General features: G+C 36.1%; 1 protein-coding gene across 1 annotated transcript; it reads left to right on the top strand.

The window, feature by feature from the left end:
- Positions 1-60,861: 60,861 nt before the first annotated feature.
- On the top strand, positions 60,862-139,818 carry CDH9 (cadherin 9; the record flags this gene model as incomplete). The annotated part of the gene is made up of 11 exons (XM_084281805.1): positions 60,862-61,086; positions 87,612-87,906; positions 109,120-109,239; positions 111,427-111,594; positions 115,474-115,661; positions 116,993-117,246; positions 119,139-119,275; positions 120,655-120,776; positions 136,079-136,196; positions 136,281-136,532; positions 139,337-139,818. 11 exons carry the CDS (start codon positions 60,862-60,864, stop codon positions 139,816-139,818), a joined length of 2,361 nt encoding a protein of 786 aa, XP_084137931.1.
- Between the last annotated feature and the right edge of the window lie 4,361 nt (positions 139,819-144,179).

Below are 144,179 nucleotides of genomic sequence, written 5' to 3'. Positions count from 1 at the left end.
GTTAGGAAGAACTTCTTTACTGAAAGGGTTGTGAGGCATTGGAGCAGGCTGCCCAGGGAAGTGGTGGAGTCACCATCCCTGGAAGTCTTCAAAGGACGTTTAGATGTAGAGTTTAGGGATATGGTTTAGTGGGGACTGCTAGCGTTAGGTCAGAGGTTGGACTCGATGATCTTGAGGTCTCTTCCAACCTAGAAATTCTGTGATTCTGTGTGATCTCATCAGAGAGATTCCAAAATCCTTGTTTAATATGTAACAGTCAGTCAGAACATTTTAGCAGCTACTAACTTTTCTAGAATTTATCTGTTTCAGGAAGAAATTCATAGAATTTCTTCTATGCTGGAAGAAATCTCCATGTGCATCTCTCTCTGATGTTCATGACAACAGTTAAGTGTTTTCTGAACACAAAAGACTTTTTTTTTTTTTTTTTTTTTTTCCTGACTCCAGTCATATGACTCATTTTACAAACAGAAAAATGAAATTAAGGGAAGTGCAATCATTTATTCCAAGCACCCAACCTGAGAAGTTTAGACCCAACTTTTCAGGTAGCACAATATAGCATTTTATATATTCTTAGTGACTTTAGCTGTTTCTCTTAGAGTTTAATTTTTTGCATACTAGACTGGAATATCTTACGCATGGCACCTAGAGAAAAATGGTGACCTGCAGTTCATCAAAATATATTGATTTAAGTCACTGGTGTAGCATAATGTATAATCCCCAACACACAGATAAAGAGAGGTGATATCCATTTACCTGACTTATCCATTGACTTAGTTTTTTCCTCCTTTCATCTTTAACCTCATTCACAATACATATTACATACTTAAAACATGTAATTCAGTGTGCATGTGGAAAAGGCTGATTTGCATTGTAGTATCAGATATTAACTGTCTAGACTCTGGTTTTAGTCTGCTCTGCTGAGCAATATAATGTTTCTTCTGCTGCTACAGTGCCACATCCTATTTATCTCACAAAATTCTTTTCTTTTTATTGTTTCCACTGGCTCATGCTGATCTTTTCACAGAGGCAACTTGAACCTTTCCCCATTCAGCACACTCATGGTTCTTACATATTTTTCTTCCTTATTGCACGTTTCAGTCATTGTCCCTGTCTTTAAAACCGTCATGGACAGTTTATTTTCCTTCCTTGTCTCATATACCTCCAGTCACAGCATTTACTTTTATCTGCTTAGGCTTTTTACTATAAAGTATCCCACTTTTTTTCTTCACCATGCTAAGATCTGTTTCCTTCATTTACTTTAGTGGTTGTGCATTCAGCCTCAGGGAATACAGTTTTCCTGATGTCACTGAGTGCCTACAGCCTAGCAGACAATACAAAGACATAGGTGCTGAGAACAGACATCCATTGAAAGGGGTTCTTGTGGTTCTACTTCAGATACATCTCCTTCACCTCTCTAAAGAGAATATTGTGCCTCTGAAGGAAGAAGGCAATCCAAGAAACCCTTCACAGCTTGCCGCCAGGAGACTAAATTATATTTGTCAAATGTTTAAGGGAGGACTGGTCACTCATGGTTTAGAAATGCTTTGTTGTCAGTACTAGTTTTACAGGAGAATATAAATGACTACATTAGCAGTATTTAACTGAGTTCTGGTAAAATGCCTGCATGAATATCTTAGTGGGAGACTACATTGTTCTTAACTGTGGGAAGACATGACAAGACCAAATTTTGTGTCTTATGCTTTGAGATTTATTTATAAGATGTGAATCAACTTACATATTCTACATGATAACATATTGATTAACAACATACATGTATGCCACTGTGACCTCAAAGCTTGTTTGTTGAGATTTCTTCTTCACTGCAGTATTGGCAAGATGCTACTTGCAGTTTTCTCAGGATATAATATCTTGATTTGATGTTATATACATGTATATGTCATGATATAACATAATGAGCTTGAACCACTGTGATAATATCCTTCCCAAACCTGAAACAAGTAACTTTATGAACACTGGAACTAACATATAAAATGTGTGTCTTGAAGTTAATTGACTTTACTGTTTGAGTTGCAAACCCTGACTGAAGCTTTTTCCTACTGCTGAGGAGAGCAGAAACATTACATGTAATTCTAACAGACATTACAAATGCTTGTAAAACACATGGAAAAATGCAAAATTGTGTTCTAAAATTCCATTATTGAATGTGAGCTATGTCAGCTTCATTAAGCCTCTCTACTTAATTTCCTTAAGGATTCACACATCTCAGATTTCTTTCCTTCAAAAATCTGACAGGGTCTTGCACTTGTTTTGAGAGTAACACTGTGACATTTATTTCTGAAATATTTTAGGGTTTTCTATATGCTTATACCTATAGTTTCTTTCCTCTTGCCTTGAATTCATGATATCAGGAACATCACTACTTTAGAAGCAGACAGAAAACAAACATAAGAATCTCACCTCTCCCTATATATATACTTTATTATTATTTTTAATGTGAACAGTCTGTACTGGATATGGTAGGGATGGAATCAATTTTTTTTTATAGCAATCTGTGTGGTGTGTTTTAGATTTGTGATCAAATCAGTGTTGATAACACAGGGCTGTTTTAGCTGTTGCTGAAAAGTGCTCTGTTTCCCACTCTGTCCTCTCAGCTAGCAGTCTGGGAATGGAGATTTTGAGGGGGAACACAGCAAAGGCAGCTGACTCAAGAATATGAAGGGGATATAACATACCATAAAAAAACACGGTCAGAAATAAGAGTTAGTGTATGATTCCCTTCCCTTCCCTTCCCTTCCCTTCCCTTCCCTTCCCTTCCCTTCCCTTCCCTTCCCTTCCCTTCCCTTCCCTTCCCTTCCCTTCCCTTCCCTTCCCTTCCCTTCCCTTCCCTTCCCTTCCCTTCCCTTCCCTTCCCTTCCCTTCCCTTCCCTTCCCTTCCCTTCCCTTCCCTTCCCTTCCCTTCCCTTCCCTTCCCTTCCCTTCCCTTCCCTTCCCTTTCCTTCCCTGTATTCAGTTACTGTCTGTGGTCAACCCACCACATTCTTCAACAGAACAGTTTTTGCTTCTGTGAAATAACAGGCATATGCAAAGAAGAACACGGTATCATTCCACACACAAATATTTAGCTTAGGTTGTTCTGGATAATTTTGAATTTTTTCTTAGATACAGTATCTCTTTTTTTTTTTTTTTTTTTTTTTTTACCCAGAGTCAGAGAGAATAGTTCTTCTGTTTTGTAAGGTATCAGTGTCTTAGTTTCTGTCACTTATGTAATCGGAAAAATAGTGCCCTTGATGTCCTAATTACCACAGTAATTTATGCAAATTAGAGTTGTACCTCAGTTTCTTGTGGGACTTTTGAAAACATCACTCACACTTTGTTCACCTCGCTATCAAGTACCTGAACTATATAGAAAACTGGATCAATATGTCCAAGTCTTGATTATGAACTTTCAACTTCTGGAGAATGGAATTAACCTTTAAAGATAAGATTAGGCTTGAAGCCAGGGATGCTTTATAGTTTTATGATCATTTGAATTGGAAATAAGAAATATTTATTTTCTAGCTTGGAAAGGGTTTCTTATGAGGACGTGCATTTATAGGTGTTCTTAACTTTAGAAGTTTGAAATGTCATGAAAGTAACGGCTCTCATAAGCGTTCCACTGGTGGAGAAAGTAAGCCTTATGGTGTCTATTGATATGGGATCTAGCTGTCATACAGGGTTGAAGTCAGATCAGAACAATTCCCCACATCTAAGTTTTAATCTTGCTTTTCATTTGGATTTAAATTTTCTCTGAAGTTTCAAATTCCTGAACACAGTAGCATGACTTAAATGTAATGGTAGGTCAAATTATCAAGCTTTCAAAATGAGAATTTAAAAACTTCATGGAACAATCAGAACACTTTTATTTTTTATTTTTTTTTGAGCAGTTTCCAAGGCTATTGGTTACACAAAAGGTGACAAATCCTTCTAATACATTCTCAGATCAAACAAATTTTGTAAAACAGCTTGACTTTTGCTTCAGCAATAATAACAATAGTTACATGGCAATCTTGTCTGCCTTTCTTACCAATGGACAACTGGGTACATTCGATCTAAATGTGGGTTAATTAATTCCTCTGTAAACTCAATAACCAGATAAATTATATATATATATATATATATATATATATATACACACCTTCAGACTACTTTCTTCCCTGTTCTGGCCAGCTTTCACACTATTTGAGCCTGTTTAAATTTTCAACTACTTGAATGTTCATTGAGATCATTTGCACAGATTTTGGCAATTCACTGAATCATTTTGTCTACTTAAACATAACCACATCTCCTAGAATGTCCTGAATTAGAAGGGACCCACAAGGATCATTGAATCCAACTCCTTGGTATGCATAGGATCACCCAAAAAACAGAAAATATGTTTGAGCTTTGGCTGCATGATTTTTCTCCCTGCAAAGGTAAAGCTTCCCTGTAGTCCTCCCATGTTACCCAACCTTGCTTCCAGCAGCCTTATGCTTTCTTTTTCTAAGCTCTAGATCTCTGCTCAGCAAGCTGACTGTCTGACCCACCTGCTTGACTTCTGACATTTTGGAATTGTCTGTTCCTGTGCTTTTAGAAGGTGGTACTTGAAAAGTGGCCAGCACTGATGGACCCCAATGCCTTCAAAAGCAGCTTCCCAGGGGCTTTACTAACTAGTTCCCTGAGCAGCCTGAAGTCTGCTCTTCCCATATCCAAGGTTGAAGTTTTGGTGGCAGTTTTCCTCCTATCACCAAAGATTTTAAACTCAGCTACTTCTTGGTTACTATGGCCAAGATAGCCACCAATTGCCACTTCACCCACAAAACCATCTCTGTTCACAAGCAACAGATCTAGGAGTGCACCTTTCCTAGTCGGGTCCCTTAGTACGTCTACCAAGAATTTATCATCAAGGTGTTTGTTTTAGGAATCTGCTGGGCCTGTTTGTATCAGCTGTGATATTTCCAATTAATGTCCAGCAAGTTGAAGTCTCCTATAAGGACAAGGGCTTCTAGAAGTATCTCTGAGTTTCTTAAAGTGTCATCAGTGTCATCATCCTATCTGAGTGACCTATAGTAGACTCCCACTTCTGCTTTATTTTCGTGTCCCTTAATTCTTACCCAGAGGCTCTCAACCCTGTCATCCCCAACTGCAACCTGCGTACAGCCCATCCCCGCCAAGCACATACAGCACCAACCCTCCCACACCTTGTCCTCCCTGCCTATCCCTTGTGAAGGGCCTATAACCATCCATTGTAACACACCAGTAACAGGACTCTTCCCACCAGGTTTCATTTATGCCAACAATGGCATAGCTCTGGGACTGAGCCAAGGCTTCTAGCTCCTCTTGCTTGTTCCTCATGCTGTGTGCATTGGTGTAGAAACATTTTTAATGTGCTTCATTGTACTCAGCAGCTTGTGCATCAGGCTTCAGGATCTCACTAGCACACAGTCCCCCAGCTTTTAGCATGCCATCCCATCCCTTATCACTGGCAGACCTGTTTTTATCCCTTTCCCCCTTCAAATCTGATTTAAAGCCCTATCAATCAGTCTTGCTAACTCCTGCACAAAAAATCCTTTCTCCCCTCTGAAAAAGGTGCATCTGATCAGGTGCCAGTAGGCCTGCTGTCATGTAGACCTTTCCAACAACAACAACAACAACAACAACAACAACAACAACAACAACAACAACAACAACAACAACAACAACAACAACAAATAAATAAAAATAGAAAAAAATCTGCCAAAGGCACCAGCATGGGAGCTATGCGTTGATCAGCTGAGTCTGCCTATTCCTTTCAATATTGTTCCCTGTTACTGGAGGGATAGAGGAAAACACTACCTGTGACCAATCACCTTAAATCCCTAAAAACCTTTTTGATTGGTCTTGGACTTCTCTTTGCTACTTCATCACTATCAACACGAAAAAACAGTGTCTTTTCATTGCCAAGTGAGTGACTTTTCTAGTGATGTCTCTTAGCTGTCTGTTGCCAAAGAGGCAACAGAGTTCCCTATGGGTTAGGTCTGGATGTCATATTGGTCCCTTGGTCCCTCTATTCCCCTCAGGAGGGAGTCGCTTTTTTTTTTTTTTTTTTTTTTTTTTTGTGATGGAGGTTGTTGTGGTATGGGTGGTAGGCTGATCTGTCTCAGGCATCCCCTCCAACTTGGATGGGCCTTCATCTAAAATGTCATTTGCCTGTTCATCGTGTTCCAGAGCTTCATACCTGTTGTATAAGGGCACCAGGAAAGGTGAGGTAGGTGGGGAGGGGGTTCACCTGATGCCCCAAACAGAAATCTATTTCCATTCCCCTGTCTTTTAGGTCCTCTCCTACAGCTTGGTAGTGAGGAGAGGAGGTAGCGTATCCTTCATTTCTTGTGTTTTGGCTGACCAATGCACCTGTCTCAGGGATGATAGGATATGATTCTGCCTGTCAATCTCCTTCTGTGACTCCCTGATGCTCCTCAGCATGCCCAATTGCTCCCAAAGCTCTGTCACCAGGCTGAGCAGTTCTTCAACCTGGGTGCACCTCCCACAGTGTGTGAGGAGTGAGTGAGTGAGAAGTACTCATTGCTTCTGTCAGACTCAGGAACATCCTGCAGCCTGAGACCTGAATGGCTGCCTGTTCCCTTTGGAGTTCTGTCTGGGTAGCCACTTTGCTTCCTGTGGCTGGAGAGTTCACAGGGGTTGCAGAGGACTTGGCTTTCTGCTGGATACCATGGTGGAACTCCTTGTGAGCAGGTTACAACCAGTGCTGGAAATAAGGACAGTGCGCCCTCCCATGCAAACTGTTGCACCATGCTCTGTTTGCCTGCCCTGTTCATCATGCTCCTTAGGCTGCCTTTGTATGTATGGAGGTAGAAACCTGTTCCTGACCCCACCCCATGTTATTCCATAGGAAGAAGATGTTCCATACAAAGAAAAATTTTCTCCAAAGTCATACCTCATCATTTATCTTCAGATATGAAACATTTAATTTGGATCATCTATCATGAAAACATGCAGCTTCATGGATAAAACAGCAACCACCAAAAAGTCAAAAACAAACAAACAAACAAAAGTAACAGGCTAAAGAAAAAACAAAATCCATATTTTCAGGGCATATAGGCAAAATCTCAATCTTTTGGAAGCTAGCATTAATCTGACTGAAATATGATGAAGAAGTATACATATAAAGGAATAACAAGCCAACAAAGAAACAAACAAATATAACACTTGCTATTGCATTTTATCATAACAATGTATCTACATTCTTACATAATTTACACATATATATGTTTGCTTTGCATGCACATCTGTACAAGGGCAATGAAATCATTCAGACTTCAGGGAAGTTTATTTAAAAGAAAAAAAAAAAAAAAAATAATAATAAAAAAAAAACTTAGATATCCATACTGAAGATGCCTGAAGGGCCTAATGTTTGATTCTCATTGAAAGCCAAACATCATATGGAAAGTTAGTTGGAAGACCAAGCAGTCATTTTGCTAGAGTAACTTCTTCTAGAACAAGAATGGAAAAACAAACAAACAAACAAAAAAACAAAAAAAAAAGATATAAAATCTGGTGACACTCTCAGGATCAGGATAAACTGAGTATAATTAAAGAAAAATAAGCACCTCAAAATGTGAAACACTGACAACCTAAAAAATCCACCACTTTCCTCCATCAGGCTTTTTTTGGCTGCATCACAGTTTCTAAACCAAAAAAAAATAGTGTCAGTTACTGCCACCCAAACAGCCATAACTCTAGGTTAAGCAGTTTACCTTTGCTCAAATAATAGCTGAACCAAGCAGAAAATATTACCATAAAACATATTCACTAGTGAGATAGTTCTTTACAAAGGGCCAGTCTTCAGCTATGCCTCTTAGCCACATTTGAATTTGAAGAGAACCAAAGCAGAAAAAAAATAAGAAAGACAAGGGAAAAATAGGTTAAGATAAGGGGAAAAAAAAATAGAGGGGGAGATAGAGAATGTGAGCTAGCCTTATTTATGACCAAGTAATTTCTGTACACGTAAAGATTTTATTCCTAATATATAAAAAATAATTTAGTGTAGGAGAGCAGTTTTCTTAAACCCTTTTGTCAAGTGACAGCAAAGTCTTAAACCCTGGCAATACAGATAATAATAATGCCCCATACTTATTTAAATAAATAGGATTCTTTCTCTAATCATCCTGACCTGAGACAACTAATAGCTGTAAACCCTTTTAATTACTTCCTAGAATAGGATTACTTTCACCTGACTGAGTAAACTGGCATTTTCAATTCCTTTTTACAGTATAACAGGATGCGTTATGTTCAATGCTGCATTTCTAATGTCCCAGTGTCTGGCAGAAGCATATTGTGAATTTCATTCAAAACACTAAGGCAGGTGTTTAAATAGATATCCCAAGCCCCAGAGAAAATACAACAAAACCAAGCATTTAACTTTAAATGAGGAAGGTAAGGCAAAAAAACATGTCAACTTTTGCAATTTTTAAGAAACAGAATAATGCAGAAGCTATTTAGACTTGCATCAAATTCATCCATCTGACATGCAAACGTTGTCTCAAAATTTTCTATCTTTAGAGTCGAATTTTATGTGAAAAATCAAAAAGTAACTGCAGGGGTTGTCTCAGCTCAATCACACAACAGCTTGGATGAAGCTGGAAGGGACTTCTGGAGGTCATCTTCTCCAAGCCTCCTGATCAAGGAGGGCCACCTGGAGCCACTTGCCCTGAACTATGTCCAGGCGGTTTTTGAAGATCTCCAAGGAGGGAGACTCTGTGACCTCTCTGGACAACCTATTCCAGTGCTTAGTCACCCTTACAGTAGAAAAGTGTTTCTTGATGTTCAGACAGAACTCCCTGTCTTTCAGTTTGTGTCCTTTGCCTCTTGACCTGTCACTGACATCAATGAGAAGAGACTGGCTCCATCTCTTTTGCACCCTTCTTTTAAACATTCATTTACATTGATAAGATCCTGCCCGAGTCTCTTCTCCAGGCTGAATAGTCCCAAGTTTCTCAGTCTTTCTTCATACGAGAGATGTTCCAGTCAAATAACATGCTCAGTCATAAATCCTAAAGTTACTGGAGTAGTAATAGTTAAAGTCAGCAGAAAACACAAGGACCATAATATGGTAATATGCAACAGTTCTTTACAGCCAGTTATGATATAGGTGAGAAATATGCAAAACTCACATATTTATAGACAATGCACCTCAATTACAATAATAGAAAATGTCCTCGAATGGGTTGAGTTTGGTCTGGTTACTTAAATATGTAAAGATAATGACTTCTCCCACCAAATTTGTATAGAAGAATGAGGTAGAGTAAAAACCTACAAAGATATTAATTTGTGAGGAGTACACAAGTAACTTTATACAGCCGAGTTATCTAACAGAATGAAAGGAACAACTACTCTTAGTAGTCTAAAGTTTGAGATTAAAGAAAAAAAAAAGCCATATGCAATTATGCAATTCAGCCCCCTTATAGTTCCTCATCCTAATATTTATTTCAGAATCCTTTTTTGGTGGAGCTTTACTATAAAATCCATCTTCTTCAAGTGAAATATATTGGCTACACGAGATCAACTCCAGAGGAAAAAACAAAACAAAACAAAACAAACAGAATTATTTGGAACAAAACCAACAACAAAACAAACAAGCAAACTAAAAAACAAACAAACAAACAAACAAAAACTAAACAGATGTTCTCATCAGGTGGCTATATATAAACTATTTCCAAGCCCAGAGAACACATCCCGTGGTGGCATACAGTTCACGTGTTTCTACTGTGTTACAAGGAGCTGAAAGCTCTGAAAACTCATCTGGATTTAAATTAAAAAAAAAAAAAAAAAGTAATTGTGGGTTAATACAGCAGAAAGAGGTCACAGCTTAGATCTGCAATAGTCAATATATTATTTGTCACTAGCTTCAATGGATGCAGGATTTCAGTCAAGGTGTTTGAATGCCTCTCAGAAGATTTTCAGACTTAAGCATGACCTTAAAAACCCTGAAATGTTATTATGTATAGTCAAGGCCACTAACCAACATTAACTTTTTTATTATTATTATATGTAACTAGGAGTAATGAATACAATTGTTGGTGGCTTTTCATGTATGACATTAACTGCACTTTCCCCATCTAGGATCATTATGAAAGAGAATTTTGACAGTTTTAGAGTCTTGGCTTGCATTCTTAATACCAGTTTTTATTTCTTTTAAAGTAAATCTTAGCACTAGATATTATGAACGTGTAGTGCTTGATTTTATGATAATTATATAATACTTTATGCTTTGAAAATACTAATATTTTAATGCAGTTGGACTAGATGATCTTTGAAGGTTCCTTGCAATTAGGCTATTAAGGGCTACTAAGGGCTACAAAGATGGTGAAGGGCCTAGAGGGGACGATGTACGAGGAACAGCTGAGGTCACTTGGCCTGTTTACCCTGGAAAAGAGAATGCTGAGGGGAAACATCATCATGGTCTATGGCTTCCTCACGAGGGGGAGTGGAGGGGCAGCCGCTGATCTATTCTTTTTAGCAACCAGTGATAAGACCTGAGGGAATGGAGTCAAGATGTGATAGAGGGTCTGGATAGGCTGGACTGATGGGCTGAGGCCAACTGTGTGAAGTTCAATAAGGCCAAGTGCTGGGTCCGGCACCTGGAGCACAACAACCCCAAGCAGAGCTACAGGCTGGAAGATGAGTGGTTGGAAAGCTTCCTGGCAGAGAAGGACCTGGGAGTATTGGTTGATAGTTGGCTGAATAGGAGCCAGCAGTGTGCTCAGGTGGCCAAGAAGGCCAACAGCATCTTGGTTTTTATAAGAAGCAGTGTGGCCAGCAGGTCCAGGGAAGTGGTTGTCCCCCTGTACTTGGGTCTGGTTAGGCTGCACCTCGAGTACTGTGTTCAGTTTTGGGCCCCTCACTTCAAGAAGGACATGGAGATGCTCAAGAGAGTCCAGAGAAGGGCTTCATGCTGGCGAGGGGTCTGGAGAACAGGTCTTACAAGGAACGGCTGAGGGAGCTGGGTTTGTTCAGCCTGGAGAAAAGGAGGCTCAGGGGCGACCTTATTGCTCTCTATAGGTACATTAAAGGAGGCTGTAGCAAGATGGGGATTGGACTATTCTCCCACATTCCTGGTGACAGAATGAGGGGGAATGAGCTAAGGTTGCGCCAGGGGAGGTTTAGATTGGATATTAGGAAAAACTTCACCAAACTTTACCAAAACAATTGTTAGGCATGCGAACAGGCTGCCTAGGGAAGTGGTGGAGTCACCATCCCTGGTGGTCTTTAAAAGATGTTTATATGTAGAGCTTAGTGATGTGGTTTAGCGGAGGACTTGTTAGCGTTAGGTCAGAGGTTGGACTAGGTGATCTTGGAGGTCTCTTCCAACCTAGATTCTGTGATTCTGTGAGGGGAGGTTCAGGCTGTATCAGGAAGAGGTTCTTCACCGAGAGGGTGGTTGTGCACTGGAACAGGGTCCCCAGGGATGTAGTCATTGCACCAAGCCTATCGGAGTTTAAGAAGTGTTTAAATTATGTTCTTTCTCTCCCCCGTCCCAGAGAGGGAGGGGGGAGGGTGAGCGAACGGCTGCGTGGTGTTTAGCTGCCAGCCGGGTTAAACCACGACAGTCACATGGGCTGAATTTTTGGGTAGACCTGTGTGGTGCCTGGAGTTTGACTTCATGATCCTTCTAGGTCCCTTTCAACTTGGGATTTTTCATGAATCTATGATTCTGTTCTGTTCTGTTCTGTTCTGTTCTGTTCTGTTCTGTTCTATTCTATTCTATTCTATTCTATTCTATTCTATTCTATTCTATTCTATCCTATTCTATCCATCTTTAACTTTTCTTACTTTTCACTGACAGCCTTCTGTAAAAATATATTAATCATGGACAAACACAGACTAAAGCCTTTCTAGAATGAAATGTTACTATGCAATATTTATTATAGTTTGAGGTTTTGTATTTTAAAACTTTAAGCTAAACTGAAAAACAACAAAAGGCCAGACTGTTTTTGGCTTCTGGTTTTCTTGTATTATCTGAACACCTTTTTGAACTCAGAATAATGGAAACCAATGAAGGCATGCTAACCAAATTTACAGCTGGTTTAGATTTCCAAATGTCAGAATAAGGCTGAAGAATTTAATATACCGCACAAGAAAAACTCACAAAGTTGTACTTATTCAAGTAATGGAGATTGCACTATACGTCTTTTATAAGATTACAACCCTGCAACCCAGTGTGACGTGCAGGGAACACGTCACGCTGCCTAAAATCTGGGATATTAGATGTAATTTAGCCAGACAGGTTCTCTTCTACAGAGACATTCAGTTCGGTGACTTCAGCAATGCCTTCCAAATTACGAGCAATTGTAGAGTGAAATAGATGGAGTTTTCCATAGACAGTGCATCAGTTGATTTCCAGACTGATTATAGGAAAGCTGGGCTAATGAAATGGTTGCTGAAGGGGGTGTCACAGATGTTGTGAGAGGAGCAGAGTAGAAAAAACATTTTTCTAGTGAGATGGAAATGTACATGCTTCTTATATCACAGATGATTGGTTTAATCAGAGCTCCCTTGCCAACAAAACCTTATATCCCTGTTTCTTGATTCATCTGTCAAAGACACTGATAAACTATGGCCCATGGGGATGTCACACTAGCAGGCAGGGCGGCACACGCGTCATTGATTGCATGTTTGGGTCAACATAACTCCTCCCTGACATCTCTGTAAACAAGATGTTTGCATTTTTTAAGAGATTAACTAATGATTTGTTTTTCTAGTCTAACCAAAACTTTCAAATTTGTGAAGTTAAATGGTTCATAGAATCATGAAAACATTCTGTGTTAATTGAGATGCTGGTATCTTCTTGTAATGGACAACTGAAATTTTCTATTAGTTTTACTTGGCATAAAAACTTTGTTTTGAATCAAAACTAGTTCCCATGGAGAGTTTTGTCCTTCTGGAATCTTATTTTAGTTTTAATTTAAAGAAATTAAAAACTTAGGAAATGAACAGTCTTCAGAAAAATATAAAAGTTACTTTGTTAAATTGATTTCCAATTTTAAATAAAAAAAATACATAATTAAATACATGTTCTCTTTTGGCTTGTCACTTAAATCTTCAATCAAAAATAAGCCATTTTCATACTTCTTTTTGAGGATGCTTTTTTTCAGATGCTCAAAAAAGACTCACTTATCTACTTTTTTTTTTTTTTTTTGCAGAAAGGAGTAACAGAAGTTCTCCCACCTACATGATCAAAAGTCTTGTATTTCTGTTTGTGGTTAGGAAATCCTGCTAACGCATGTTCTGTACACCCAGCTCTTGAAAAAGTAATGTAACCGATGCACAAGACATTACAGTCCATATTCACACGTTCAGTTCACCATACAGGTCGGATGCATCTGGAGAGCCTTGGAACCAGTGTACACATATTGATCCATTTGTGGAATAAGACTGAAATGTCTAACAAAGCTACAGCAGGCATGCCTGCCCCACCTGTCTTCAGGACATCAAGAAAGCATGAGCTAGTGATTAAATCCACAAAATGTGCTAAAGGCAAACATTGAAATATCCTGATACACAGTTGGCCTGTATGCAATTGTTCCGATGTATTCTTAAACTAAGGGGAAATATGAATCATTTTATTTCAAAAAAGAATTGTAAGATGTGAAATCTAATCATTTACAAAGGATCATATGCATATATTTTGTTCTGAAGCTGTTAAAGGTGTTATATGCATAGTTTGTTTCAGAAAGCAACAGTGAGAAAATGCAATGTTAAACAAGAGAAACAGATATCTTGCTCTTTCCACAAAAAGGTATAAAATTTCCCATTACCATAAATATCATGCACTCCAGTTCACTCATTGACACTTTAACTACTATCATCATGGTTTATCAGGCTGTAAATTCCTAACATTAGTACTATTATAGCTGAGTTGTTTCAGTGTTTGGTAAAAAGAAGGGGTGGTTTGGATAAAGATTTAGTCCAGGAATGTGATTAAAATGATGGAAAGGAACAGGCTGAAAGACTGGCATTTCCAGGAATCTGGAACTAATCTGCACATTGCAGTCAGACCACACATCAAAGAGTTTGAGAAAATTCTGAACTTTTTTTGTACTTCTTGTATCACCCTATCCTCTGTAAATCTACAGTGTGCAAACTTGCTTATGTGATAAAGCATTAACCATTCAGTATTCAAGAAAGAATTGGCTGTGAAGTTGCCTCTTAAGTTTAGTGAATAAACATTGAGTTTTCATTAATTCATAAATAAGTAAATGATTCTTGAAGTCCAGAGACTATTCCCTTTGTCCAGTATGAAAGATCTGTTTCTTGTGCCTCTCTGCTCATTCTGTTTTATATAAAATAGAACGCAGTGGGATATTGCTGAGTTGTTTCTTTTTCTTTTTCTTTTTTTTTTTTTTTTTTTTTTTCTCTCTTTTTTCTTTTTTAATCACAGGTTTGTCATCCTTGAGGGGTGTTCCAATCATAGAATCACAGAATCATAGAATCATTAAGGTTGGAAAAGACCTCCAAGATCATTCGTTCTAACTGTTCCCCGACCACCAATATCACACACTAAATTATGTCCCTAAGCACCACACCCAACCTTTCCTTAAACACCCCCAGGGACAGTGATACCATCACCTCCCTAAGCAACCTGTTCCAATGTCTGACTACTCTTTCTGAAAAGAAATTTCTCCTGATTTCCAACCTGCATCTCTCCTGGTACAACCTGAGGCTGTTACCTCTTGTCCTATTGCTAGCTACCTGTGAGTAGAAGCTGACCCCCAGCTCCCCACAACTTCCTTTCAAGTAGTTGTAGATCCTGAAAGCCAAATCATGAAGCACAACATATCTTCAGACCCCTCCACAGATGCTGATTGAAGCATGCCACTTGATTTGCTGAACTACTGGAAGGTTGATAAAGTATACACATATTCCCAAGCCTCCAAATTTTGTTAGTAAGAGATCTGAAGCATGAAGTGCTCTCTCACCACACAGAGCATTGTTCAGTCTATCTTCACTAGTATGCATTACTTCCTCTTTTCAAGCTTGTGTAGGCTGCGTTGTGCGTAAAAAAGCAATAATTCATAACATATTCCTATGTGAGAAGAACACAGTTTTATTATTGTCTTCAACGAGTAATTGTATGGAAAGCAATGATAATGAAACACTGTTATGTATAAAATGGAGAATGAGCTGATTTTTCAGTAGCACAAAAAAAAATGGATTCTATTGCCTTATATATGCTTATGCATATATATGCTATATATGCTTAAATAATAACACTGTCACATGCTCAGTTTTAAATATGTATTGTACTTAAAATATCTGCTAGAGTCTAGTTACTATATTTCCATCTTACTTTGTAAAATATTGTATTCAGTCATGTATGATTTTCAAAGTGTGGGAAATATATCCTTATTTATAGCCTGAAGCTATATAAAATTGATCTTATCAGTACAACTGTCAGGAAACAAATTCCCTGTCCTTTGAGAATTTTTGACATATCAAAAATTTTCCCATCTAAACTGAAGTCAAAAAGTCAAAATCCCCAAAATAAAGTAGTGAGAGCTAATTAGTTCTTCAGTCCATATCCAGCTTATTTTCAAATATTCAGTGTTTTGTACAGCATTAAAAAAAAAGAAAAAAAAAAAAAGAAAAAGAGAGAGAGAGAGAGAGAGAGAGAAAGAAAGAAAGAAAGAAAGAAAGAAAGAAAGAAAGAAAGAAAGAAAGAAAGAAAGAAAGAAAGAAAAAGAAAGAAAGAAAGAAAAACAGGTGAACAGATGTTTTACTTCAGTAATTGTCTTTAAAACTATTAGTTATTTTTTTAATTACAATATTTAATGTAGAAAAGAAAGATAAAAGTATTAGAGTCAGCTCAAATTTACTAGATCTCCAAATCACAGAGAGGACAGCCATGGCAAACTGATTTCTCTTCAGCAAAAAAGATGAGAAGCCTGCATCTGTTAACGTTCTTGAAGGTAATTTTTGAAATTTAGAAAAATCCTATAGAAAAAAGATTCAAGGCTTTCCCAGAAAACTGAATAAAAAAGAAAATCAGAAGATTAGTGAATTATTGCCCGATTATTAATAATCTGGTTTGATTCTGCATTTATTTGGAGCACAACTCATGTTTGCATCCTTGCATTTCTAATTCTAAAAAATAAGTAGATTCTAAGACAGAAGAAGGAATACTATATATTCAGCACATGACTAGCAAGCACTAATCACCGTAATAATAAATCCTAAACAAAGAGTTGCTTATGGGCATTTTACACAAATAAAACTTTTTTTTTTTTTTTTTTTTTTTAAGTGGACATCTGTTGATAGTTATTTCTATGATGACTCCATGTTTATTATTTACATTTTTTACATCATTTTTTTTATTATTATTAAAAATGAATTAATGAAAGTAAGCTTTATGGCAACAGAACACACCAGAATGAAAGATAGACTGTCAGAATAAAGCAAATTTGCCCTGAAACCCTATTAATCCAAGGCTTTATGATTGCCTGCTGCTTGTGGTAAGAAGTCAACAACTAAAGTGCCGTAGGTTTTGGATATTTTTAATCTCTAAATGCTACAACTGTCAGTCAGAGGAGAAATTACGTTTGAGTAAATGAATATGGCTCTCCTTTGGGATAAAGGGAAATGTGTCAGAATTATCACAGCCAGGCTGCCTTAGTGTCTGGGCTGAATTAATCTATCACGGAGGTCTTTAATGTCTCTGGAACAGTAGTATGCACAGACCGCATGCTCTTCTGACACATCGAGTGGAGACCCTGTAGACCTCGATTTGGACCACAGTACTGCAACAGTTTTAGATGACTTGACACAGGCTGAATTTCAGCAGTGGTCTAATTTCTCTGGGATTTTCATTCCACTTAATACAAACAGCAGTGTTCATCCTTGGGAAAAGTTGCACATAGATGGATTTTTGTTTTCATTAAGATTAGGAATGGCACTGTGCATAAAGACAATGAAAATCCATAGTTTGAAGCCAATCAGTGACACATCATCAAATTCTTTTCTCACTCTTGCTATATTCCTCACTTGAAAGGGAAGCAAATTCAGTTTAATCTTATAAGAGGCTTGGCAGAAGGTATATAAACTGATAGGCAGCAAGAAAAACAATTTAGAATCCATAAAAGAGAAGGGAGTCTTTAAAAAATCCTGGAGGGCGGTCTTAAGAGAATGCAGTCTACACTCGAGGAAATCCAGCACCCACTGGTAAGTTTGTCCCCATCAGTGCATTGATTGTGACCACAGGTCCGAGGGATAAAGGAACAGTGCATCCTCCCTGACATAAAAGACCCTTTGCCTGTACTTGTTCTGTAGCTTAGCAGGAGAGAATTTGTTTTACAATACAAGCTCTTCAGAGTCATATTGCAGAGGAAAATCTTTTAATTCAGAGCCCCCTTTTTAAAGCCCTCCAACTATTTGTGGCTTTGTGCTGTAAAACATCCAGTTTCCAGATAAAGGATGGCAGATTGGTCCTTGGGCCTTGGACACTGGGGAGAAACATGGAAGTCCTGTCATTATTTCTCACATGAAGAAGGGACAGAGCAGACTGGTAAATGGAAAGAAAGTGTAGAGGCAGTATAGTACCCAGGACTCTGGTTTGAAGGTGCCAACAAAAAGGTGGTTGCTCTTTTTTGGTCTTCCCAGAAGGGTCTATATCAGTCCCTGAAGAGAAGGATTACAGCAAGCAGTATGGCAAGAGCAGGTCAGTGACTGAATCTGCATATTTCGTACCAAGACAGTTGTTAACAGGACCCTGTGGCTGAACCTGGTTGCACTGAGACTGAAATACAGGCATTTATTGTATTCTGTTGAGTTCTTGCACTGAAACTAATCAGTAGTAAAGATACTTATTCTTCATTATCTACTTATCTACTATCAGCTACAAGGGCCTCTAACCTGAAGTCTTCTTTACCACAGTAGCTTAAACTCTCTGTTTGACTTGGCTTGGGAGACTAGAAGAGAATTCACTGTATAAACAATGCACAGTAAATGGCTAAGTTTATGCCTAAGGCAATACAATAAGTTTTATGCATATAATAAAGATGATTTTTTGGTAGCAACCCTTAGTCTTAATATTTGAATTGACCACAATATATTTCTACAATCAAAATTACAAATTCAGTTATCAGAAATAACTAAGGATATTGGTAAATAATGTCTTGCTACTTGTAGGATATGTAACTTAATTGCCAGCAAAATGTGGAAAAATGAGGAAAAATTGTTGCTGACAGCTTCATTATTGCAACACATCATTTTGGATTTGCATTGCTTATTCTCATACTTTACCTCAGGCTTTTGAGAAAGATGCTTTTTTGTTTTAATTTACCCTACTCTTACAGCTGACACAGCTATAATTTTAAGTTTTCTTCTTTATTTTTTCCAAAGGACTTTTACAAGTCATGTGCACAACACTTAAGATTAGCCATAACACCCCTCAGTTTGTCTGGATCATTGTTCCTGAGTGATGTCTTTGGAAGTGGTTTATTCTAATTCCAGTATCTGGCCTCATGGGTTTTGATCTTGGGGCACTGGAATACTTCTGAACAGTCTTGCATTTTAATAATAAATAATTGTGTTTAAGGGAAAAGGGCTATGAAGGGAAAGAAATGGGAAACTGACAGAATCTAAATATATTCCTATGGGTACTGTTGTGATTTTCAACAGGACAAAATGTGCAAGCAGATGGAGCTGTGTTACCACTACTTTAGTTTCCTGGATAATGTATGTCATAGTCATTTGGCCACTGAATGCAATGGCTAGAGCTGAGAAATAATGCGCATCTCCTGACAAGATGGAAGATTGCTCAACATTGTAAAAGGTATGCTACATTACAACAGATGGTGATCCAATCATCTATGATAGTCTGAGGACAACCCCTTTGTGGGACCACCCCATGCAGGTGGTCTATTGGATTGTATGGGGGAGGCGGGGAGGAGGGAGGGTGGACACGGGATGAAAAGTCAGAAAAATCCAAAAGCTGTTCATTGTAGAAAATGTTGCTGCTCATCTGATAGGCAGCACACTGCTGAAATGTTGGCAGATGTCTAAGAGAGCAGAAAGTGTAGTCCATTCCCCCTAACCAAGGCAATGTGATTACAACTAAGCTTTGAACAAGTTTCTGAGAAGTAGTCTGAGATTAGCATTATTGTCTAGGGTGGATACAGCATTTGAATAGGAATATGGAGAACATGGAGAGTCTGCCTCCCCTCCCTTCCCCAGACTGCTACATGACTGGGACGAGTCCTTTCAGAATAATTTTGTATGTGCTGTTACTTTGCAACTTTTCCATGCACATTAAGAGGTCTTAGGACATTTAAACTGTACATTAATTAATATGAAAACCCCATTGTTCAGCAATTTTTCATCATTGTTCAGATTTTTAAACACCTTATATAGTATGATCTTGAGTTCCAAAAAAAGCCCTCTATTCATTACAGAAATAGAAATACATTATAATAATAAAGACCAACTGTTACAACATAGTGTTGGAAACTCATTCAAACATGAGTGTGTGTATAAAGCTGGCAACATCTAAACCACCGTGTTGTCTGTCTGATAAAATAACATGATTATTTTGCTGTTTGGGGGAACTCGGTAGCAAAGTACTACACTGCTCCATCTGGCCTTTATCCTAAGAGGAGACCTATACACTCTGGTATAATACTTTGAAGCTTGAGCTGTTCTGTACCTCATAGGATAATGCATTTTTAGAACACTGTATATTGTTTTTCACTAACATGCAAATATACTTTGGATTTCAAATAAATTCAGTTTCTGAATAAATTTTGGATGCTAAAAACAATAAATGAATAAAAAGTATAGCATTTTTATTTTAACCTCTATAAATTCAAATGTTCCAGTGTGCACACTTACAAAATATGGTTCCGGGTTTTCCATTAACCTCCTGGTAATATCTTGGAATTCAATATCATCTAGACAATGCTGTTTCTGATATATTTAAAAAAATTGAAGATATTACATGGAGACCCCCACAAGGGACTCTCTTATTCTACCTCCTATTATATATATTATCCTGCTGCACTTAAAATAACATTTACCAAAAAAAATGCATGTTTTTGAGAAAAAAAAATATTACTTGGAACTTGAACCTATGGGAGCAGATGTGGGAGCAGATCCAGTATATATATATTTATTTATTTACTTAAGATAAATTCACTTTAAATCAATCATGGCTTTATGAAAATAAAGGCCAGAAAACTGTCTCACAGCCCTATAAAATAGAACATAGTGTTTTTCATGATAAAAGAAGAGGCACAGAGAATTATGAGCATAGTATTAGTTCACTCTCTTCCTTTCCTCAATTAGAGAGCCATGCTGTTAGAGTTGACTGTAACAGTACTTTTGAGTAGTTTAGGGTGGTGCTTTGTTTTTTTTTCCAAATCAAAACTAGAGGCAGAAATAATAAAAATAACTGAAAAAAAAAAAAAAACTCTTAAGTGGGTGAAATATGCTTCAAAAGGAAAAAACAAAACAAAAATCTTCAGAATATCAAAATGGCCATGACATGACATGAATGACAAAAATGAATGACAAAAATGACATGTGCCAAGCAGTTTGTCCACATAATTTAAAATGCCTTACAGAGTCTTGGTCTCTGAGGCTTTGCTATTTCCAAAACTATTGCCTTGAATCTGAATCAATATTTTTGTTTGCTTGTTTTTTTTCTTCTAAAATATTTTTATAAGAAATATCTGAAGTATCTTTCTATAAAGAAAGTAAACATGTATATATTTTCTATGCACACTTGACTATTATAATCTATCTATGGATATGTTAAATTAAATTAGTTTAACCAGGTCAAACTGATCATTAGCACTGCTTATTCTCCCCATATTGTGACATTTTCTATGATCTTTATGGCTACCCTTTTGTAAGTGAACAGCATGGCAAAACCAAGCTCTGAAAAAAACAGTAAGAGGACATTTTATTTTTGAACAAATAACATGCTAAAATTTCTTGCCCTCTTTTTTGGTTGCACTTTCATTGTTATTTTTTTTTTTCCTCTCAGTATGAGACATACTTTACATAGAAACATACCTTAACAACAAGGTATGTTTCTATGGTAAGGGGAAAAGATGATTCTTGAATAATTGGCATCATGAATCATAGACATTTCAGAACTCCAGGAACTGGAAGTTGAGGAGACAATTCATCTCACCTATTGACAGAGGTTGAAAGTTAGTCAAACAGTTGAGCATCTCAGCAGGGTTCTTTCCATAGCCATCTGAAAGAAAGAAATAAAAATCCAGATGGAGTTGCTTAGCAACTCCATTTTTATTTTTTTATTTTTTTCAAATATCTTAGACATCTATCTTAAAATGGGATGAATCTTCATCTGGAGACCTTTTTCTCCTTTCAAAGATTATAGATGAAATAGATTTAAGTGGCTGCCTAACTTCTGGACCAGTAACATAAGTGAAATGAATTCCATCTCAAGATCCAATTACAATCCAATTACAGATTCTGGTGATGCTCCAAGAACAAAAGTGGCAGGGAACTTGAATATTACCACCCAGAAGATGATCATCTTTAGTTCATCTAAATCGCTTGATGTAAATAAAATTGATATTTGCCAAACAGGTGGAGGACACTTTTGGCACGTGCCAAAGACTGAAACATTTATTCATTGTTTTCTTACACACATAAGCAGAGAGCAACATGGGAGAGATGTGAGAATGTTTTAACAGCAAAAATGCCTGCTAACACACGTTCATGCATGTATATTTATCCCAATGTAGAAAGGATGAAAAATTATTAATTCAGTTTTTGGATCATTCTTTACTTTTGTTATGTCAACAGGCCAAAAAAAAAAAAAAAAAAAAAAAAAAGTTTCCTCTGCTATTTTCTTTATTCTAAATCAGATTATTTTTCTATGCTAGAGGAAAACAACTTTTCTCCCACATTTCTTTTAGTAACCTTCCTCCACTGTCATATGTTATGTACTATAAAACAAAATAAAAACTTAAGGATCAAGCTTATGAAGGGTTAGCAGCACACCTTGATAAATATGTGACTACATATACAAACGTAGACTCTAGCTATGGAATTAAGATTGGACATCTCATGTGAAGCTAAAGACTTCCATGTACTGTCCGGCTGCACCTCAACAAGTCAGAAATACTGCAATAATTTATTTTGTTTTTGAAGAAAATAAATCTTTATTGAAAATTCAGCGATTTTACAGATACTATAAAATGCTACTCTTTTTTTTTTTTAATTTTTAATTTTGGCTTTCTCAATATTACAGTTTCTGTGAGACAGAATTGCAGATTAATTTCAATAACTTGAGATAAACATGTACAAATAAACACCAATTACACACACACACAAAACAAAACAAACAAACAAACAAAAAACCACTATAGATCAGCATTGCACTTGCACTGTTTAGGGGGTAATTCTTTCACAGTTCATAGTGCCTTTTTCTGAGCCCAAAGGACTGCCCCTTGTTACATTGAAACAGTTCATTAGTGTATTTGTGTACATGCATGCATGTAAGTGGGAGCAGATCCAGGTCCTTGTGTCTAACCCAAGGTGAAGACTTTGTTGTGGCCTGAGTGATGTTTCTATACCATGAAACTGAGGGTGGGTTATTTCCACGTGAGCGGCTCAGTTTCTAAAATGAGTTCAATATTTTGCTTGTATACTTCCTTATTTGTTCTAAGAGGTACTTAAATACAATCATAAATCTGTACTGTAAGTAGTATACGTGGTCCAGGCTGTGCTGGAATGTATAGTCTGTTGGGCTCACCAGCAATTTAGAATATTTTTATTAACATTTAAAAAGCAACATTTTCTTAATATTTGGAGGTACAAATTATGTTGTGTTTAGTCCCAAATCAAATCAGACTAGGTCAAGAAAAACACTGAATTTAAATCATTTTGAAAAGTTTCTTTTCATGCAGGAATCGTGTGCTCATAATTTTCTCTACAAAAAAATTCAGGAAGGAAATATACAAGAAGTAAGTGGTATGTTAATAGTTTCAGTAAGCCAGTATATCCAAGCAAAAATCTCTGTTAAAGGTCTTGACAAGCTTTAAACATACATGTAAAAAAATATGTATATATATCAGATTGAGAAATAAAGCATTAAATAAGTCCTACAAAAGAGTTAAGACTTGAATCTCAGCCTGGCACCCACAGTATATTTTAAAATACTTTATCATCTATTCATGTATTAATATCTTCCATTTAATATCTGTTGTGTATACTTAGTCACTTAATTGTATGTGTATGTAATAAAGCATGCTTCTACAGTTTTTTTTAATTGATTAAAATTATAACATTTCAATTTTATTATATGAAGTTACATTTATTATGTACGTTTAAAAATTTGCCAGTTTTGAACAGATTAAATGTTGAGAAAACATAAAGGCCTTTCTGCTGCAAAATCTTTCCCAATATTTTAAAGCTTCAATTCCCTCTTGGCAAAATGTAACCTATATTTATCTTGTTTTAAAATTTCAAACTATTGTATCTGGAGATCGAAGAAGAAATCAAGGTAGAATTGATCAATTTCATAGATTTATGCATGATAAATAAGTAATTAAAAACAAATTCAGAAATTTGAAGACGTTAAGGATTTTTATTTATTTACTTAGTTATTTACTTATTTTAAAATCTATTTAACCCACAAAATCAAATTAATTTTATGCTACAATTTAATCTTTTTTTTTTTTTTTTTTTTTTTTTGTAAGAAACCTTTCTCATATAAACAAAGAAAGAATAAAATATGGTGTATGTAAATATGCATATGCGTGTGTGTGTGTGTATGTGTATTCAAATAGCTCCAACCATCTTGTGTCATCTACCTAAAAAGAAAAATCATTTGGTTTTACCAAGCTGACAAAAATTCAAATTGAGGGATTTAATTGACTTTACCAAACTTTGAATAGAGCACACAGATTAAGCAGTAGAACTGACTGTTGAATATATTCTTAACTAAAGCTTTTAGTGTTGTCTTTCTCAAAACACATATACAATTAAGTCTGGCATATGTGTTTGTTTTAGCTTTGCCTTATTTAAAAACAGCTCAAAGTTTAGCAATATCTAATTGTTCTTAGCATGTTTTGGCCTTGCTATATTCTTCTCCCACCCACACACGAATCTTCCCTCCTCTTGTCTGTTTTGGGAACTTAGATCCAGATAAAGTATTGTAATTCTCCCTCAGACAAGGCAGAGTGGCAGCTGCCTGAGTAACTGTACTAAAAGAAGAGGTTTGAAAGGGGGAAAGGAGAAGAATTCTTATTCTCTCTTATGCCCTATCTTATGTATATCAAAGGGGGGCAGACAAAACCCTGCCAGACGTTGTCGTGTCTGATTTAGTAATGTTCTGTCAATCTTTCAAAGTCATACACTTTGTCATATTCTTTAACAATTGAATCATTTAAAGTCTTTCACAGAAAGAGAGAAGAAATCTTGGAGAAAAACTAGAGAAGTTAATGGTGTTTTATTTTCATCTTTTTATTACCTTTTCAATGATTGAATAAGTGAAATTACAGTTGTGATTAGAACTAGTTGATAATTATTTCATCATTTTCTTTTTGTTTCAGACTCTTAAAGGTTCAGGTGAACATGATCATGAACATGTCCAGAACCCATGTTGCACAGCTGTTGGCTTTGTTCTTTTGAATCTCACAGAGCTTTCCTTACATACATGTTTTTTTTTGTTTGTTTGTTGGTTTGTTTTGTTTGTTTCCTTCGTTCTGTTCATCTCTGTTCTTTTTTGGCATCACATAAAGTCTCTTATGTGAGAAAAATTAAATCACATAAAGTCCTTATCTGAGAAAGATTAAATACCTATTCAAAAATTCTGACAATGGAAAATGTCATATAAGTACCAGACTGAAGGGAAAGTGTTACTACCAAACCCTGGGCCAATTTTTCCTTACAGACCCTAAGACTTCATCAGGAATGCAGATTAGGGACAATTCAGGCCTGTCTCAGCTTATCAGGAGAAACCTAGGAAGATGTTATATAACATTTCACAGTGCCACCAGCAGATTTCTAGATATTGTCCACTGACTGGATATAGGTGGAGAAACATGTGGATAGAGACAGATGACTCCTTTCATCTTCTGAAGTTTTATTTGAATTTAGTTTTGCCTAACCAAGTTAAGTGTAAACCTGTCAGGAAAAGAAAAAATGATGGCAAACTGTGATTGAACTCAGAACGATTTAACATGGCAACAAGCCCAACTCCGTGTAATGCTGAGTGATTTTAGCCTCTGTGAAATATGGAAATGTTCAGAATTTCAGCGAAGATTGGGTGTGTAATCACTGCCTCCCATGGATGCCAGCAGAACTATCTTTAGGAAGAAAAAGAAAGGAAGATGAAGAAGGGTCAGAAGAGAAGAGACCCAATTCCAGAAAGACTTCATAAAACATAAAACTGAAGTACAGCCTGTCTTGCAATAAAAGCAATCCTGCCTTACCCTTTTGGTGCACTTTATGCTTTTCTGTATCTCTTTCCTTCTGTCCACTCATTTTCAGAAGGAGCATTTTATTTTTCCTCCTTTATATGAAGTTTATATGTCCTCTTCTGTGAAAGAAGAGGACAGCCTCAGATTTCCACCCATCTCTGCCTAGTTACTGTCACACCTACGTTTTTTCCTTTTTGGCCTACTTTTATGTATATTCCATTTACAGTGTATATTGCAAAACTCTTTTCCCCCATCATGCAATACTGTTTGCATTAGGAGTACCAGTAGTTTGTGAATGTATAGCACTTTATTTCAGCTTTTTCCCCTGTAGTAGTCACTGTGCTGTATTTACAACACCATGAAATACATATCTGAGAAAGCAAGCATTATGCCGTCAAATATAAATAATGCTTGTTTTACTACAAACTTTTACATGCCATCAACAGGAACAGAGCCTTTCTCGTTTATGTGTTCTCAGTGCCTGGTATTGAACTGATCTATGGTTGCCTTTAAAGAAACCAGACCTACAGCTGCCAGGGAATAATGCCTTCTAAAACTCAAGGAGGGGTTGTGCAAAGATGCCTTGTATATCTCTCCAGCTTGTGGGATTCCTCTGTACCTGTATGATCCCCTAATACTGGCTAGAGTAAAAACAGTGTTCCCAAACATCCAAAATAGTAAAAAAAAAAAAACAAAAAATTTGAAAAAAGTAGACATTACTCATGCATTTTTACCATCCAGCTATTTTCCTATTAAATAAATATCGTATGGAATCCCCAAGATTTAAGGTTGTGCTGGGACCACAGGACACCAGAGATATACAGTTGTCTGCCTGTGTCTTTTTTTTTTTTTTTTTTTTTTTTTTAATTTTCTTATGTATTTACTGAAACAAAAAAATTTTACTAAACATTTTTATTCAGTACATCTGCTAAAGTGGACTGACCATGAAATGAACATGGTGATTTAAACTATTTTAATATATATTTTAGCTGAGGTAAACTACCTTATTTTATTCTGGCTCTGGATTCTGATTTTTGATTTTCAGAGTGTTAGGCTGAATTCTGCACTCAGTTACACATATGCAAATACTGTTTTAATGGATGTGCAGCATTCTCAGAGAAGACTTAGTTCAATCAGGGACCAATTTAACTGCCACTGAAATCAATGGAAAGGCTCTGACTGATGTCTATATGAATTGTATCAATCCCTTAATCATTTCAAATGGGATCTAATAGTGAAATGGTTCTCATTAGAAACAGTGTGCTGTGAATATGACTGTGCTGAGCTCATCAATGGTAGTATCAAAACAATAATAAGGGCATAAAAAAAGGAAATAATTTACTTTTTTTTTTTTTCAGTTGGCTATTTGATGTAAACATTCTGTTATAGTAAGGATTCTCCAACAAAACAAACAGATTCCTCCTATCACTCCAGTTATTGAATCCTTAAACCTAACGATATTTCGTAATTAGAAACTCACAGCATGGTCCATCTTTCTTAGAATGAAATGTTGGTACTAAATTAATTGTGCTACAATCCCAGAAAACTAAACTTTGTAGCATTTCATGCTATTCTACTGGTGCCCACAACAAACATCTGCTAAAGGTTATCTTCAGGAGTTGTTGGTACAGAAAGTGGTGGCAAAGTATCAGTTCCTAGAACTCCTATTGTAAATGTTTAACTTATATCAGTGGCTGAAATAATTATTAGTAGTACCCAGAAGCCCACAGAAATTCACAGGACTTACAATACTTCATTTTTATTTTTATTTTTATTTTTATTTTTATTTTTATTTTTATTTTTATTTTTATTTTTATTTTTATTTCATTTTGATGGTTTCATCTTATGGTTTGGGTGACCATGCTTGAAGTGGTTCAAGCAAATTGCAATATTTTGCAATATTGCGCAGTGGTAACATTGCGGGGAGCAGTGGTTACTCATATCCAAACAGACTGTACCAGGAAGCAGGAAATTTCATTTGTGTGACTGGCAAAACCATATATGTCTGTGAATGACACGAACATTATTAACCATAATTCCTGAAACATCCTTTGCAACTTTACATTATGTTCACTTTCAGATACAGTAACAAGCCTATCATTATCAACAGCTGTAAGCGACACTGGTGCTGTAAACCTATTTAGTACAAGGGGAAATCTCCTCCACTGTGCTTTCTTTCAGCTTCAAATCATTTTTCACTATAATGGTATGAGATAATTTTGCATTCTTCAATGAATATGTGCACACAAATGGCACTGAACTGCTGCTGTAGATAATTAGGGTAAATCTTTTCTCCAGTTAATTCACAGGTTATGGGCATGACTTTCTCCTTATTATTAAAACAGAAAACAGATCAAACTGAGCTAGTAGCATGAGTCTCTGTATTTAAGTCTCAGTTAATAAGAGGGTCCTTAACAAAGCCCTCCTCTCTGAACCCTCCCACTGCATTCGCTTGCAAATCACTGTATGGCTGGCAAAGCTGGTCCCCCCCACGTCCCCCCCAGCCCCAAACCTCCTCGTCTTGAGCACTGCAGCTCTATCAGCAGCAACATCTCTCTCAGTGAGGGACGATTCTTATTAATCAGGGGCACTGAATGGAAACCAATCAGATAGAGAGTCCCTTTGGCTTCAGCTCCCTGGCTGCCTGAGTTAAAAGTGATGCTGGGAGAGAGGCAGCCCTAGTTAGATGCAAGCACACACAGCACTGGAGATACAGTACGAGGCAGAAGGGAAGAAGCAGGTAGAGAAGCAGCACTGGACGGACAGAGACAGGCTCACGCTGGCAGACACGGTGAGTAGATTAACTTTCCCTAGCAGAGAAATTGCTGGCAGCAAAAAAAGCAGATTTTTCTTCAAAATGGCCAACAGATGAATAACCCTTTACAGACACTTTTTCGGGGGGGGGAGTAGGGGCGGAAGGAGGAGGTCAGAAGAGCACCTTTGAGAAAGGAATTAAAATAATCATACTGGATTACTGAAATCTAAACTTCTGATGCTGTATATATTACAACTTCTTGTACGTATTAGAAATCTATTAATATGCATGCTATCTGTCAATACTGTTAGACAGAGTATTACTTTCATCATTTTTTTTACTGCAATACAACTGTAACAATATAGTCTAACTTCTTTGGGGGGGTGTTTTTTTTTCACTTGTCCAGATGGAAACTATAATCCTTTTCTGTCTTTTACCTCTGTTTTTACTGAAACCATCTAGTCAAAGCAAACCCAGTTAAGAAGGATGAAGAGGTTTTTACTATTAATAAGAATAGTACTGGTGCTTTTTTTGTTGTTGTTGTTTGTTTGTTTGTTTTTGTTTTGTTTCTTTTCCTATAGTGGTAGAGAAAATAGTATTTTTGTATATGTCACATCAAGGGGAAAACTCAAGGTTCAGAAAGATTGAGAGCCGAGGCAGGTGTTCTTTTGGATATTCAGCACAGTAAGTCAAAGTCAACGGGCTAAAAGTATAAGGGTGTTTTCCAGAAGTAGCCTTACCAGGCTACAGAGAGTAGTGCAGAAAGCATTAAGGCCAAACTGACCACTTGATTTTGAAGTAACCAGCAGAAAGCAATTGCCCAGTGAATGCCATTTTGCTTTTTCTTTCCACATGCAAGGAACAGGCAGTCACATCCATTTGATTTCACTGAGCAGAGGTGCTTCAAACAAAGAATGATGCATATGAACTATAAAGAAATCGATATCCCTTGCAGTTGTACAGCAAAGTGCATACAGTAGCCACTTGCCTTCTCACAAACAGATTTAAGTAGCAGGTCAGAAAAATAGAATGGTAGTTTGATTAGGATACTTTCCATTTGCAGGAGACAAAGTTACAATCAAAGAGTCTTGTTCTGATTACAGTCAGTGACAAAACTAATGATTTGCTTAAATCACAGCAGGTTTGTGCTCTGTTGTTGAGTATTGCAACAGTTTCTCATGATAAGGACAAATATGGATAAAAAGAAAAGAGTAATACTTGCGATAATTTTGCTAATGGGATCAAATGTGTTGTTTAATAAATAATGTTGATGGTTATGATAATACTCGTTAATGACAGCCCTTCAAAAATCAGTTGTCAAGTCATTTTGCACATTTAAATGTTAATGTGTGTTCCAAAAAGTGAGAATGGACTAATTAAATATTTAGATGTCTCATGTTATATCTTTTCTATGATTATTGTTAACTCTTTAGAATTACATTAGGTTGTAATACAGTCTTACTGCTATCTGTCAATTTTACAGATAAAATATATTGTCCTGTAATTTTACCTTCACTATGTAATAATATGAATTCAAGATAACATTAAATATGCTGACAGATAATGACATTTTCTGTTAACAAAGATATAACACTTTTACAAGATCACATTATATAATCAAATGCATATGGAGCAAATAAATATTTATTATTATTATTATTTTAAGTTAGATAAATAAGACTAATTTTAAATCCAGAAATACTTTAGTTTGTTAGTAGACGCTAAAGTTTTACCCCAAAAAGTTGTCAAGTCTTTTTAATCTTGATGGGGAGATTTCAACAATCAAAGTTTTTCATATGTTTGTGTGAGCAAAGTAGAGTATTTAATTTCAGATTCTTTGTTACAATCATTATTACAGAAAAATAGTGTTTTGTAAGTATCTAGTGTGTATCACCTAAACACAAAAAGAAGTTTGGAGAGAAACTGTGAATTGAAACAGCCCTGCCATCTGTTTTGTGCAGATCCATGTTCAGAGCGCTTCAGGTTTTCACCATGTTCACACTTGTTTGCAGAAGTGACCATTCCAAAAGTCCATTCCAAAAGTGTCCTCCTCTCCAGACAGCAGCTCACTTAGCTCATTTGGGGGATCTCAACTAGCTGCTGCTCTGTTGCACCCAGCAAGGTGTTTGGGTTGGCAGGTAAGCACTCTGATCACTGAATCAGCCAGTGAGGATGATTTCATTACCCAGCTTATCCACCAAACAAAATACAGTAGTTTAAATACACCAGTTTAAATGTTATTACCCACAATGTTGTAGAAATAACTACACAACTGAATTCTGACAGTCATTTACATCCTGGCACCAGGAAATGGTTTCTGAAACCCTACAAGATGGTTTGCAGAGAATCTACTGGCAAAAGCGTTGAGAGGTAAAGGTCAAAAGCAACAGGACTCACAATTTCTTTTGAGGAAGAGTTTGTTCAGGAGATAAAGAAAGGTAGTTGGATATCTCCTGATACTGTCCAAAGATTGACAATAATAGGATGCAGGAAGGAACAATTATTACTTAAGAGTTTGGATGTATTATAGAATAAATCACACACACAATCTTTTATCTATTTTTACAGATGAACCAAAATATTGAACTATTATCCTTTCCCCTCATCTTCTCCTAATTTTGTGAACTCTTCTGGAAATGCAGCAAGACCTTAATGGAAATCAAAACTCAGTAATGAACACTGTTTAAAACATCTCCTGATTCCTGCACAAATCTTACGTTTGCAACAAAACTGGACTACACAGACCTGGATATAAGAAAATATCATACATACAATTTTATAGTTTCCTTTCATGCAGTCAGTGATATTTAACTGTAGAAGGCAACTGGAGCAAAAGCCTAGACCAAAATGCCTCTCCCACTCATATCAGAAAGCCTTCTGAATTTCTAAGGCTTGCAGCAGGTGTTACATGCAAATGTTATCTGCAGAAGTGCAAATATTTGAACATGAATAGGGATGTCTGAGTGAAAGCTAACTGCGTTCTGTATGCAAGTGAGAGAGTTTATGGAAAGTCATTTGTGGGAATAAATCCCAAATTTTGCTAAAAGGGCTTGAGAGGAAAAGGAAAATAAAGAAAGAGGAAATGATTTTCAGCTATGAAAGAAAGAATTCTCATAAAAGCACTCAAGCGTCATTTTAATAACTTTCTTCTTTTGTGTTTTAAACAAATAGTAAAACGCTGAGTGGCAAAAGGCAAGTTACTCTGCTGTTTTTCAGCAACCAATTGTGATAAAACATCCAGTGGCACTGAGGCCTACTTGCCTGCCATGACCGAACAGGATGGACCACTCTTGACCAGATTGCAGTATGTGTTTACAGCAGAAAATTCTAGCAAAACTGGGCATGCTATACTTGAAGGGAAATGTTTTTTCTAACTTCAGGGACAAAAAGACTAATACTGCATATATACTGCAGCTTATAAGAAAACTCTAAAATGACGATGTTTCAGAAATAAATAATTTTTGAATGCATAGTGTAATTATAGAAAAGAAAAAATGTGAAGAGTGATATTTCTAACCTTCATTCTGCAATCTCAAAACAGGAGATGGGTGGTATTGTCTTCATTCCATAAACAGAGACTGCTGCACAGAGGGTTCAGGTGACTCATTCTCAACAGCTCCATGGCAGAGCCAGGGCTGGAATTGGGCCTCTGCTTTCCCATACACAAGTGCACTGATATGCATGAAAATAAATGTGCCTGGAGTACTTAAATATTACTACAAACAGCCTTTAATTTTTCTTTGGAAATATATTTCTACAACTGCAAAATGGAATGCCTCAAATAATGGCCAGTATTTTTACATTTACATTTTTACATTACAAATTTTTTACAAAATTTTCCTATTAAAAGTAAATTTCCATATTTAAATTTCATACCTCTTAGTAGTAAGAGTAAAAACAACCTGAAGACAGCATCATATTAGATTCGCTTTTCCCTGTCTCACACAAATGTAGGTCTGATATTAGAACCTTCTGACATGAAAATGCAAATATCATGGAGGTTTATCTAAGTATAAATTTTCTAGGCATTAAATGTTATTCAGGCTTCTCTGACCTCACAAACCCTAGTAAAGGGAAATAACCACCAGCTTTGTGAAAATTTTGCCTGAAAGAATATTAGTGTTGGGCCATGCTTGTCATTGTACAGAGACCCCAGTTTTCCAAGAAATACTGAAATTGTTTTCCCACTGTGTATAATATTTTGAGAATGAGCTCCTAAATTGTTTTTCCAAAATCAAAACATGTTCTTTATAAGTGATGCCTAATGATATCTAACAAAAGATTCAGTAAAATAGAGAAAATTTTGGCTAATGTTTTTTTTGTTTGTTTGTTTGGGGATGGAAACAGCAAGCCTTTTCATCATTATCAAACAAACTACACACTGATTTTCATAAGGAGATGATCTCAGCTTGCTTAGTCTTTAATTGTTCCATTGGAGGCAATTAATAATTCATGCACACATTGTATCCAGCAATATATAGATTTATCCACTAATTTCAGAAAATAATCCACTAATTTCAGAAAATAATGATCAGTTACATTGATAAGCATAAGTGCAGAATTTGGCATTTATATTTTGACACCTCTCAAAAAATAATTCAATAAAACATCACATTGGATAAGATTGTTCAGTAAAGGAAATGTAAAAAGTATAATGATCTAACATCTTCAGATCAAGATCTTACTGACATAGTTGTTCTTTGTTTCATCTATATTCCGTCATTCACTATTTGTTCCTGAAGAGATGACAAAGAGGTAAAGTAAAAACAGTGTGTGCTCGGGAGAAGGGGAAAGTTAATCTCACTACTTCTATTTAGAAAAAAAAAAAAAAAAAAAAGGCACAGTACAATTTAAAATTAACATGTTTAAATACAAAAGTTATAGGTTTTATGTGATTTAAGGGTATCAGTAAACTGCTCGTACACAAATTTAACAAATCAGAATAACTCCAGCTCATTAATAGATTTTTTTCATATATATACCTGAAGACACATTTATATACATAAACACAGGCAAATTATAAGAAGAATTATAAAAGATTTAAGAAATCAGTAGATTAAAATGGGTTTACTTAAGCTTGCAGTGCAAGTTTCTGGTTGAAATTTGTTGCCTACTATGCATTATTTTTTATCAGAATACTTTCATTTTTTTACGTTATTCTTTATCATAATTCTTTATAATAATGGAATCAGATACTGAGGTTTGCAATAAGAAACTATTGGAAACACATTCTTTCTTTTATCCTGAATTTTAAAGCATGGGTGCAGATTGTGGGAAATCTCATGGAAAGGATTCTGTCTTTGTAGGAGCAGAAAACAAAAACAGAGACAAATAGGTATTTTAAAAATAATTCTTGTAGTAGCTTAAATTATTTGTCATGAGAACTGTGCTTGTGCCAAGTTCTGGAGTCCTTATTCAGAATGAGTAACATAAGACTAGTCCCACCAAAGCCAGTGAAATTACTTCTGTGTATTTCCCTTACTCAGAGTGCTGAATCCGTGTTTTCATAATGATTCTAGCTGATAAAAAATTATATTTTCCTCAGAGTAATAATAAGAATATTACATTACAGAAAATATTTTCTTATTTCCTGCAAGATTTGCATTCCTTACATTTGCTTTCCAAATGTAAAAGAAAATTTTACCTCCAATGAGAATACAGACTTGTTGAAAAATGGAAATATATCTTAAAATTAATATGGACTCTTCTTTCTTTGTTGTTATCATGGATAACATAACAACAACATATCTTTGTTGGCCTGTTCTCCCACGTGCCTGGTGACTCGATGAGGGGGAATGGGCTAAAGTTGTGCCAGGGGAGTTTTAGGTTAGATGTTAGGAAGAACTTCTTTACCGAAAGGGTTGTTAGACACTGGAACAGGCTGCCCAGGGAAGTGGTGGAGTCACCATCCCTGGAAGTCTTTAGGTCAGCGTTAGCGTTAGGTCAGAGGTTGGACTCGATGATCTTGGGGTCTCTTCCAACCTAGAAATTCTGTGATTCTGTGATCTGCATCCCATGGATTATGAGAAGATGAGTTAGATCTTTAAAATCTAGTGGTTTTAAATCTGTGTGATATATGCCTTATTTCCTAACCAAGACATACTTTTCGATTGCATTTGTATCTTTCCAAGAGGTAAACAGTAAGTAAAAACCCTTTCTGTTCTAAAGAAAATAAATTTCTCTTTTGATTTTCCTTCAAAGAGATGGACCTTCTTTACATATGAAACTGACAATATTATTCTATTATTATTATTAGTAGTAGCAATAGTAATACTAATAGCAGCAGAATTAGTAGCAATTGTATCAAGGCTGAGAACTTACATATGACTTCAAGTTGCAAGTTTTGCAATGTTATACAAATATGGGTCGTATTTCAATATAATGCAACATACTGATGCTGCCTGCTCTTCCATTCATAATCCTAGTGATAAATCCTACTCATGAAGGCAAAACTGCAGCAAACAACACAATGTTCAAAACAGAACTATTAGTCATGTATTTAATGTAATTCAGGATATTTTTATTTATTTATTTTTTTAAGCGATTAAAGAGAAGCTCTCCAGAAACTACCTACAGCTGCTTTAAGTTACAAGTCATCAAAAAATTACTGTCTGAGAACTTTTCCTTAAAGTTTGCATTCAGAAAAGTGAAAAAGAACTCTCTGGAAATCAAAAAGGGAATAAGTTAGGAAGTGGCTAGACTGCACTATGGATTTAAGGTTTTTTTGGAAAAGAAAAAAAGTAAAATAAAAGATGCTTATTCATGCTGTTTGACATAGACCTGAAAAGGTTGAATCTAACAGGTAATGGATAAGGAGTGTGCTTAATGTTGTTGCTCATCCAGATGCATACCTATTAGCACTGCTAGAAGAAAAGATTTAGCACTCCTGCCAAAGGTATTATCTCCAATTATTTATTTGCCATTTGAATTTACATTCATACAACTCTCATTTAAATTTTAGACCAAATTTGTTTAACAGTCCCCTATAACATTGCTCCACAGATAAATGTCTCAAAAATATGAAGTCCTCCATGTTTTTTCTGTCCACAGCATGTTCAAATTTTAGTTCATAATGCTTTCCCAAAACTAAAAAACTACATGTCCAATAGGTAGATTTTTAAAAACTACTTGTAAGGATTATATTGACTAAGTATTTAAATATTGAACTGCACTGCTATACACAGACACAAGACCATTTGACTATTCAAGAAATGTATTCATTAAAGGCAAGGAATATACGAATGATGATTTCAAAGAAAACATGTCTAAAGATTTCTGAGAAATTGCAGATAAAAACAGAAATCTCTTATGCAGTTTCTGTACATATCTGTATGTGCAGCACACTAGGAGTAGCAGATGCTCACATTTGGAGCCTTGAGCAGGACTAAATTGAGACTTAAGCACTAACTACAAAAGGCTTAACATTCCAGGTCTCATAATATAAAGAGGATCTTCTGTTCAGAAAGAGTGTCACTGCTTTTGAGAGTCAAAAAATTATATAAGATTAGGACGACAACCTAAGTGATATTTTTATGAAAGCCCAGGTAGTTTGAAACAGCAACTATGCCTTGTTTATGTCACTGGGCACTTTCCTAGGATCTACAGATGGGAGTCTCCGACATTAAAAACCATGACAGTAATTGTAGCAACCACAAGTGAGTGTTAAGGAACATACCCAAAGTCACTAAAAGGAAACCTGCCATCTTGATATAAAGATTCATCCGTTCTCTGGAGAAAGAAAGAAGAAAGGCTCCCACTTCAAAGTTACATGAGAGAAATCATGAACCTGGAGCTATATAAAGATTTGTATAAATCAGCATAAGGTTCTGGATTACTTGATTCGAGATCTTTTTAAATGCCATACTGTGGGCTGCTACACCACAGACAAGACCAAAAAGAACTGTTGTTGAATACTGTAGCTTGTCTAAATGCCTTCTGTGCCAACAGGATCCAAATAATTAATTTGTACAGAAGAAGAGCTGAAATCTGCAAATACATGTTTTTAAGGAACATAACTAGGGGAACATTGGTGTAGAAAGAAAAATAAATGATTCATATTAATTTTCTGCTTCACCTCAAGTTGATTAGCACAAATTAAATTTCATGCTAGTCAGACCATGAATTTAGGAGGCAATAAAGAAATACTGAAATTTTATAGCTTGTGAAAACACACACACATATATATGCGTATGTATATATCTCTATTGATATCAAGACCTACATATGTATGTCTCTATATATCTGACTTTGATGATATTAGCATCCATATAGACTTAGATATATAGATCTAGACATAGATATATTGTTTATGTGCATAGCATCAGTGTCATGAAACTCACATGTACTTGCACTATAACGTGGAATAGATTTTACCCAATAGTAGGTGAGGTAAAATGCTCATATGCTCTGGGTTGGCGAGCATGGTAGTAGTACCCTAGTGGGCAGCTAAACTTCACCACAATCACACTCTCAGTCCCTCTCCTCACAGGAAGACGGGGAGAAAATATGATTAAAAGTGCTCAAGGGTTGAGATAAAGATAGGGAGATTGTTCACCAATTACTGTCATGGGCAAAACAGACTCAAATTAGGGCAATTGCTATAATTTATTGCCTATTAATAAGAGACTGAAGCAGAAATTAAACGCAAATTAAGAACACCTTCTCCCCCTCATTCACTCTCTTCTATGCCCTCCCCTGAGCAGCACAGTGGAACAGGGGACAGGAGTTGCATTTTGTACTTCATCATCTGCTGCTCCTTCATGATCACTCTCTTTCCTTACCCCATGAGGGGCTCCTCTACTGGCTGCAGTGTAGAGATCTGCTCTACATGGGCTGCAGGGACTCAGCCTACTCCACCATGGGCCTCTCCACAGGCCACAGAGGAACTTCTGCTTCTGCCCTCCTTTTGCACTCACCTTGGGGTCTGCAGGGCTATTTATCACTCCTCTCCCCCAGCTGCTTTTGCCCAGCTGTTTCTTCTCTTCCTTCAATCTTCTCTCCCAGATGCCTACCCATCTCATCTCTGGCCCTCAGTGGGTCCCTTTTGGAGCCAGCTGGAGCTGTCTCTGATCTCACATGGGGCAGCTACTGGACTCTGCTCACAGAGGCCACCCCTGCAGTGCCTGGACTACCAAAACCTTGCCATGTAAACCCAACAGAGTGAGAGCTTAGCAGGTGATTTCATATTTGTGTACTTTAACAACAGTTCTAGACTGGTGAATATCAGAGGAAATCACAGTGAAACAGCTGCTCTACCTACACTATTAGTCCAGAAGGAAAATCTTGAAAGGATAAAGAATTTCTACTTCAGTCAATAACTTTATATTAAGGCCATAATTCCCCGGAAAAGGAAATGATAACTAATCCACCTACGTTGATGCAGCATATGAGTCTCCTTCTCTGGAGATATTCAAGGCCTGTCTGGACGCCTACCTGGGCAGCCTGCTCAGAGGAACCTACTTTGGCAGGGGGGTTGGACCCGATGATCTTTCGAGGTCCTTTCCAACCCCTACAGTTCTGTGATTCTGTGATAAGAGGTTACCTTCAGTGAGGTATCAATTTTTACTCTAAAGTTCCTACCTACAGAAAATTTAAGTGACTATTTCAAAATGGGATTTTCAGCTTGTCTCACTGTTTCTTACCTCAAGGCATAGTCATCTAGGAAACTGGGAATCTTGTTGCTAAAATGCAATTTTCAGTCTTACTTCATGTTTATCTAAATGATCAAACCCAAGGTAGACTAAACAGTATTTCTGCTATCTTTCATTTAAATGCCCTTCTATAGTGCAAATGCAAAGTTGGCTTCTTATTACTACTTTACTTTTTTGATCTTGAAGTTTAACTTTATCCTGCTAATTCACAGGTCAAGTGATGATCCTTTTAAGCTAAAGTTTCCACAACAATGGCCACTCTTGAGTATCTGAAGGGAACAAGGAAGATATAGACGTGCTCTATTACCGCTCCATGTAGTCTACACTGGTTAATTCTGAGGTACACTAAGTGAAATATTCTAGTATTTCTTATCCTATTGATAAAATACAAAACTGTCGGTGTTAAGCTTTAAATAAAAAAGATTGTCATAGTATGTAACTACCATCTTCATTTACAAGCAATTGTTGTCTCAGGCATGGGTGACAAACAGTACCTATCCCAGTACTTACCAGTACTTATCCTTAAATGAGGAAGAGTTATTTGCCCTGTAACTATAGGGGAGTTCATCTTTAGAGGTAGCATAGATTGCTTTTTTTTTTTTTTCTTCCCGCAAGAAATGGAATATTACCATATGGTACGCGAAACTGTTCTGTCTAAGAATTGATAAATCTTAATACTTTGCCAGCCATATTAATTAATGTTAGGAATAGGTGTTAATACTTGGAGTTTATCTCACTCAGATTTTAATAAAAAGTATTCATCTGTCTTCATTTGGTTTATTTTTTTGCAGTTCTGTGAAATTACATGTGAAAGAAATTCGAACATAATCAGTGTAAAAATCAATATTTAGATGCAAGAACATACATGTGCTCTACTTACATATATATGTATATATTTATGGAGACAATTATTGTAATTAAAAAGTTGAAGTTGACTTACTAGTGAGAGTTAGGTGCATTATGATTTCTTCTACTAGTGACCAGAAGTACCACAGGATCCCAGTAGAATCTTAATCTGCATGATGCTAATAACCAAAAGTACTTTCAATATTACAGCAGTACATTTCCAACATTTATCTCTTATACTCTGTGCCCCTCTCTAGGGTCTTCTCTCACTGCCTTCTGTAGCACCTGGCTTTGCTGTGTTCTTGCTGTGATTTGGGCTGGCTGGTTATTGATTTTCATGGGGTCAAAGAGACTTGAAATGTGAAGAAAGGAATGGACAGTGGAGGGGGCAGGAGCTTCTAAATGGTGCTCCATTCTGAGGGAACTGTGGAAAAAAAGGTCATACTCTACACCATGGGGTGATATGTGCGGTGGTTTTACTCAGGTGGGCAGCCGAGCTCCACCACAACCGCTCTCTCACTCCCCCTCTCCTCAAAGAGGAAGGGGGAGAAAATACAACACAGAGAACTCGAGGTTTGAGATGAGAAAGGTTTAATTAAAGGGAAAGGGAATGGGGAGGAAAAACAGAAACAAAAGAAACAATCAGTCCGTGAGAGAAAAAATTATTCTCTACTTCCCATCAACAAGCGATGTTCGGCCATGTCCTGGGAAGCAGGGCCTCAAACGCGTGGTGGTGGTTCAGGAGGAACAGCCCCCTCCCCCACGAGAGCCCCCCCTTTTATTGCTGAGTGTGACATCAGGTGTTATGGAATATCCCTTTGGTTGGTTTAGGTCAGCTGCCCCAGCAATGTCCCCTCCCCATCACTTGCCCACCCCCATCCTGCTGGCTCTTGGGGGCTTGGAAGGAGTCCTGATGCTGTGCCAGCACTACGCAGCAATAGACACAACACTGGAGTGATATCAGTGCTGTTCCAGCTACGAGTGCAGAGTACAGCACTGTGCGGACTGCTGCAGGGAAAAGGTGACTCCAGCTCAGACAGACCCAACGCAATATGTCAGTGAAAAAGTCTGTTCCCTTTGCTCTGGAGACCAAACTGTTCTATCAAAAGTAGGTAAAGACCCTTCCCCTCATTCCAAATCACACTGAGCTCTTGTCCAAAAAATTGATGCCTTAACATTTGTCTTAACACTTTATTGATATTTTAACAATGAAAGATTAATGTCTTAAGAACCACTAATGTCTGTACTCCATCCTTTAGATACCTCCTGAAAGGGCCAGGAAAGGAACTGAAACCTAGGATCCAACCTGGCCTAAGTTAGTGTACCCACAGCACCACCCAGAATCCACAGATTGTCATCCTATTAAGACAGTCATTTATCAGCCCATCTGCATACTTTTCTGTCACATTTAGGGCCACTGACAGTGACTGGCTGGCAAAAAATATAATGGTTATTTAATAGAATTGTAATAATATTTCAAAATTCTTCCAACATGGAAAATATTGCCTATTCTTTAAGTGAAAGTCAATTTATCATTTGTAAATTAAAGACACTGAACCCAGTTCTCACAGAACGCAACACTAAACAACTAACTGGATATACGATGTTTTAAGTCAGTGGTTTTTATCCCTTGAGTCTACAGACTCTCTCTGCAGAAACGCATAAAAATAAATAAATAAATAAATTTATAAATGCCTAGTAGAAGTAGGTTTATATTTGTCAGATGGAATCCCACTTTCCTGATGGAAAATGTGTATAGGGCCTGTAAAAAATAACAATTAAAAGGAAAACAACTTAGAACGAATCTGCCTACTTCATTTTCAACAGATTAGAAGTTTATAAAAATGGCACATGGCCTAAGTAATCTTGTGTTTGTATACTTCATATACTGAATGCACACAAATGGTTCTGAAAGGGATTAAGAATGAAGAATTCAGACTTGGTTGTGATTTTGATATCACTGAAGAACAGAAGAATAAACAGAAAGGTATGGATAGCACAGTGTTAGAAATGAGTTTTAAATGTTGTAGTTTTAATTTGCATGTATAAAAGAACTTGCATGGATATAATTTTGCATTGCATAAGTTTAAGTTTTGACTGCAGCTGAGCTGAGAATAAACACTTTTATTATTAAATTTGAAGACCTGTTTAATTACTGGTACAAAAGAGTGTAACAGTTATAGCTTACTGTCCACGAAAAAAGGCAATTTTCTAACTCAAATAACAGGTTTTCTCATTGGATGCAGAACCAATATTGAAATTAAATCTTGAAGAAGAAATACTAGGAATAGAGAAAATTAGATATGTAAATAAGTAATACTGCCTCATATGTAATATCTTTATAATGATATGGTTCCATTTTACTGTGAACTGGAAGGTCAATGTCATATTAGTGACCAAGTAAATTGGTATTCATGTGGTGCCCTTTGGAAATTGCCAATTAACAGCCAGCAATTACAACAAAATATTTCAAAGTGTTTTGTGAAAGCTGTTAAGTGTAAGGTACAGGTAAACAGAAGTGCACATGGTCTTCACAGAAGGCTCAACTCAGTTTAGATTAGTGTTACCATGAACATAAGTAATATTTAGATCCAATCTTTATAAAGGGACAAAACAGTGTCATGGCCATTACTGAGCAGAGCACAGGACCTGATAGTTGTGGAGGGCCAGAAAGAGCAGAATTTGCCACACAGTTGCACACCCATGTATGAACACCTGAAGTACCTGATCCACACCACAGTTTGCAAGCTGGATAGGAAATGAGCTAGGGGAAAAGTGGTCAACCATTCTGTAATTAGGAACAATGTTAAGTGATAACAGTTTTTCTTTCCAGCCCCTTCACATTCTTTCTCTACAGTTGGTATGTGCACTGAATCACATTAATGTATATAATGTGCATGTGGACATAATGGGTGTAGATACATAATATACGACAAAGTACATGTACAATGTATATAAAATATGTAAAAAAATCTGACTTGGACAATTATTTTTTTAAAATGTAATATCTCCGGCATTTAAGTCATCAGGACTCAAGCAAATAAGTGGAATAACTCCACACTCCTTTCAATGTAAATGTCAGAGGAAATTGTATTGAAAAATGTCACCAAGTACTGATTTCTGATACATCAGAGTACAAAGTTAGAGGAAAATCCAGACAGTTTAAAAATGGTTCTTTCTGCAAAGACTGGGAAAGAAAGTAAAATAACAGCTTGTTCAACCTCCAAAATGAGATTGAAATATAATTTCTATATGGTTTAAAATGGTACAAATACAAGATTGTGAAATATTGGGTATAAATTTCCTTATTAGATAAACTAAAGAGTTTTATCTGAGCACCAAAAAAATATATATATAAAAAAAGAACAATAAGTAAACATGCAATACAGATTTTAAAATTATACACGGGGCTAAAAATTGTTTACTTTAAAACAAAAACATAAATCAAAACCAGACATATACACCTGCTAGAGACGCTATTGCTTCTCTAGGCATTATAATGTGTGTATCATTAAAGAAAATTTAATTAAAAGACAGAGACTCTAAGTGGCTAGAGTCTAACAAAAATTGTGGAAAAATACAGAAATGTGACAGAGCTTAGCAGAATCTTTATATTTATACAGAATATGTCCAAAAAAATCAAAGTTCTTAAATTTCCTGAAGACTAGAAAAGCAAAAAAGATAAACAAACAGACAAGCATTTTGTACACTAGAGCAAATATAGAGCATTCAAGAAAGAAAAAACACAGAACAGAACAACAACAACAACAACAAAACTCTACCCCTACAAAGTTTAATTGCTTATTGAAAGAATGTTCTGTGTAAGTGATGGAGGGAATAAATGGAGGGAATGTAAATAAAATTTTGAATACATGCAAAAATAATGTTGCTACTGAGATAAACACATCAGAAAAATCTGGAATACATTGGCTTTCAGAAAGAAAAAAAATATAGTAGTACGTGTAATAGAAAAATCACCAGAAAATGGAAATTCCATCTACTAAGTAACTAAATAAATTCTTCTTCTTAATTCTTCTTCTTCTTCTTCTTCTTCTTCTTCTTCTTCTTCTTCTTCTCATAGTATAGGTGTAGATACAACCTGTCTTTAAAACAAATAGCAATTAAATGTGAATAGTGATTTAGTGTATAGCAGAAGATTTACATAAGTATAACAAAACAATACATTGAAAATATTACACATTTTTGATTTGGCAATAGAATATTCAGAATAAGCCTGATGGCATATAAAAGAACTTTGGTGAACATAAATGAAAAACAAAACAAAACAAAACATATTTTCATATACCAAATATATGAACAAAAATAAACAAAATAAAAACATGTCTGGAGTAAGCATTTGTATTTTTAATTACATTCAAGGGAGTCACATCAAAGCTAAGATTTATACATATTATATTTCAACATAGTATTATTTTAATGCTTACAAGCTGGTTTTAATAATTGTGTTTTACTATTTATTCCTCAAAACCAGAAGGAAAAGTTAAAGGTCAAGAAATAGGTTTAACCTCTAGTTCATCATTTATTTTACAATGACTTAATGGCATTTCATAACAATTTTTAATGCAACGAAATTATCTTCCGTGAAAATTAAAAACTTTCATTATAACATTTATTGGGGGGGGGGGGGGGGGAGAGGGGAAGGGGCTCAATTTGGAAACTAAGAAAAAGTGGTTTTTAGCTTCCAGTAATTTAAGGAATAAATCACTGTTTTTATTTGTTTCTCAGTTACTACTAGAGCATACAATGTCACAACAGAAGTGAAGTGGACAATGGTTTACATATTGTGAGGCTATATAATAGATGCTTCTGAAAAAAATGATGCTAAAACTGAAGAAAATAATTTTTAAAATATTCCAACAAAAGAAGTTATCTTTTACAAGGACTTTTGAATAATACTTGTAATGAGAGCAAATTATGGACAGTAAACAACACTTAGTAAATAATAATTTGGTGAACATAAACAGATTCAAGTAATCCTATCTTTTTTTTCGAGTTTTGAGTCCAAACATTTTGTTGGAGCAAATTCCTGGGAGGGTACAAGTTCTGAGTTCAAGTGTTTTGTTAAAATAAATTTTGGGGAAGGCAAGTCAGAAGCTGTTCCTACAAGGCACATCACATGATGAACTGACCTTATGTGTTAAAGGAAATAAGCAAAAACTCCAAAAACCTTCTAAAGAATTTCAGAGGGAAGAAGCAATTGCTTAGATGCATTGTGTGGTTTAACTATTTTAAGGGCTGAGATGGAAAAAGGTGGAATGTTTATTCTGTTATGCTTTATTTAGTTGATTGCTTTTCTCAAAAACAGATCTGCATGCCTTCTCTACTTTGCACTGGAACCACTCAAAATTTATCATACCAGTAACATAGGAGTTTTCCTAAAACTTATCTATATTGCAGTAGAAACAATTAATGCCTTCAGATACCACTGTGGTAAATTCTGATTTCTGTGAATAATACTTATTCCCAGACTTGTGTATCTGAAGTTCCACAAAAAGTGACAGAGGCCTATGAAACATATAAAGTGCTACAATCACATATGTCCATAGCGAAGAAACACTTAGAGACAAAAAAATGTAAGTGGATCTCCAAAAAAAAAACGAAACAATAGAACCAGGGGAAAATATACTTTTTTTTTTTTTTTTTTCCACAGTTGATGAGCATTTATAAATCTAATTTAATACTTGAACCTGATGGCATTCATCAGCTCTGAAAAAAATCATATATATTTCTTGAACTGAATAACAGAAAACAGTGATTCTAGAGGGCAGCCAAACTTTACTTAACAAATATATGCTATGAATGGGACATTCACATTTAACTTTTAACACTTTTCCTCTGAAGAACACTTATCCTGCTTTCATGCAGCTTTTTATTCTCATAGTGTTTGTATCCTCTATTGTCCCCTTGGCTCTCTTCCTATCTATGCTTGCCTTTACCGTATTTACTCAACATTCATTTAACTGAAAATAGAAAATGATCATAGTTTAGATTGCATCCTATATGTAGGCTATTATATTTAACATTACTTAGGAGTAAGAAAGAAGATAGCAGAAGAAATTAAAGAAAAAAAATAAACATTTCATACAAATTGCAATATGTATATGCATATAAGCGGAGTTTATATATTCATAGATAGAATCCCAAAATCATAGAATGGTTTTGGTTGGAAGGGACCTTAAAAATCATTCAGTTCCAACACCACTGCCATTGGCAGGGAAATCTACCACCAAATAACATTGCTCAGAGCCCCAGCCAATCTGGCCTTGAACAACTCCAGGGATGGGACATCCACAGCCTCTCTGGGCAACATGTTCTGGTGCCTTACCACCTTCACTGTGAAAACATTTGAATATATGTGGCCTTAAATGAAGCATTTGTATTTGAACTTGTATCTTGAGGGTTTTAACTTGCCCTTTCATTTCTCATTTACTAAATAGGCCTATAGTACCAACATTATTTTCTGTCATCTAAATTGCTGCCTAATGCAATTGGCCATATGGCCATATCCAAACCAGCATGAGAAAGTTTTGTAAAAAAAAACAGGTGAATCAAACCTATATTTTTGTAGAAAAATATTAGAAGGGGATTAAACTATCAGTGCTCACTGTTGCCAAAAATAGCAGGAAGGCCCTCCTTAGGTCCACACGTAGTACACACAACTATGGGGAAGAGGCAAGGAGAACACTCAAGAAATTACAAAAGTAAAGCAGGTTTTATTTAATGCTCTATTTGCTTTTATATTCCACTCCTTCAGATACATCCCTGTCCACTGGCTCTTCAGGTATGCAGGCAATCTAGTCCATGCTTTCCAAAGCACATGTCATGCTTTTATAAGCAGTATTCCTCCAAACAAAGATTTCATAGAAGTAGGTGCCTCATCAGTTCTTAAGAGTAATATTTTATGCTCATCCCACTTACTTCATAGACAAAGAAATTAAGTGTGTTTTGCAAATACTTACATCAATCTCTGTTCTTTGACAGTTTAATTTATTTTTACCTATTTATTTATTTATTCAGTTTTGTAAGGTGGGAAATTAGTACAGAGAGATTAAACTTGTCTGTAAATTTGAACATAAGCACCTGGTGGAATCAAGAACAAGATGCATGACTCCAACTTTATGACAATATGTTTTTCTCTTGTTTAAACGTATTTATCTTATTATAACCTTTTCAATCAACTCAAAAAAAATTATTAGGATGCATTATCTACTCCTGAATATTGCTTATTCATTTTAAAACAATAACAATAACGAAAACCTCAGAGCTAGCATCATCTTCAAGAACAATTAAGAAAAAGAAATAAAAGAATGTAAGCAGTTTCATCATCTCATAAAGTGAAAAGATATAGTACAATGCTATGGCTCCCTCTTTTGGATAGCACATATCTTTATAAGAGAAATCATGTCAAAAAAATGAAAAAAAAAAAAAACTTATCTCCCTATTCAGCCCACCCCAATCCTTCTTAACAGTGGCAAATGCACACAATAAAACAACTTTTTGTAAGTTTATTGTAAAACACCATTATATTGCATATATTTATATATGTAATATATGCAATATATATTACATATATGGAATCTATACATTCCATAAAAATAGATATGCATTTCCCAGCTAGGGAAAACTGTAACTAAAATATTTTTGAAATATGTTAAACATTAGTCCATTAAGTACCTATAAAACTGAAACATAAAATTCTTACAAGGTTTATTCCTTATTTTAGTGGTGCTATTAATACAAAATGAGGGAGAACAGTAAACAAAAGAAAGCACTTCAGATAGCTAACACTCTACATAAGTGATCAGAAGGGAACAAATTTTGTTCCTATGTTATTATTATTTCATTAAGAACTTTGAGTCAAAAATAAAATGAAATATCATTGATTTGCTTTTTTAAAAATTTCATCAATACCATGACTTAGTTGAAAGTCCACTGGATTATATGCATTGGCTTCAGGAAATTTTGAAACATATCCTTGAAAAATTAAAAGGCATGTAACTGTTCCAGAAGAATATAAATAAATAAATAAATAAATAAATATAGTAAATAAATAAATAATAGCAATTCTTGTAAAATAAGAGTGATTTATTAGAGGGGAAAGGTGGGGAAAAAGTAAAGCTGTTAAAAGGTATCAATGAATGCAATATAATAAATCCTTTTATGATTTAAGAATTTTTCCTGCTGTAACACTAGTAATCTAGCAATGTTGGCTTTATAGGCATAGTTATATTTCATTCTGAATTTGGATTTTACTTGTCAAAGTACTGGTGTTACTCTTCTACTTTAATATCTGGGCATAATTCCATTCAATTTTCTCCATGTCTCCATGTATGCCACACTGAGTCATCTAGAAATAGAATTTCTGGAAAAAAGTGTTTATGAAAAATTCAATAGCGTTATTCAATGACTTCTTCTCTGTCAGCTAGAAGAGAGACTCATACTCCTTCCTATTGCTTTCTTATTACCCTTATATAAAAATATGGACATCAAGTCAGGGGTATGTCAATGAATTATTCTACAGAGTTTGTTTAGCTTTTTCTATTACTAAAATTAGTCATTCCTCAACATTCATTAAGATGTTGGGCTAAACAATTAAAAATGAATTAGTAATTTCAAATTGTTACATTATGTTTTCCCTCTTAAATATGCCATCGCAAGATATTTTCCCTTCACAGTATCCAGAATTAACCTGATGAAAGATCTGTGCTAAAACAGCAATTGCATTTGACCATGCAGGATCATTATTGTTCATTCTATATATTAGTAGCATTTACTGTTTATTATAAAATCAACACTGTAGTAACCAGATTTAGATCATAAAGACTGGTCATAAAGTGACCAGTCTCCATGAAAAAAAAAAAAAAAAAAAGGCAATTTAGCTTTCTTTATTGAGAGTAGCAATGAAACCAGCAGCCATGCTACTACAAAGTGACATCAAAATTTGCTGCTATAATAATGATTGCAGAATCACAAATGTAAAAAGAATGGGTAGAAATGCATTTGTAGGCAGCATAACCTTGTTTCTACTGTATCTACTCACAGATAAAGAAAAATTTTCCCCAAAAAATTGCCTGACATAGGCATCCCTGAAGGTCACCTATGCACTTTCTTTTTTCCTAATATGTAATTGTGATAATTTGTTTTCTATGAAGCCAGAACTGTCTTACCAGTATGGGATTCAAGCACAGCATATTGGGTTCCTCATATATTTCTTCCTTTGTCTTCTAGAAATGTGAGAAGGAAGGGAGAAAGTCATGGGTATTGAAGTTTATGGGAAAAATAAGATTTAAAGATTAATTATACCCAACTACTTGAGGCAAAGCACCTGTACAAGAGCAGACAACATTACCTTATGCCTTTTGAATGCTTTGCTATATCAACTGTTTTCAGACATATTTCAACCGTTGTGGTTCTTGGTTTTTTTTTTTTTTTTTTTTTTGGTTGGTTGTTTGCATGGTTTCAAGCAGTTATATCTTTCATATAATACTGAGTTTTACCGTGAAAAGGGCAAAAAGAGTGAGTAATTCTAGAATGTTATCTAAAATTACTATATATGTTTTCAATTAATTCAAATAAATCACATGAAAATCTGCAAGTTCTGGGAATTAATAATAAGATATGTTTAACACTCAAGTATGGTTCAAGATTTACCAGGAAACATATCACATAATTTGAAAGATAGCTGGTATAAACTAGTTCTGTCTCTGGTTGCCAGAAACAAAGTAACCAAACAGTCAAACAGTTCGTTATCAGCAATAACAACTGCCATTTTATCAGATTAAAAGATTAAAAGATTAAACGCATATGCATATGACATATTTTCCCATCTTTAGACTCAATCCCAGATGAATCTGTAGTCTTTTGAAATTGCCTATCACAATAGCAACAATAAACTATATACAAACTTTGCACTAATGGTACAAATTTGAAGAGCTCAAATTCAAAAAATACTATAGAAAATCTTAAAATTCTGGAAAAAAATGTTTTATTTTGGAATGAAAAGTAAAGACTACTGTAGAAATATTTTCTAAAGGGAAAATTAATAAAACTAGCAACAAACTTAACAGAAAAAAAATTATACAAAAAAAAGGACCAATAGATTATTTTTTAGAGGATTTGTTTCCCCAAAGGGCTTTAAAACTTTAAGTAACATAAATTTCACTATGAACTTGAGAATGAAAGCCAAAACCTGAGTTACTGATCAAAGTTCTAGTTGCTCTGTTAGGTATTCTCTGTAGGAATCAGGATAAGCTTAACTGACCACATCTAGAGTGCTATCTCTTTGGAAAGCTGTGTTGGGTCTGTCTGAGCTGGAGTCACCTTTTCCCTGCAGCAGTCTGCACAGTGCTGTACTCTGCACTCGTAGCTGGAACAGCACTGATATCACTCCAGTGTTGTGTCTATTGCTGCGTAGTGCTGGCACAGCATCAGGACTCCTTCCAAGCCCCCAAGAGCCAGCAGGATGGGGGTGGGCAAGTGATGGGGAGGGGACATTGCTGGGGCAGCTGACCTAAACCAACCAAAGGGATATTCCATAACACCTGATGTCACACTCAGCAATAAAAGGGGGGGCTCTCGTGGGGGAGGGGGCTGTTCCTCCTGAACCACCACCACGCGTTTGAGGCCCTGCTTCCCAGGACGTGGCCAAACATCGCTTGTTGATGGGAAGTAGAGAATAATTTTTTCCCTCTCTCTGTGCTTCTGAACGGATTTACTGTTTCTGTGGTTTCTTTTTCTCCCCATTCCCTTTCCCTTTAATTAAACCTTTCTCATCTCAAACCTCGAGTTCTTTGTGTTGTATTTTCTCCCCCTTCCTCTTTGAGGAGAGGGGGAGTGAGAGAGTGGTTGTGGTGGAGCTCAGCTGCCCCCCTGAATAAAACCACCACAAAAGCATACAACCCCTTAGGAAACAAATAGCAGAAAGGGTCTCCCCTACAATAATAAAATAGACACCCAGCATCCATTGCCATGTATCTGTGGGATGCCATTTCTATTGTTTCATCAGATAATATTTTTTTTTAAACTGCTCTAATTAAAAGCTTAAAAATGTGTGTTTGGGAAGTTCCCTGAAAAACTTTATCAAGAGTTCCATGCTTGTGACTATCCACTGTTCTGTGGTTCATTTTTCACAGTTAGCCGCTCTCTCAGGAGAAAACTGAAAGTGTTATAATGTCTTACATGTAAGAAGGAAATATCAGATTGTTTTCACTTTCTCTCTTTTTCCTCTTTCTTTCTTTTTCCTCTTCCTTCCTTTCTTTCTTTCTTTCTTTCTTTCTTTCTTTCTTTCTTTCTTTCTTTCTTTCTTTCTTTCTTTCTTTCTTTCTTTCTTTCTTTCCTTCCTTCCTTCCTTCCTTCCTTCCTTCCTTCCTTCCTTCCTTCCTTCCTTCCTTCCTTCCTTCTTTCTTTCTTTCTTTCTTTTCTTCCTTCCTTCCTTCCTTCCTTCCTTCCTTCCTTCCTTCCTTCCTTCCTTCCTTCCTTCCTTCCTTCCTTCCTTCCTTCCTTCCTTCCTTCCTTTCTTCCTTCCTTCCTTCCTTCCTTCCTTCCTTCCTTCCTTCCTTCCTTCCTTCCTTCCTTCCTTCCTTCCTTCCTTCCTTCCTTCCTTCCTTCCTTCCTTCCTTCCTTCCTTCTTTTTTCCCTTCTTCCCTTCTTCCCTTCCTTTTTCCCTTCTTCCCTTCCTTTTTCCCTTCCTTTTTTCTTTCCCTCCTTCCCTCTGTCTTTCTTTTTTGTTTGTCTATTTAACTAGGGACTCATCAGAAAATCTAATTTCAGTACAGTGGGATTTCAAATGGTATTGAATGGCAGAAACTTCATGGCTACCATCAAGAATTTTAAAAGATCTATGTTGAGACTACTGAAATATTCATTACTTTTTGTAACCTTGTACCTCAACTTCCTTGATACCTGAGGGTTTCAAAGTGTCAAATATAATGCCAACTTAAAAAAAATAAATAAATCCATTCTAATAGGGACTAAGACTGATGCCCATATCAGTTGATTATTAACAACTCTTATAAAGGATATGATTGGTGGATACATGACATAGTGCTGGAAAGTCAGTATAGATTTTTTGGAAAGGGAAGTCCAACTTCACAGATTCATTGGAGTTCTCTGAAAGAGTTGCCAAGCATATGAATAATTGTGACCTCTTTGATCTTATCAGGTCTGTTTCAGTGTTACACAGGGTTCCATAGTGGGGCTAGCACTGTTCAACATATAAATAAAACAGTTCTGAATATCAAGGTGAAAAAATCTGCAAGAGATATTCAGCATAATAAAGCTGAAGGACCTTTGCAAAGGCTTGTGAAAGGATCTTATAGCTATGACTATAATAACATAATTCACATGGCAAGGAAATTGTCTTTTATCATGTAATTGTCCATACCTTCTCATTGTTAGCACAGTCCCTAACATCACTGTACCAACTGGTAGTCTCCCACAAGATTCTTAGCTGTGTTTGAGACCAAATAAGACCAAGAGGCCAATAAGACCAAGTCTTATTTCTTATAGATGATAAGGACAAAATAGACATTCCAGCCTTGCCATGTCAACTAGTCTCTACCTTACAGCAGTTTAATAACTGTAGTAGTTTGCTGGTAAAGTTGTTAGCCTATGCAATACAATGACTGGACATCAAAATGATGGATGATGAATTTACAATGAAATTAAAAAGTTATGTAAAGCCCCGTAAATGGTAGAACCCAGAACTTACTCTTAAAATAACTGTCTAGCTACTGCTGTCTGAGAATAACACCTGAATGTAACATTAGATAGTACCATGATATTAGCCCAGAGCTCTGCAGAAATCAAAAGAAGCAAACAATGTTATGTGTCATGATGAAACTAAGTAAAGAATGTGACTGAGTGATTGTCTATACATTCATGAACCTCCTGCAGCTTGAATACTGTAAAAAAGGGTACCCTTTGACCTCAAAAGATGCATCATAAAACTGAAAGAGATTCAGAGGAGGGCTACAGGTGCAAGCAAAACTATGGCTTGGCTTCCAAACAAGGAATGAGTAAGCTGGCAGTTCCAGAACTGTTCATCTTCGAAAAGAGACAACTGAAGAATAATTTGATACAGGTCAATGTATCCATCAATGGCAAAGAGAAAGGGGAGAAAATGATTATTTACTGTGGCTTCCAATGACAGGACTAGTTCTCTAATGTAGCTGTCAGGTATGATAAGGAGTTAATTCTTCTCACAACAGATTGTTAAACTATGAGTCTGTTTTCTGTGGGATGTTGCATCTCCTCAAATCTAGGTGGTTTCAAAGCAGAGGTGGAGAAATCTATGATAAAGAGAATTTATTGAGGATTACTAAATACCTAATATTTAGAGACTAGGAAAACACACAGAGAAAAATCCTTATATGCTTCCTATTCTTCCCCATGCTTTCATACTACCATGGATGTTCATCATGGTTGTTGAAGAAGAAATCTTGGACTAACAGGGTGCTAAGAGAATAAACAACACATTTTTTATTTTTTTTTTTGAGTTGCTGAGAATTTGCTCATGTTTTGCATTTACCTTTCATTAACAAAGTTGAATGAGAAGCAACTGAAAAAGGTTTATTTGCTTTTTTTTTTTTTTCTTTATTTTAAAAGAGGTGTTTATTTTGTAAGAATGAGATTCAAACCTAGAAAAAAGAAAAAGAAAAAGTAAAGTTAGCACATGTAACATTTCTGAGATCTCTATCACTCCTCTACGTTGTGGAATTATACTCAAAGGTACTGGAGTGTGTTTATCATGGAAATCCAGGCTGAAGCTGTGTCAGACTCCTTTCAGATAAATTGATATAACAAATGGAGAAAGTGATATTAAACCTATGCATTATTTCTGTCCACAAATTCCTGTGATTGCAAGAGGCCTGCTCAGCTAAGAGAATGACATTTTTCTTGATTTCATACTCTCCTTGGAGATAGCAGAAGGGTATAAAGGGGGTTGAGCTCTGATAAATGACAGCATTCAGCAGCTGCTCAGTTTGCTCAGAAAGAAACAACAGGCTGCTATTACCAGTCCAAATCTGCTAACTACCTCTAATTGGTCAGCAACTTAATTTTTTCTAGTTCAGAGAAGTGAATATATATTCCCTTGCAAGAAGTAATTACATCTGATCTTCACTATCCTTCTGTATAGGAACAAAGTTTCTAATGACTCAAATATACATGAGTCAAAAAGGAGAATGGGAGAGATTAGTGTTTAAAAATAAATAAATAAATAAAAATTATATATATGGGAAATGCTATCTTGAAGGTATTTATTCTTTATTCCAAGAAATTCTAGCTTGTTACAGCCTCTTGGGCCATTATACAGGTTGTAGATTCAGAAAATGCAGCTATGTGCTATGCTGTGGAGATATGCAGAGGTAGGACATGGGATCTCAGACTGCTTCATTAGCACCTAACTGTGTGACTGGAGTAGACTGCTGAGTAATAAGCATCAGGAAAGAGGCATTTGGCAAAACATGCAGTCCCAGTTATCTGGAGAACTGGTAAGTACGTCCCATTATTAACAGTGCTGCCATAGGTGAATCTCGTCTGCATCATGCAGAGAGACTGATTAGAATTGATGTGTCTGGAAAATAGGGGCCCAAACCTCCAGATACTGCTTTGTTCTGTGCAGATAGAAGGTTATGCTGCTTATGGAAAAAAATGCCTTAAATAGTGCAGGATGTCAATATCAAAGTGAAGATAAATGGTCTATGAATGTCAGAACTTGTGTTGAATAAATAGACAATTCCAAAAGGGAAGCAGAGATAAGAATTTTGCTTTGATGACAGTATTTATTTTTCCTTCTGTCTCTGAAGGCTACTCTTTAAAAATCATGAATATGTTGCATTTGTAAATAAGGTGTGGTATAAAAACATATAATGCAGCTTCATTATATGATAAGAGTGAAATGTGTTCCCTGTGGAGAAAAATCGATACTAAAGATCAAAGGAAGATCTTCAAAAGGCCTAGCATAAAGGGTTTACAAGTGTTATATTTCTTAGTTCCCCTCATGTTGATGAAAAGCAGATCCTGTAAAAAGGATCATTATTGGAGAAAAAGGGTCTTCTTCTCTCTCTCTCTCTCTTTTTTTTTTTTTTCTTTTTTTTTTTTTTTTTAATGTGAAAATACACATTTTGCTTTTGTAATTCAGTGAGCTACTGCCTCAGGAGTAGATACTTTTTAAGTCTTTTTTCAGCTTGATTGAATACCATTGCTCAGAAGTAAGAGACACATGATACAGGATGGGTCAGAAATGCTGCAGGCTTAATTCACTAACTGACAGGAGGATGGGTGGGGAGAAATAGGCCAGAAACTGTTTCATATGCACCTCAGAAGGGACTTGCTCCAGAGAAGGGCAGATGGTATTTTCACCGCCCAGGGAGAGTTGCTTTAACTCGCAGCTGTGTCTCTGCATGAATCTTTGCCAGTGGGAATTGTCCAGATACGAATCAACATGTTCTCCTGCCAGATCCACCCACTTGTAGAACTGGCATTACTCACTGTGCTGTAGAGAGGGTGGCTCAAGCCTGGGTTGAACTCGGACCAGAGTCTCCAATGTATATGCCCAAGAGGCTGGCAAAACTTTAAAATAAATGCTCTCTCTCTCATCACAGGAATATAAATGTTTATTATAATGCTCCTACAATCCATAGATTCATTTGCCTAAAGACATTAATTCAACAGCCATTCCAATATAAATTGCTACTAGTCCATGTTCCCTACAACTTTATTTATATTTGTGTGAGTCCTTGATTTGCGTAGCTAAGAGAACCCACACCGGTGTCCCAGGAATAAAAAAGTGTCTTCAGCTGTTCCCTTGTGAAATTTTTGGCTGAGTTTGTCTCCATCATGTAAACAGCTGAATGGATCAACAACCCCCCCCCAAAAAAAGGCTGGGCAAAAAAGCAATTCCAAAACTCAGCTCCAAAAGGTTTGCAGTGGCAGTTGCTGCGTGGGGATTTTTTTATTTTTTTTTTAATAAGACTCTTATTTCTGCATCTGTGTGTGATCTGAGTATTCACGGAACAGGTGTTCATCAGTTGAGGATCTGTCCCTTATGTACTTGGGATCCCTCATAAGATACTTCAGTTTTCTGAGAAATAAATGAAAACACTTGATTCTCATGGATAGAGTGCCAGGAGTTCATAGTCAATATGCACATTGGCTGTTTTCTTTTCATCCTTCTAATGTTGCCCTCAACTCCATCTTTACCTATGAAGAAAACCCATCTTTACTTATGAAGAGGGAAGAGGAAAGGAAAAATTAGGAAGATTAAAACAAAAAGAGCTTTTTTAAAAGTCAGCTGTCAATGATACATCTACACTCTGTATTCATTTCTGTAGGTTCAGTGCACTCAGAGAACATTTGAGCGCTGCAGTTGGAGGGAGGGCATGTATCTGTGCTTTTTTTAATTAGTCAGAAGAGCAATAGAAGTGAACCTAAAGTGGCATGGATCTAGCCTCTATCTAAGTCTTGATACTATTGGTGCAGTTTCTTGTACAGCCTGCATTACTAAAGCTTCACTGCTTTTAGTATTCAGGCTTGGTAGATTAAAGCTATATTCAGATATTTTGTTTGCAGAAGAAACACAGCCAAAGTCAAGGAAACCACCCCCATGCGTGCAGGTTACAGAAGATTTACACTTAAATACATATTTTAGTTTTACAAATTGTATGGCTCACCGTGAACATCAGTTGCATCCTTTCTATTTAAAGACTGGAGAGAGCAATATGAAATACTGCTGCAGTTAACTCTGCTATTTTTAGATATAAATGAGCACTGCAGCCTCTGTCTTTAAAAACAGAATTTTACTTCACTATTAACAAATGATACAAACAAGTGTGGGATACATCATCAAGTTGCTGAAGGTTAGCATTTCTTCATGTCATGCTTGTGAGTGACTGTGCTGCACTAATTAAAAACATTGCCATGGCAATTGCTATAGAAACATTTAAATTGGCATCATTGCTAACAAATCCTTGCTATTGATCCCAGCAGGGCTTATTTCACACTACACCTGAAGAATCTAAATAGAATATTTTACTTTAGGACTTTTAAAAGAGATTTTTTTTTTTTTTTCAGTTGCTAATGTGCTCAGTCCTTACTGCAAGGAGAGACTGTAATGATTTTAGGCAGCCACCATGGATCCCTCAAAATGTAAAAATCAAATCCATTCAGATTTTCGGATTTTTAAAGTGGTGAAAGAATGAAAGTTCTCCACAATCTGGAGCATTAAAATGTTTAATATAAGATTAGACCATCTTAAAGAAGTTTTCAATGCACCTATGAAGAAAAACATTTTTCCATTGTTTAACAAGAACAATAAATTGACTGTTGAACAGTGTAAATAGTGGAAGCAGAGGTGAATTAAGAGATATAGCATATATAATTTAAATCAGTTACCGAGAACAAAAAACATTAAAATTCTGTTCTCTATTTTCAGACCTAACATCTTTGTTAGAAGAAATCAACTAAAATTTTTGCCATAATGTTTAGCAGGTCCAGACTTGTCCAGCCTAGTAAATCTCTCTTTACAGCTAGAACATCCTACTACTGTAAAAATCAAAAACAGGAAATAATGCGAAATATATTTTTTTTATTATTATTTTATTTATTTTTTTTTCAGTCATTCCAAAAGCAGGCTTTTGTCCTCCTTGACATGAAGTTCTTCTACTAATTAGAAAGGCAATCAGTAGAGGGCAGCACTACACAGAAAAACATACATTTTGAACAGTCTCAACAGGCTGGGACAAAATACCAGAACCTAGATACTATCCTAGGAGAAAACTCTGTTAAAAGATTGGTATTTGCAAAGAAATAATTGCTTATAGTGGGCTCAAAGCATCTGTACACAGCACATTGTGGTCCTTTGGACAGGTGCTTTTACTTTTCCAGACAACGTCAGAATCCTTAGTTTCAGCATTAAACTACACTTGCCAAGTCTTCTGAACACATCTCCTGATCCACTTGAACAGCTGACTACCAGGTGAGATATGTAAGCCAAAGAGTACTTTTAAGTATTTCTTTGACTACAGAGAAAGGAGTAGTATAAGCATCTCATGCATTTGAATAAGTACAACAAATAGGTTTTGGAAAGAAAGGAATGGGGAGAATTTGGGGAGATTAAAAATGTTTAATTTTGAAATAGTGAAAGGAAACATTTGAAATTTTCATTTCTATTTCCATCAAAATAAAATTTCCAACAAAACCAAATATGCAATCACACATCTCTAAATGACCCCATGAAATTAAACTGATGTTCCCTTCCACTAGTATTGTATTTAAAAAATAATAAAAATAAAACAAACTAAATCATCTGTTAGATTTTTCTAATTTTTTAAATGACAACTTTGGTAGAGAAAACCATTTGTTGTTTTTTGATAACTTAGTAGTCTTTTAAGCCTTACTGGTTTTATAAAATATATATTTTAGGTTTTTCAGTAGTTATGTAGATTCACTATGTAGTAAAATTATACACGTGTAGCTGTCACAGATCTCTTTCTATGCAGAAGAGCTAATATATTCCAAGAAACCTGAGAAATAAATCAGTAGTGATTTAAATACATAAAACCATAAAGTTTAGCTAAGTTGCAACACATTAGTCATATCTAAAGCAAAACCAATCAAATTCAAAATTATATCAACATGAATATTTGCACGTTTTTTACTTCAGAATGTATACAAGATGAATTCTTGGACTACAGCCCAACAAGCAAGTAATATAATGCAACCCTGATAGAGCAAGCACAGCTTGAGTACACATCAAGCAAGATTTTTCAGGAGAAGACAGGAGACTAGAGCCATTTTGCAAAATAGAAGATCTGCCTTTTGAGTGCAGTATTTTCAAATGTTGCTTCTGTTCCTATTTACTTTACTTCCGTTCTATATCTCAACCAGGTATTCACGAAGTCTGAAGAGGCCCAGGAATCTGCTTCTGATGAAATTACAATTTTTTTATGTGCTACATAGATAAATAGTTTTATTAAGTGTTACTTCAGCCTATACTCAATTATTTGGGATATTATAATAACCAAATTTAGGTTAAAATCAGGATAAAAGATTGGACTTGTTATTGTTGTTCTGGTGATTTTGGTTTTTAGCTTTTATGTATATACATATAAATCTCTTCTGATTTTTATCTAGTAAGCTTGAAACACAAGGTAATGTCATCATGTATATGACATGTTTAGCATTGAACAACAACAAACATTACTGACATTGAATTAGCCACAGGAGGGTTCTCCTTTGGTCCCACGTACACAACAGGAACATACTGAGCTTTAAAAAGGAAAAAACAAGATTTTTATTATACCTACAGAATTCAAAGAAAACACATCCACTAATGTATGTCAATATCTACATAATGCATTACTTTATGCAAATAGAGTTAATTTACTTTGTGCTTTGATTCCTCGATTAAAGTGAAGTAATAGACATTTCTTCTGCATTATATCTATGATCTTCTACATAAATTTGTCACCTATTAAATTGTAGATTTATTGTTTTTGAACACAATGTTAGAAAGAGATAAATATTCCAAGCCCTCACTTCTTGCTTAGATGAAACCCTGTTTGAAGTTGCTAAATGCTAAGACTTTGATCCTTCCTTAGGACTGCTAGTTAAGATCCTAAAACCATACAGAATATCATAATTTTAAGGAGAACTCCACACACGAGCACAATTCAATCTATGTAATTATTAAGGTATTTAGAGGTATTTAACAATTCACTAAATGTTTTCCATTAAACACTTTATTTTCTCAACTGAACAATGATTTTCACCAATAGCATCTTATTTCCATAAATTTCCACCTTTTTATATAGAAACACACACACACAAAGTAAAAGTAGCTTCTGGTAAGGTTGGGTTTTGGGAGAAAGCAGGATAGGGATGTACGTGATTGTGGTAGTTTTACTTGGGTGGGCACCTGAGCCACAACCGCTCTCTCACTCCCCCTCCTCAAAGAAGAATGAGGAGAAAATACGTTGAAAAGGGATCAAGGGTTAAGATAAGGAAGAGGAGATCGAGCAGTAATTATCATGACGGGCAAAACAGACTCAACATAGGGTGATAGTAGGATTTATTGCATATTACGAACAAGCTAGAGAAGTGAGAAACAAAGGAAAGAAACCAAAAGCACCTTCCCCCCCATCCACCCTCTTCCACCTCCTCCCCCCTGAGCAGCACAGGGGAATGGGGAACAGGGGTTATGATCAGTCTATAGTGTTTCTTCTCCACTGCTCCTTCTTGATCACTCTCATCCCCTGTGCTGTGGGGTCCCTCCCACGGGATGCAGTCGATGCAGTCCTTGCCAAACTGATCCAGCATGGGTTTCCCACAGGCAGCAGCTCTTCCAGAACTGCTCCAGATATGGGTCCGTACCACAGGGTCCATCCCTCAGGAGAAAACTGCTCCAACTTGTGTCCCCCCACAGGCAGCAGCTCCTGTGAGGTCACCTGCTCCTGCGTGGTCTCCTCTCTATGGGCTACAGGTCTGGCTCAGAATCTGCTCGGGCAGGGGTCTTCCACAGGTTGCAGTCTCTGTTGGTGCAGGTCCACCTGCTTCACCATGGTCTCCTCCATGGGCTGCAGCGTGGAACCCTGCTCCACCGTGGTACTCCATGGGCTGCAGGGGGACATCCTGCTTCACTGTGGTCCTCATCACAGGCCGCAGGGGACTTCTGCTCCGGCGCCTGGAGCACCTCTCCCCCTCCTTCTTCACTGACCTTGGCGCCTGCAAGGCTGTTCCTCACTCCTCTCACTCTCCCAGCTTCTGCGTGGCGCAGCATTTTTTTTCCCTGTCTTAAATATGCTCTCACAGAGGCGCAAAACAGTATCACTTATTGGCTTATCTCTGGTCAGCAATGGGGTCCTTAACAAACATGGGGCAGCTTCTAGATCCTTCTCCCTGCTACCAAAACCTTGCCACGTAAAACCACTACAATGATTTTTCATTTTTATTTATTTATTTATTTATTTTATTTTTTAATTTCATATATTCAATATGCTAACATTTCTTGGTGTTATGCTCCTATTTGCTACTATCACTTTTCACGGACCAGCTTCCCAAAGTAAGCTATACTTTTGCAGCTGAACTGTTTTCTTAGGTTTTCTGTAATACACAGCAGGACAGCTAATATCCTAAAACAAAAGCAGGCTACACAGGTAACCTAGGTTATGGAAGAAACTGAGACATCAGGTATCTCACTTGCACTGCCAAATCAAGAGTATGGGTTTTCCAAAAACAAAACAAAACAAAACAAAACAAAAAAAAAGAAAACACACTTTGGTTTGGATTAAATGTTATTTACAAACTTCTACAGAAAAAAAAATATAAATCAGTGTCAGTTTCAGAAATAATAATAATAATAATAATAATAATAATGCATGTCATGAATTTTCTCATTCATTCCAGAGAGGAAAAAATAAAATACACTTCAAATGCACTATAGTGTCCCCAAAGCAGAGTTTTGTAAACCCCAGCAGTATTCCTATGGAAAGAAACTTATCTAAATAATCTGTTGTATCTGTTGAAGGCATCAATAATGCTTTAAATTTCATTTTCTGTCATGAGCTCCTTTGTGCAGAAAATAAGATGCATTCATATTTCTTATTAATCATGAAATAACATAAAATAAATATTTGCAGAAACTTCTGAACAGATAACAAGAGAGGATGGCATCAGACTGAGCTGGCAGAGATTAGGTGGGAAGATTTCTGACTGTTTCATTGTCTCAGGATGTAGCTGATAGCTAAAGGTTTCTGATCAAGAAGTATTTTATTCAACTTATGTCTTAAATTAATGTCCATATACAATGTGAGGGGGTGAAATAATAATAATAATAATAAAGATAAAGGAGACATTAAAGGACTTGGCTTTAAAATGGGTAATTCTTGCATGTAACTGTCTCAAAAAAATGTTTGAACCTAGAACTGGTCTTCATTCATATGGTTTTATGTAATTTGTATGGATCATTGTCATGATCATTAGGCAGTTGATTTATTTGTTTCCTTAAGGCTACAGCCTTAGGGAAACAAGATTACTACAATTTACTCAAATATATATATTTTTTCCATCCCCTAGGTCCTATTTACACGAGGAATATAATTTTTGAAAATTTTGTTCTGCTGAATTATTAGAGAAGTGGAGTCTAGCAGCATCTCTGTAAACGATGAGGACTTACTCCTTGACAGTTTTGCTTTGGAGCTGTATGCTTCATGCTGTTCATATGATGCCATCACAAAAAAGGACTAACAAGCACTCACAAAGTGAAAGGATAACAGGATTGTCAGAGAATGATGGAGAAACACTGCACCGCACCAAGCGTGGTTGGATGTGGAATCAGTTCTTCTTGCTGGAGGAATACACAGGTCCAGATACTCAATATGTGGGCAAGGTAAGTCTTGTATTTAAAGGATTCTTCAGAGGTGATGCATCTGACAACCTTAGTATTTTCCCTACCTGTCCACAGTAGTGTTGCCTTCTGTGTTGTAATGGTCCCAGTTTCTCATTTAAGTCAAAGAAAACACGTCATGGAACACCTGAAGCTTCCTTAATTTTTCAAAGCTATGGGAGCAATGAAGTAGTTTAGTGAATAAAAAAAGAATCTGTTCAGGCTAAAATTTTACAATTTCTTATTACATATGCCCAAGCTAGTTTTAACACTGAATCATTTTGTTTTTAACTATTACACATAAATATTAGATAAAGGAATAGAGAAGTCATGCCTTCATTCATCTACCTTGTGCCATTTGCCAGTATACTGCAATGTATGTTTCCTCAAATGATATAAAAAATTCTATTTATCATCTATGAAGTTGCTGCCTGTGCACAATTCTAAGCATGAATATAAGAAGAAAACAAACAAACAAACAAACAAACAAAACACCATTGTTTTCATCACTTCTCCAATAAACTAACTAGGATTTTTACTTAACACCTCGAAAGACTTTCCATTCTTCATGACCTGCCTACATCAGCTATTGCCAACAAAAGCACTTCTGAATTTCAGAATCTACACAGTCCTACTTTTATTGATAACACACGATTCAAGGGTTTCCACATTTCTCACCCTCTGTTGTGCCTCACCATATCTACTTATCACCAGATCTACTTTGCATTGTGGTATAACTGTACGGTCCTGGTAGAAACCTAGAATACATGCAGCACCATCCAGAATGACTTGCAAATTAATTAAATATTTTTTTTTTAATGTTATTAATAAATGTTCATTCCAACTTCTGTCATTCTGTCATTGACCTCATCTATAACAACACTACACTCATAAAATTCTGTTTTCAGTTAAATTAATTTCTACCTGTAGTGGCAGAAATAAGATGAGATCAAATAATCCTATTGCTAAATTATTTATTTGTGTATAAAATAGGAAGGTTTCTGGTTAGTGAAGGGATCTTCAATAAAGAGTAAACTAATTGCATGCAGAAATTTCTAAACAAAATTTGGTTGGAAGTACCTTTCAATACTAAATTTGCAAAGGAAACACACAATAAGGTACCTAATATAGACCTCCACAGAAGTTCTACCTAGAGTCATAGATATATTTTTTTGTTAAAATAGAAAGCTTGTCATAAAAGATAAGTAAGTAGTAATATAAGAGTTGATTGCAGTTTCAATCACATTATTACAGATGGTTGGATTCATCTATGCCATTCTAAATCTCAAATAAATTAACCTTACATCAAGATGCTTTTCAACATCTCTGTTTCACAAAAGGAAAATTAATCACTGAGAATGTCTAAATGGTATTTTGTAACAGGTGAAAGTTTACTCCACATTTATTCTAAAACAATTAAAAGCTGCTGGGCCTTATTAGTATAGAGATGAGTCCAGGGTGGAAAACAAATACCTATATGGCAGTTGGATCTGAGATGATACATTTCTTATGATTCAGAGAATGAAAATATTTATTATTTTTTTCACGTTTCTCTGCCAAATCTTGTACGGAGATGCTGAGTGAGGAGGCAGTATTAGTGATTGTCTGCACAGATAGAAATCACCACAAATATTACTCTGTGTTCCAAAAACATGACATTGGACTGACGTGAAGCACTTCATATGGTCGCATTAACTTTAGTACGGTTCATGACATGACAGAATGAATGTGACTGTCCTCAGTGGCATAAAAGCACAGTAATTCCAAATGAGTTAGTTCATATTATCCATAGTACACATGGTTACAGAGCAGCTCCAAAAGACAACTGCTAAAACAAGAAACTAAAGATTTTTTTTTTTTTTTATAAAAAGCAATTTTTTTTGAAGAATATTACCTTTGGGAAATCTTAAAATCTCAAGTTTAGTATTCTGCTCAAAGTGTCAGAAATTAGCAAAAAAAGTGCTAAGAAAAATCACTTTTATTCCCAGCCTTGGGGACTATTTAGCAGAAAGAGTTCTTATCCAGTCCTTCTTTAACACAGATATGCACAGACAGGTAGATTACCGGGGTAGAATAATAGATGATAACAGAATAGATTAATAGAAGTAAAAATTAAGTAAATTAAGGAAATTTATCAGGATTTTTCCTGATATTCCAAATAATATTCCAAAAAAATTCCTGATAATTCCAAATTTTTCAAATTTAACTTTGAAGAGATCATAGCTATCAAAATAATAAATTAGTTTTCCTTCCAGACTTTGATTTTCAAACAATTTTACTCAATTAAGTAATTTGTGTTTTGTTAGTGAGGTTACTTTGCTGACATTTTTTTCTCTTGTGTGTTCTGTTATTGGCAGTGGGGTGGGATAGTGCATCCCTCAGTACAACATATTATACAGTTTATTTACAAAGCAGCATGGGTACACGTGATGGAGAGCTATTCTGTGGTGTCTGTACAATTGTCACTCCCACTGCTCAGACCCTCAGCCCAGTTTAGGCCAGTATCAGAGACCCAAGGGAAATGCACACTCTCCAGCCACTGCATTGTCCATATCCTGATTGTGTTCTGGTCTCTATGTGGGGACTTGCCTTGGGGTCAGCCCTGACTTGCTTTCAGAGGTTTCTGGAGGGAGGGAGTCCCTCCTGTAAATCTGAGGGGTTATTTTCTTAAGCACTGCTTTTTAAAATTAGATTGTCTGCAGGCAATGGCCTCACCAGAGAAGCAGGCCTGGGACAATCTTCCCTTATATCTAAGGCTCCATCACCTCATCACTTTCATCACTTTTTTTTTTTTTTTTTTCTTTCCCACTTTCCTGTAGAGTAGTCTAAACACTTAGAGCTTTTAATTAACTTGAATGGAAGTTGAGTGTCTTTGGGTGTACTAAGAAGACAGATGATAAACCCAGCTCCACGCAAAGCTGGAGTATGGCTCCCAGGCTGTTAAAGTTGTTAAAGTGGGTAACGGTGCTATTGAACTCTGAAGAGATAGAAGAGTGCATATGCTCCCAATTATTGCTAGACAGCTTTTGAACAAAGGCAGTGGTAATGGGTATAGATGGCATAAAATGGAGACCAATAAATGCACCAATGCACTTAGCAGAAATAGAAAATACTGCTTGGCGATCAAAGGAAGTTAGCATTCAACAGCTGCCACAAGGCTGGATGGCCAGAACAATTGTACTAAAGAAATTACTCAAACAAACTTAAATCATTAAACACATTTCAGAGACAAGACTGTGGTGGTTTCACCACATATATATGCAGAACAATTACCTTGTGAATGTCATGGAAGGTAAGTTAAATTCAGAGAACCTGCAGTATATCTGTAATGCATCTTTGTTTCCTTCTCCCAACTCAGAGGTTACATCCATCCTAAAGACTGCTTCCCAGCATAAAAAATAAATGCTTAAGAATCCCTTAAATTTTGTAGGTCCTGTTACTCATACCTGCAACAATACAAAAGCTATCAATTTCTCCCTGTTTAAAATTAACAGATAGAGGTAGGGTTAAGCAGTATCACAGTCTTGATTAAAACTGTGTCCAAGATTTTTTTTTTTTTATTAAAACACAAAAATTAAAATGTTATTTCAAGATGTCTGTTGCTGAATGTGAACGTTAAGTATCTTAGAGGAATCATCAATATGAGGAATTTTCACAGGATGTAAGATGAATTATAAAACCCATTCTGCCTACTGAGAATTCACAAAAAGGAAAAAAAAAATAAAGTGGATTACAATATAACATTCAGATTTAAATGTCTGAGAAAAGTTTATTTTTAAACAGAAAAGGTGACAGAAAAAATAGGTGACATTATTTTATGAAGATTAAAGAGGTTGTGGGAAAAAATAAAAAGACTGTAGTGTGATATTCTTTGATTTCACTATGGAGGTCACAGATCCAATTTTTCAGCTGCTACTAACTTTAAAGAAGCAAAAAAGCACAAGCTGAAGCTAGACTCAGAACCCAAGGAATGGAATCTCAAACACTGTCTTTCTGTGAGAGAAAAGTCTATCAAAATTTGATCACTTCCAAAACAAACATGTCAAGGAGAAAACTTAGAAAGGAAAAGGACTCTCAATTTAGAAATATTAGTGTTGATGAGGATCATGTTCATCAATTATAGAAAAAGCTAATAAAATGCACAGGAGGCTCAAAACAGATAGTCCTTTAGGGATAATTAGTTTTATTTTCCAAAGCTGGCACTGAATTTATTAGCCTCTATCTCTAATTAGCTTACCTGATACCCACTGAATGTGCATCAGTTGTGCAAAATGCCAGATATCTCACCTCTTTACTGCAGTCCCTAGGAAGAAATAGGCCTAACCAAAATCAACCATTTTGGAAAATACAGCTCTTTAGAACAACAGTATATGCAAATGATTTTAAGAGGTGAGATTCTTCTTCCTTTTATTAAGTCACTCTATTATCTTTTTATATAAAAACTAGTTTTTTCCTGTATCAAAAAGGCATTTTGCAAATCAAAGACAGGCAAATATAGGCAAATAATGTGTGAAGTTTCATGCAATGTCTGGTAAATCAACAATGCACTGTAAAATATAAAACATCTCAAATATCTATCATTTCCCAGTACCTAAAAACAAACAAACAATAACAAATAAAATTATTGTATATCACCCAGAAGAAACAGATTTTTTCATACTGGGGAGGAAATAAAAATCTAAAAGAACTTGCAGTGCTCAAAAGTAACTGTTCCATGAATAACCTCCTATTTAATAATTTTGTAAAAATACATGAACTGGTGTTTGCATGTCATGGGCACCATTTAACTTGGATACAAACTGATGAAAAATCTCAGTTCTACCTTCAGTTAACTTGTTAACTTCAGTTAGCTTGAAGCATGACATCTGCCCCCATCTTATAAAAAAGTATAAAGAAAAATATAAAGAAGGTGTTTTTTTTGGTGGGCGGGTTGCAACATATATTCAAATGTAACCAAATATTTCTTGTAAACTTCACTTACAAGTGTTCAGACATCTACAATTTGGGTTGTCTGACTTACAGGAAAAGCGAGAGACAAGACTGAAAGAACTTCATGTAACAATATAGAATCACAGAATCACAGAATTTCTAGGTTGGAAAAGACCTCAAGATCATCGAGTCCAACCTCTGACCTAACGCTAACAGTCCCCACTAAACCATTTCCCTAAGCTCTACATCTAAACGTCTTTTGAAGACTTCCAGGGTGTCGTGGTTCCGCTCGAGTGGGCAGCCGAGCTCCACCACAGCCGCTCTCTCACTCCCCCTCCTCAAAGAGGAATGGGGAGAAAATATGTGAAAAGGGCTCAAGGATTGAGATAAGGACGAGAAAATCACGCAATAATTATTGTAACGGGCAAAACAGACTCGGCATAAGGAGATAGTAAGATTTATTGCCTACAACTAACAAGCGAGAGAAGTGAGAAAATAAAGGAAAAAAAAAACCAAAAGCACCTTCCCCCCCATCCACCCTCTTCCATCTCCTCCCCCCGAGCGGCGCAGGGGAACAGGGGAATGGGGGTTATGGTCAGTCTACAGCACTTCTTCTCTGCCGCTCCTTCTCGATCACTCTCGTCCCCTGTGCTGTGGGGTCCCACCCACGGGATGCAGTCCTTGATGAACTGATCCGGCGTGGGCTTCCCACAGGCAGCAGCTCTTTCAGAACTGCTCCAGATATGGGTCCGTACCACGGGGTCCATCCCTCAGGAGAAAACTGCTCCAACCTGGCTCCCCTACGGGCAGCAGCTCCTGCCGGGTCACCTGCTCCTGCGTGGGCTCCTCTCCACGGGCTACAGGTCCGGCCCGGAATCTGCTCCGGCAGGGGTCTTCCACAGGCGGCAGCCTCCGTCGGTGCAGGGCCACCTGCTCCACCGTGGTCTCCTCCACGGGCTGCAGCGTGGAACCCTGCTCCACCGTGGTACTCCATGGGCTGCAGGGGGACATCCTGCTTCACCATGGTCCTCACCACAGGCCGCAGGGGACTTCTGCTCCGGCGCCTGGAGCACCTCTCCCCCTCCTTCTGCAATGACCTTGGCACCTGCAAGGCTGTTCCTCACTCCCTTCACTCTCCCAGCTGCTGTGTGGCGCAGCGTTTTTTTCCCTGTCTTAAATATGCTCTCACAGAGGCGCAAAACAACATCACTTATTGGCTCTGCTCTGGTCAGCAGTGGGGCCCTTCCCAAACATGGGGCAGCTTCTAGATCTTTCTCACAGAAACCACCCCTATGGCTCCCTGCTACCAAAACCTTGCCACGTAAACCCACTACACAGGGATGGTGACTCCACCACTTCCCTGGGCAGCCCGTTCCAATGCCTCACAACCCTTTCAGTGAAGAAGTTCTTCCTAACATCTAACCTAAAACTCCCCTGGCTCAACTTAAGCCCATTCCCCCTCATCCTGTCACCAGGCACGTGGGAGAACAGACCAACCCCCACCTCGCTACAGCCTCCTTTGAGGTACCTGTAGAGAGTGATAAGGTCGCCCCTGAGCCTCCTCTTCTCCAGGCTGAACAAGCCCAGCTCCCTCAGCCGCTCCTCGTAGGACTTGTTCTCCAGACCCTTCAGACCCTTCGTTGCCCTTCTCTGCACCCGCTCAAGCACCTTGATGTCCTTCTTGTAGCGAGGAGCCCAAAACTGAACACAGTACTCGAGGACATCTTGTTGAGTTACCACACTTAGCAGAATTTAGAATTTTGCTCAATTGACCCATTATACTGTTGTTTTTTTTTTGTTGTTGTTGATTTTGTTGTTGGTGGTGGTGGTTGGTTGGTTAGTTAGTTGTGGTTTTATTTAGTTTTGTTTGGCTTGTTTCGTTTTTTTCTTGTTTGTTTTTCTTATTTCATGGAATTGGAATCCCATGAAAATGGAATTAGTGAAGTCTCCATCAGTCTTACCCCAGTTCATCCATGCCCTCTCAACCATGTTGCCAAGGCCATGCTCAACCTCTGCCCTGGGAAGTTTGGGAGGGAGGAGCTTGTGCCTGAAGGGGTCACAAGCCTGAAGCCAGCTACTGAGCTGGCTCTTAACAGCACTACAGCACCAAACTCCACAGTAATCATAATTTCCTCATCATTAATTATAATGTTCTCATCTTCATCAAAAATATTTGTGATTTAATACATAAATATTGTTTTCTCTAAATATTTAATTTTACCTTAATTCTGCCTTTAGAGCATGAGAGAACTTGCAATTTCATTTGTGCTTTTAATCAACTTACGCAATAAATCCGTAAAAATTCCTGTATTTGTTATTTTCCTTCAACAGAATCACTTTGATAAATCACCTATTGTTAGATGAGAAAACATACAGGTGAACTATCCTCACAGTGTTTCAAGTGTGTCCTCCAGTTCATTATAGATGGATCTTAAGTCTGAGAAAATGTATTCAGTACAGCACCTAGATGATGCTAAAACCAACATGTTTCTTTGCCATCCTTTGATTTAGCAGTATAAGTTTCAAAGAAAACAACAGAATCATAAATAATCATATATCGGTGACATATAATCATTCAGAAGTATAATTCAAATGAGAGAAGACTTCATCATGAACATTCTTAAAATGCTTGATCTAGCATGTGCTATAAGCCTGTAAGTGTCCAATACTGTCTGGCCAGGTTCTTTCAGATATTCCAGAGAAAGGTGCAATGTTAAAGATCAAAATCAGATTTATTGGAAAGTATTCGATGATACACAGTATTTTTTCTACAGAAGTGATACAGAAGTGTACTGAAATCAGTATACAAGCACAATATAGTGATTGTTGCAATACACAATTGGGTCCCAGTACAAATGGGATTCCCATTAGCAGTCTCTAGTATTGTTCACCATCACAATGCTGGCATGCCCAGTCTCCAGAAAGGAATAGGTACGATGAAGCCAGTCCATTCTCAAGTATCACAAGTCCATTGCTCTCTTCAAAACTCTTGCCGGTTATTTAGTTTTTGTACTCTGTGTTGGCCCGAGCTACATATTCACACCCCCATGCTGGTCTGGCTAACTCAGGGAAACATTCACACTCTTTTAATGAGCTCAGGGAGAAACATTTATTCCACCAGCTGATCCATTCAGCCGTTAATATCTGTTTATCTAAAATAAATGTCACCCTACAGTTCCCTTTGTGTTAACATAAATTCAGCTTCTTTGCAAAAGATGTGGTCAGTCACAAAGTCATCATTTAAAATAGATATGTGAAGAACATTTAATTAGAAACATTTAATAAATAATTAAAATCTCTGCTTTTAAAGTAAAAGAAAAAGATATATTTTATTATTAAATAAAACAAGCAGATTTAGTGGAATCTTTTCCTTTTGAATTCACTGTCCTCTCTCAGATCCCAGTTTTCTCCTGATCTTCAAATGAATACTGAAGAAATAAAAATGTAACAAAACAGGAAGGAAAAAAATGGTAGGGGAAGGAAAAAAAAAAGTCTGAACAATAAGAAGAAAAAAAAGGGGGGGGTAAAATAAGTTTAAAAAAAAAAAAAAGGAAAAAGGAAAAAGTCTAAATAAAAATGACATTGCTATTATCTTATCTCCTCTTTTTTTCAATAAACATTTGATCTAGATACAAGCAGCCATATCTCTAGTCAGCTGAATCCCCAAAATAAGAGTAAAAAGGAAATAGGAAAACCAAGAAAGGAAAAGTCAAAGGAAACAAACAAACAAACAAAACACAAACGTGCAAGAAATCCCTGTCTCCAGATACATACACAACTTAACTACAAATACAAAGGAAAAGTCATAGCTTTCCTCATTTAAAAATAACAAAATTTCCAGAGGATTCCAACATAAAACTGCTATGATTTTTTTTTCTTCAAAAAGTACTTAAATTTTCAATAAATCTCATGACTGCTTTTAAAAAGAAGGTTGGAATGGCAGGTAAGTGGTAAGAGACCTATTACACATTTTCCAAAAACAATAAAGCTTTTATTCTGGATGAATGATAGCTGCTCATTTCTGAAAACCTAATTATATTTTTAATTGAAGTTTCAAAAACATTAAAAGAGATCTAATCCCATAATGCACAATCCAAGCATAGACAATTGAAGTAGAAATATCAGCAATGTTACATTACAATGATAAGCCTAAACTAGAATTCTTCAATCAAATTTGGACATTATATTCCACAAAATCAAGATTCATTTCTGAAACAAAATAGAATGATCAAAGTCTTCAAACACATGAATAGTAATAGTGAGCTGGCATTGTTTGCACAGATACAGCAACTGTCATGAAATCTCACCTCCATTTTTTCAAACACATAAAGGACTGCTGAAAAAAAATATATATTGTTGTGTTCAAGGAAAGAAAATGGGTTCATGTTATGAAGGTATTATATTCAACATCAGAAGGGTTTTTTTGATGGTGAATACAGTAAATATAGTGAAACACTGGGGAAATATCAGCCAACGGAATGGGAGTATCTCTATACTGGAGGTTTTCAGAGCAGATTAATAAATGCATGCTAGAAACTCCACACTGATCCTGCCTGGAGAAAGAAGAATGCTATAGATTACCTCTTTAGGTCCCTATCTGTTCTGTATTCAATGATTCGGTGTGTTTTCCAAGCTTAAATGCTAAACCAGCTCAACATCTCGTTAAAAAACAAACAAACAACAACAAAAACAACAAAAAACTAGGAATACATAAAAAAAGACATAAAAAAAAATAGGAAATCACTGTTTTCCCCCACTCCTCTCCTCTCCCGTTCCCTCTTCTCCTTTTCCCTCAAATTTAACAAGGCTAATTAACGCTTCACCCCTAGCACAAACACAATTTTCCAGCAAACTACCCAGTTACTTTTAAAGCCAAAACAAGATGGGACAATCAAGGCAAAACAATAATTCCTCTTTTCCCTTCCTTCCTCCCTCTAAAATTTCTCCCTTAAAAATTGCACTCACCTTGTGCCGAGTATTGCAACAAAGACTGCTCTGTGGAGTCTCATTTTACAATGCTCTTTGCTCAACCACAGCATTCTTCCTCCTGGTGCACTCAGAGCACTTGCAAGGTGGGCCACAACAACAGAAACAGGAGGTCTGGTGCTCACAGGGTAGAATCTCCCCCCTCCATAGACTTTGCTGGGTTGAGGGTGTTGTCAAGCTAACAAAAACCAAGGCTGGAAGTTAAAAGATTAAAAGATTTGTGGACATGGAGAATTGAGTTCTCTTTCATCTCCAGTAGTAACTTTCAGTTGTGATTTTTTCATTTTCATAAAAACTGGCTTTTCTAAGCCTCTTGGTCTTGGCAAGATTCTTATGTTAAAAGACCTGCTACACAGTTCTGTTTCAAAGCTTCAGCTGGCTCATGGACCTGCCAAAATAGGTAACTGTTATTTGTATAATAGCCTTAGCATTTTATTACACCCTCACAGGCTGGAATTTCCTAGCTTTGCAGCTTTAAGGCAGTGGGAAGAGAAGTTTAGACTAGCAGTAATCTGCAGACCTATCATTACCTCTTATCAGGCAATCATTTACTGTGCAAAAAAAAAGAAAAAAAAAGAAAAAAAAAAGTGGGAGGGTGAGGAAAATGTATTCCACAAGATACTTTTCATGATTCTCTTTATTTATTGCATGGATTACATTACAGGACTGATTCTGAAAAGGGGAAGTGTTTTGTGTAAGTTGTGGTTTACTGCTATCTGGCAGTCTAATTATAAAAAGAGTGTAAAACCTACCAGAGCAAATCAATATGTGACTACTTAGAAAGGGCAATTTGACTGCATCAGATGGTGGTATAGTGCAACATCTTTTCTGTCGGAAAAAGGTCTATGGATATTCACCTTGAAGACAAACAGAGGAGCTGTCAACAAGCAACTGTCAGAACAGCAAGGCTTTTCTTCTTGTGTGCATCTGATACATCTATTCCTGTCCATTGCAGGAATCATCACACATTTCAGCCTTCTAGAAACTGAAAAATATGTTAGTGTAGCTAAAGTAATCAGTCAGTTTAACACTATGCTGGGTATCAATCAGAAGAGGAACCTGTTGCATAACTGTGGTCAAATCCTTTATGTATCACCGAAACAACATAAGCACACTAAGGTAATGTCTGTTCTCTCCATCAATCTATGGTCAGTTAATTCAGCTGAAATTCTCTTTTCTGTTTGGTTGTTGTTGTTGTTCTTATGTTGTTTTGTTTGTTTGGCCTTTTTCTTTTTCTTTTTCTTTTTCTTTTTCTTTTTCTTTTTCTTTTTCTTTTTCTTTTTCTTTTTCTTTTTCTTTTTCTTTTTCTCTTTCTTTTTATTTTTATTTTTATTTTTCTTTTTATTTTTCTTTTTATTTTTCTTTTTATTTTTCTTTTCTTTTTTTTTTTTTTTTTTTTTTTTTAAATACAGCAGAGTGTAATAAAAATATTGAGAAAGCATTCTGGCCTCTATGAACCTTGCAGAAGCTACAAATTCCTCTCTATCTTGCTTCACATCTCAGGCATGCTACTTTCAGGTGGAACCATGATGCCATTTTTGTCAGACTGGGAGTATAAGACAACGAATATCAGGCTGACATAATTAAATGAATTTTAGCTTTAATTGAAAATAAATTGTTACTCTATATTCTCCACTTCTACAGAAGGATCCTTAGGAGTAATTATGTCAATTCCCCTCTGTTTAAGTATTAGAACTTAACTTATTAGAACTCTCAAAGAGTTCTTTGGAAGAGTTGGTTCAGTTACAATAATAAAATTTTAGCTAAACCGTGCCATAAAAGTAATTTGTGATGTAATAAAATTTGATTCGATGTTTACCTTATGTACCATTTATGTTTTCTGTTTTTAAAATGTAATTGTCAGTTACATTTACCTCATGAAGCTTTTTCTTAGAACATGTATATATCTGAGTAGTGATGTATAATATAACAAAAAAAGGTCTGGAAATTCAAGGAAAAGGTGATGAATCAAAAAATCATTTGATTAAAAATAGGGCTTGGGATTACTGGGTTGAATAAAATATGAAGGCACATTATGAAAAGGCAGAACACAACAAAACCAAATATAGATGAACAGTGATTCAGTGCTTGAGTTTGTGATATAAATGATTGCTTTTACTTTTCCTAATTCCAAAAAATGACAACCATGGAAGTGTTAAGTGGGATATTGATACATTTCTATACAAACAGGCATAAAATGCATTTATTTAACTTAAGATTTCTGATCATTGGCATTTTCTGTAGCCATTTTTGACATGGGAACTTTTAGTTATTGCTACATATTTATTATTAAGAGCAGAAATTTCTTTATGAATTAATTTAATTCTTATAAGAAAGTTCTGGTTTACAACTTCTATGCAGCTTAGGTATCATTAACACTATAACAAACTGTTTAAAATGTTGCTTGTATTGACATGAGCTTTAAAAATGGTGCTTTTCTGAGAGTTCTTAAAGGGATTGTGTAAGCATATTTTTCTTTTTAATAAGCATTTGTCATGGGTAAACACTGTCACATACCAAGATGTAAAAGAGCATTAAAACTTCAAATATAATTGGATCAGGTACTTGACTGATAGGACTGAATTAACAAATAAAAAGTAAAATATAGAAAGTATTTGCTTACCTTGTCATTCTACGACTGCAGCATCTGACTTTGAAATGCTGAAACTAAAGAACCTTTAAATCAAAAATTGAAAACAAACAAACAAACAAACAAAAAACCTGGGGGTGTATGTTCTCTGTAACACAGATATTTAAAATTAAATAAAAATATACACAGTTAGATATTTTAAACAGATGTTAATCAGATATGAACAAAGACTGTGGACAATAACGGTCATATAAAAAGGCTTTTGGCACACAAACTAGTGTTTATATACAGTCACTGAAGTAAATGGAAGTGGGGATGTAAGAAAGAAGAATAAATCACTAAATTTTTTTCACTGTCACTCTAAGTTTCACAGAACATGAAAGTATATTTGTCCCTGTACAGGCTAGTAATCATGAAGTAGAAGAGGTCACAGTCTGATTCCCATTTCATCTGAAAGATTTAGAATCACATGCAAAAAGGCATGGAAGTGAAAGACAAAGTCTGAGTCTATTCCAGAAGAAATTCTTAAGCCCTTCATAAATACTGGTAATGGAAAGGAACAAGAATGACCTACTCTGTTTTCATTCTATTAGAGCTACCGTTCCTAACTTTCTTTGTAGAGGTGGCTAAATCTTTTCTAACTTCAATGTGAAAAACAAAGCAAAACCCCACACTTTAAATTAATTTTATGTTTCTTTTTTTTTTTTTTTGAGAATATTTATATATACTTGATACGTTTTCAAAAAAATTGATTTAGATATTTTAAACAAGGATAAAAGAGGAAAAATATGATTATTATTAACTATCATTGTTAATATTTTACATTTGTGTAAGTACCTTTCAACAAAATATCTCAAAGTATTTTATGTTTATTAAACACACCTATGGTGAAGTAGAAAATGTTATCATATACATTTATCTGAAGAATAAACTGCATCAGAGTTGAAACAGTTATTTGAGGTCACAGAACCAGTCAATGAGAACTGTTAGAGAATTAACTGAAAAGTCATTGCACAGGAAAAAAATCAGCACATTGGCAGGGCTTACTTATTTGAAGAGAAAATCAAGGAAGAAATAACTGCACACATCCAGTGTCAAAAAAAAAAAAAAAAAAAATTCACCACTGACCCCTCCTCCTGAATACTAGCAGAATCTCAAGTTCTGTCTTAAAGCCTGTCTCCAACACGAGACATGGTCAACAAGCCAATGCTCAACATTTTACTTCAGATAAAGTCATAGGATAATTAGCAAAACTATCAGTTTTACTTTGTGTGCTCTGTGCTTCTCCAAAGTACTGAGTAACTACCAAAACAAAAATACACTTCAGCAAAGGATACAGTCACAGTCAGTATTGAAGTCTCCATTTCCCATCAAAATACTTTTTTTTTTTTTTCCCATAAAGTTAATATGAAATTTGCATTGTTACTTTAAGAATTGTATCTGCTTTAACCAGATGTAAACACTTTGGTAAGCCATGCTGTTAAACTGATATTAATCTCATGTTTTGTGCACACCCTGATGGGTTTCCTTTTCATTAATATTTGCTCTGAGACTTAAAAAAAAATAAAGAAAACCAAACCAAACCAAAAACAAAATAAAAATTAAAAAAAAGAAAAACACCAAAAGTCCAACATCTGCTGCATTGTCTAATGTCTCGATATTTATCTCATCTCATCTGTTCCAGATTGCAGATTCAGCTATTAAATTAAACATACCCTTTGTGAAGTGGCACTGTTGGTCTGCAGGGCTTTATGCATGGTTTCAGCCTTATGCTTTGGCTGCTCTATGCCCTGCTTGTCTTTTGTAGAGTTTTCATTTGAAGCCCCAGGCAGCCTTACTCTGGCTTTCCACTAAGCCACAGTCTTCATGCTTAATCAGACAGGTACAATCAGCCTGTGGTTTAGGCTGAACCTGAAAGCTTGTCTCAGGCCTTTAAAAGGCATGGTGCTTACCAGGCTCACTCATGCTAGAAAAATAATGAAGTGTTTTGGTAACCATTTCTGCCACCACCCTGTCCTTGGCATTGTTATAGGAATAATCTTCCAAAAATGGTATTTTGAAACAAGATTAAAATGAACTGTAAAATCAGGTAATGCAAATTGCAGTAAATACTAAGTCAGTTACAACTAAGAAATAGCAAAAAAATTACCATATATTCTCTCCTAACTACTAATTTTTCTTTCCTAACTACTGTTTTCTTCAGGATACTCTTCCTGAAACAGTAGCTTCACTTAGAAAGCTACATCTCACAACAGAGTCAAGGCTTGGTGCTTAATATGTCCCCTGCTGATTTCAGATCTTACTCCCTTACACACCCACCTTTGAGAATCTGTACCTATTGCTAGGCAAACACATGTGTGTCTTGGAGCAGGGATGCGTTAGGGGAACTACATTCAGACTGAGAAATGCAAAAGACGGATGATAATTGTATAATATACTTTCACTGAGTACCCTTTGGTGAGTGTGACAATTTGCAATTTATTGCAATTTGAAGCTTTTTGGTAGAGAACTGACTGTTAATCAGTAAGCATGGAACACAAAACCATCACTCTTTCAGGTCTGAAGAGCATTTATGTAAGAGTGAATATATTTTAAGGAGAGTAAATAACTTCAAATATTTTGATATATCTCTGGAAACAACAAATAGTTGAACAGTTTAGGAAGAATGCACATTTTTGGATCTGCTTTGAATCAGCTGGCCTACAGTCTGGTTTTGTTTGTTTGGGGCTGCCAGCCTGGTAGACTGTTAACAGATTTTAGGCCAAAAAATGCTCTTTGATCACACAGCCTCACATCTCAACATCTTATTCCATTATTCTTCATACATACATATACTGTATGACTTTCTGAAAAATATTCGGTCTTGTTCTATCGACATCTATCTAAATATATAAACATGCCTATAGACATCTACCTGTATATACAAATACACATTGACACACAAATTTGTGATTAAAAACAGTAAATAAACCTGTTATTGATGCTGTCTCCAGGTCATTGTGGATGATCCACAACTGGAAACAATATAAATCATCACAGTACGTGTGCAATTAGGGCAAAGGATAACTATACATGTTCAGGGACATTGGATTCATAAAACCCAACCAAAAAGACACTTCACAGCTATGTGCATCCTCCAACTACTCCTTGTCCCTCTAACCTCACTAATCAGACAGTTGTAGCAGCTGTGGATGTGAAAGAAGAAAAAATTGCACTGGACAGGTTTGCACGCTTTCCCAAACCAGCATCTCCAATTGCCACTGAGATAGAGTACTTGCATAGAGGGACTGTAGGTCTCACCTAGTACAGTATTTCTTATATGCTTATTATTGAAGAGACGAGTTTGGATCAATTAGATCTTTTGAGGGCAAAGGACAATTCATTTATATGAAATTCATACTGCTTTCAGTGCTGGAGCTTCTATTTCTGTGTGCCTCTGTGCCCATCTTTTAGAAGTAGCAAGCGTTTTTTTTGTGCCTCTGGAACTGCAAGACATCACATATACTGAAACATTTCACCCAGAAGTTTCTGGTTAGAAAAAAAATCTATGAGAAAAATATCCTGTCTTATTGTGAAGTCTTTAAAATAATGATGGATTTACCAACAGCTCCAGGGATTGATTAAAGTGACAGCGCTTGATGTTGAGTTGTGATGTGATAATTTCTGATCTGTGGACGTAATTGATGGCTATAGCGATTTACTGTAAACCTGTATCTCATCTTTTGGAACAGCCAAATGACAATATGTGGCAAACCATATTTAAAAAAAAAAAAAAAAAAAAAAAAAAAAAGGCTTTTTTTAATCAGACTGAAAACTTACAGGTCATCTGTTGATTTGGAGAATTGAACAAAAATACAAATTATACGTGCTCTGAAATCCAATTCATTATACAGAAATAATAATATGTTCACTTTTTCAGATTTGCTTACAACATACCAACTTACCACTTAGGGTGCAGGAAATGTAGGACTTATGCAGGGGAAGAAGACACTTGAGAAAGCAGTTCTGATTTTCAGTACTCCAACCCTTGGTTGGAGGAGGTAGGGGTTGAGGGAAATAATTTCCACGTATTTTGTTTGTATCATCAGCACCAAAAGGCTACTAATAATTCTACTCAACCCTTCCTAAATTAAAACCAGATTTACCCCTACTCACTAAGCTAAAATCGGCACCTGCAGCTGGTGTTGGCAATATTTTTCACAAAATGATTCTCTAGAGAATTTGTAACAATAGACAGCTGAACACAAGAACCAGATGCTGGAAAACAGAAGATAAGAAAAGTAAATGTCATTTGCCTTGTTTAATATACAGTCACTTAGGTTACCATCACACACAGAGTTAGGTTGTTTAATTAAGAAGTTTGTGCGGATGTCACAAATTCATGTCAGGTAAATACATTGCCATTTAGCACATACATAAAACTTTTGATTAAACACACATGAATAGAAAATTAAGCTGATGCAGATACTGCTACTGCAATCCAAACTGAAGAACAACTGCAGTTATTAAGATGTTTTTAGAGTTTTTAATTAGTTAAAATGTTAATGAAGGAGAATATTGGAAGCGTGAAGGAGAATATTGCTGTCGGTGCTGTATCCCAGCTGCTGTATATCTCACAAGGTGATCTGAAATCATATAATTACTGGGTAATATCCTACCTGTCACTAGCATTCAACATACTTTAGGGAAGATTTTGGCATTGGCAGAGATGGTACAAATTTTTATTTCAAGTACACTTCTTGCACTTTTGGTATGAATTTCATTTTGTTTTATTTTGTTCTATTTTATTTTTAATACTAATCTATCCTCCTCCTTAACTTCTGTGTTCTTTACCACCTCCATATACATAAACTTATTGACTTGGAGAAATGTTAGAGTGATTACAGTCAAGACTACTGGGGTCAAACCAGTATGTGCTTCAATACATATTGGGCTGCCTTGGAAAACTCAATATTTTCTATGCCATAGCTTCAGAATAAATAGCATCATACATATATACACATACATACATATATGAATAGAAATCTGATGATAAATCTTTATTTCTGTTAAATTTAAATACATATGAGGCTGTATTTTCTTGTGTTACTTCCCTCAGCCCAGAAGCTTTGGCTAGAGATTGTCTTATAAGATGTCTGAAGAACCTTACAAGTACAGAAACTTTGTTTTCTTTCCTATATGAAAGGGTCATTGTGAGACTTCCCACTTTGAACATATCTTAACAGTTTATTCTTCCCTGTCCTTCCGTATTGCTTATGGTTATTGCATTTAAGAAGACATAAGAATATTTGAAAGAATCATATTAAATACAACACTTTGCCACTTGTTTGTTTATGTAATGTGTAGACTAATGTGGCTTCCCTATATATTTTCTAAAGTCAGTCTGGATATATTACAGACAAAATGCTGTATTTCCTAGCTGACAAACTGCTACATTATGTTAACTTTATGGAAAAGTTTTTTTCAGACTGAAGTTATAAATGGAATGAGTCTTGCATAAAGAAAAGAATGTTATGAAATGTAAACTCAAGGAGAAGACTCGGTAGCAAAGACAAAGTTGTGACTGGCATGCGGAAAGAACTTTAACTGCACTAGGAAGTAAGAGACTGAATATACAATGCTTTGGGGGGAAGAAATGTTTCCATCTAAGGCATAAATTGTACATGAAATATAAAACAAACAAGAGATGTGTTCAGAAAGCTCTGTTATGGTTCAGCAAAACCTTAAACAGAAATCTATTTGTTATGAAAACACAATATCAATAAAACTCTTGGATCAGCTTTCAGTTTCACAGGGAAAAAAATCTTTGTCTTTTATAGGTTCCAAGTTTCCCCTGCTGACTTGTGATAGCCTCAAACCAAACTAACCAGCAACATTTACACTTTACATTTTTATTGTTATGCCTCCAGCAGTTGGAAGAAAACAAAACAGCAAGAACACCTAATGTCCTCCTTTAAGAAACACCTTTGAATAATAAACATTTTAACAAAACTCAGTTCCAGCCAAGATTAACAAATTGAATGCAGTATGCTACTGCTTCAATCATCAAAAATACATATCTGGACATATACAAACTTACCATAAGCAATTTTAACACTTTGTGCTTAAATACGATTTAACTTTATTAGTGAAGGTACAATGATGTAACAAAGACTGCAGTAGAGTAAGCTCCTTTGAAATGACTTCATACAATTATTGTATGTGAAATGGAGTTAAGTCTTTTTGATTATCATAGCACTTTTACAGAATTTATAAAAATTGCTTCACAGTTCCACAGGATGAATCTAAAAATACTGTAAGGATATTAAGATTTTCTAATGAAATTTGCAGAATTTTTGTTCAAAGAACCTCTTCTACTTAGAAAACAGTGAATAGCAAATAAGAAGGAACATAAAATATACAAAATATTGAAGAAAAAAAAATACAAGGCAATGATACTGGCACTGAACACAGAAAGAAAAGTAATGTGCCATAACTGTATCTAACCTGTGGGAGTCAACACTGCTTCTGCACACAAAGAAAAGGTTTGCATATTCCTCCAATTCCTCCCTGTCCTGGTCTGTAGAGAGCAAGTAAAAACAGCTCTTTCTATCCTGCAATCAGAAAATTAGAGTTTGAAGATTCAATCATCTGGGCATGTCCAGGAACTTATTTTTCTTCCAGGTCAGATATCAATCACTTGACTATGCATTCAGCTTATCACACATCTGAGAAAAAAAAAAAAAAAAAGAAAAAAAAAATTTCTGACATAAATTCTGTATTTTCACCCTGCATTCCTTGCAAGCACATCTGCATTCTATTTGTGATTGCATCCCCATACATTCCTGCATCTTGGACATATCCTTGAAGAGGCTTGCTTGTGTTCAGGTAATAGTTTCTCCACAACAATGTGGAATTCAGTGTGGCCTTCTCCCACTAATACAAAAATTTACCAAATTAGTGATACGAAAAAGTGTTAATTGATGACAGTAATCACCCAACATGTATCTTCACTTCAGAAAGGAAGTAACATATACTTATATTAACATACTTTCTACTAAACAAATAATGATATTGTGGAATATCAGGTTTCTCTACTGGAGAAAACTGCATGGATGAAGACAGTGGAGGCAAAAAACCTGCAGTATACCATTTTTGGATTTCTATACATTTTATTGAGAGCAGCTTTGAGGGAAAGGACCTGGGGATGTTGGTTGATGAAAAGCTCAACATGAACTGGCAATGTTTGCTTTCAGCCTAGAAAGCCAGCTGTATCCTGGGATGTATCAAAAGAAACATGGCCAGCAGGACAAGGGATGTGATTCTGCCTCTCTACTTTGCTCTCCTGAGATGCTACCTGGAGTACTGCATTCAGCTCTGGGGCACACAGCACAAGAATAGGACATGGACCTGATAGAGTGAGTTCAGAGCAGGGCCACAAGAATGATCAAAGGGCTGGAGCACTTCTCCTTTAAAGACAGGCTGAGGAAGTTGGGGTTGTTCAGCCTGGAGAAGAGAAGGTTCCAGGGAGACCTCCCTGCAGCATTCCAGGTCCCCCCCTAAAGGGAGCCTATAAGAAAGAAGAAGAGGGACACTTTGTCAGGGAGTGTAGTGATAGGACAAGGAGTAATGGCTTTAATATAAAAGAGGTTGGAAGGCTAAACTATACTAAATATATCTATTTAGATTAGATATATTAGAATAAGTTCTTTACTGTGAAGGTAGTGAGGCCACAGGTTGCACAGAGAAGCTGTGGATGCCCCATCCCTGGAAGAGATCAAGGTCAGATTGGATGGGGCTTTGAGCAACTTCATCTGGTGGAATTTGTCCCCACTCATGTCAGGGGACTTGGAACTGGATGGTCCAACTTTAAGATCCCTTCCAGTCCAAAACATTCTAGGATTCTAAGATTCTAGGATACAGAGGTATGCTGCAGACCATCTACATTGTAAGCATTAGTACAGTCCTGCCACAATGTAAGCATGGATCTACCCTCTTTCTGGAGGTGTTTTTGACTTTCCCCTCATTCCTCTCCACAGGAGAGATCACAACTTTTTTCTGAATTTAGGTAACTAAATAAATGTCTGCACTCTATTAATAAAAATCTTGCTAGTCAGAAGTAGCTTGTCTTGCTCTTTTTTCTCCTTTTCATCTACAACAACAATTATAAGAAGTTTTGTTTGTTTGTTTGTTTGTTTTTCCCCTGAATGGGGTAAATTTATTCATAACACTATATAATTTGTTAACTGTCCCTATTGATTCTCCCTTCTTCCATTGTCTTACATTGATTATGTCTGCCTAGCTTGAGAAGGGTTACTTTCTATTACAAGGAAATGAGAACCAAATCATCCACACAGTACACAAAATTTAGTGAATGAAAATTGAATTAACAAGAAACAGTCAAGAGCTTTTAAATGTTGGTCTCTTTTCTAAGACAAATATCCTTTTTTTCCTCTGTACTTTCCCTTTTACCATTCCATACCAATTAACTTGATCAGTTATAAAATTGCTTTACCCTCCAAAGCATACCCATATCTTTTGTACTATGTGTAATGACATTGGTTTGAAAGAAGTTTGGTTTGAAATTAAAAAAGTTTGGCATAATCAAACAAAATACTTCCTGAAAGCAGGAAGGTATGTGTTATAACTACCTTTTGCTGATATGCCTAAAACTACCATATGCCGAGTGCTGCATGAAGGTGAAATGTAAGCCTTCATAAGCAAGGTACTTAATTTCAGGAAAATAAAATTATGCTACACACCTCTAAATATAATTTGTTGTTCTTCTACTCATTTACTTATTGCAAATCCCAGTAACATAGACCCATGTAAATTTATGTCAAGATTTATTTTGGGAACATCATGGTCTTAATCATCACGTAACACAAAAAATCAGTTTTGCAGAACTGGATAGACAGTTGAGATACCAACTTTTGCTATTAAAAAAAAATAAATAAAAAAAAATAAGAGAACATTTATAAATATACTCATATTTATAACACATACATTGTTACAGAAATAGGTAATTGTCATAACCATTACCTATGTTTTTTTCTCTAATGATTCTCAGGAGAAGTTGTGTTGATAATGTATTTAGCCAGCCACACTACAGAAAAACAAATATGTGCAGAAGAATAACAAGAAATAAAGATACTCAGCAGTGCATCTTCTAAGTTACATCTTCATTCCAAAATATTTCAGGTGATTCCATGCTGTATATTAAATGGAATGGATATGTTATTGTTATCAGTGTGGTCACTATATACCGAGTAATCTAATATCTGTTTTGTTGTTGTTGTTGCTGGATTTTATTGTTATTGTTATTATTTTATTTTCCTTTATCAAAGTATTTCATGGTTCTCCTCTGACCTGCTAGCTTCTTGCAGAGATTGTAGTATTCATCCAACATTCATCCTTCATCGGTTTGATGAAGGATGTTGAATGTTGAATGTAGAATGTTGTAGAATGTAGACAGTTTAAGATATGAGAAAGGACACATTTGACAGCTTTATTTTCTACCTACATAGAACTTGCTTCAGAACCTCACCCCAAAAAGAGAAATAGAAACTTGCAGAGTAAAACAACAACAACAACATTAAATATTTCAACAGGTATGCCTTTCTGCTCCTAGTAACTGATGGACCTCCCCAGACCTGCTGGCTCTGAAAAACATAGGGAAACCATAGCAGTAAAAAATTACTTCAAATTAAAAGTATGCAGACTGTTTATTTGGTTTGGACAAATGATCTTCCTTTACACACATAAGTGGTTTAATAATAATAATAACACAAAGAAGAAGTATTTTACATTTAATGCTATTTACTAAATCTGGCAAAAGGATTTAGAAAAGTATCCTGTTTTTGTTCCTTCATTTTAATGAATAAAAGGCACAGCATTTTGTAAACATTATAACATATTTTTTATTTTGATTTTCTGTAGGTGATTTTCTGTAGGCTTTCTATAGGAAAATAAACTTTTAAAAGCTGAGAACTTATCTTATATTACAAATAAATGTAAATTGAAAAATTCACAGCTGCAAAGAAACACAATATAAACTAGTCAAAATTAAGTTGCAGCATCTTTTTATAACTGTATTGCTACTCTTATTTTGCATGAACTTCTACAATCTTATGTGAAGCTACTTTGTTTCATAAATTAAAAAGTAGTATTTTGCAGTTTCATAAATTTATTACAGTGAGAGAGTAGTGTGATTATTATGTTTTACACAACTAGTATTTTATTTCTATAAGATTGTGGATAATGTGTCCCTTTTTTTTTTTTTTTTTTTTTTCAATATGGAAATAATCCATTTTTTTTCCCACAAACTGTAATGTTGCAAACTTAAATCGCAGACCAATGAAGGGTCCTTAAATGCTAAATACAAACCATAACATTCATAGGAATTAGCAATTTTTACATGTGGAATAAGTCATAGTTTGCAACTGTACTTGAAGTGATCTTACTAAGTGGGCAGTAGGATATGGAATGCTTTGTTGTGAGGAATATTCTATTCCCAAATTTACCATGTCTAAAAATCCTATTTATCATTTGATAGAAACATAAAGAGGAAGGTTAAAATTGCTGTCACAGTTTGAGCAACCTGCCATCTTTGTGGGTAGTCTGAAAAGACAGATAAAAGAAATTAACCTATTCTCTGAGGACCTATGCATAGTTGAGAGGCAGGATAAGGGAATGACAGTGGGCAGATGTGATATTTTTCCAGAACCACTTGTTAGTGTAGAAAAGATCAGTGACCTCACTACTTTGACCTCACATCGTTGCCCCATTGCAAGAGGTCATTGACCTTAGATCACCAGTGGAGTTGTTCATTTGAGCAATCAAAATGAGATTGCAATCTAATACCATTTACATTCAGTCTGGATCTCTGCTACCCATCTGCACATGTCTTTCAGTATATATGATTTGTTTTCAGCAGATGACCAGCTCTCCAAGCCTAGAAAGAACCTGTAGGAATAGGAAAAAAAAATAATAATTAAAAAAAAAAATGCAAATAGCAAAATCTGGAAACTTGCTAAGGAAAATGCTGCCTTTAAGGACACTTTATACTCCCTGAAAAATTCTTTAGGTACCAGAGCTGCCTGGGGGAAGCATTTAACAGGTCTTCAAATATGAACTATGTTATTACTACAATTTCAAATAAAATTATATTAAAATAATATTCCAGCTGTAATTTCTATAAAAATAAAATGTATATTATATACTTATTATTTCTGATATAATTCCACACAAACAAAACATTCCTTTTTAAATGGATAATTTTGTTTTCTGTTCTAAATCAAAACAAGCAATACACAATTCTCATTCCACTCCTTGTCCCCTTTTTTCTTTCATTTCTTAGTTCTAAACCATATTTGTTTCAGTAATGGTTGCTCATCTTCAAAAGTGGGAAACTTCTAGTTCCTGAAAAAATTACATTCCTCCCCTGCACAGCACTACTTGCAATTAAAGACCAGGACTCCTGACAGTTAAGTCTCTGCCCTTACAGTCTGCCTCACAGGCTACTGTGGAGATAATACTTGTGGACCAGAGTCTAGTTTAATCCACATAACAACAAACTTGTCATAGAAATGTAAATTAATAGCTGTATGTTGGAATATATACATGTATAGGGGAAATAAAACAAACAAGAATAAACAACCCTGGAGAGAATGACAAAAATTATTTCAAAAATACAAGGAAAATAGCTTTGTAAATGCATGAAAATGGAATGTGTACTCAACTTTTAAGAACTTACATGTCTGACTGATGTTAACACGAGAAACTAACAACGTTTAAGTAGCATTAAGAAAGGATGTTAGCTTCACTGAGGCCTCAACATCGGTAATGCAACTCCCATCCTTCCTCTCACTCCCTCATGCTGCCTTCTCCATCCGATGCTACTGCTAGGAGATTTTCCTTCTCCTGATCCATAGGATTTCTCTCTGAGACCCAAACCCCAGCTCTTCTGGCTGCTCCCCTAGACGGCTGAGTGTGTTAAGGAGCCATGTAACAACACAAGACTTTGTAGCAAGCACTTGAATGTTTTTAAGACTCAGAAGGAAGGTGACTTGTCTTCATGAGAAAACTACATTCAAGTGTTGCTTTTCAGTCCTAAGACCTCATACTTAGTTGGCATATTTTACAAAGATTCTACCTCAAGAAGATTCTATCTCAATGTGGAAGCTATATTTATGCTACATGGTGAGGAATATCTCAACAAGAATGAAAGTGCACTCTTTCCTGTTGAACAGAAAAGTGTGCTGTGTGGCACAAGACAACGTCATCTGACCCAAAGAAATATACTATATATACTTATATTGCATATACTTGATATGCAAATAAATCTTCTTTTCTTTCTTTTTTTTTTTTTTTTTTCTTCTTGAGAATGCAAGTATGTATCATAATCAAATACTTTTGTTGAACTCTGCAAATTAGTTACTTAATGCATTCTGTCAAGGTACAGTTGTTAAATTTGCTTTCTCTGTATTATCTGTGGAGTTGGCAAGTTGCCAGTGAGGTGTTGTTTTTTTTTTGTTTGTTTGTTTGTTTGAGTGCTGTATGCACATTTTATTAAATTCTTTCAACCCACTTTATTTAATCCCTAAGAATCTTCATAGAATTTTAATATAGATGTACACTGAATACAATAAGTGCTAAAATTGTTCAGATAGTCATTTGATAGTCTTATTTCTAAAATAAGAATAATGAGTTCACGTATGGTGAATAGTTTTAAGGCTTCAGTGTAAAATCAGAGGAAAAAAATCAAAGTGAAAGAATTTAACAAAATCCACCACAATCACCCTTCATACAGGTAGAGTAATAGAAAGATGCAATGGCTCAGTTATGAAACATGGGGATAAGCACTTACAGAAATAGAGAAACAAGGAAAAAAATGGCATAAAGTAACTATTCTGGCTTTCGTGACAAACTAGAGTAAAACCTTCAATGAACTCAACAATATTTTTACAGGTGGTTGATATACCATATTGTTCTATTCAGAGAAAAAAAAAAAAAAGAAGTACTGAGTTGAAATTCTTTCTATCGATACTTGAAAAACATGCAGGTCACTGAGCTGTGGCCAAATGTGACAGTAAACATATATCTGAGGAAAACACACCACAGATAAAATGGAACCGTGCCCCTGTAAATGAAATTATAGAAGTAGAATTCAAGAAAAGAACATTCTGTAAGAACTTCTACTGTCTGGGTCAGCTTCAATGCCTTGCTTTGGCTGTTTTTAAGCACTTCTTCATAATGGCATTATATGTCAATGAATCATTGCCTGTAAGTTCACAGAAATAGTTTTGAACTCTTATGGAGAAGTGTATTAGGAAAAAGGCTGTTAAACCCCACTCAATGCTTTGAAAATTTACCTCCTAGTGTTCTTGAGAATTATTCCTCCCATATGGAGAGGACTATAAGGAAGGAAAGTAATTAACTGAGGTGAGATATTTCAAAAAAAAAAAAATAAAAAAAAAAAAAAAGGAGGGGGGAAGTTAAAATGCAAGATGTTTAAATCAGAACATTTATACATGATTTATAAGTGATTTTATAAGTTATATAACTTCAAAAGCTGTAATCCTTAAGATCCAAATCCTTGTCCCTTGTTACAGGGCATCTGGGTGCATTATCAACAGTCAATAAAAGGGAAAACAGGCTATGTTTTGCAAATAGAAACTTGGGAGTTTTTTACACCCCATGTCATCTTCAAAAATGAGACTTCTATCAGTTTCTGGATAGGTTATTGAAATAAATATTTTTTGGTTTACAGTTATTTTTGATTACTAATTCAAATAGTAGAAGATATGGTACATATCTCTATACCTTCTACATCCCCTCATGTCTTTACAAATTTGTTTAGAGCTATTTTTTGTGTATGACTGAGTCTCAAATTTGTAATTTTTTCAACAGTGAAACAGAAGATAACCACTGCTGACCCCAATTACAGTCAAGATTGTACAGACTTATTCATATATGCTGAATGATTTGGTCTGTAATAACAATACATATATTTATAGAATTCTTCTTTTCTATCTCCCTGAAGCTACACACTGACCAAGATAAAGGAGATGGAAATTTAAAATACATATTAACAGGAGATGGGGCTGGCAGTCTGTTCATTATAGATGAAAATACAGGAGATATTCATGCTGCAAAGAAATTGGACAGAGAAGAAAAGTCCCTGTATGTGCTACGTGCCAAGGCTATAGACAGAAAGACTGGAAGACAAGTGGAGCCAGAGTCTGAATTTATCATTAAAATCCATGATATTAATGACAATGAACCAAAATTCACCAAGGACATGTACACCGCCAGCATTCCGGAGATGTCTGGAGTTGGTAGGTAAAAACTTATCATTATGTAAAATCCAAGTAAGTTTGGGTTGATTTGGAACTTTTAAGTAATTTCTTGTTCATTTTTTTTTCTTTTTAAATTCACTTAGTACAAGCTTTTGAGAATATTCACTGAATAATATCTATTAGTTGCCAGTAATGTATCATAAATGATTGTTTTCTGCTTTTATTTATTTGTTTAATCTTCATCCACTTTTCAATCCTTTTTCCACACTATAGGCTACTCTTCACTCTTTTAAGCCCACAGGTACCAGCATGAAATGTAACATAAAGTTGTCTTAAAAGTTACTATGTAGTTTTGCCACAGCTGAGAATGTCACTTCCATAAAATATATCTTCTTTGTATTTACAAAGTATAATTTACCAAACCTTTTCGTACCTTTAGATATAAACTACTTTAAGCATGTAAGTATGCAAATCAATCCATATATCAAAGTGATGCAAAATATCTTCCTACAAATACCAAAGAATTAGTTTTTATGTGGTTGTTGTTTTTTTTGTTTGTTATCAACATTATTGTTATTATTTTTTAAGATACCAAACATCTGAACCTCTTTCCTGAAGAACTGTTTTAAGATTATTATTTTTTTTTTCATAATAAATAACAAGCTTAAAGCTATTCACAACTGCTGGATTGAAAAGTAAAAATGTGGAAAGCCATTAGAATTTGGGTGAGAAATATAGCTCCATAGTAAAATAATTCTTTGAGTTTTGTTCCGATAATGTGATGTGATTGATAATATTCACCAGCATGCATTCACTAGAAGTAATCACGATCATCTAAGTGCTTTACTTGTTTACAGTACAGTTTCTCTGATGAGATGAGTAAACATAAAATACATTGAGCTATGGTGAAAAAATGAGAGAGAAATTCTCAAGTTATTTACTTATAATGAATTAGTGCAATGGCTTCCAAAATCAGCCCTGGATGATGACATGTCTGAGAGAGACAAGAAAGAGAGACAAGAAAATAATACTCAAGGTTTGTGACCAATATACATGCAAAATACTTTAAATAAGCTAATAGTTACTGCTGAGACTAGTAGAAGCATAATGGAACCTTACTGTATATTTTTTAATCATGAAAACGGAATTCCTACAATACTATGTATGATGTGAAAAGTCAAAGAATGGTTCTTTTAAAGATACATGGAAATGGAGAAATCTTTTCAATTCAGAATTTACTTTCCTGATAATCTATGAAGGAAAAATATTGTCATTGTACTGGTCATATTTAGTTTTATTTATATATATATACTTTGTTGTTGTTGTTGTTGTTTGTTTGTTTTTTGTAAGAAAGGAACTATGTTGGAATAGATAAGGTAAAAAGCATGATGTTCATATTTAACCTTATTGCTTAGTCCAGTCTCCTTAGAATCAGTGGAGAAGCATGAATAAAAGAGAATAGAATGCTAAAAATAGAATGCAAAGCCTAATGCCTTGGCATTGTCTGTGAAATTTTAAGTCTATGAAATGTCCATAAATGATAATGAAAATGAGTGCAAATAACATTATGTACTCCGGTAAAGAAGAGTTTTACTAGGAAGATAACATCAAAGATAAAGGATTTATACAGTCAAAAAAAAAAAAAAAAAAAAAGGCCTCCCAATGTGGAGACAAAAAACCAGACATGAATTACTTTTTGCTATGCTGCTATGCTTTGTATACATTTGCATTACTGACTATAAAAATTACACTAGAATGTAATTTTTTAGCATTTGAATGAGTGAAAGCAGGTTTTTAATTTCTCAAAGTAGCAGAGAAGAAGCCAAGTTCCGATCAGTCCATTTAAGGAGCAAAAATTCTGTATTTCTCCAGTCAATCATAAGTATGTTAATTAAATAGTCTGGATATACATATAAGTAAATAAAAAATACAACAAGGTATTCCTCCTTGGAATCCCTTTGCCCCATTCCTCCAGATGAGGAAGCAGATGCCATGACTGTAGAAAAATGACTTGGGAGTAAAAAGGTGAAATTCATCCCCTAAATGTAATACAATTTACAAATTGTATATAAGTGGTGCTCAAGTAAACCTTCCCATGAAGTACAAAACAGAACACATAAAATACAGAATATGTAGTGTATTTCTTGAAATACCTACATAAAAGAAAGGTAGATTAGTGTAGGTCAGCAAATTAGAACTAAGTGGTATATAGAACAGAAGGAAAAGAAGGAAAAAGAGAAAGAGGCAAAAATTAGATTCAAAACTGATATAGTGGAGCAGTGGCTACATAAATGGCTCCTGGGTCAAAGTTTCCACAGACTGTAGGATATTTCTTAAGAAATTCGACAACACATTACGGAAATGATATTTAAGCAATTACAATTAATTTGATATATATTAACAACTTTTTTTTTTTTTTTTTTTTTTGTCTAGATATGCAACCCAAATTATTTTTTCTGTAGTGTTGCAGAACATCACAAATTTACAAAATTGTCAATCGTCAGTTATGCAGGAAGGTTCTTTAGACTTCATCACTTAATCTTTTCAGTGTTTTTTTTTGGCATATGCAGCTGTTAGTAGATTAGATGGATGTCAGATAGCTGAGTTTGGTAAGGAAGTATGTTCTGGACTGTAGAACTTAAAATGGTTCTTGATGTTGGAGGGCTGTGAAAAATAAATCCTGAAGGAAGAAAAAGCTATCCTGAGAAATTATTGAGAGATCAATAGGGTTATTGCTGTTGTGAAGGTAAGTATGACTGAAAGGAAAAGGACAGATATTTCACAAATATTGTGAAAATGGAAAGGAAAAAAAAAAAAAAAAAAAAAAGAAGGAGAGAGAGAGACTGGGCTGGCAAAAATACAGTCCAGAACTGAAGAGTTTAGAAAAAGAATAAACTGCATCTTGATTCTATAAGTCCCTCTATAACAAATGGAAGGGAATAAGAATTGCAAAATAAAAGAAAGAACCCCTAGCACAGAGCAATCATCTTTACAATGTCTATATAGAATAAAAAAAGTTAGTGTAGTACTACATTACATGCTACAAATACTTAGGATGATGAAAGTTATTCGTCATAACTATGTATACACAGATCCTTGCATGCTTAACCAAATAACTTTTTTGACTGGAAAGAACCATAAAAGTACACTATAATGATTTTAAATGCGTTTAACAAATACATTCACAATGATCAAGTCAAAACTTTCTGGAAAAATAAGTTTCTTCCTATTGTTGACTTCTTTCTTCCAATTCCAATTTAGCGTCTTAAATCTAAAGATATTTATTTTATATTTATTATCTTTTTAAGTGAAGTTAACAAATATTACTGAGGATATTTATGAAAGCCAATGTAAATGTCATTATGATTGAGAAATTTAAATGAAATCATCACTAACAGTGTTTCCAGCTTCTTGTGTATCTGTTATTCAAATGCTATGTCATACTACATATTTCTTGCTGTGTTAGTGACTGTTTCTTCAAATAACTAGATCTAGAGCACACAAGAGAAAAAGATAAATCAGCACTTCTGACAAAATGTGTGATTTTCAGTACCAATAAGCAAAACTCACTCATGTTTATCTCATTTGATAGTAAGAAAAGTGAAAGTGTAACATGGATTTTCATCATGGCCTATCCAAGCCCAGAAGGGAACATGAATTCTTATTTGTGCATTAGTTTGTGTTAATACTATCCACACTGCAGCTGTCAAGCTGTACATGTATGTAAATTAGTCTGGCTATATCTATATGCGATCCAATCATATCCCCAGCAGCATTATGGTTATACCTAAAATGCTGTGTAGCAAACTTAATTACAGAAGCAATCAAAAATAGTGAAGTGAGCTGAATGCAATGGCTTTTATGGAAATGATCACACTAAATGTTCACAGTGATATTAACTTAAAAAATTAAATGAGAAAGTTTAGTAGATTCTAAAACTCAATAACATGGTATTTCTCATTAAAATGGTTATTATGCTGAAGAACTGCTAAATAGTAACTGCTGTACCTATATTTGTAAAGAGTTCTAGAGTTGACTGGAAGAATTACAGAGTGCTGAGATTTGTGTCAGATGAGGCAAACTGGTTTAATGAAAAAACAGTCCCAAAAATTAGGATTAATATTTTAGAACAATAAAAGTTAATAAAAACAAAATAAGATAAGTAAGGGATCACAAGATGTTCAGCATTTTAAATTAATGGAATACCAAAACTGTGTGATGAAATCTTGGTCACAAGGAAGGGTGGGTGGATTTGAATCATGACCTATTCTCATCTACCTGTATTTAAGAAATACCATAGGAGAAAGCTTCTGAAAAGCTAAATACATGTTCTGTGTTGTGAGAATAATCTCACATTTAATTCCCTTATTATGCAAAAGGAAAAGTACTCTAATCATACTTAAAATATACTGATTTTAATTTTGAGGCTTTCTTCAGGGGCAATATACATGTATACAGGGTCAAATATTTGTTACAACAGTGCAAGCTTTGATCCAAGTATTTGTCAAAGTGAAGTGAGATTATTTAAAAAAACAACCATCCAAGAACTAACAAAAGAGAAACAAACAAACAAACAAATAAAACAAAAACCCCACACCTCACTGTGAAAAGCACTTTTCTCAGGATATAAAGAAGTTCTTAAGAAATTTTAAAGAGGTAAGATAGCAATGTGATGGAGTTCTATTTCTTTTGGCTCCTGGGTCAATATTATTACACCCTCCTGTACATGCCTTGCTAATTTTAATAGGTAAGGCTTACAATTTTTTTCTTATTAAACATCCTTAACGTGCCTGATAAGTATTTCATAACACATTTTTAATCTCTAAATTGATTCTATTAAGACAAGGGATAATACCTAATTTAGTTTATTATTCACTTCTTCATACTTAACTCCACTGCTGTTTTCTAAGTATTATTAATCTAAGAAAAGGTACCTCATCATTCAGAATTTCTACAGGAGAAGATTTTTATAATGTATAGGTAGAGAAGTACTCTTTATCAGGGAGTGTACTGATAGGGTAAGGAATAATGGTTTTGAACTAAAAGAGGGTAGGTTTAGATTAGATATTAGGAAGAAATTCTTCACAATGAGAGTGGTGAGGCACTGGAACAAGTTGCATATATATATATATATTCATATGAATATATATATATGAATGTATATATATGAATATGTATATATATCATATATATGGAATATATAAATATATATATATTCATATATATGAAATATAAATATGAAATATAGATATGGCCTTTTTAGACTCAGGCTTACAGGATTACCACATACATATACATTACAGATACCATGTATTTAACAGCAATACTAAATAAAAGATACATGTATAATATATACATGCAAAGAGAAAGAAAGCAAGATAAAATTGAAGTAAAACACACATGCATTCCTACTTCCATTTTTATTACAGTGCTATGTATACTACAACATCAATTACACAATGATGTGTTAGAAGTTTGCTGTTCACTATTGTTGTTCACTAATAGTTGTTCACTATTTCTGTGGTATATCTTGAGAATATTACATACCAGAACTACTAATGGGTTTCAAAAGGACTACAATCTGATATTTACTTTAGTTACATCATTTTTTCAGTATTATGTAATCATAAACATGCATTTCTAAAGAAAAGTTTGTCATTTCATATTGGAAGCTCTTACAGGAACAAGCAGACTTTATGGTATATCAAAAAACAAAACAAAACAAAACAAAACAACAATTGAATGAAGTACATATTAATCTTCAGATGTATATAGATAACTAAATAGAGCCAGTTCTCATCTTTCATTTTTCAGCAGGATATAATTATATTTTCTCATCATATCATGCAGATATTTTCAAAATATCATGCAGATATTTTCCCTGGTTTTAGATGCATATAAACATATTTATGAATGACTGTCTTGACTTTGTCACAAGCCTACTGGTACTATTTTGCTAATCTGCAAGATTTCAGAATGGTAATTTTTAACATACACTCCATTTAAAAACAAATCATTGTGTTAGCTTCAGAAACAAGATATATTTCCAATAAATGTTTTATCCACAAGTCCACAAAATATGGCATTAGAATTCCTTTACACAAACTAAGCACAATGGTAGAAATCTTGTAGCTAGAATACCTTCTATATGTCTGTTTGCATTTAACACTAAAACTAATGAATTTCAAAACCTCTGTAATCATCAGAATCTATCTAGGGTTCTCTTCAAAGGCACTATTTTTATCCATTTAAAATTTATCTTCTTTATTATTTCTCATACATGTCTTTATAAGAAAACAATTATCCCTTTCAACAAAATAAATATGAAAATATGAAATAAGAGTTTCTTACAATAAACTATCAGGATGAAAAGCACAGTATATTATGTACATATGCATAAACATACGGAGGTAAGAAGGCACTGAAATAAATAATTTATGTCTATACAATTCAGGAAATTCCTCATAAGTTATCAGAAATGTCATAGTTCCTTTAAAGTCTATACAGAAAAGTTACACTTGAAAGAACTGAGAAGCAGAACTGAGAAGCACTGCACATTCAGAAAAATTAGGAACAAAAATCAGCGTAAATAAAATTCAAATTACGGCCCCTGAAGAATTCTAATATTTTACAGTCTTAAGATGTACATTTTCGTATTACAGATAGATCTTGAGCTACAGCCAAAAGGAGCAGTTCTTTTACTCTCTCTCTGCTCCTAGTTGTGTTGCCTTATGCCTTACCTGTCAAAAAAAAAAAAATAAAAGGAAAAAAAAAGGAAAAAAAAAAAAAAGTAAAGAGCTAAATCATCAGAAAAAAAAAATAATAAAGGATTATTCAATTTCAGTACTAGTTTTGTTTGTTTTGTTCCCTGGATCAGATTACATGAGGTCAGAACTGGTGCTCAGAAAGTGACAGGAGCATGCAAGAAAAGTACAGCTGTAAAAGGCAGGAGAGTTTCATAGCTAGCTGTGGATAAAAAATTGCTTTATCTATTCATTTTTCTTCAGTTACAAAATCCTTAGATCTTCCATACAGGCTTTTATTTATTTATTTATTTATTTATTTATTTATTTTTATTTTGCTCCTTATGATACCACAAGTCTGAGCAAATTCAATTGGAAAACCAGAGCCTTCTATTAACTCCATGTGAGTAATCACTCACTCGTGGTATTAGAAGAAGTGGAGCTTTTGTAGAACTGCTTTCAGCAAAGAAAGGTACCGAGTGGTTGCAGTAAACACAGTAAGGTGTAAATACTTTTCATAGTTCTGTCCTGTGGGAACTGAGCTACTGCCAAACTCATTGACAATTTTGTGACCTCCTCTGTGCTCCCATAAATGTGCAGCTGCTAACCCTTCATGGTCTACACTTTTTCTCACAGGAAGAGATAATATGACAGCAGTTGAGATACAGCAATTAGCTGGATAGATGGATTTTAAAGGCTTTAGGCTTTATGAACTGTCTGGCCTAAACTTAGAAGATGTAGTTTTGAAGTGAGCACAAACTTTAATTTCTGTATGTCTCAGTTTCCCACCAATCAGAGGAAGATTTTATGTTCATCTACTTGCTGTGATTTTTCCTTGCTAGGCAGCTGAGCTCCACCACAATTACTCTCTCACTCCCTCTCCTCTGAAGAAGAGGGGAAGAAGAAAAGGAAAGAAACAATACATGGGTTGAGATAAGGATAATTTAATTAAAGGAAAAATAATTATTAAGGGAAAATTATTATTAATTAAATAATTTAACTAAAGGGAAAAGGGTTAAAAGGAAGGAAGGAAGGAAGGAAGGAAGGAAGGAAGGAAGGAAGGAAGGAAGGAAGGAAGGAAGGAAGGAAAACAAGCAAAGAATGTGTGGAAGTACAGAGGAAAGAAATTGCTCTCTACTTCCTATACTTCCCACCACCGAGTGATGCTTGACCACATCCTTGAAGCAGAGCCTCAACACATGTAGCTGTTGTTCGGGAAGACAGATATTTTCATGAAAGCCCTCCCCTCTTCTTTGTTTTTCCACCTTTTATGGCTGAGTGTGGCATCATATGGTATGGAATACCCCTTTGGTTGGTTTAGGTCAGCTGCCCTGGTGATGTCCCTTCCTCGCCTCTTGCCTCAGCCTGCTGGCTCTGGGATTGGGGTAGATGGAGTCCTGATGCAGTGCCAGTATTGCTCAGCAGTAGACACAACGCTGGTGTCTACTTCTGGCTACAAGTTCTAGCACAGCACTGTATGGGCTGCTGCAGGGAAAGTTAACTCCATCCCAGCCAGACCCAATACACTATGTTGCAGCACCCTTGGAGTGACAGCCTTCTTGTGAAGGAGTTTTCATACCTGGGATAGGTTAAATGTTGCTCCCCTTTACTTCTCTCCAAAAGGATTCAGTGCAATATTGTTCAACAGGCTACCTTATTGAAAGCATTGTATTATTTCCCATTCTCTTTGTACCTAAATAATAATTTTAAAAAAGGGTCTGGACCTCTCTAGATTAGAACTTGAAATTAGCACTAAAAGAACTCATCATTCTTAAACTAAAAGTTATTTGATGTTTCCTTTTTACTTCATTTTATTTCAGTAGTTTTTCAGCTATAACACTTTAATCTCTGAAGAAAAGCATAATTGTTCTGAATTCTTTACATCAGCACTTTTGCTCACACTGCAGCGCGGTACAATGGTATATGTTCTGCATTGCTAGAGATGCTGTCCTTCAGACAGGATGTTAAACCAAGGCCCTTTCATCTTTCATGGCTTCACATCTAAAAAATAGAAATCTCAATGATATTCTGAAAATATTAAAGAACAACAATGTTTCTTCAGACAGTTTACATACCTTTGGATACAATCATGCACCCTTTATGCAATCCTTTGATAAAAATATGGATTACTATTCACAACCATGAACAACCTGTTTACAGAGTGACAGTAAATACTGGGTTCCTATGCATAAAGTCAGCTTTCATGCACCTAATCTGCTCCCATACAGGCTGTTGCAAGTACAGATAATTTTGCTTCTTTCAAGACAAGCTTCAGTATAACAGGTGCAGTGAGCCCTTTCTCACATTTATATATCCATATTGGAACCTGCAGCAACTGAACTGCTGGTGCTGAGGACAGGAATTGCTGAGACTAATTGACATTATTAATATCAGGAACACCTGTGCCTCTATCAGAAGGAATATGTCAAATAGAGACATAGGTGTGCTATATCCTTTATTGAAAAGAAAACATGGCAAACATTATAAACTTATTATATATATATACATATAAGCAATTATATATATATATATATATAAACAATTTAATAGTATGGAGGAGGTAATATGTTGTATAACTGTAGGTTTTTTCCTGTTTAAAGTGAAAACATGAAAGTCTCCATTTATATCACACCAATGCACATGGTTCTTTCTTATTTCCTAGTACCGTATAATTAAGCTACTTATGAAATCTTAGGCGTCTGAAAAAAAAAAAATAAATCTTCATTTAAATTTTTGAGAGTGGAGTTTCTCAGGTGTTAGATCTATAGTAGGCTGGACACAAATCTAAGTCATTAATTGAAGATGACTAGATCTAAGTTAAATCTACCTGAGAATTAGTTATATGTAGCAATAAAACGAATTTACAAAATGGATTTAGAAGTAGCTAATTATTTTTTGTCCTGTTAAAGCATAAGAGCATATGTCTAGGATGCTCGCTTAATCTAATCTCCTGAAGCTTTATGTCCTTTTTAAAAGCAAAGGAAGCTTTTTGGATGCTTAAATATACATTTTTAGTTGCTAATGTTATGCAGCTGAGTGTAAAATGTTTATTTTGAAAGTAAAACACAATGACAGGTGGATTTTTTTCCCCACCAGATTTCTCTATAACTATTAAGTGTTTCCAGAAAGTATAAATAAGATGCAAAGGATTGTATTTGGTTCTAAGATAAATTACAACAATAGTTTGTATTATAATATTAATCCAAGTAACAAAGCATCGCACAATCCTCAATATACATAAAGATGTTTTAACATGATTTTCAGTCTTCCAAAGATGTAACAGTCTTATCAAACAGATTGGTCCATTACAAAGCAAAGGTCCAGATTCCCTTTATTTATCTTGTGTACCTCATTTCATAATATATCCCTCTCTACCTCTGACCCTCAATTTTAGAAGAGCAACTAGGAATTGAAGATTTTATCTAATATGAATCAGAATTATTAGGACTAGTTTTACTACAAATGGTTTTGCTACAGCATTACACTAGCCTGACTGTAGTAATCTCAAGAATGAAATAAAACTCCTCAAGAAGTCCACTGTTCTCCTTAAAAGAGGACAGAAAATGGTTTCCTACAGAGATGTAAGGACTCAGAATATCTGCCCATGGTAGTTAAAATATTGTTAAATCAGTACTTTCTCACTTAAAACCTGCCCATGTATATATATATACACACATATAATGTATGTGCTTATATTAATTGCAGAAATAAAATATGATATTTTTTTTCAATTAAATTGTGAAAATAGGCATGAAAGTTGATGAAAAGAAGGTTCTAGTGACACAAGATAAATCATAAAAATGGCAGATACTATGTGAGTGATTTTCTTCATTTAATTAATGATTCAGCATGAATTCTATGTCATCATTTTCCCTTCTTGTCAATCACGTAGTTATTTTGGAAATCTCCTGTCAATCTTCACAGAGTTAAGACATTGAAAGTAAGAAAAAGATTATCCTGGACAATCTTACCTGAAAATTACTCTGTATTATTCCCACCGATGCTTATCATTTATTGAGTACATGGAACAAGATAGCTTACAGCATTTCTCATTCAATTACTATATTTTTCTTAATGTCTAGAAAAACACATCTACAAGTTTTCACAATGACAGCAATCCTGCTGCTCAAACTTAATTATCTGCTATCTTACCAGATGCCTCAAAAGACTTTCCAGAATTGCTTTTTTTTTTTTTCCACAATCTCGTATATATTTGACACTGTGATATTGAGAATGAGCATTAGTAAGCTCTCTGAAAGTATCAATTTTACTTGTTATGAAAATTGTGTTTTCATATTTAAAATAGGTATTGCTCACAACTAATTGTTATTTTTTATTATTATTTTTTAAACACAACAGATCTAACGTGCTGTCCACAGAAGTATGTATAGATGTGTGTGAATATCCTGTATGTAACAGAATGTTTCCTATCAGATTCCTGTCAGCAAGCCAACTCAGTAGCAGTAACAGTGACTTCATTCTACCCCAAGGCAAATGTTAAATGATAAATGATTAATAAATTGGTAAGACTATGTACACAGTATATTGGAGGTGTGAAATAAATAAATAAATAAAAAGGCTTATTTTATCATAAATTCAAATAAATGACGATTGTGTAAAAAAAAAAAAAAAAAAAAAACACATCTAAATATTAACCACCTCTTTAGTGCAGTAAGGTAGTAAGAGAGAGGTCCGGTAAAAAAGTCTTATATTTCATGGTCCAGAAAACTAATTCATGAATTACTGAGTTCATGAATACAATTTTAAAAGATACAATGTGTCTGGAACACGTGTAACTGAGGAAGATAAATCATCTATTTAAGAGCATATATCCAGATAATTTTCACTGAGACCTAAACACTCTGGAATCTAAAAGTTTGGAAATGAGCTCAGGCTCAGGCCCAGCTCAGGCTATGAATCTTTCCAAAACGACTAGTTCAGAATCAGTACCTTTAATCTTTTTCAACAAGATTTTTTCAAATCAATGAGGTTTTAAACCACCCACTGTGATCATATCCCTGCAATCAATGACCAATGTACAATTATGATCAATTGGCAACTCAGCGGTCTTTAGCTGAACACTTGTGCATGTCAGTCACTTGGCAGACAACTGAGCTCTTTTGAAGATAAAAAATAATATATAGACATAATAACATAACAATCTTGAAAATTAAAATCTCTTAAAGTTAAAACCTTACTTAAAATTCAAGTTTTTTTTTTTTTCTTGATACACACATACACAAATATGTACATGCTTACACACATTTACTTACATATACACATGTAGGTTCTAGAATTGTTTTCCATTTTTTTTTGTCTAAAAATAGTACTCTGATATGTAGTTTAAAAAATATATATATACATATATGTACACATGTATGTACACATATACGTATATGTGTACATACACATATATATATACATATATGTGTGTGTATATATATATATCATGACTAAAATAACCTTGAAATTAATTTTATTGTCTCTGCTTTAGCTTCTATTTCATTTTCAAATTATTCTTTTTTATGATTTCCACAGACAACATTCACAGTATCTAAAAACCATATGAAGCACATATTAAACTGATGTAAATTTGTGTTTCTTAATAACTTCTTCATTTACTACATTTTCACAGGAAATTGTTATTTTGTTATTTTCCACATTTATAATTGTTATTTTCCACATTCTCATGGTCATAAGAGAGATTAACACTTCATTTCTGATCACACTTGTCTGTGCAGCTGGCAAAAGCTAGAAACTCTGTTAGGATTGCAATTTATATGTACTTCTATCACAGAAGAATTTTGATATTGCACATGAGAGTCTAGCCCCCTACTTAGAAATCCAAAGTGAGATACAAAAAGATCTAGAGATACAAAAGCCAAGCTCAATATAAAAGAACAAAAGAAACATAGGTACAGGAAGCTTAATTGTTCCTTCCCAAAACATCACAAACCTCTTTGTACTACAGGTTAAAATACAGAACTGTACAGGAATGTATAACAGAAACTCAAAATTTTGTCCAAAAAATGCCAATTATTGAAACATTTTTCTTTTAAATTCATTTTTTTGACTTTCTTCCAATTACTTCTGAGTCACAAGCCTTCCAACTACTTCATTATTTTGTAAATTAAAAAATATGAATATACCTGAAAACTTTCTTGGAGCTTCTGTGTAGAAATCGGGATTTTTAATCAATAAATAACACATTTTAGCCTTTAGGAGCTACTACTTCTCCTAGCAGGATCAAGGGGAAGCAAACTTTTCCTGAGTTTATTATAAGAACAGCTGAAAAAGTAAATAAAATTAAGGTTGGGAGAAAAGGGCCAAGATCTCCAGTTCTTAACCCTAAAGAGGAACCAGACCTTCAAGAAATTTTTAAGTGGTAGAGTTCCTGTGCCTGAATTACCATGACTAGAAGATGTTAGTCAGTAAAGCTGGCCTGTTTCCACACACTCTGTAAGAGAATTCTGCGCAGACAGAAAGTAACTAAGACATATTATAGCATTACTTGTTGCACTTTAAATATATTTCTTTTATTAGCAGTTAATTCTAGTTTTATACCTTACCATATTCATAGCAGCTCCGAACCCAGGAGTATGCAACTGGTGAGTTTCATCACTATTTTGAATAGAAATTTTAACAATAGGATTTTGTTGTTGTTGCTGTTGCTTTGATTATTTTTTATTGTTGTTTTTATTATTTAAACATAGACTGCATATACTTGTTCTGCCTAAAAGAAAAGTGTTTTCTAATTGTAAGTATGTACAGCATGTTGAACAAAATGGAAAAGACTTCTAAGCTGCAGTTCATTTATTATGGATGACAGATCACTTTATACTCATTAGTCTAAGAAATACAATGTAAAAGGTAGTCAACATTAACACTTGAAAGAATCTGCCATTTGATGGCACCAGTATTCTTGTTTCAGAAGTGACTATGGTAACAGGTAAAAAAGTAGATACCTCAAAGAGTAAACAGACACAGTCTTGTTCACCCACAAATACTACAAATTACTTCTCATTCTTTTTACTATTTTCCATTTCTTATTGTGTCCATAATGCTTTTCAAATTCTCATGCGGGGCATCTGATGTATTTCACAGTCACAATTACTACCAAAGGGAAACTAAAGTTACTGTACCAAGGTATTGAACAGCAGGAGGGCAAGGGCTAGAGGCTTTGTTCAGCTTTAGACATTCTTTTCCAGTTTAATACCAGATATTATTTTGCAATGGTGTATGTATTGTATTCACTGTCAAAAGCATCTACCCCACATAGCATTTCAAATAGATTAGACAGAGTAGTTTAGTAACATTACTTCTTCCTATGAGGTGAGGCAGTCATTAACATGTACTTCTTTTTAATGCAAGTCCTGATAACACAATCTAAAATGTGAATTCATTTTATCATAAAAAATGAAAGATAGAACAAAACCCTGAAGAAGAGAATACACACAAGAAATGATGAGAATTATTTCCCTGTTATGTTTATATAACGTAAGGGACTGTTTCCATAGGGAAGCTTCATAAAAATAGAATCTCATATTTCTGGAATGCATGGTAAGGCCCATGAGTTTTTACTGTAATGGAGTAAAATGGAAAGGAGAAGAGTTATGAGAAATAAAGCTACACTCCTCAGCATAGCCTGCTCTTTTTTGTATCTCTCATAAATTACTTTTAGTCTTGCTAGCAGGGATTACAGTGCCCATTTGTGTTCACCACAGTGGTGCAAATTTTATAATTTCTGAATGGGAGATCAAGCTAAAACAAACATACAGTACCCAGCTATAGGAGCTAGCACATCAGCTGACTTCTAAATCAACCATTATGAGAGACTGTACAGAAAAATACGAGACTGCATATTTTCAAGTGTAATGAAATTTCACCTTACATATACTGTTGATTACATATACTTACATATATTGATGATTAAAAATCATCAACTGGGTAAAATGAAATCTATGTAATACTGTATCTCCTCTTTCATGCCACCCTTCTACCTGCTCTATTATTCATTCCTGTTCTTTATTTCTGCTCAATATATACAGGTGAACAACATTTTAAGTTATTTCTTATTTTTTCCCATGCAATGTTACTGTTCCTTTGAGACCTGTTCCACAGGTACCTTCTTTGTTCTAAGTTGGTTTTTGTTGTTGTTTGTTTTTTTCAGTCACATCTATTTATTACTCTTCTAAATTGAGATCATTTATCTATTTATTTGTTGACACTTGCTCCTGTTCTGTTTATACTCCTCTTTTTCTCTTGGCCTTACAAACCTTTTATTCTACCAATCTTTTGGCAGAAAGATTGGTAAAATCTAGAAAAAGCAGTCTAGAAAATCTAGAAAAAGCAGTCTAGAAAAATCTCTCCTAAATTGGGGTCATGTACAAAAAAGCAAAGTCCACCTTGCGGTTCATTACTTCTTCCACTGTCTAGATAGGAACTGTCTTCCAGCCAAACATTAGCTTTAGGTCTCAATGTTTAGCCCTTGACTTTTTATACAAAGTAGTCTGACGTGATGTACTCCAACTGGAGAGCTAAGGAGATCCTGTTGGTGAATTTTATAGGTTCCTAGAATTTGTAGGCCTAGATGACTACTTGCATTTCATAATTTCTCCAGTTCCTTGCCAATGCACAGACTCAATCTATTCAGAGAGAATAACCTGCTCTCAAATTAAAAGTGGTTTAATATGTTTCAGTATTTCTGTAGCTCACTTAATAGTTCACTCATGTCTTCAGCAGTATGTCTAGATAAAAAGAATCCCTGGATCCACGCTGTCTAAGTAAGCTGTCCATCCGCTTATTTTCTTGAAGATTTTAACAGAACAAAATTTCTAGTTTTGCCTCCAGAGGTTTCCCAGACTTCTCCCATATCTTTTCAGCTTGTGAAAATAATCCTCTTCTAAAGTCTTCTCTCCATGAATAAACTTGATGAACAGCAGATTGTCATTGTGCTTGAAAACAGGAAGCAAGCACAAGAGCTTCTCCTTTAGGGAGACAAAGTCCTTCCTTCCTCTCTACTTACTCCAGCTGGTCTTCTATTTCTGTAAATGAAGCAGCCTTTCTGATTTGAGTTGAGCTTTCTTTTAAACAGAGCTGGGGGGGGGGGGGGAAATAAAAAAAAAAATACATATTCACTGTAAAAAGTCAAAACTTTTTAGTAATTGTCATTTTGATAAAAGTTGACTTGACAAAAAATAGAAAGGAAATTGTCTGATAATGTCAAAAACATTCTGTTTCAAATTTTCCTTTTTTTTTTTTTTTTCATGTTAAATGGCTTTTTGAAAACTTTATATTAGAAGACCGAAGTCTAAAACAAACATATTTTTTTCCTCAAAATTGAAAGCTGGGACATGCATGAGATATGTACTGAAAAATAAGACTTTATATGAAAAAATAGCAAAATGTGTACCCATCTCATTTTCTAGAAGACTTCTTTTGCACTATGGAAATACTCTGCAGGATATTTACATCTGCTATGCAAAACACTCCGGTGTCTTGTTAGGAGACCTGCTTAGACTCTCTTGAAAGAGTCCAAGGACTCTTTCAAGGGCTGAAGAACACATAGAACCAACGCATTTTAAGTGCAATTCAGAAAATCATTTTAATTTCAAATGTTTTTTTCAACATTATGTCCCACTCCTCATGAGTTCTGGAAATCTATGTTAGTGGAACTCTATTCTGACACTGAATCACACAGTCCTAGATAAGGAGTGATGCTCTCTCTAATTCAGATTTCCTTTTTGGACTCTGTATTCTTACATGCACATACAAAAAAAAAAAAACATGCACACAAGAACACACTCACAAAATGACACTACTCACACAGATTTAATCTAGATTTGTCTTCTCTCTTACCCTCAAAATTACCTTTCTGCCTTTTTACACCCTCACATTAGGATTCCATCCTTCACAAAGCGCTTAAGCCTCTAGACTCAAAAACATCCATCTAAGCAAAGAATAAAAGAAACAACAACAACAAACCTATACTGATACTAGATTGCTCATAAAGCTTGGAAAATTCAAGACTTTCAACACATTGTTATTCTTTGCTCATTGCATACAAATATACAGAGAATCTTTGAGATACAAGAACAGCAAAATTATATAGAAGCTGTGTGGGGAAAAAATAATATTGAGAATTCATCTAAACAAAACCAAACAAAAAGAAAAAATAAATAAAATAAGACATGCCTTTTGAGAACTCTCAGAGTTATCTCCCACCCTGAGAAAGTATAGGAATACTGGGTAGGACTGGATTGAATTTCACTTTGTTTTGTAGACAAGTGTTTGTATTATTCCTTAGACTGCTGTTCTGGTCATTCTCACATTTTCTCCAGCATCTTTCACTCTAGTTTGCTAGTGTGGTCGGTCTGACATCGGCTGTCTGCCAAAACCCTACCCAGCTACTCTTTCACTCTTCTTCAACGGGATAGGGGAAAAGTAAAATGGAAAATTTGGGGGTCAAAATGAAGAAATCATTTACCAATTATGATCATTAGCAAAACAGACTCTACTTGGGGAAGAGTAATTTAATTTATTAACAATTAAAATATAGTGGGATGGTGAGAAAAAAAATAAAAATAGCTAAAACACCTTCCCCCACCACCTAGGATCAATTCACAGAGTCACAGAATGGTTGAGGTTGGAAGGGACCTCTGGAGATCATCTAGTCGAACACCGCTGCCAAGCAGGATCACCTAGAGCACATTGCACAGGATGGCATGCAGGAGGGTTTTGAGTATCTCCAGAGAAGGAGACTCCACAACCTCCCTGGGCAACCTGCTCCAGTGCTCTGTCACCCTCACAGTAAAGAAATGCTCCCTTATATTCAGCCAGAACTTCCTGTGCTTCAGTTTGTGCCCATTGCTTCTCCTCTGGTCTCTGGGCACAACCGAAAAGAGAGCAACTTCATCCTCTTGACACCCTCTCCTCAGGTATTTATATACATTAATGAGGTCTCCCCTCAGTCTTCTCTTTTCCAGGCTAAACAGGCCCAGTTCCCTCAGCCTGTCCTTCTACTCCATTCCCCTAGTCATCTAGTAGCCCTTCCCTGGACCCACACTAGTAGTTCTATGTCCCTCTTGTACTGGGGAGCCCAGAACTGGACACAATACTCCAGTTGTGGCCTCACCGGGGCTGAGTAGAGGAGGAGGATCACCTCCCTTGACCTGTTGGCAACACTCTTCCTCCCTTCCTTCCCTACTCCTCTCTAGCATGCTCAGCTGTGGAAATATCTCAGAAAACTTCTAACATAGCAACCTGGTTTGTATTTTAAATCATGCTGACTTCCTTTGGCAAATGTGTGCAAAAAGACTTCTTGTGAGTTAATCTAGACGTAAAAAAAATAATCCACATTCTTTGGGTATCATTTAGGTGGGGGTGAGAATAGGCCATAACTGATTTCAGTTAAAAAATATCCAAATATATTCACAACATTGCTAATTAATTCATAGATAGTGCTGAGTTGCTTCAGTTCATTGCCTTTTCTGGTTGAATTTCTGACCCCAAAATCCAAGAGAAGTTTAGCTGTTCAAGAATTGCCTACAGTCCATGAAGATCCTCTTTTATGACACAGCATATTGTTGGCAGAGAAGAGAGCAAACTGCATGCTGACACTAAATTTTCTGTGGATATGCTTCTGTTATTCATTTCTCCCAGTTGCACTATTAGTTTACTAGGAAGCAGCAGCTGTTATAACACTATTTTTTCACCACTCTACAGAATTAGACAAATAAAGGAAAACATCAATACTTTGCAAACTGTAATGAGATCTCATTCTATATCAGATCTACTTGAACTATTTGTAATGACCTCCAAGTTTTCTATAGGGTTGCAGCTTATCAATTCTCCTCAGCAACCATATTATATGGCATTTGAGCCTCTGGAAACGCAGATATATATTATAATGAGGCAAAGACAGAAATTTCCCAAAGACTTCCCTGAGTTCTGGAATGCCTTCCTTGAAAGAAAACATCACTTTCTAAACAGGATTCAGCATTCTGTCTTTCAGCAAAACAGGAAGCTGGGAAAAAAAAGTTAATGTTTACTCGGTTTTTATAACCATACTAAAATTGCTGTGCCAGCCCTGAAACAGTGCCTAAAACCAGGTGAGAGCAATAATTTTAACTTCTAGTTACTACAGTGACACACAATATAAGATCCTACTGATAAGCCGTACATTTTTAGGAAGCCAGCAATGATAGTGGCTCTCCTTCCCCTGTTAAACATGAGTAGGCATAAACTTTTTTTTTTTTTTTTTTTTTGCTTTTTTGGGGGTGTGTGTGTGGAGAGGGGTGGGGAGCTGTCGGGGGAAAGCAGATAGAACTTATGGAATTTTACATTTCTCAAATAGTCTTCATTTTGCATCCAGATCAACAGTTCTGCTGGACCTTTAGTGATAAGTTTGTTCCTAAATATTCGCTGCTTCAGGATTATCTTTACAGCTCACCTTGGTGCACAGATAACTTCTGTTTAACCAGCCAAAAATAATCTAGATTGCTCATGGCAAAAATCAATTTCAAAGTTTGATGAATTGTGACAAAGCCTTTTTACAACTTTATTCTGCTGATTTGTTATAAAGAAGTATTCCTCCCCTCTTTTCATGTTGTTCAGAAAAACTGAAATAGAGGGAACTGTTACTGATATGTAGGTAAAATTATATATAAACTCTTATGTATTCTAATAAAAACACATGGATCTAACAAGACATGGCTGCTCTGTATTTCTGCTTTTCCCAGTAACTCTTATTCATGGTATGGCCACGGTAAATGCAATTCAGTTCCATTAGTCATAAGTGACTGAGCATCTTCCAAGTTTATAGTCAAGAAGACTACCTGACTGAAAAAAAAAAAAAAAAAAAAAAAAAAAAAAAAAAAAAAAAGTGATATCACTATATATTATACTTTTTTCTCATAAGGAAAGTGAGATATACCAAAAATATACATCACAAAATATGGTAAAGAGCAGTCAGCCATCAACAATTCTAGCTGTTGGACTGCCTGAAATTACACAAGCATTTTTCAGATCTAGATTGTGTTAGTAAAATGTATCCTGACACCTTGAAAATTGCTTACAAATATTTAGAACAGTTTTTATGTATATCTTATATATTATTGTTATGATTTTGGCTGGGAAAGAGTTAATTTTATTTTTATAGGCTCGCACAATGTTGCATTTTGGATTTTTGATGAAAATAATGGCGATAACACACTGATGTTTTAGCTGTTGCAGATCAGCATTTGCACAGAGCCAAGGATTTTTCAGCTTCTCATGCTGCCCTGCCAGCAAGGAGGCTGAGGGTGCACAAGGAGCTAGAAAGGGACAAAGCCAGGACAGCTGGCCCAGGCTGGCCAAATAGATGTCCCACACCATGTGATGTCATGATGAGCTATAAAAGCTGGGTTAAAAATGAAAAGGGGGAGCAGAGGTGGGGAGCAGTGTAATATTGGGATGATGGCATTTGTGTTCCCAAGTGACCATTATTCATGATGAGCCCTGCTTCCTTGGACAGAACATGGCTGAACACCTGCCTGCTGATGGGAAGTAGTGAATGAATTCCTTGTTTTGCTTTGTTTGTGTGCAGCTTTTGCTTTACCTAGTAAGTTGTCTTTATCTCAACCCACGAGTTCTCACAATTTTACCTTTTTGATTCTCTCGCCATCCCACATGGAAAGAGTGAGTGAGCAACTGTGTAGCACTTAGCTGCCTTCCTGGTTAAAACACAATAATTATTTAATTATTATTTTTACCTATTGTTATATAGAGCTTTACAAAAGGGTTTTATTTTTTATTTTTTTTATTTTTTTTTTCCTAATCCATAAACAGTGTATTTGCTCACAGTGCTCTTGATCTCATATAGCTTATGTTCTCCTGATTGTAATCACAGGATCTGGGTAATACATTTTCATGCAAAATAAAAGTTTGCTGAAAAAAAGTAGTCATGGTTTAATGAAAATGATTTGCCAAGTAATAGGATAATTTTGATCAAGGGAGAAAAAAATAAAACAGCATGTATTATTGCAAAAATTAACTATTAAAAAAAATCTTTTAAAATAGCATGAGAAAAAAAAATTGTTTCAGCCTGATGTCAGATATTTGGAGGTTGTCTTCTAATCAGAAAATGAGGTTAATTTATTAAGCCAAATTTAAAAATCATAGTAGTACTTTTCACACTGTTTCAGCTGAGGTCGTTATTACCAAAAAACAATCTTTAAAACTGTTTGGTTGCAGAAAGAAAATGAATACTGTGATGGGTTTCAAAGACATGTGCCCTTTCCTGTGCATTTAATGATGTTTAAATGAAGCATAGAGCTTAAGTGATAACAATTTAATTTTAGTCATAAGGAAGGTGTGACTTTATTTGATTGTTTGCCTGGGGAATATAACACTGGATTTGTCCAGTGGATACTGTTTGTTTCTTTATTGAATCCAGTACAGAAACCACTGTGAATGATTTCTAAGAAATGTGTCTTAGAATTCTCTGATTCCTTGTTTGGTACCCATTTAGGTACATCTGTTATTCAAGTGACAGCCACAGATGCAGACGATGCCAACTATGGAAACAGTGCCAAAGTGGTGTACAGCATCCTCCAGGGACAGCCATATTTTTCAGTGGATCCAGAAACGGGTGAGCAATGTGTCTGTTCTGCTTTCTGCAATGACAAAGAGAGGATGCAAGGACTAAGACATTTTTCACTTATATTCAAATATTGCAACAGGCGTATGGCATTGCATAACTTGGCACGAAGCAGATAAAGTTTTTTACAAATGGAAATTGTAATCAGTAAAAATATACCTTTTCTGTTAAAAGAATAGTATTGCAGAACTGCTTTGCTTGGTATGAAAAAGACTTCTGTAAGACAGCTGTGCACTATAAGGGTTTAGAAAGTGTGTAGAATATTGGAAAGGATCTAAAGAGTCATGTAGTAAAAGTTAATTGTGCACTAGTTTCTGGGAGTTTAATCTGTTAAAAATAAATAAATAAATAAATAAAATAAAAATTGACAATTCCAGACAAGAAGGAAAAGAATAATAATCCCCAAAAGTAAATGAATTATCTGTAAATTTTTGTTACAGATCACTATACTCTGACCCCAACAATTATTAGAATTGAATAATAATAATAATAATAATAATAATAATAATAATAATAATAACAATAATGTATTAAAGCTTTAGAGCATGGATATAATCCCTTTTTACCGTTATACAGAAAATCATATAAGAGTCAGACATAAAGAAGAAAAACTTGTGTGAACATTGTGAATCCAAAACTATGGCCCAATAAAATTATAAATCAACAAACAAACAAACAAAATCCACCAAAACAAAACAACAAAAGCAACAGTTACCTAATGCTAGTGCACATAGCACTTACAAGGCATTGCATTAGAGTGTTTCTGCATGTTATCAAAGCTATTCAGTTTGAGAATACAGAATTTAAGTGCAAGTATGTCAAGAGCCCCTGAAGTTCCTAATCCAATGAGTATGCTCAGATGATAGTTAATTTACTTTTGAAATGCATTGGAATTTCTTTTGATATACATTGAGATTTCTTTTTGTAATACAGTAAGGGCATAATACCTACAGGATAATAAGAGTCATATGGCTAGACTTTTAAAAGAAACATAACGCTTTTGCCTTGAATTAAACTTTATTTATTTTTCTCCACCTTTTTTTTAACTTTACCAGGCACAAGCAGGGAAACAGGACAAGTATAGGTCACTAACCAAGGGCAGTAGGTGGCAAAGCAGGGGATACTTGGGAGCTCATCTTTGATTCTGGAATTATCTTTAATTTTTATCCAATTTGCTTTTTTATGTTACATTACCAGGCCAAGTTATGGTAATCACAACCCAGTATCCCTAGATCAGAGATAAATACTATGATACAAGACTAGAGAAGTTTTGTGTGTGTGTGTGTGTGTTTGTGTTTGTTTCTCTCTCTAAGAGTAGGAGTTTTGCAGATTATTTACTTATTTATTTTAACATAATCATAAACATAGGACAATCTTCATATCAAGCCAAGCTGGTAAAAGTGTCCTTTGTATTTAAATTCTCTTGCTTCATCAGATAAAGTTCTCATCACTTCAACCTTGCAAAACCACTTCCTTTTTAAATACAGAAAATCCTCATTTATTTTTGAAAAGAAAACATGCACGTGTCTACTTTAATGGAAAGATCTTTTGTACTTTGTATCCCTAAAACACATGTTCCTGGGAGTCCCTATGCTTTTTGTGTGCTGTATGAGTCTGAGACAACTAAAATATATTTTATGAAATTCTTGAGATCAGACACACAGAAAATACTTTCCAGCAGTAGTTTTACAGTCTTGTCCAATTCTTTATTAGCTATAGCCCTCAATGACTATCATCACCCCCACTGGGCGTTAAAATCTGTGGATCTATTACAGTCTGAAATAATGAATCCAGGACATGACAGAGTTCAACTTCATAGTGTAGTATCAACACCTCACCAGGGATGGAGATTTCACATTGCATTAAAATAATAGCTGGGATAGTGGTTGAAAAAAAAATTGTTCATTCAACAAACATTAATATTTTTGTCATTGGACCTAATTACGTTGATTTAGCACATTAAAAACAGTGAATAGTATCTCTGTTATATTTCTATTTTTCTTAAAATCACCTTAAATCAGTCAGAGATTGAAAAGTGTACTGAAGTATACTTTGTTTTGCTTCTTTTGGATTACCATCTGCACAGGATCTTACATAAATCCATTTAAAAACTGAGAGACTAACTCATGTCATGTTTTTTCTCCTTCCCCTCTGCCTCCTTTTTCTTATTTCTCCAAGGCATAATCAAGACTGCTCTACCGGACATGAGCAGAGAAAACAGGGAACAGTATCAAGTGGTCATCCAGGCCAAAGACATGGGAGGCCAGATGGGAGGACTGTCAGGGACCACCACTGTGAACATCACACTGACTGATGTCAATGACAACCCACCTCGATTCCCTCAGAGTATGGAGCATCTAAGAGTTCTGTTACTCTCCAAAGAAACTCTCTACAATCAGCTGTTTCACCGTTGCCATCTGGGATCTCTCTTTTTCCTCTCTCTCTTTTTCTTTTTTCTTCTTTTTCTCTCTCTATTTATTTATTTATTTACTTTTGTACAAATACTGGCCCACTGTTGTGTCTGTTTATGCTGCAGCACTGGTAAGGCAAATAGGAATCTTTGCCTACATTTTTTTTAATGTTGAAGTATTTCTTGCAAAGAAAAATTTTCTTCCCCTTTTTACTCTGTTCATAAGTACATTAACTGTAATAATACCTTAGGCTACCTAGAGGGTTTTAAAGCTATCAGAGAAAATTAATCACAAAATCTAGTGTTCAGTTTTTGGAGACACTTGTAGTTTCATATATTTAGGCAAATATGTCACCACATTTTCTAATGTACCACCTTGCACAGGCAGAGTTGTTCAGGTGGCATGCTCTGGTATTTGTAATCTACATTCAGTTCTTGTTGATGACTGCTTTTGATAATCTAGTCTGTATTTGACACAATTAAGATTTTTAAAAATATCTGTGTAGAATAAATTTGGCAAACAAAAGAAAGCAGCATGATAAAGAAAGCTTCATAATATACTACATATCCTTTCATCCAGGGCCACTGGTTTAAATACAATCCTATGTTGTTATAATCAGTGTCTGATAACTGCTTGACGGGCTGCAGATATAAGAAATTTACAGCCTCAGTTCAGAAACTGTTGGAAAAATGTCCATGTATATAAAATTTGAATTGCTTGTTGGCACTGAATAGAGATATGACTGGCTCTTTACCATTTCACCAAAGACTGAACAAACAAAGCTGATTTAAAAAACACTTTCCTTGACTTGCAGGAACTTGAAAAGCACTTCAGTGCCATAGCAATAAGTACAGTCAAAATAGTATAAACAGGTCAACATCAACCTAGAACAGATTTTTTTAAATGTTAGAAAACTATGACAGATGGGTTAGAGAGGATTCTTGAAGCTGCATATCACTTTTTTACCTCTATTTGTCATAACATATTCATCTTTTAAGAAGAGAGGGGAAGGAAAGTATGGGCTTCATAAGGAATTTGAATTCATATTCAGAGTTTACTTGCAGAAAATCACCTTCACATGGTAAATTCACACCACGATTTTTAACTTAAATTTCTGCTTACTTCAGGAGATTACTCCTGTATCCTCTAGCATCATACAGCCCACAATATTTTGGCAAATAGGAATTCTTGAACCTAAACTAGAATGCAGTGTAACATATTTTAAGTTTTGTTGCTGAATTAAATAAAATAAAATAAAATAAAAATATAAAATGATGTACAGAGCTACAAAATAAGTTCTCAGTCTCTTTAGCTTTTATTCCTTATGAGATTTTTCTTCCAAGATTGGCTGAAACTTGAAATCTATGGGAATTCTGATAATTATGGGAATTCTGGAACATAATTATAGAGAAATTCACACAATTTGATGCTTCATAGAATATTCAGTGTATTTTCTACATAGAATATCACTGAAAGACATAGGTTGGCAATAGATGTCTTGCTGTATTATCTATTCAGTGGTGTAATTTTCATTTTGCTGATTACCCTTCCTACTCATTTGCTTTCTTCTCAGAAGGGTGGTTTCAACATTTCCAGTGAAATCTAATATATATATATTTAATATACATCTAGAGGTTTTGATATCATCTCAGATAGTTATGAACAGGGTCATACCTTCAAATGATTATATAGTTCTGAAATTTGCTTCTTCCAAAACCAATTATTTTCCTTTTTTTTTTTTTTTTTTTTTTTTTTTTCTCCTTTTTCTTACATAAGGCACCAATAAGCAAAAATGTGGCCCAAAGCAGAGGATGAATATAGCAAGTGGAGGCAACAGGAGATAATGACAAGGCACTGAAGAACTGAAGACTGATTTCTTATAGTAGATAGAATAATGAAAAATGGCAGAGTGCACTGTGAAATACAGGTTGTTTGGACTGCAGTAAGAAGGAACTGATCTGTTTTGTTTAGTTTCCCGAGAGGTGCACAGATCCTGTACATTTCAAAATCAAACATCACCATAATGAAAATCTTACATATTTGGAATTCAGTTATACTCTATACTAAACTAGCCATCTCACATGCCAAAAATGTGTAGCACTCACACAGCATCACAAAAATAAGGAATGCTTTCAGAAGCAAAAACACTCAAGGGAGTTATTTATTCTGGAAGAATACATAAGTAACATGATTAAATCTGTTCTTACAGTATTCCTGGCTCACCAGCCAAACCTCAAATTCGAGTTAGCCTTCAAACTTATGGTTAGCTGCCAGGAATGTTAATTTTCATCCCTTTTTCTGTTTGTTTTAAGGGAATAACATGCATTTTATTTTGTATGGATCGCAGCCAAGGAGTCTACTGCTGAGCTTTCACTTACAGCATCAAATTTGTAACAACAAATATAATTTAGCATCAAGCATTAGCTTCCATTTTGTTACACATCTATATAAATATAGGATATTTCTAGTGACACTCTTTTGTACCTAGTCTGTACATTTGGAGATGGAGAGTCATTCAACACTCAGATGTCTTCTGTAGTCTTTGTGCTTAAAATAAACATTCAGGACCATTTTAAAGCACATGTTAATATAGGAAATAGGCTAACTGCAGGAAATATGCTTGCCTGTACTGTCTTATAGGTCAATACAACTTATGCAGGTTTTTACTGTGAACTTCAAATACAAATTGTGTGTTTTGACCACAGCTAATTTTGTTATATCAAGACTTTTATGCTATTTTTCTAAAGCTTTTTGTTTACATGAGAACATAGCTCAATTCTTCCCTCCCCCTCTCCTCCCCGCCCAACATTATGTTCTCGAATGTTGCATGTAAAATGCTGAAAATATCAGATTTTTGTTCACATACTTGCCAACAAATTACTGAAAATAGTGATCTAGAAACATCTGTATCTTACCAGTGGTGAAAGGTCTTCATTGTCTATTTCTAACTGGTCAAGCAAATCATCTGATTAATATTTTTTTCTTTATAATTAGATTTTATTGCAAATATTGTCAGAAAATACATATAAATTCAATTTTCATACACACAGACAAAATTAAAATATCTAAGTAATCAGAATTCTCTCTAGCAAAACCTGATTATAAAAACATTAAATGAAGTCAACCATAGAAAGTGCACAAAAACTATCTGCAGAGTAAATTAAAGAAAATCTGAAAGTATCTGCATTTCAATTAACTATAACAATTAACATGAACATGTATCCAAATGCTCTTTTCGATGACTCTTTAGTATGTATTATCAATAATGGCTGAATTAATTACTTTTAGATAGTACACCTAAAATGAATATATTAAAAACAAACAACAACAAAAAACTATCCTATTTTAGTCTCCTGCTACAATCCATGATGTTTTTTACAACTCTTATAACCCAAGGGGGGAAAAAAAAAAAAAGAAAAAAAAAAAAAAACACACAGAAAACTTCTACTGCTTGTAATTATAACATCTGGGAACATTTATGGAGGACTGAGAAAAAAAATATATATATAACATTAGATAATCAATGTTCAAATTGCTGTCATATTACTGAGCTTCTCTGTTCTTTATAGTTGGGAAAAAAATTGTTGAAAGCATTAACATACAGTACTAAATAGCTTTGAAGAATCACTTGAATCTGACAGTTTATCAATCAACTCCGAACCCTGTTTTGAAGTTGAGTATGATGACTAATAGAATTTTTCTTCAAGTACTTCAAACTTCAAGTTGCTTAAAAAAATCCTGGTGAAATTTAAATGTTTATTATTCAGTAGAACAAAGTTTCTCAAAATAATAAAAGTTGATTTCATTCTTCCAGGCACCTACCAGTTCAACTCTCCTGAGTCTGCACCACCTGGGACTCCTCTTGGCAGAATTAAAGCCAATGACCCCGATCTGGGTGAAAATGCAGAGACTGAGTATAGCATCTCCAATGGGGAGGGATCAGACATGTTTGATATCGTCACTGACAAGGACACTCAGGAAGGGATTATAACTGTCAAAAAGGTTTATTTTTTCTCCCTCTCTGTTATATACATTTAGCTCTCCAGGTGTTATGGTTATTTTTCTTTTTCCAGGGGAAGGGAGGGTTGATCCCACAAGGGGTCAAGTCTGCCAAAGAGTTGTTGCATTAGTTTTGTTCTTCTCTTTCTTCAGCAGATATCTGTTATTTTCAAGTCTCAAGGGAAATTTACTGGCATGTCACTTCACATAAAGCAATATTTCAGTGGTGGCTGTCTGTTCAATACATATACTCTCACACACAGTACTTTTGAATTAGGGCTGTGAGAACCTGGAGGGGTTCATTTCACTGTGGGGTTTGTCAGCTGAGTGTTGCAGTAATGCTCACAAGGGTTGGGTGCTCACCTGAAATTTGATGAACTTACACCTCCAAACTGTCACTCCGTAATCTGTCTGACAGTCAGGTACATCCAGTACCTTAAATCTGTCTTGGTTTAAGTCCAACCTTGATGAAACTTAAGTTGTTACATGTTATGTCAGTGAGGTCTAAAGAGCAATGAAATGAGGAAAAATACACTCTGACAGATTTCTTAGTTGCTTTTATGGTTCAGACAGTTAAACTATGAACACCATTTTCAGTTCTGTTCTTACTGAATTTAGCAGTAACAATAAATTGATATATGCAAATATAATACAGATCTATATACATGTGTATTTCTGTGTGTACGTGTGTATGTGTGCATATATCAATGTATATATATCTATACATATACACATTCATATATGGTTCTGTATAACATAAAGGTCACATAGATTGGAAATCGGACATCACAGTTTTTCTTTTCATTCTGGAATACCGAAAAGCATCTGGGTTGCTTCTGATTCAGAATACGCAAAGATAGATGGTAATGGGGTACGGGAGGAGAGATGAAAGTGGAAATAGAAATTTAAGTGGAAATAGAGCCTTTAAGTGTTAAGTAAGATAACTGTTTTTGTTCCTGCTGTTAAGTATGAGAAAAATAAGGTCATTAGCAACTCCTACTTGTGGAAGCAATCCATCCTCTTTGTTTCTTTATATATATATATATATTTTAATTATTATTATTTTTTTTCTATATATAGATTCCTCCTGGTTTTCTAGGAAGCTGAAGAATTGGTAGGCAAAGGAATCATAGTTGTCTTGTTGTCCTATAAAACTCACAGTTTTGCTTATACATAGTACAAAACATGTTATACTCCATCTTCTTCAAGATGCATTACAGTTTAGAGCTTTATCTCTGAAAAATTCTTACTCTTTTAATTTAGCATAATAAGGCTGACACATTTCCTGTAAATTGACACAATTTTCTTTATTATTATTATTATTTGCTCCCCAGCAGCTGGATTTTGAAAACAAAATGTTATACACCTTAAGAGTGGAAGCAACCAACACCCATCTGGATCCTCATTTTCTTCAGCTGGGGCCATTCAAAGATACAGCTCTAGTCAAAATTTCTGTGGAAGACATAGATGAACCTCCAGTATTCAGCAGACCCTCATATTTAATAGAAGTAGATGAAGATGCAAAGGAAGGAAGCATTATTGGGCAGGTTGTAGCCCAAGATCCAGATATAACAAAGAATACAATAAAGTAAGCTATTAAACATTATAAAATGCTTTAAATGTGGGTTCAATCTTACACAGTGTGATGAGACTGCAATATAATAGGGAGGCATTTGTGTAATTAGGATTATAGGGCCCACCGAAAAATATCAGAGAAATATCTATGGGAGCTTGTGATGTCAAACAGTTAACAGTACAAGGTATGCTTTTACAGCTTATAGGTGCCATGTTAAAAGAAAGGTCAGTCATCATGTTCCAGTACTTTGTCAGAGTCCAAAATTTTCTTACCAGGCTCTTTTAATTATTCCACACCAATAACGGAGAGTGTAATATTTAATATCAGATTTATTTATTTGAAGACATTTGATGCTACACAGGATTTCTGATTTATCAGACTGCCAAAAAACATACTGAAAACATAAGTCTTGGTAATGTGTTCACTGTCACAATGCTGAGCTTCCCTGTTACTGGAAAGAAATATGTGGACTGAAGCCACCTTGAAACCAGTGCTCTTTTCAAAATTATTTTCCTAGTTCCTTCCCAGTGTTGGGCTGAGATGTATATTCCTACCACCACCCATCACCACCCTTGATGGTCTGGCTAAACTGGGGAGACATTTGCACTCTTAATGAACTCAGTGTGAGACATTTATTACTCCAGCTGATCCACTCAGTTCTTGATAGAGTCAGTTGATCCACTCAGCTGACACAGCTGACATCTAAAACAGATGCAACTCTCAAGTCCACTTTGTGTTGAGATAAAGTCAGCTTTTTTACAATGACTGTGTTCAGTCACTCTTCTCTCTGTATCAATTCCTGAGCTTCATAGGCACATTGTCTTTACACACCTCCACTGACTCTGCTTCATTGGTAGAAATTTATTTGTCTCTCACATACTTTCACCAAACTGGATTCAGAGTATTATGCTTTTATATTATGTTTCCAATGGCAAACTTATTTAAGATACTCAAAATGGTGTATTTCTACTCTTCCTGTACCCTATTAGCCCTGTAGACATAACACTCTCTGCTGTGTTTCATAGCTTACTACTTAATGTACATATTATATTAAATAAGAAATAACATTGAGAAAGTCATAACAAATAGAGGTAACTGTTCAGTGCTGTGAAATTGTTGTAACTGTTAACCATCTGCTATTATTACCTGCAGTTACAAGCATAAGACTGAAATTTGTGTGTTCAGCATGCGTTAGGTAAACATGATTTCTGCATTTCTGAACAAGCTTGGTATTACCTGCAGCAATAGAGTTTGGAATAAGAGGTGTGAGAGAAGAAAAAATAAAAGGAAATATTTATAAATTATTTAAGTATAAAATCTTATTTTAACCTGATTGTGGTTGACCATTATTAGTCTAATTTAAAAACATCTATAGACAACTTTTTCATTGATAGGAAAGAATTGAGCAAAAGAAAGTGTTACAAAATATGATTTTAAAGAAATTCAATCTTAACAAGAAAATCCAAAGATTTTTCTGATCATTCTGATCGTCCCTGTGCCATATTAAAAGTATCTTATCATAAAGTGATAATTATATCTGAAATGTGTGTCCTTTTATAGCTGAGTTCTCCAAGAGTTAATTTGCAAAATTCATATCTATGAATGTTCATTTTCAATTGTTATTTCAACATTCACATCCTAAGCTCAAACATAATTTTGAATACCAACCTAACAATTTGCCATTGCAGTAATTAGTTTGCCCTTCTTCCTGCCCACTATGCTTAAAAAACAGTTTCTCTGTAACATACTGCACTCCTCAGTGACAGGAAAGCTTAAGTTTACTTGTTAAGAAAATATTGTTGATTAACCACAGTTAGACTTAGAAAATGCTTATAGTTGGCTGTAAGCTAAACTGGAGACTGTAGCAATAGATAGAGATGCTTAGTTGTATTGTATCTTGACAGATATTCTGTGGATCGACATACTGACCTCGATAGAATATTCAACATCTATTCAGGAAATGGATCCTTATTCATCTCAAAGCCACTTGACCGTGAAGAAACTCCCTGGCACAACATCACTGTCATAGCAACCGAAATCAGTAAGTTGGAGATCATTTATCTATATAGAACATTAGAACTGATATAAGACTGGAATTTTACAGTATCTTTGATTTATATTTGTCCTTTGTCAAATATTTTCAACAGACAGGTTATCCTTAAATGCACTTTTAAAAGTACAGCTTACTACTTTAGAATTATCTTTGCTCATTTGTGAAAAGATAATTTAGAATTCTCGGACTCAACCATGAACAGTAGATATTAGAAGAATTACCTTTTTCCCTGATAATTCCCAACAAATAATTTGGTGCAGGAGCAACGTGCCAAAGACTTCACCTCAGTCATTAGAGCAAGAAAAATCCTTGGGGGGAAATAAAAACATCCATGGTGGACAAATACCACACTTTTAGAATGACCACTGTAATCAGGGGAAGAAAGTATGTTTTATCTCAACTTCTCTATCAGAGGAGATAGTTTGATTTGAAGATGACTACAGGAAAATTCTTTCTACTCTGGGTCTGAAGCAAACCCTGGCCCAACGTTTTTCCCTGGGATTCTTTACTGTTCTCTTTGACCCTGTCAGATCTGGATGTCTTGTCTGCCGCCTTCTTCCAGTTAACTAAAAACAGGCATCAGAGAAGAAACAATGAATTTAGGAGACAATTTCTCTCCTACTCTCTTCGGTTTCCCTACAGGATTCTTCTTAGGAGCCTACATGCTTAACAGTCTGGGAGTAGGGTAATATAGAGTAGTAGGGTAATAAATCATATTCCATCAGAAAGACTGTTACCTTTTGCTCATACAGGGCTCTTTAATTGTTTGGTCAAATATGGTCTCCATTTTCAATACATGTAATGCATGAGTCATCTACAGCTATAGACTGACCTCAGAGGTAAAGTTTGAAAATACTAACTGATATTAACATCTACATAGATCCAAATTTTGTCTCTTCATTTTAAGAAGGAATGACACCACCACTTTTATTTATTTGTTTGTTTATTTATTTATTTATTTATTTATTTATTTTAACCGCTTTACTGGTTCAAACAAGTAAATGCTCTTGACAGCTCTGCCTCAGGAAAAAGCTCTTTAAAGGAATCATTTACTCTACTATGTATGGAGTACAAGTCAAACACCAGTAATAACCTTGTGGTCTGTTTTTAGTGCAAATCAATTTAAGGAGAGTTTGTATTATCTCAAATTAATGTACTATACTAAAACAAAGTGTTTTAAATATAGATATGACTTTTAAACATACAAAATATACATCATTAGAAAGTTAAATGTAATTGTTTTAATATTATCGAGATAAAATATTTCTAATGTCTATTTGAAAAATATATGATATTTTCAGGTCTTTTCATAAAATGTGTGTTGTGGAAAACTTTGCTTTGTACTATAAATCATTTTCTTGTTTCAGATAATCCTAAACAAAGTAGCCAGATACCTGTCTTCATCCGGATTTTAGACATAAATGATCATGCACCAGAATTTGCCAAATACTATGAAACATTCGTCTGTGAAAATGCAAAAGCAGGACAGGTAAATATATATTTATGTTAACAGAGAATTTTAATCAAACTGTCCTGGAACACCATCATGAAGACTTCAGAGTTTCTTTATTTCAATAATTGCAAAACAACTCACCATCTTTATTCCCTGATTCCACAGAAAATACTAATTGATTCAGAAAAGGTTTTAGAAGATAAAAGGTGCAGAATTTTAGCCAAAAAGAATATGATAATAAATATAATCCAACATAAATTTATTTAGGGTGTGTTTTCATCTCTAATACTAGAGACCATTTAGAGAACTTTTCAGACCCCCTTATGCATAATGCGTCAAAAAACTTTATACTGTCTGATAATTCCATTTCCTTCTGGAATTTTTTGTCAAAGTCTTAGTTGATGTAGCCACACCTTCAAGTACAAAAACACAGGAAAATGTTTTATTATGTTCCAGTAAAGGACATGTAGAAGAAAAAGTTATTCACAAAAATAAAGGATAATTCATCTGTTTCCATTGTAAGTTTGGAATTGAATTGAATTTGAGCAAAAATCATGTATATCATTTTCTAAACTATCTCAGCAATCTTGTAATAATCTAAAAGGATGATGAGACATAAGAAAAAGAAATGAAATAATAACAGGGAACAGTTATTATTTTTATTATTAGGAGACTGACTAGCAGAACTCACAGAAACAGGAATCTTTTATTATTGCTGCCACTAAAACCAACATATACTTATGTTAATGCCTGTCATCTTTTCAGTTTATCTGTGAAGAAGGACATGTGTTTGGCTTATTTTTAATCCTGAAAGTACTTACCAAGGAACTGGATTTAAGAGCTGATTGTATACCAAAAAATTGCTTTTCTAGCATGGGCCTAAGTTTAACTCTTCTTCATTTTTGAGAGGAGGAAAACATTTGATAGCATTACTTTCCCTAGCACACACCTGAGTCTGTTCCTGATTTATCAGAGAGGCCAGGACAGAACTCTAATCTCAGCCTAGGTCTGTCCTTGTGTTTTTAGAGCACAGTGACCACTCAAAGGCTTTATAGGGCCCAGGGATATAGATATATATCACAAAACATGCTGATGCAGAGACTTTGGTCTCTGTTCAGTGTCGCATTTAACATAGCCACAGTGGCTGCATGAAAGTAGCATAAATGGTACCTAGCATTGGTCTGGAATCTCGGGTCTTGCAGAACTCTAGGAGGGGCAAGCATATGCAGTTTACCTGTTGCAATGCAAATGATGTTTTACTACAGGTTTAACATATGGGGAAGAAAAAAAAAAAAAAAAAAGAGAGAGAGAGGGGACAGTGTGAACTACCAGTGTGAATTACTGGAATGTGCATTCAATGTATTAGTTTTCCATTCATTGCACCTAATACTGTAAGTTAGGTAAGTGGGTTATAAAGACAGAGGATAGTTTGAGTGTAATAGAATCGTTAATCAATAGGCTTTGAAGTAACTGACCATTATTTAATTCTTTTTCAGGAAAGTCCTACTATTTTTGATGCAAATTATGTATATGGAAAAATATCCATATCAACGGCAGTGATGAATTAAAACAGTGGAGGGAATTATAATATCAGAAAAATGAACAAGGTGCATCTTTCAAAAACAACTGAGGCTTATGATCAGAACACAGTGTCTTAACCAATGACATAAATTGTCATATAAGAATACAGCTCAAGCCTCAGATAAGTCAAGCCATTGGTTTTGAATAGCTGGCACATGACCTAAATTCTGTGTGCAACAAAATCTCTTTGCACAAGATGAAATTGAAACTTACAATCTCTCCATAATGGCTAATAGAAAAGTGAGAGTTGTTCTTTAATTGCACAATACAAAGAAATCTTCCAGAGTTTAAAAATTAATATTTCAATGAAATTAATCATTAATTAATATTTTCATTCAATAAACACAGATTTAGTCATATTTGAACCAAGTTCAATCCAGGCATGTCTCTTGTCAGTTTTCTTACCCCAAAGAGTCCGGCATACTTGATGAAATACCCTATTATGTACAAAGCTTCATTTACCTTTCTGGTGAATTCCATGCCTTTCTAAAGACATAAATGACGAAGAACCATTAGGTAAGCTTTGTTTATTTTATTGTTTAGCTTTCCCTTCCATCTAGAGTATTAATACAATTACATAAATTATTTTCCTTAACTGGAAAAATCTGCATATGCTAGAAAGACATGAGGTGTAGCCACAGAGGAATGAGAAATCTAGAATGAGAGAGCCAGGAGTTGGACTCGATGATCCTTATGGGTCCCTTCCAACTTGGGATATTCTGTGATTCTATCTAGATCTTTCTTCTATTTCTTAACAATTAGATTCCTCAAGACAAGCATCTGAGTTCATATTTGGACATTTGGATGTAGCTGACAGTGTTTCAGAAAAAAAAAAAAAAAAAAGAAAAAAAAAAGAAAAGAAAAAAAAAAAGTAAATGAAACTACTTTTATTTTGGTGCCTAAAATAACAATGAATACAGAGATGCAAACTTGAACATTTTAGCTATGGATGCTAAGTTTGAGGTAGCCTAAATTGCTCATGTTTAACAGCCCCCTCTATAATACAATAAAATTATTGAAGTTTGTTGTATTCATTTAGTACTACTCCACTGTATTTAAAAGATCATCTAAAGCAGCTGTCTTATTAGAAACATTATTGCTTCTTGACACATCACAGCAGTATTTCATCTGATGTCAGTAACAGAAGAGACAGATTAAGACAAATATATTTAGTTCATTTTTAAAAGATTTTTTTTTTTTTAATCTAGCCCAACTGTTAATTACAGTGGTCTTTAAATCCCATTTGCATCACAAAGCAAGCAGAACGATCAAATATTGCTCACTACCGTCTATTGGTATCATTCATTCTCTACATCAGCAGATATTAGAGGCTCCATTTGTTGTGTTTTCAGATAGCCTGAGGAGGGTCAGAGGAAAGAAAATCCTACAGAGTCTTTCCTCATTTCCTGACACTGTTTTGTCTCCAAACAACAAATAGAGAGAAACTTTGTCACTAGAGATGCATAAACAATTGCATCCATTAGTCTGGAACAGATTTGCTACTGAGTCCCAATGGCTGATGCACAGGGTGAAGAAGAGTATGATGCAGCTTTTCCCTTGAAAAATTTAGAAATCCCTAATCCTCTGATGGTGTGCTAGAGCCCCAGGGACTGCTGTGAGAAAGGCTCTGGTACAAGTTCTCTCATGCCCTTGTCACAGGAATTAATTGGGTCTTTTTAGCTGGATTAGAGGATGAATCCTCTCCATGGAAACCAGGAAGATTTACTTGAAAAGGAGACTGATTCAGCTGAACATTTTAGTAACAACAATTCAACATCCACCAATAATATTTAAGAAAACAACCTGGGTTGCTATTTTGCATTGATGTTATATTCTTTCCTACCATACAGGGGCTCTCAAGCATCAGAACACAGTTTGTTTTCTCTTTAGGAAAGGTGGCAGATTTTTCATTTCATTACCCTCTATGCCATCCTCCCTTTTTCAGATAGGGCAGACAGAAATCACATGTTTAATGTGGATGCTGCTGCTAATTAGTGGTCACTAGTTTGTACATTCTACCTGACTTCTCCAGGTAAGCACTTATTGGCTTGATCTAGTGAGACCCAACAGTCTGTCTTGCTTTAAAATAAGAATTCTAGTTCAAGGGAGAATTTTCTGATTTCTGACAAGAAATCAGTCCCGCTTTAAAACTGTCAACACGTTTGTGGCCCAGAGTCAAGGCCTGAAAACCAAAATCTTACCAAAAAAAAAAAAACATTACCAAACACAAAGCTTTGTCAAGTGGCAGGTATTTTAAAAAAATTTCTGAAGGCGTAAAGGATCAGGATCAAAAGTCTATTCAAGCTTACCCACATGTTCCTGAGGCTTCTCTCTGTAGCCAACACCACATGGATGCACAGGCCTGAACCCTGCCTGAACACATAAGATTGCTCAAACTGGAGCTCAATCTGGCTATTGCCGTTAAAGAGAACAAAAAACGTTTCTATAAATACATCAACACAAAAAGGAAGACTAAGGAGAATCTCCATCCTTTACTGGATGCGGGGGGAAACTTAGTTACAAGAGATGAGGAAAAGGCGGAGGTGCTTAATGCCTTCTTTGCCTCAGTCTTTAGCGGCAATACCGGTTGTTCTCTGGATACTCAGTACCCTGAGCTGGTGGAAGGGGATGGGGAGCAGGATGTGGCCCTCACTATCCATGAAGAACTGGTTGGTGACCTGCTACGGCACTTAGATGTGCACAAGTTGATGGGGCCGGATGGGATCCACCCAAGGGTACTGAGAGAACTGGCAGAGGAGCTGGCCAAGCCACTGTCCATCATTTATCAGCAGTCCTGGCGATCGGGGGAGGTCCCAGTTGACTGGCGGCTAGCAAATGTGACGCCCATCTACAAGAAGGGCCAGAGGGCAGACCCGGGAAACTACAGGCCTGTCAGTTTGACCTCAGTGCCAGGGAAGCTCATGGAGCAGATCCTCCTGAGAGTCATCATGCAGCACTTGCAGGGCAAGCAGGCGATCAGGCCCAGTCAGCATGGGTTTATGAAAGGCAGGTCCTGCTTGACAAATCTGATCTCCTTCTATGACAAAGTGACGCGCTGGGTGGATGAGGGAAAGGCTGTGGATGTGGTCTACCTTGACTTCAGCAAGGCTTTTGACACCGTTTCCCACAGCATTATCCTCAAGAAACTGGCTGCTCTTGGCTTGGACTGGTGCACGCTTCATTGGGTTAGAAACTGGCTGGATAGCCGGGCCCAAAGAGTCATGGTGAATGGAGTCAAGTCCAGTTGGAGGCCAGTCACTAGTGGCGTCCCCCAGGGCTCGGTGCTGGGGCCGGTCCTCTTTAATATCTTCATCGATGATCTGGATGAGGGGATCGAGTGCACCCTCAGTAAGTTTGCAGATGACACCAAGTTAGGTGCATGTGTCGATCTGCTTGAGGGTAGGAAAGCTCTGCAGCAGGATCTGGATAGGCTGCACCGATGGGCTGAGGTCAACTGCATGAAGTTCAACAAGGCCAAGTGCCGGGTCCTGCACCTGGGGCGCAATAACCCCAAGCAGAGCTACAGGCTGGGAGAGGAATGGTTGGAGAGCTGCCAGGCAGAGAAGGACCTGGGAGTGATGGTGGACAGTCGGCTGAATATGAGCCAGCAGTGTGCTCAGGTGGCCAAGAAGGCCAACGGCATCCTGGCTTGTATCAGGAACAGTGTGACCAGCAGGGCTAGGGAGGTGATCGTCCCCCTGTACTCAGCTCTGGCGAGGCCGCACCTCGAGTACTGTGTTCAGTTTTGGGCCCCTCGCTACAAGAAGGACATGGAGGTGCTTGAGCGGGTCCAGAGAAGGGCGACAAAGCTGGTGAGGGGCCTGGAGAACAAGTCCTACGAGGAGCGGCTGAGGGAGCTGGGCTTGTTCAGCCTGGAGAAGAGGAGGCTCAGGGGCGACCTTATCGCTCTCTATAGGTACCTCAAGGGAGGCTGTAGCGAGGTGGGGGTTGGTCTGTTCTCCCATGTGCCTGGTGACAGGACGAGGGGGAATGGGCTTAAGTTGAGCCAGGGGAGTTTTAGGTTAGATGTTAGGAAGAACTTCTTTACTGAAAGGGTTGTGAGGCATTGGAACAGGCTGCCCAGGGAAGTGGTGGAGTCACCATCCCTGGAAGTCTTCAAAAGACGTTTAGATATTGAGCTTAGGGATATGGTTTAGTGCGGACTGCTAGCGTTAGGTCAGAGGTTGGACTCGATGATCTTGAGGTCTCTTCCAACCTAGAAATTCTGTGATTCTGTGATTCTGTGATTCTGTGAAAGATGGGCATCCATTTACAACTGCACTGATTTTGAAACACTTCCTTTGGGGATACTTGAACAGTACATTTATTACTTCACTCCTAGAGAAAAGTAGCTGCTTCCAAATCTCCTACAAAATCTTTATCCCACCCACTCACCACTGTGTTGTGCTAGTAATGTATTCAAAATTAGTTTGATTGAGCGTACTAGATTGCACTGGCAGGAAAAGGGGCAAGAGAAGGAAAGGACAAGAGAAACACCGAGTTGTTCAACCCTCATTTCCCCGCAGTGTGAACTATTACTTCCTGATTACTATCAAAATCAGTGTCTTTTACCATATGCTTTTTTCACAGTTTATTGAAGATAATGTGGTCAGATCGAACATAGAGAAATATTTGTTGCACAAAAGAATTTTAATACATTTCAAGAAATGACAAAGACAGTGCTCCAAGATCCAGGATTTGTTCTGTTCTCTCCTAAACCACTTCACAAAAAAAAAAAAAAAAAAAAAAAAGACAAAATGTCTCAAACATTCTTGCTTCAAGTGTCTAGTGATATTATCAAGTCATATTTTAGAAGCAGCTGTAAGTAGAAAAATGGCATTTGAAATGGCACTTGAAGAATTTCTCTGTATTGTTCAATATGTAGTTTTAACTAAGAACATAATGTAATGAGCAAATGCCCAAACATTCAAGGCCTGTTCCTCTGCAGGTCTGTAATCCCATACAAAAAAAAAAAAAAATATCTGCAGCCACTACTGTGAAGTCTCTCTCTCACTGTCAGTCTCCAGTGGTCTTGCTTCTCTGACACTGGAGGTATGAATTCCATGCTATTTGAAAATTGGATTGTTTTAAACTTCAGAAAAGCACTTTCTAAAAAGGAGAGCATATTTAAAATCCTCTGAAAGGGATATTGATTTTCACTGTTTTATTTAAACTAAATTTTAGAAGAAGGAATTTTGAAAAAAATAAAAGTTTAAAAATAAAACAGCTATCACCAATATGTTGCTGTTTTGAAAAGAAGTAGCAGATTATATTGTAGACATTCAAATTGTTTCAAATATTCTTATACAGGTAGAAATTTTTAACCTGAAAGTATTTTCCTGTCCACCTCACCTAGTTCAACATTCTTCAATGAACCTTTTAATAATGTCTGAAGACTGATGATGCATTGTTAAAAGGTGCACCCTGGAGCCAAGATGTGACTGCGTTTCATATGGATGACATGCCAAGCCAGAAAACGCTGAGAACCTCACCTAAAAGGTGACTAGCTGGTGCTCTATATCATTAAAGATGCACTGCTAGCTTAATGTTTGCTTTAATGGTTCCTGTATTCCTTTTAGAGACAGTCCCAAGGCTGAGTCCATGACCCAGAACTCCTACTTGTGCAGCTCTCTGTGTCCAAAAATGCAGCATCAGGAACATCTGAACTCTTACAGAATGCCCCCACCTAGGTTTTACCCACTGTGTTTTTAAAAAACACGAAGAAAGATAGAGTAAGCTATTTCTATGGATGTAGCAACTATATTATATAGTGTTATAAGGGAGTCTATTTATTTCTGAACTTTTCTTTTTTGTTTTGTTTTTTTCCCAGAGAATAATATGATTAGAGATAAAATAGCCTGAACATAAACTGCAATAACAGTTTTGACTGTTGTGTAAGTCATGGCCTTAGAAACACAGTATACATATATATATATATATATATATATATATATACACACAATATATACTATATATATATATATATATAACACAGTTATAAATGCAGTAGTGTAACCAAACTATTGCCACATTTGAAAAAAACATTTTTAATGGGAGATAGACCCATATCCTCTAAAAATCTCTGGCCTCATCATGAAAGAAATTCCCAAAAATTTCTTCCAGTTGGAATACCTCACAACTCATTATACATGTATGTTGCTGAGCTACCAAAACCACTTTGTTCAGAGAATACTTTGTGCCAATAACTAAGTTTAAAATTTCAGTACACTCAAAGACAAGTGACCACTAACAAATTTACCCACAAGGATTCATTGAGTATAAGACTGCTTCTTTAAGTGCATAAAAGTGCACATGCACACACAGCCTCTAAATAATAGCAGTAATGTTATATTTTCTGAATTGTAATCATTCTCAAGGGAAACTATGTAAGAAAAAAGGAAATGGGAATGCTTTTTTATCCCCTAAGCCTGATGTGCTTAACTTATATTTGAATTAAAGTGATTTTCTTGAAATAACACGTCCCTCATAAACCTTACTATGTCAGAGATCTTTCTCTGAACTCTTGGAGAAGAGTAGTCATAGCTCAATGCCCATAAATGCTTAAAATGGAAGAAGAATACATTTCCAATGTGAAATTGCAAAATGCACACGAAACAGTACTTTTTTCCCCCCAAAAAAAATTGTTTTAATGCAAAATAGTGATAGTCATATCTCATTCATTTCTGCAGTGATTATCATTAACATCAATCTCTTTTATTGTATAGCTGGAAAAAAAAAAAAAAAAAAAAAAAAAGGAAAAACTTAATTAGATAACATTTCTAATATCCTTTCACCTATTCATCATTTGGAAAAAATCACAAATTCACCTGCAATCATCCTCTATGCCTGGCACAATTGTCCTCCTCCATGTAATTTGCACATGAAGGGAATCAAATCCAGATCCTACAAACATTGCACTGATTACAGCTCAAAAAGCCCCAAGATACTCAACTGCAATTTCTGTTTGCTGTAATATCAGGATATTTTCTCTTTGAGTTTTTCAGCAAGTATCACAGAATCACAGAATCACAGAATTTTCTAGGTTGGAAGAGACCTCAGGACCATCGAGTCCAACCTCTGACCTAACACTAACAAGTCCCCCACTAAACCATGTCACTAAGTTCAACATCCAAACATCTTTTAAAGACTTCCAGGGATGGTGACTCCACCACTTCCCTGGGCAGCCTGTTCCAATGCCTCATAACCTTCTCAGTAAAGAAGTTCTTCCTAATACCCAACCTAAACCTCCCCTGGCACAATTTTAGCCCATTCCCCCTCATCCTGTCACCAGGCACGTGGGAGAATAGACCAACCCCCACCTCACTACAGCTTCCTTTAATGTACTTATAAAGAGTGATAAGGTCGCCCCTGAGCCTCCTCTTCTCCAGGCTGAACAATCCCAGCTTCCTGAGCCGCTCCTCATAAGACTTGTTCTCCAGACCCCTCACCAGCTTCATCGCCCTTCTCTGGACTCGCTCAAGCACCTCCATGTCCTTCTTGTAGCAAGGGGCCCAAAACTGAACACAGTACTCAAGGTGCAGCCTCACCAGAGCTGAATACAGGGGGACAATCATTTCCCTGGACCTACCGGCCACACTGCTTCTTATACAAGCCAGGATGCTGTTGGCCTTCTTGGCCACCTGAGCACACTGCTGGCTCATATTCAGCTGACTATCAACCAATACTCCCAGGTCCTTCTCCGCCAGGCAGCTTTCCAACCACTCATCTCCCAGCCGGTAGCTCTGCTTGGGGTTATTGCGCCCCAGGTGCAGGACCTGGCACTTGGCCTTGTTGAACTTCATACAGTTGACCTCAGCCCATCGGTGCAGCCTATCCAGATCCTCCTGCAGAGCTTTCCTACCCTCAAGCAGATCGACACATGCACCTAACTTGGTGTCATCTGCAAACTTACTGAGGGTGCACTCGATCCCCTCATCCAGATCATCGATGAAGATATTAAAGAGGACCGGCCCCAGCACCGAGCCCTGGGGGACGCTACTAGTGACCGGCCTCCAACTGGATTTGGCTCCATTCACCACGACTCTTTGGGCCTGGCTATCCAGCCAGTTTTTAACCCAACAAAGCATAGGCCAGTCCAAGCCAAGAGCAGCCAGTTTCTTGAGGATAATGCTGTGGGAAACGGTGTCAAAAGCCTTGCTGAAGCCAAGGTAGACCACATCCACAGCCTTTCCCTCATCCACCAAGCGTGTCACTTTGTCATAGAAGGAGATCAGATTTGTCAAGCAGGACCTGCCTTTCATAAACCCATGCTGACTGGGCCTGATTGCCTGGTTGCCCTGTAAATGCCGCATGATGACACTCAAGATAATCTGCTCCACGAGCTTTCCTGGCGCTGAGGTCAAACTGACAGGACTATAGTCCCCCGGGTCTACCCCCTGGCCCTTCTTTCAGGTGGGTGACACATTTGCTAGCCGCCAGTTGACTGGGACCTCCCCCGAAAGCCAGGACTTTTGACAAATGATGGACAGTGGCTTGGCCAGCTCCTCCACCAGTTCTCTCAGTATCCTCCAGTGGATCCCACATGGCCCCATTGACTTGTGTTCATCCAAGTGCCGTAGTAGGTTCCAACTGTTTCCTTGTGGATAGTGAGGGCCACATTCTGCTCCCCATCCCATTCCACCAGCTCAGGGTACTGGGTATCTAGACAGCAACTGTTTTTGCTGCTAAAGACTGAGGCAAAGAAGGCATTAAACACCTCTGCCTTTTCCTCATCTTTTGTAACCAAGTTCCCTCCCTGCATCCAGAAAAGGATGGAGATTCTCCTTAGTCCTCCATTTTGCATTGATGTATTTGTAAAAAGATTCTTTGTTGTCTTTAACAGCAGTAGCCAGATAGAGCTCCAGATGAGCTTTGGCCTTCCTAATTTTGTCCGTGCAGTGCCTCGCAACAACCTTATAGTCCTCCCTAGTGGCCCGCCCTTTTTTCCAAAGATCATAAACCCTCTTTTTTCTCCTAAGCTCAAGCCACAATTCTCTGTTGAGCCAGGCTGGTCTTCTTCCCCGCCAGCTTGTCTTTGGGCACGTGGGGACAGACCGCTCCTGTGCCATTAAGATTTCCTTCTTGAAGAGCGCCCATCCTTCCTGGACCCCTCTGCCCTTCAGAACCACCTCCCAAGGGACTCTGCCAACCAGTGTCCTGAACAGTTCAAAGTCAGCCCTCCGGAAGTCCAATACAGCGGTTTTACTGGTCCCCTTCCTGGCATCTCCAAGAATGGAGAACTCCACCATTTCGTGGTCACTCTGCCCAAGACAGTTTCCAACCACCACATCTCCCACCAGTCCTTCTCTGTTTGTGAAGAGAAGGTCTAGCGGGGCACCACCCCTTGTAAGCTCACTAACCAGCTGTGTCAGGAAGCTATCTTCTATGCCCTCCTAGACTGCTTTCTCTGGGCTGTGTTGTGCTTCCAGGATATGTCAGGGAAGTTGAAGTCCCCCATGAGAACAAGCACTGACGATTTCGCAACTTTTATCAGCTGCCTGTAGAACTCCTCATCCGTCTCCTCATCCTGGTTTTGTGTTCTGTAACAGACCCCCACCAGGATGCTTGCCTTGTTGGCCTTCCCGTTGATCCTAACCCATAGGGACTCAACCTTATCATTCCCAGCCTCAAGTTCCACGACATCAAAATTTTCTCTGATATAGAGAGCCATACCACCACCCCTTCTGTGCTGCCTGTCCCTTCTGAAGAGCCTATAGCCAGACATTGCAGCACTCCAGTCATGAGACTGGTCCCACCACGTCTCTGTGATGGCAACCAAGTCATAGCCTGCCTGCTGCACGATGGCTTCCAGCTCCTCCTGTTTGTTACCCATGCTGCGTGCATTAGTGTAGATGCACTTCAGCTGGGCCATTGCCTTCTCTCCCAGCCTTGCCATTACTACCCCTGGCACAGCTCTAACAAGCCTTGTTTCAGCCCCATCCCCCTTCTTACGTAGTTTAAGGCCCTCTCAATGAGCCCCGCTAGCTCCTGGCCCAGGATCTGTTTTCTCCTTAGAGATAGGGACCCGTCTGCGGCCAGTAGGCCGGGTGCCGAGTAAAGCGCCCCATGGTCAAAAAACCCAAAATTTCAGTGTTGGCACCAGCCTCTGAGCCACATGTTTACCAGGTGGGCTTTTCGTGTCCTCTCTGTACCCCTCCCTGCCACTGTAGGGATAGACGAAAACACCACCTGTACTCCCGCTCCATCCACTAACCGTCCCAGTCCCCTGAAGTCCTGTTTGATGGTCTTCAGGCTTCTCTCTTCAATGTCATCACTGCCCGCCTGGACTATCAAAAGAGGATAATAGTCAGAGGGGTGAGCCAGATTGGGAAGGTTTCTGGCAATGTCCCTGACCCTGGCCCTAGGGAGGCAGCAGACTTCCCTATGGGTAGGGTCAGGCTGACAAATAGGGCCCTCTGTTCCCCTACATAACAATCACCCTTCTTTCTGTCTTGGTGGAGGCAGTCCTGAGGCGTGGAGTCGATTTCCTCGCCCTAGGCATCCTCCTGGGTAGACTTTCTACCTCTTCCTCAGCTACTGATCTCTCAAGCTCCAGGGCCTCAAACCTGTTATGTAAGGGCATGTGGGAAGGTGGGGCTGGTAGGGGGGGGCATCGCCTTTGAGGTCGAACACGGACCTGTTTCCATTCCTCCTCAACTCCCAGGTCCCCTCCCTCTGCTGGACAGCAACAGGGCAGGGGGTCCACCCCCATTTGGGGTGTCTCACCCCGGTACCTGTCCTTCAGACCATGCAGGGAGTTGCTCCACAAGTCTGTCTCCCACTCACACTGCCTGATATCCCTCAACATTTCGACCTCTTCCTTGAGTTCTGCCACGAGGCGGACCAGGTCATCCACCTGCTCGCACCGCACGCACACAGTCTCTCTGCCCCCCGCAGGTGGTAGCAACAGGCTCAGGCACTCCCTGCATCCAGAGACCGGAACTGCCGCATTTTTGAGCAGGCAGGCACTCAGTCTGTGTGTGTACAGACTTCCTAGAGAGCGCCCTGTGCCTGGTGTACACCATTGCAGCTGAGCTAGCGGTAGACCGCCGTTAGAGGAGATGTTCCCATGGGTGGGGGGAATGCTCTGCCCTTCCTGCTCGCCCTGCCTGTGCGAACTGCCGCACCACCCCCTACTGACACGCCACGCCCTGTTTGCCCGCCCTGTTCGCCGCGCTCCTGGTCGCTCAGGCTCCTTAGGGGCAATTTCTGAACGGCCAGGGAGAGGGCGCTGCTGGTTCTGCCTACACCTCGTTCGCCTCCCTCACGAGGGCTGCCGGGTCCTGGCGGCTCCCTCAAGTGGGCTCGATGCCGGAAAAAATATCCCTGCCTGTCTGATCTCCCGCTCCACTGCAGAACACGTTTGTCCTGGAGACGATCGCCTTGGCAAGTGGCTCCAAGTGGCTGTGCAAGTAATTGCACAAATATAGCCATATATTCTAATTCTCACTCTACTCTCTGGCACTTTTACTTCTGCCTTTTAAAACTTGCAAAAATGTGAGAGAAAAATTCTCATTTCAATTCGGTATTTTACTTCTATCAGAAGGATGTTTTGTTGTGCTAATGCTACATTTACACTAAAGCAAACCATAACTAAAATTAAGTACCATCTTGGTCTTACACTGTATGGTCACTCTCAGAAGTAGATTGTGACAAAGAGAAGAAAAACAGGATTTTGAAAAGTTAAAAAAATCAGAGAATTCCATAAACTGGGATTTGGCTAATCTTAAGAAACAGTGAAAATTAAAAACAAAACGAAAAAACTAAAGTGAAGTGTAATGGTCTTCAAATATTTTAAAAGTGAAGAGACCTGAATATGTAATAATTATTTTAATCATGCATAGAGAAACTGCATAATTCTGCCTTCAGCATAGGCTCTTCTTATACAAGGCTGATGTTTGCAAATTCCCTTTCCAGTTCTTTTCTGATGATAGGATATTCAGGAATATACCATAAAAATAAAATAATACCCTCTCCCCTCCCTCCCTCACCCACACAAAATAATCAAGTGAACAAACCAACCAACCAACCAAAAAAAAATCACAAAGCAAACAAACAAACAAACAAAAAACACCCATTGTGGTTGTTTTAGAACAACCTTGAAAGAGAATGAGCCAAACAGGTCTTCTCAACTATTGCTGATTTTAAATAACAGCTTAACGCTATTACATGTAAAAAAAAAGTACCCCAAGGTTATCTAGAAAAATAGGATAAATAATCATTGCATGGTACAGCACTAACAGCAGCAGATTTCTGGTTTCTGAATGTCACATTAGTATTTTTAGTAGCCCTATAATTATTTGTCTAATAGTGTTCCATCCTGAGAGATGTTAAATACTCCCCAAAATTTCATTGTATCCTTAAGTCTCACTCAAGCTGATGTTCAGAGCTGTACATGAGAAAAAGCTATTCCTTACTTGATTGCCACAAGACTTAAAAATTTTATCAGTGTTATTTGTCAATTCCTGTATTTCTTGAAGAACTCATGCTGTATTCTTCCTAGAAATATCAGGAAAACAAGCCATGAAGTAAGTCTTTGATAACAAGTGGCTTTGATGTCTGTGGGATTTTAGGACACTCTACACACTGGAAATACTTGAAAACCTTGAGGCTGGCTCCCTCACAGTTTTAAAAGAAACAAGTCTGACTGCTAAGCTCCTTCTGTCTCTAAATTTAGGTCCTGTAGAAACTCAGCCATACTGAGTTGCAACATAGATGAAGCATATTCTCATTCTCACACCACCAAGCTTTGTCATCTTCTGATGACATCTTCTGAAATGAAATATATCCTCAAAAGCCAAGGTGGAGGTCACTCACCAATGCCATACCCACTGGGGTACAGCAGCCACTCTTACGGCTCACTGGATTACTACTGCTCACACAGCCCCACATGGTTCTAAATGCTGCAAGTTATTTCAAAACCAGTCATTTTCCCAGGTAGCTTTTCCTTCTCTACTTCTGCAGCTGTGGTCCCTAGCTTCCAGCAGCAGCAGCAGCTAGATAGGTAAAAAAAAAAAAAAAAAAAAAAAAAAAAAAGTAAAATTGCTAGTGTATATACACATATACATGCATATGTACATACGTATACATAATTTTATACAACAGAAAAGCATATGCTATCAGAAATAACAGCTGAGGACCTATTTTTCAGTCCTTTTTATTCTGATCCTGTGCTTAGGCTATTTCCACTCTCTCCCAACAGGGCTTGAGTGCTCTTGTTTACAGCTGTAAAGCTCCACAGACAGAGGTTTCAATTTAGGAGGGAGTAAAACATCTCTCTTTATTACATCAGGAGAACTGAGCATCCTGCCAGTGCAGTACTCCAATTTATCGCCAGGAGCAGATGAGGTGGACTGGGAATTAGACCCACTTAACAACTGGTTTACGCACTACTCTGTGTCATTGCTATATGAGGCCACAGGAGGTTTATGGCTTATTCTGAAGGGCAATTGTTTCTGTACCACTGCAAGGTACTGAGTACAAATCAAAGCAGACGGCTGTCTTGCAGTGACGACTGTCCCTTTTTTCATTTTCTGTTATGTGTTTAAACAACAAAACTACAATTTGTTTACTGGAACATCTCCTGTGTTTATGTGGGGAACGTTTGGCTTAGGACAGCACTTTTTGTCTTCTTATAGAGATTTGTCAGATTTTCACTGGACGTGTAAAGCAGAGAGTTTATGTAAAACAAGCAAGATCTCCAAAACAAGCAAACAAACAACAAAAAAACATACAATGAAATGCTGTTTTCTTTATAGCTGATACAGACTGTAAGTGCAGTTGACAAAGATGAGCCTCCTCAAGGACACAAATTTTTTTTCGAGGTGGTGCCAGAATTCGCTGTTCATCCAAACTTCTCCATTGTAGACAACAAAGGTAACTGTTAACCAGTGCCAGTCCCCCACCCCAATACCACATAAAGATTCATCCTGTAACATTTATTCTGCATTTCCATTCTAGATAACACAGCAGGAATTATGACTAGAAGAAATGGATATAGCCGTAGTAAGACAAGTACCTATCTCTTGCCAGTCATAATATTTGACAATGACTACCCAATCCAGAGCAGCACTGGCACGCTGACCATACGTGTATGTGCCTGTGACAGTCGAGGAAACATGCAGTCCTGTAATGCAGAGGCCCTGCTCCTCCCTGCTGGCCTCAGCACAGGGGCACTGGTTGCCATTCTCCTCTGCATCATCATCCTGCTGGGTATGTAACTGTCATGAGCTGTTTGACTGATGAGGCAAAGGGGTTGTTGATTCTAGACCTCTGGCATTCTTCACCTCTTATTCACATGACCCTGTATATTTCATACCTAATACAATATTTTTTTTTCTTTTGTAAGAACAGTTTTCTAAGATGGGTGAGGAGGTGGGAGAGTGGAAAGAGATTACTGTGGGCTGTTGTCATCATTTCTATTCATAAGAATGTGCAAAAAAAGGGGGGGGGGGGGAGGGAGGAGGCTATCAGTGTTATTTAGGTGAAATGGTGAAATAAACTTGAAAATTTAGGTTTAATTTTAGATACTAATGTTTTACATTATAAACACATCTTCATTTAAACCCAGGACTTTTAAAGTCATATTCCTGAAACTGAGTGATATTTTTCTCCATGATTTAAACAAACAAACAAACAAACAAACAAAAACTATTATATCATGAATGATTAGTAATTTTTATACTCAAAAGAATAGAAGAGAACCATTCAATTGCTTGCAAGTGGTAGTGAGTACAGATGATTAAATAAAGTTCAAGCACATAAGTTAGATGGGTGGTTGCAGAGCTGAAACATTAGGAAAATGAGGGGATATATGAAGGAACTAGAATAAATGCTAGCTCATAACCATAAAATCTGCAACTTGTATGTTTTGCTTACCAGAGAAGTTCCTCCTTAAAAGGGCTATCTTCTCCACTTTCCAGTCAAACTGTGATAAACCTCTTTCTCTTCCCACCCCTCTTGGCCAACACAGCTCGCTAAGGGGAAAGTGACACTTGTACAGCTGTCAGTTTATATAACTCTAAGGAACATATATTTTCTATCAGATAGATTGCTAACAAGATCAACTGGATTTAGGCTACCTCCAGCAAATATTCAGAGAGCCACAGGGGCTGTGGCTATATGGAAGGGAGAATACCTGACAAGCTGATTGTCCATACTGCTGAGGTTCGAGCACCACGGCTGTCCTGGTTTCAGCCTAAGCCAGCTTTGGTTCCCCAGGACATTGCCCAAGCATAGTATGAACAGGACAACTTGCAGGCCACCACTCCCAGGAGGCAGTATGATTCAAGCTCTGCCAGATCTGGCTGTCCACTTTGCACAGTTCTTGTCAGTGGGCTCTGAATCTTCAAAGCCTCTTCCCATGCCAAAACACAGAGTATGAAATATGTACCATGAAACATACTCTTGCTCTCTCACTATGAAAACATAAGTCTGATGCGCTGCAGTGCTTTAGTAAAGTAACATTCAACTAAAAACAAACAAAAAAATCGTAATTTTTCCTTAGGACCATACGAATACCACATGAGACTCAGAATAGCCTCATGGAGCAGTGCTGTGCAGAACAAGTATGAATACTTTGTGTCTTTGGCCCCATACTTTGGCCCCAGGGTCAAAGACCCTGCTCTACTTAAACATATAGCTGAAGCCAGAGTAACGTAAGTGAAATGTGGCTAAACAAAATTTTTAGTTTAAAATTTGTGTGGTTCTTGGTGTTTTCTTTAATTGCTGTTCAGCAAGATATATTCTAGGAGAGTATACCAGCGTCACCATGTCCAGAACAGGAGAGAGACATTAAGTACCCAGCTGTGAAAGACATTTCTTCATAATAACATTTTAGTGATCTGCCCTCACAGCTGCCCTTCTCTTTTGTATGAAGTTACTAAATTTACAAGTGGACTATTACTTGTCTAGCACTAGAAAAACTTGAAAAGAATGGCTCTTGTACACATACAAAATCACAAACAGAAGAGCCTTTACCTTCACAGCATTGTACCAGGACACGTAGAAGATCTTTGTTCCCCTCTCTACCCTCACTATGTCCATTCTTTTTATTCACCGGAACTCAAATCATTTAGAATAAAAAACTTTGCTCCTAAGGCTCAACACAAGTGCTCAACACTGCTCTAATGCCTTTAAGTGTGGCTTGGCATCCAGTGTTATGCCTCATTGACAGACGATCTTGTTGGCCTCTCCTATTTACTCCAGATACTGGAGCAAGGGTCAAATTTTTAAATGCATTTAAGCATTGAATTTCTACTGAAATCAATGGCATTTAAGGAGCAGAATGTATTTGCAAAGCTTAACTTTAGTTTTTCATCTCCTTCTCTAAAGGTCCAGCTTAGTGTCAATCCTTACCTCTCCAAAAGGAAGAGTTATTCAACTATCATTTCTTAAACTGGGGGGATCATGCTTTTAAGAAGAAACAGTTAGTAACAGAGACTGGATTTCAATTCCTGCAGTCACTGAAGCCAAAAACGGTTTTGTCAATAATATTGATAGCTGAAGGTTTTCAGGTTCTTATTTTCAGAAGAACCTGTAGATTCCATTTTCAATAGTGAATTAGACACTTAGGAATACCTAAATCACCAGCTTTCAAGAGGGTGAATTACTTTTGCTTAGGAGACTCAGCCACTTTTGATAAAATTACCCTTAGTGACTGCCAGGAAGGCAATGCTTCACAAAAGTAAAATTGAAGTCAAATACTTGTAGGATGACATATTTTAAGACATTCTCTGCTTCTCAATTTCAGCGTAGTAATAACATTTATATCTTTATCAAACGTAGAATATTTTAGTCATTGCTTCTGTAAGTTTAAAAAAGCAAATATTTTTGGCTGCTATAAAATATTAATATTTTTTCTTATTAATTTCAACTTAGAGATAGATGTCTTTTGTACCTATTTACTAAAAATACCAGTCTTGAAGCATTCTAAGAACAACAGACAATGCAAAATATAGCTCATTTATTTCATTTCTAACTCTGCATTTCTTCTATCCTCCTTTGTTTCTTTTCAGTGTTAGTTGTCTTGTTTGCAGCCCTCAAGAGACAGAGGAAGAAAGAACCTTTGATCATCTCAAAGGATGATGTTCGGGACAACATTGTGACCTACAATGATGAAGGGGGTGGGGAAGAAGACACCCAAGCTTTTGACATTGGCACACTCAGAAATCCAGAAGCAAGGGAGGAAAGTAAGATGAGAAGAGATGTCATCCCAGAAACTATATTTCAGATAAGACGGACTACGCCTCTTTGGGAAAACATTGATGTGCAAGATTTTATTCATCGAAGGTTAAAGGAAAATGATTCAGATCCAGCTGCTCCTCCTTATGATTCACTAGCAACATACGCTTATGAAGGAAATGATTCTATAGCAAATTCACTCAGCAGCCTGGAATCACTTACCACAGATGGCAACCAAGACTATGATTACCTCAGTGACTGGGGACCTCGGTTTAAAAAACTAGCAGACATGTATGGTGGAGAGGACAGTGACTGAGACTGAGAAAGTAATCTGTGACCTAAGTGTTAGTGAAATTCATGTCTATGTTACTAGATAAAGTGGCCTACTCTCTCTTACTTGGGATTTTTTTTTTTTTTTTTTTTTTTTTACAAAAAATAGGTGTTGTCTTTGTAAGGGTTTGCTTAATTAGTAAGTCAACATACATGAATGTGAGTGATTTAGATTTTTTTAAAAATCTATAATTCACCCTTTCTGTCTAGAAACCTCTGAGGAAAGGTTTTCATTTACAATGAAAACACAATAAAAGGCTTTTTGTGCCTTTAATAATAAGATAGATTTTTTTTTTTTTTTAATTATTATTTTAAGTGCTTTGCTTTACCTTTCTGACTATCTGGGACATTGTGCACCCACATTGTAATATAATCTCAAAATTATACTTCAGAAAAGATTAATATTACTGCCATATTTATTGAGTTAAAGAATGTCTGTGTGTTGATTCATCATGATATTTTTATATATGTATATTTATATTTTTGTATTTTTATTAAATAAATTAGTATTTATAAAAATACTATTTACTTATGTACTTTGTTAATCACAAGTTGTCCAATCTTTCTGAACAATAGGAAATTTTTGTGTAATACTTGATTTTTGGATGAATCTTCTTATAATGGATTAGTACTTGAAATGTACCGTGAAAGAACAATATGGAGAGAGTGCTCTGTAATGGGAATGCAGTGTAGAAAAAAAAAAAAAAAAAAGAAAAAAGAAAAAAAAAAAAGAGAAATGATTTTGAAAATGTGATTATAAATAAATGCCATCTGACCTGTAATGTGTATTACTATATGGCATAAGAATATGGTGTTGTCGTTAAACTGCTCCACACCTACCTTGTTTGAATGGGTGATCCATGACTGGATTTAGCTGATATAGACTTGAGGATTTAAGGAACCATGAAGGTTTATTCTGGTAGAAATGAAAACCATTTTAAAAGAAATCTTTTAAAATTTTTGAATAATTAACCAAACATCAATACTCAGAGGAAGTCTATCGTATTCCAAAATTATTTGGGGGTTTTGAGGCAAATTAGACTTCTGTCATTAATAGCTTCTTTCTAAATCAAAGCAAGCTATGTAATAAAAACAAAATCTAATATTTTATTAAATTTAATAGTGTTCTTTTCCTTTAATGAAGTATTTGCATTTGCATATATTTTAATTACAGTAATCTAGTAGGCATTTATGTTTCAAATCTATCTCCTGCCTCAGCTTTCATGTTATGAACATTTTTCTTTCCAACACAGGATCAGAGGAATTTACCTGGATCACCTGTGATCAAACTGAGAGTTGTGAAGTTTACGTTAAAAAAAAATATGAAAAATAATCAAAGAAATTAAGAATACAGGATGCATAATGTGCATAGCACATTATGGTGGTTAAGATCATAGGGACAAGGGGATCCAAGCTAGCACCTGGACAGCTCATTGTGAGCTGCATGTCGTCTGCAGTGCTAAGTTGAATGCACATAATGTTAATGACAAAAAAAAAAAAGTCAAAATAACCTTCAGCTGTGTGGCAGCCGTGTACATGGATGTGATGTAGTAACAAGACAGGTTAAAGCTTGATGGTATAATAATGCATTTTATTTTTTTTGTGTGTCTTTTGTCTTTTTTGTGTCTTTTGGAGATGAAAAAAAAAAAAAAAGACTTCAGAATATATGATTAATGTTGCTGGCAAAGAGGTACACAGAAATGCATTAGTCTATCAGTGTTATTTAAATAAATTTAAAGCACTGCCTTAACATGGGATTGAAGGATGGTGGTGTATAATAAAGCAACATTTTCCCTGAAGAGAAATTACTAGAAAAAAAATCAAATCAAAACAAGAATTTAGGAAATACTTCCTTGATTTAAAGAAGTTGTAAACTCAAACTTCAACTCCAGTGATTACAGTGATACAGTAGATTGGATTAAACAGAAATCTGTTAGTAATTTTGTAAGTTTTCATCAGAAATGTGAATATTACATAGTGAGGTAGAATATCAGGAGAGAGGAAAACAAAAATGACTCTCTCCCCAGATGCACCAGCTCTGCGTCGGTGCAGCGCCACCTTGAGAACTGTGTGCAGTTCTGGGAACCACAGTATAAAAAGGACATAAAATTAGGGAGTACCCAAAGGAGGGCTATTAAAATGGTGAAGGGTCTAGAGGGCAAGATATATGAAGTGGCTGAAGTTGCTTGGTTTGTTCAGCCTAAAGAGGAGGCTGAGGGTAGACCTTATGGTGACTTACAGCTTCCTCACGAGGGGAGCAGAGGGGCAGGCTCTGCGCTTTGCTCGCTGGTGACAGCAAAAGGAGCTCAAGGAATGGTATGGAGCTATGACAGGGGAGATTCAGGCTGGATGTTAGGAAAAGGTTCTTCACTGAGAAGGTGTTTGAGCTCTGGAACAGGTTGCCTAGGGAAGTGGGAAGTAGTCAAGGAACCAAGCCTACCAGAGTTAAAGAAGCATTTGGACATATATAAAGAAGCTCTCAGACATATGTTTTGTTTTTTGGGCGATGATATGTGAAGCAAAGAGTTGAACACAATGGTTCCTGTGGATCCCGTCCAACTCAGAATATTCTATAATTCTATGATTGAGAATTAAAAATGCCACTTGTAGAGGCATGTCCACAATGTCATTATTTTGTTGTTCTACTGTGGTACTTTGAGAAAAGCACAAATTACCTAAGATCATGGATGGTTGGACTAGATAATCTTGTAGGTCCTTTAGATCCTTTCCAACCTTGTGCTTCTATGATTCTATGATTCTATTAAAAAACAAACAAACAACAACAATAATAAAACCTAACACCTCCTTCTCTCATTCCTGAATTTCCATCCCATGAGTCCTTGCCACTAAAGCGAAGAGAGAGATTTTTTAGCCTTTGTTTTCAGCAATGGAATAATACTTTTACTTTCCAATGCTTTCCCATTATTTCAGAAGTGAGCACAAGAACCCTGTACCACTTAAAGCATTATATGTTTAAAGTATGACTTACATAGATCTACAGCTGACAAAATTTCATAGTTGATGTAGCAAAACAAGCCATTTCTCAAAATTACTATAAATTTCAAACATTCTTAAAATGACTAAGACTAACTGGCTAGTTTATCACTTGATGTGCCTAACTGGTCGTTACGTGGTCTTGGCTTATTCAAATGTGCTGCAGAAACTATATTTTTCTTCTATGCTTTTTTTTTTTTTTTTTAAATGGATCTTCTCTTCCTCTTACATCTGAAACAACATAGTAAATACTCAGCATGTCACAAAAGAGGCATTTGAATTCACAGTGGAAAGTACTGTAATATTTCCATTTTGCTATGTACCATTTTTATCTGTTTACATCCACTGAGTTATTTTATTTTATTTTATTTTATTTTATTTTATTTTATTTTATTTTATTTTATTTTATTTTATTTATTGGCCTTCTTGATTACATGATTACAAGCAGAACCAAAGTGACAGCCATATTTAACAGTATGAGTCCAATTGAAAGAACGTTCCAAGAAAAAACAAACAAACAAACAAACAATTTTTTTCATCTTGAAAGATGTAAAAAGATGAACATGCAATGAAGGTCTTGTTTTGTAGGTGTTTTCTTTTCACTTTGAATTTTGTAACATCTTCTTCAAGTTCTGAAAATATCCTGATAAACTCCCTTATCAGTGAAATGTATTAAAAAAAAAAAAAAAAAAAAAAAGAATGGTGGAGATGATTTGATGATTTTCCACAGAGGGTTACACCTTCCAGCAAAATATAGAGACAAACTCCTCATTATGTCAGGTTAAGCAACCTAACAGTAACTACCACCATACATAAACATGCTTAAAATTTCTAATTGTTACATGATATGGCTGTTTTCAGAATAGAATAGTCACATATAAAACATATCTAAAACCTTATGCATTGGTGCATAAGGCATTAACACATTCTTTTCTACTGAAGTCGTTTCAAAAGCTAATGGTGTAATTCACAATTAAACTTGTATTTTAAAGTCACATTTAACAGTTTACTCCTCACTTATCCTAAGCAGACAGAAAGAACAGACAAGCATTTGGGTCATTGCATATTGGAGAATTACATAATTAAAGCTTTAGAATGCAATTTGTTGATGAACTCAAGTAGTTCAAGGAAGAAAGACAGAAAAGAAGGAAGGAAAGGGAAGGAAGGAAGGAAGGAAGGAAGGAAGGAAGGAAGGAAGGAAGGAAGGAAGGAAGGAAGGAAGGAAGGAAGGAAGGAAGGAAGGAAGGAAGGAAGGAAGGAAGGAAGGAAGGAAGGAAGGAAGGAAGGAAGTCAAATATTTTTGCCTCTGCTGTTGGAAGATGTATGGAGAAGAAATGGATTCAGAGAATGTAA

Source organism: Netta rufina (assembly GCF_964035555.1).
Source record: "Netta rufina genome assembly, chromosome: 2".
In the NCBI taxonomy this organism is placed as follows: domain Eukaryota; kingdom Metazoa; phylum Chordata; class Aves; order Anseriformes; family Anatidae; genus Netta; species Netta rufina.
The sequence above is the reverse complement of the archived record's forward strand: the minus strand, read 5'-3'. Positions and strand labels throughout refer to the sequence as shown.